Source organism: Podarcis tiliguerta, assembly GCF_965153285.1.
Source record: "Podarcis tiliguerta genome assembly, chromosome: 2".
Classification (NCBI taxonomy): Eukaryota; Metazoa; Chordata; class Lepidosauria; order Squamata; family Lacertidae; genus Podarcis; species Podarcis tiliguerta.
Genome location: NC_139535.1, coordinates 15802119 through 15924014, shown reverse-complemented (window position 1 = coordinate 15924014; position 121896 = coordinate 15802119). Strand labels below are relative to the sequence as shown.

The following is a 121896-nucleotide window of genomic DNA, read 5'->3' as shown; positions in this document are numbered from 1 at the left end:
CCTTAACGTTCTTGCCAATGCATGCTGCTGTTCCACAATAATTCCATTCCAAAACAATTCCATTGGCCGGGCTCCTTTCGTCATTCCTGTCGCCTCTTGCCAAATTCCCGGTAGGAGGATGCTCTCCAAACATTGCGTCTGCTCTGTTGAAACACCAGGGAAGGCGCTTCCCTGCAGGTGATAGCAACGCACCACGCCCTGGCAGTCTGGGAAACCCAGCCCTTCATCCCATTAGGAAGGATATAAGCGGCACCCCCACTATTTGAGAACGTCTGGAGCAATTTTCTCTGCGCGGAGCTGGTCCTGACTTACAAAGCAGGGTCCTGAACTTGCCAAAACAGAAAGAATGAAGCTCAGTACGGGCAGGATGCCCCTGGGGGTGAAATCTGCCTTTGTCTTGGCAGTGGTTCTTCTTCTTCAAGGTAGGTAACTGACAGGGTGGTCCTAAGGGGGGGGGGCATAATAAAACAGGACTATGAAAAGTTTTGTAGCTCCTTAAACATTAGCACATTCATTGCAGTGTGTAGGAGCTTGTGAAATCTAATGGGCTGCGATTCTAGCTCCACTTACCCGAGATTCAGTAGTATTTCCACAGTTAGGATCGTGTTGTTAGTCTTTTAAGGAGCCGTAAGACCCTTTCTTGCCGGGACACGGGTGGCGCTGTGGGTTTCTGTCCTGAATCCTGAAGCAAAGTTCTTAACCTGAAGCACTATTTCTGGGTTAGCGGAGTGTGTAACCTGAAGCGTATGTAACCCGAGGTACCACTGTATCTGACTTTTAGAAGACATCTGAAGGCTGCCCTGCTTAGGAAAGTTTTTCATGTCTGATGTTTTATTGTGTTTTTGCTGTTCTGCTGGGAGCTGCCCAGAGTGGCTGTGGAAACCCAGCCAGATAGGCAGGGTATAAATAATAAAATTATTATTACAGGGATGAGGTGGTGCTGGCTCTCACAAGAGCACCACACCAAAAGACAGGCATCCTGATTTTTGTTAGAGTCGTGTTGAAGGGTGCATAAAGAGGTCCCAAGTGGCCTACTACTCAGGCACTGTCCTAACCTCAACCTTCTTAGCTTCAGCAAAGAAGTTGCATCATGTGGGGCCATATCTACCTGTGTCTGAGTTGGCATATCATGCATGGCTCTGAGCCTACAGAGTTTCTATCCCCAAAAAGGAGGAGAAGTACTAGGCGAGTTTGTTAGACTGGTGAAACTAGATTGCTTCTCGAGTGTGCCCAAGGTATCATCCATCTCTAGTTCTAACCCATAATTACCCCTTTGAAGTTGGCGAGTTTGAAAGAGAGCGGCCAAGCTGAAGACATTTAACGAGTTTAATGCCTGCCAAGATGTTAGTAACCCATGTTCAAACGCTATCAAATCCTCCTTCAAGAACCATTCGCTATGGGTCTTTACGAGCACTACAAATTTGGGACATGGGTGCTGCCATTCAGCCAACACTCTGTGGGATGCTCAGACGCTGGCATTCAGCCTATGTTGTGATCAAGGATAAGAGCTAGGTCAGGGCAGGATCCTGTTCTCACGGTGACCAGCCAGATGCCTGTGGGAAACTCACAAAAACGCAATAAGGATCAACGGATCATTCTGTTTCCTGTCTGCGTTAGTTAGGTATGTGTTCATTCATTAGTCCATTCGGACCCCTTTCCATTTTTGCATTAATCTACAGTCTGTTTGAAAAATTGAATTTTAAATATCTACAGTGGAACCTTGGTTTTTGAGCATCTCGGAAGCTGAACGATTTGGAACCTGAATGCCGTAAACCTGGAAATAATTGCTTTCATTTTCAAACACACCTCGGAAGTACGGTGGTACTTCGGGTTACATACGCTTCAGGTTACATATGCTTCAGGTTACAGACTCCGCTAACCCAGAAATAGTACCTCGGGTTAAGAACTTTGCTTCAGGATGAAAACAGAAATCGCACAGCGGCAGCAGGAGGCCCCATTAGCTAAAGTGGTGCTTCAGGTTAAGAACAGTTTCAGGTTAAGAACGGACCTCCAGAACGAATTAAGTACTTAACCCGAGGTACCACTGTAGAACGGCTTCTGCTGCGTGTTTTTCCATTTTCCCCCCAATGGATTTTGCCGATTGCCCATCGACCCTCAGTTTTCAAACGTTTTGGAAGTCGAACGGTCTTCTGGAATGGATTACGTTTGAAAACCGAGGTTTCACTGTATTTTTGAAAGCATTTTCTCAGCGTGTACACAGTTATAAAAGCCTGCAACTGTTCTGCAAAATACAGAGAAGGGAAAAGTCCAAATTGTGTCTGTGTTCCAATGTTCACATTAGTCTGGGAGTTGCAGATCAAGTTCATTCACATCAAGATTCCTGAAGAATGGAATGCTCCTGCCTTCCTAGTTCTGACACATTCCAAGTAAGCGTTGGCCCACGGTTTTACTGAACTCGGTTCCGTTTCTTCTGGTGCTGTTATGATCAGAAGCCCTTAATTTGAATTTAAACAGTGATGTGGGCGAGAGGGACAGTCCTCCTGGATGAGAGATGACAGGTTGGCAAGGCATTCAGCCATCCCCCCCACAGTTCTGTCTTGTGGCAATTCTGATATGAAGCATTCTGGGACCACAACAAGACTGTGCCTTGGCCAAAGGCCTGGTGGAACAGCTCTGTCTTGCAGGCCCTGCGGAAAGATGTCAAGACCCGCAGGGCCCTAGTCTCTTGTGACAGAGCGTTCCACCAGATCGGGGCCATGGCCGAAAAAGCCCTGGCTCTGGTTGAGGCCAGCCTAACCTTTCTGTGGCCCGGGACCTCCAAGATGTTTTTATTTGAAGACCGTAAGGTCCTCTGTGGGACATACCAGGAGAGGCGGTCCCGTAGGTACGAGGGTCCTAGGCCGTATAGGACTTTAAAGGTTAAAACCAGCACCTTAGACCTGATCCTGTACTCCACCGGGAACCAGTGCAGTGAATTTGATCCCGCGGCGAGGACACTGTAAGGAGTCTCGCTGCGGCATTCTGCACCCGCTGGAGTTTCTGGGTCAGTCTCAAGGGCAGCCCCACGTAGAGTGAGTTACAATAATCAAGCCTGGAGTATGACTAACATTGGGTACAACCCGTAATCCTTATATATAAATCAACCTGTTTTGCTAAGCCATCACATGCTAAAATGACTGGTTATAATTTCTAACTAGACTAAGGCAGAAACCAGCCAAATAAAAAACCAACTTTGCTAAAAGAGCCAAGAATGTATATGCAACATTTTCTTTGAAGTCAATAGGGATTTAGGAGTGCCTGCCTTGGATGCATCATTTCTGGCTGATTTGCAACATCAGAAGAAAGCTCACATCGCAGCCCTCAGCCACAGGGTGAACGCTGCTAATGCCTGAAATGACAAGCGTGCCTACAAGCAAATACTAGCTCAACCTTGCATCTCCTCGTCATGCTTTTGTTAAAAATGCTTCCCTTCAAAGCTTAAGAAGAAATCTCCACCAATTTATCCACTTATTCATCACCCCCCCCAAAAAAAGGAATATACCGTATTTTTCGCCCCATAGGACGCACTGGCCCATAGGACGCACCTAGTTTTTTGGGGGGGAAATAAAGGGGAAAAAATTATTTCCCCCCCAGGCGCTTGTGGGGCCGGCAGCAGGGAGAAGCGCTCTTCTCCCCGCCACCAGCCTTCAGACCAGGTCCGGGGACAGCGGGAAGGCGCGCTACGCCTCCCCGCTGTCCCCCAAGCTTGCGGGGCTGGCGGCGGGGAGAAGCACGTGTCTCCCCGCCATAAGCCTCCAAACCACATTGGGAGACAGCGGGATAGCGGCGTTCCGCCTCCCCGCTGTCCCCCGAGCTTGTGGGGCTGGCGCTGGGGCTCTCCTGAAGCCTGGAGAGCGAGAGGGGTCGGTCTCCAGTCTTCAGCGAAAGCCTGCATTCGCCCCATAGGACGCACACACATTTTCCCTTCATTGTTGGAGGGGGAAAAGTGCGTCCTATAGGGCGAAAAATACGGTATATATATTTTAAAATTATAACAACAAAATTATAACAACAACAAAGGGCAAACAAGAATACGACAACCCTTGTTGCAGAGAGTGTCTTCTTTGGCAATCACTTGTAGCCAAGTAAGAGTATCTTCCATAAACATGGTTTTAACCGTGAGTCCGTAAGTGACTGTGGAGGCCAATTCTGGATCCACACGTCATTCCACAGTGGGGACATAGGTTTCCGGGTGGGAGTTGATCACGGTGAGGGTTTGCCAAGCATGTGCAGAGTGCGTGTCCAACAGCCCACTGATGTATTTATTTAAGAAAGCTATATCCAAAACAAAACAGAAAAGATACAAAATTTAAAACATCAGAAAATAGAAAACATTAGAACAATGTTCGTAGTGCAGAGGCCTCTTGAAACAAAGTCTGTTTAACCTAGCCAGGCCTGAAACTTAGCAGGGACGGCACCTGTCTGATTTCTCATAGAATCATAGAGTTGGAAGAGACCACAAGGGCCATCGAGTCCAACCCCCTGCCAAGCAGGAAACACCATCAGAGCACTCCTGACATATGGTTGTCAAGCCTCTGCTTAAAGACCTCCAAAGAAGGAGACTCCACCACACTCCTTGGCAGCAAATTCCACTGTCGAACAGCTCTTACTGTCAGGAAGTTCTTCCTAATGTTTAGGTGGAATCTTCTTTCTTGTAGTTTGGATCCATTGCTCCGTGTCCGCTTCTCTGGAGCAGCAGAAAACAACCTTTCTCCCTCCTCTATGTGACATCCTTTTACATATTTGAACATGGCTATCATATCGCCCCTTAACCTCCTCTTCTCCAGGCTAAACATGCCCAGCTCCCTTAGCCATTCCTCATAAGGCATCGTTTCCAGGCCTTTGACCATTTTGGTTGCCCTCCTCTGGACATGTTCTCATGGGAAGGAGTTCCAAAAAGTTGGGCCTATTGCGTGAGTTGTGTTTCTGGTCCATGGAAGACCACCAGTAGTGTTCCCTAATGATGATCTAACTCATTGACTTAGGACATTTGGAGGGGATGTTTTCTTTTGACATTGCAGAGTGCCGGTCATTCCACACTGTGTGGAATTTTGGCTTCTTCTGCAGAGCTGCAGAACTCCCGTTGTCAGAGCTTGACCCTCGCGAGAAATAGGCACATACAGCTTGAACTCCATGAGAGTGATTTCAAGGTAGGGGGCATGAGAAACTTGATTTCCTCATGTTATGATGCAAACTGACTTGACCTGCGCTTCCAGGAACTCGCACACGGATAGGAATGTACTTATCCTTGGAATTCTGCCCTTCTCTGAATATCGCAGTTCAGTTCTTAGCTCAAGCAATGCATGGGAATGCATTAAAATGTGTCGTTCGGGATAAAAATATGTTTAAAAATGCATGTATTGGGAATAAATATGTATCAACATACAATTTTGATTACATCTTTAAAAATGCATTTTTGTGGAGATTTTAAAATTTAAGATTAAAGTGGGAATTGATTGGAGCAGACTTTTGAAGAAACACGCATGAAGCAGACACAGACTTGAAGCAGGCTGATCAATCTATCCTTATTGCAGAGGGGTCTCTGGGGCAACTTGATTCTCACATGCTCCCTAAACCCTTGCAGCCTGGTTCAATATATACTAATTTTTGCTTGGATGAGAAGGTTGTATAATGCAAGGCAGGATTTAGGTTCCTTTACCCTCTGTTTTCTGCCTTGGGCTCCTTTGCAAGGGAAGATGGGGTATAAATTTATTCAACAGGCATTTCAAAATGATCTTTTTAAAGATTAAAAAAATGGGGAGTTTTCTTTAAATAATAATAAAGCAAGCCTCCCATTCTGAATCATCTTATTTTCTTGCATGTTGTAGTTCATGAGCAGAGAACCTCTAGGTGCTGTTGCTATCAAACCCTCCTCATCCCTTAAAAAATAAATAAATTATATTTCACTGAAAATTTTCAGTGGACAAATCATCATCGCTAACCATTGGCCATGCTGGCTCTAGGGCTGATGGGAGTTGGAGTCTAAGCCCACATGGAGGACTCCAGATCCCCCCAATCCTTCTATCTGAAGCAATAGCAGCTTTCATCCCTCAGCTATAAATTCTGCATTCCAGCAAAGGTGTGCTGAAGGTGACAAACAATTTAATTGGTTTCAGGGCGGAGCTGGATCGTTTTGAGACATACAATTAAAATTATTGACGGCTGTGCTTCCTTCTATTAAGACCTGAATAAATAAGAGGTTTGGCGGGCCTTTATGAGGGGTCTGCGTCTTTGCCAAGGCGAGCTCTGCTGCCCTGCGTAACTCCTTGACAGTAGATATTTGGCAGAAATTATTCTTGTTTACGTGGCTCTTAAAAGTATATTGCCCTACTTGTCATACGTCTGGGTTTTCCTGGGCATTTTGCCGATTCAGTGAAAATCCCGTCCGTGTCTGGGAGAACCCGGACGTATGGCAGACCTATCTTAATGTAAAGAAGCTCGTTTATACAGTACTGCTATTTCTTAGTTGTGGATTTTGGTTTGTTCTGTTTTGCTGGTGGGTGTGTTTTGTCTTTTGTTATAAAGCTACAAATAAAAAAGCTTTAATAAACAACAAATGGTGTTGTTCAGTCAGGTCTTTTGTATTACCAACCAGTATTTATTGATGATTTTGTTATTATTGTACAGTGGTACCCCGCAAGACGAATGCCTCACAAGACGGAAAACCCGCTAGACGAAAGGGTTTTCCGTTTTTCGATGCGCTTCGCAGGACGAATTTCCCTATGGGCTTGCTTCGCAAGATGAAAATGTCTTGCGAGTCTTGAGATTTTTTTTCGCTCCCCACCCCCTTTTTCTAAGGCACTAAGCTTCTAATAGCCTTTTAGCAGCTAATCCGCCAATCCCTTAAGCCTTTAATAGCCGCTAATAGCCGCTAAACCTCTAATAGCGCTAATCCGCTAAACCGCTAATGGGCTTGCTTCGCAAGACGAAAAAACCGCTAGACGAAGAGACTCGCGGAACGAATTAATTTCGTCTTGCGAGGCACCACTGTACTGTAGTTTTATATGGTGTGGTATTATTAGGAAAGTGTGGTACGTGAAATATTTAAATGAACAAATAACTCATTTACCATTTAAAGATAAGTCAGATGTCACCTTGATTTTTGGGAGGGGCTTCTGTGCATTTAATCTCTTGGGGCCAGGCCAATCTGATAGGTTAAGCTTCAACTTCACCACTGAGAGAGTAATGGGGAAATTCTCAGGTGGTTGAATTACTGCCTGATTTTGCTAGTAGCTCTCCTGTGCCTTTAGTATCCACATTTTAGGCAGATAATGAGCAGATGTCGCTTTCCCGGCAAGGAGGTGCAACTGTACCTGTTGATTTTCTACCTGCGAAACACTTAAGAGCCACTTCACTGGGATTATGCAGTGCTGTTACTCAGAGGAAACAATGCCAATGGCAACTTGATTTAGCATACAGGGAAGTTCCTTTTAACCCTGTTTATTTTCCTAAACAGCCTGAAATATTCCTGGATGTAGAAATCAGCCAGTGAGAAAGACTCATGCACAGTATAACTTAGAGACAGCACAATTGAAATCCAGCTCTGCTATAGATTTACTGAACGGGCATGTAAGACTTGCAGGCCTGTTTTGTTTTGGAAGGACTATAGCTCAGTGTAGAACATCTGCTTTGCATGCAGACGGTCCCAGCTTCATCCCTTAGCATCTCCAGGTAGGACCACAAAAGCCCCATATCAGAACACCTTCGATGGACCAGTGGCCTGACTTGGTATGTGGTCCAGCCAGTTAAATAGGAACTGAACAAAATAAGACAACACGATGGCCAATGACACTGGCACTAAACACTATTTATAGACTAATACAAATGATCAGAAATTGCAACCAAAGTCTCTAAATCTTCTTCACCAACTGGAATAATTCAAAAGTTTGATAAATACATAATCTGTCACTAAATATCGCCGGAACAGAGTTCCCGGATAACCAATCTGTTTCGTTCACTGCTTCATCAGCCAGTCTTGATCAATTCTTCATCAGCCGGACTTGTAAGAATTAATATGAGAAGTATGCAGTTCAATTTCTTAACAAGCCAATCTTACATGTAAGTAAATATAAACGCTGTAGAAAATATGCTCTGGATCAGTGGTCATATGATACTGTAGTTACAAGTCTGGCTGATGGAGAATTGATCAAGATTGGCTGATGAAACAGAGCTATAGTCCTTCCAAAACAAAACAGGCCTGCAAGTCTTACATGCTTGTCTATATTGCAACACAGGAATCTGTTTAGGAGTTAAATGGGAACAACACCTGATCATAGGACTGATATGGAGATGGATGGATAAGGAAACATTGTCACCTGTCCTTTGCCATACAAATAGGGTGAGGCCCGCACTTAAACTCTCAATCCCTTGGGAGTCATTGGTGTGTGGGCGGCTGCTTGAGGCAGCAACAGGAGCAACACCTTAGATGAAGCAAGAGGAAAGGAACCTGCATATTCAGAGAAATCACGTGGTACAGAGCAGATCTCCGGGGAGTATACTGCTTGCTTGTTCTTTGGCTAATGGTGTTTCCTCATATGTCCCTAAAAAACCTCCGTAATGTACAAATTGGGCTTGGGCATGTGGCATGGGTGTCTCAGTTTATAGGCTCACCGTTTCACAATCTCTCCTCTTTGTGGTCCTTTCCCAGGTGTGACATGCATGAGCCTTCGAAGCACTGCTGCAACAAGCGCTCCTGTATCCCTCAGCATGGCTAATCCATCGGTGGCCGGTACCCATGAGAAGGAGGAGACCCTGGATGAAAACGAGATCGATGCCAATGAACCTAAAATGGATTATGACGAGGGCGACCGTGACGACTCCCTGGAATACGATGGGACCGTTTCACTTGACAAAGTAGGCGCAACCGAGTCCCCAAAAGACACCATGAAAGAAGACGCCAACGAGGAGGGAGCGAGTAATGTGGAAGTGTCCCCAAAGGAGAACAGGCGAGCGGAAACCAACATTTTGGAAGGGGTAGTAGACCCAACTGACCTCGATGATGCCCTTAACTTTATCAGTCTCGTTGCCAAGAAAGCTGCTGAGGAGCTGGAAGAGGAAGAGGCGGAGGAAATGATGTCAAGCGACGACGATGCTCTTAACTTCATTAGGCTGGTTGCCAAGAGAGCCGCAGAAGAGGAGGAGGCAGCTGAAGAAGGGAAGCCAGTCGACGAGGATTCCTTTTTGTTTACCGACCTGCCCCAAATCTTGGGGCCCTTGCTGAAAGCGTTTTCTAGCACGCCAGAAAATTCTGAGGCTCCCTCACCGGATGACTTCTTTTCTTGGTTTCCTGACCTGAAGAAACTGCTGGAGGATCCCAAGCCAGCTGGCAGGAGATCTTATCTGCCTACTTCTCCACAGCCAGCCCTACAAATATCCCCCGCCTCTCCCCAGCCCACCGGATCTGAAGTCCTTTCCTCCCCACCTCTGCCAGAAGCGTCAGCTTCTACTGCCCAACCAACCATACCTGAACCTCCTCAGACAAGCCAGGCTTCTCTCCCAGAAGTCCCAGACTCAGAAGAGAGCTTTTATTAAGCAGGCACAGCCAAGCAGTCCTCACCTTTTTGGAGAATGAGGAAAACGAAAAAGAAACGCTGGTCGGGAGTCTCATTCCCCCAACCTCCTTGAGATCACCTCTATTTCTTATTATTAACAAGGTATAAAAAGTAAGCACAATATATGCTTTTAAAAACACACTGGCAATTTAATACTGCATCTATCCAAGAGCTACACAAAGGTCATAGAATCATAGAATCATAGAGTTGGAAGAGACCACAAGGGCCATCGAGTCCAACCCCCTGCCAAGCAGGAAACACCATCAGAGCACTCCTGACATATGGTTGTCAAGCCTCTGCTTAAAGACCTCCAAAGAAGGAGACTCCACCACACTCCTTGGCAGCAAATTCCACTGTCGAACACTGTTGTACTCAGGGATCGGAGGAGAAATTTAATTTGGTTTGCATTTGAATTGGAGCCTGCCTAATTCGCACATCCCAAATCTGTGCGTGAACAGAAACGCTGCCTTATCTTAGTGGGCAGCCTTATCTATCCCTAACTGTATTTGGGAATAGTGAATCAACTCTGCTTGTTTCCTTAAGTACAGCCCAGCCTCCAGATTCCCCCCCCCCCATCTTCATTAAGCTAGGAATCTGCTGCAGGCTTGTAGAAAGATCACTGCCAAAAAGCTGTATATCACCTTGCTTAATAAACCTGTTTGGTTACTAGTACCTGTGTGGAGCCTGAGTCTGTAGTCAAGGTTCAAGAGACAAGAACAACCACCACTGGGATTTGGGGGTACTGTGGTAGGATAGAGAGGGCGAAATAAATGGGGAGAAGAATAAGAGAGACCACATCATAGGTTCTTTTGTCATGTGTGTGCGCAGACCTCCAAGTCTCCCTGTTTTCCAGGGACCGTTTCAGATTTACAGAAGCCATCCCAGTTTCTGATTTGATCCCAGAATGTCCCGCTTTCCCATAGGATGTCCCTATTTTCATTGGAGAAATGTTGGAGGGTATGTGGGGGGGGGGGCGAGAGAAATGTCCCAGATTCAAATCTCACCTTGGCCATGACCTCACTATTTTATTTATTTATTTTATATACACTAGTGGCCAAAACTGTGGAAACCTTTTGGGAAAAGTGTATTTCCAAGGTTTTATGGCTCATAACACCTGATTGGCTCTCTAAACGCCCATCCTCAATGGCTACATTCAAATGAAGGAAAGCTATTACATATCAACCTATGCAAGTTGTGCTTCCTTTTTCTGGTTATTTGGCTATATCTTTTGATAGAATACAGATAATTGAACCAACTCTATTGCATGAAATTCTTCATTAAATTATCTTTACACACACACACACACACACACACACACACAGAGTATTATAATGATATATATATGGTATTACTCCAAAAAAAGTGGTGCTATGAGCCATCAAACCTCAGAAATACACTTTTCCAAAAAGGTTTCCACAATTTTGGTCACTAGCGTACCTTATAAAACAGTGCACAATAGGGATGCAATATAATAATAAAATCAGTTAAAATATAATCAGGAAATCAGGGGCACCGGGGGGGGGGGAACCTTACAGAAAATGACTGCTGAAATGAAAATTTAAAAAATCTTCCCCAACTGCTGTAAGTTCACCAAGTCTGTCCTCAACTGGGAAGGAAATTCCACAGAATATTGAACACAGACATGGCTCTTGGTGGATACAACCCATGAATGTCTGAGCAGTGGGGTACCACTAACGGGCTCCTCTGAAGACATCAACGATTGGGCAAGGGTGTAAGGAATCAGGTGGTTCTTAAGGTATCCTGGGAGACTTAAGTCAAGCCTCCCATCTAATTGGTGCCAGGCGATGAGCTAAGCAAGGTTTAGGAGGTGTTGGCTGTGTGTGTGTGTGGAGAGAGTGGGACGAGTTTCAAGAGGAATTGGCTCGCAGCAAGAAGTAAGTAAGGGAGGTAGATCTAGAAATGTTATCACAGAAGCTAGATCTTGGTCCAGTAAGGGAGTGCTTGCAGCTTTCCTTCTCTCCTCATGATAAAACACATCCATTTCTTGAGCAAAGCTTCCAGAGTTATATTTAAGATGATCAGAACATTACATATATATGACGTAAGCAGCGCCTAGTTGTGGCATGGATGCATTTTGCTTATGTGTAGAAACCATAACCTGCTTGAAGAATGTAATAATAATAATAATAATAATAATAATAATAATAATTTATTTATACCCAGCCCTTCCCGGTTTAGAAAACCAGGCTCAGGGTGGCTAACATCAAATTTAAAACACTTAATTGATGCAACAAAAAACAGCATAAAATACAGTATAAAACGTGAATAACAATAAATTCAGAATTCAAAAATCAATTTAGGGGGAAAATCCATCCAATAAACATTAGATGATCACCAGGGCTAGGTAAAGGTAAAGGTACCCCTGCCCGTACGGGCCAGTCTTGACAGACTCTAGGGTTGTGCGCTCATCTCACTCTATAGGCCGGGAGCCAGCGCTGTCCGCAGACACTTCCGGGTCACGTGGCCAGCGTGACGAAGCTGCTCTGGCGAGCCAGCACCAGCGCAGCACACGGAAACGCCGTTTACCTTCCCACTATAAAGCGGTACCTATTTATCTACTTGCACCCGGGAGTGCTTTCGAACTGCTAGGTTGGCAGGCGCTGGGACCGAACAACGGGAGCGCACCCCGCCGCGGGGATTCGAACCGCCGACCTTTCGATCGGCAAGCCCTAGGCGCTGAGGCTTTTACCCACAGCGCCACCCACGTCCCAATCACCAGGGCTAGCTGGCTAAATTAGTCCTATTTGGGCCAGCGAGGAGACCAGGGGAGAATTAGCTGTGGGATCCCAGAGCGGGTAATCTTCATAAAAAGGGGAGGGGGAGGGAAGGACGGGGAATAAAAGATCAGGCTAAGTTCAAATTGAAAGCCAGGCAGAATAGCTCTGTCTTACAGGCCTGACGGAAGGAGGTTAAATCCTGAAGAGCCCTGGTCTCATGAGACAGAGCATTCCACCAGGTCAGAGCCATCACTGAGGGCCCTGGCCCTGGTGGAGGATAATCTGACTTCCTTAGGGCCTCTAAACTGTGATTATTCATGGACCATAAGAAGGGAGTCCTGCTGGATCAGGCCGGTGACCCAGCCAGTTCAGCACCCTGTTTTCACAACACCTAAGGGAAGCTGGTAAGCAGGGCCCGAGAGGCTCTCAAAGCAGCTTGCAAAGGTTTCTTGCAATAAAGGTCGTGTCCGGAATCAGGAACATAAGTAACAGTGTGCATCCCTTTGCTGCCAGGATTCTCCAGGTGGCATTTCGACAATGGAGGCTGGTTCACTGGGGCGAATGGGGCCCTGCCCCCATCAACCTCTGCCTGCCTTCAGCTATGTCCCACTGGCCTGCCTTCCTGGCATGGCCTATCTGCTTCCTTATCCTCCTTAAGTCTCAGTGGTGCCATTGCAGAATTCTGCAGGGAAGAAGATGGGGATCAAACTCTGCCTGTCCTTGGCTCTGGCTCCCCCTACTGGGAGCTCCCTGTCTTTCTTTCTTTCTTTCTTTCTTTCTTTCTTTCTTTCTTTCTAATAATTTTTATTGGTTTTTGTTATGTACTGAGTTGAATAGGATCCAAAAGGCAGCAGTCTGATTGGTCCTAGAACAATAGGGTCCAGAATGCAGCAGTCTGATTGGTCCACAGGAGCCACCCAATCCAGCTGGAAGTGAATCCACAACCTGATTGGCCTACAGGTGAATCCCGGAATTAGCCAATCACGTGGGGCCCACTGTGTAAATACCATAATGTATATAAAGCAGACATTCTGGGGGGAACTTTCATTCCACCTCACCACTATGAGCTGAATAAAGAGCATGAAATCTACTCTTGACTCCGAGTATATTTCAGTTTTACAATTTGGTTTTACATTCACAGAAAAAAATAAAATCAAAAGATATATAATTCTCCGAATTCTCGGACTTCCATCCTCCCTTTTCACGGAGTCTGCTAATAACCATTTTCACTGCATATCATGTTATCCTCCATTTATCTATAAAACTATTTTCTCCTATAGTCCTTTTCACATTGCAAATGTTATTTCAATCCTGCCAGTGTTTTTCACTGTTTGCAGTGCTCTGTCAAATATATTACAGATTATCCCCAGTCCTTTTTACAGTTTTTATCGTCCTGATTCCTGATTTTTCCAGTCATTTTGGCCATCTCAGCATAGTCCATCAATTTTGCTGTCAAATCTCCTCTTGTAGGTGTTGCGTCTTCCTTCCATCTTTGGGCTAAGAGCATCCTGGCCATCGTCGCATACATGAATAGTCTTTTGTACTCCCTTGGTACCTCAGCACCTAAAATTCCTAATAAAAAAGGCTTCTGGTTTCTTAACAAAAGTTATTTAGAACATTTTAAAAAGCTCATTATATATCATCTCCCAATATGTTTTTATTGCCTTACAGGTTCACCGCATATGATAAAAGGTGGGGGGCTCCCTGCCTTTCACTATACTGGTCCTAATGGGTACCAGTTACCACTGCAACTCATGCTGTTGTATTTTCTCAGTGTTGCCCTTTTAGCCCTCTGCTTGCTAGGCAAAAGCCTGTACAGTGGTACCTCGGGTTACATACGCTTCAGGTTACATACGCTTCAGGTTACAGACTCCGCTAACCCAGAAATAGTACCTCGGGTTAAGAACTTTGCTTCAGGATGAGAACAGAAATTGTGCTTCGGCGGCGTGGCAGCAGCAGGAGGCCCCATTAGCTGAAGTGGTGCTTTAGGTTAAGAACAGTTTCAGTACCACTGTACTGATGCTCTCTGAGGCAAGGGAATGAGGCTGAGCAGTTAGATCTCGCTCAGCTGATGTGTGAGGGAAATGTGTTGTGGTCATAGGAGAGCAGCCTTCACTCAGAAGAGAATCACTCGGAGTAGATCTTTGCATAAGAAGGGCAGCCATCTTGGAATTGGCAGCATTACATTGCTGGCTAAGTGTTTCTTGGGAGTTCCTCATCCTTATTCCCTTGGCCTGTAGGTACCTCTAGAGTGGTGGGGCCTGGTGCTACCAAATAATTGCACTCCCATGGTAAGCTACATGTGGAATTGGATCTGTACACATTAATCCCTGTCATGTTCCAGACACTCTGAGAACATAAAATGAACCCCGCCGTGTTATATATTGAAGTTCTCACCCTGGCCACCAGGGGGTATTGTGTATATAGTTTTCACTCAGGTCCACTTAAATTAATTTAGGCGGGAAACCCTGAGCTGTTGTTGTTACAATGTTGACAGCTGGCTGCCTATAAAAGCAAGCCGGCTGAGCTGTTCAGCTCAGTTCAGTTCCAGCTTACTTATAAAGAACTACTTGGAGACATCTCTGCGTCGTGTGATATGTCCACCCACTATTTAATACTGGTGACGAAAGTAGGATGGATGGACATCAGAGCACAGCCAGATTCGGACACTCACTGAGTGGAATCACTGAGCTGAAACACTGAGTGAAATCACTAATATTCCGGATCAGGCTAATGGCTCATCTAGTCCAGCATTCTGTTCTCACAGTAGCCAGCCAGGTGTCTGTGGCAAACTCGCCAAGAAGACCTGAAGAGAAAAGATGATGGGGTGACACAGTGGAGCAAAATGGGGAACCACCTGTGGCAATCACAACAGGGCCCCTGGACGTTTGACGGTCTATTGACCCTGTGCCATCACTGCGATTGCTTTTTCTGCTGCCATCACCCTGTATCTCACGGGGACACACGGAGTCCAGTCAGTTGTTAACATAAACAAATTGAAATATACTCAGAGTCGCAAAGTGATTTCATGCTCTTTATTCAGCTCATAGTGGTGAGGAGGAATGAATGAATGTCCCCTCAAGGTATCTGCTTTATATACATTATTTACACAATGGGCTGCACATGATTGGCTAATTCCGGAATTCTACTGTAAGCCAATCAGGTTGTGGATTCACTTATATCTGGAGCATGATTGGGTGGTTCCTGCCAACCAATCATACTGCTGCATTGTTCTAGGACCAATCAGACTGCTGCAATTTGGATCCTATTGTTCTAGGACCAATCAGACTGCTGCAGTTTGGATCCTATTCAACTCAGTACATAACACAAATAATCAAGTTTATTTTTAAATTGCAGGAACAAGCTTATGGTTTCAGTTAATTTTTCTTGGCAGTTTCTTAATCTTAGTTCCTAACAACTTCAAGCTGATTATTCTCAACTATCTGTCTGACTCCACCTAACAATTCCTCTCACTCTCTCACAATACAACTCTACCAACCCACTGCCTATTCCTCCCTCTTCCTTCTCCAATTCCCCAAACCTCAACTCTCAACTGACTTTCAAAATCTCCCACTCTAACTTTTACTCCTCCCCTTGCATTCTCACCGGCCAATCACATCGCACACTCATTTAACACTTTCCTTAAGACCCATCCTAGGAGGCAAACGCCACACCACCACACCAACCTCAGCCAGGTCACTGAGGTCCAGCTCCGAGGGCCTTCTGGCAGTTGCCTCACTGCCAGAAGTGAAGTTACAGGGAACCAGGCAGAGGGCCTTCTTGGTGGTGGCACCCGCCCTGTGGAATGCCCTCCCCTCAGATGTCAAGGAAATAAACAACCATCCGACTTTTAGAAGACGTCTGAAGGCAGCCCTGTTTAGGGAAGTTTTTAATGTTTGATGTTTTTTCGTGTTTTTGATATTCTGTTCGGAGCCGCCCAGAGTGGCTGGGGAAACCCAGCCAGATGGGCGCGGTATAAATAATAAATTATTGTTGTTGTTGTTGTTGTTGTTGTTGTTGTTGTTAACCAGTTTCCGATTCGAGTAGGTAGCCATGTTGGTCTGCCGTAGTCGAAATAAATTAAAGCAATTCTTTTCGAAGATAGTTAAAAAGACTCTTCTTAAAAACTTTAAAACTCCCTTAAAAGAATCAAGTCTTCAAAAGTTATATGATCTAAGAAAGTCTTTAAAAGAATCCTTCTTCCAAAAGAGTTTAAAAATTATAATGTAGTACCTTAGAAATCACTGAGTAGTTTTAGGTATGAGCTTTCATGTGCATGCACACTACTTCAGATACTATTCTGATTAACAGACAAACTCCCATGAACTCCAGCCAGCATATTATCAGGTATAGTTAGAGTCCAACAACATCAGGAAGGCCACAGCTTCCCCCAGACCAACAATTTTCAATCTTTTTAGACTGCGGACTAACTTGTAACCCAAACATGCATGCAGGGACCCATATCGTTTAATTTTTTTTACCATATATCTGTGTGGTCGTAGTGCAGCTGTTATGACCCACCCCAGTTGTGGGTCTCACTGGGCCATCCGTGAAAGACCAATGACTAGGGATGGGGGGGATTCAATTCAGCACATATTTTAAGCAGATGCTATCAAATCCACACATTTGGAAACAGTATGCAAATTGAAACACAGCTTGTCCTTCAGAATTCGCACTTAGCTGCATTTTGCAATGTAGTTCTCCAACCAGCCGATGTTTACAAGAATACACGTATCAGGGGAAACTGTGCGTAAAAAGGAATATATAAGTGAAAACGACTTAAATAGATGCTGTTATGTACTGAAGTTCTCACCCTGGGCCAGCAGGGGAATACTGTAGATAGTTTTCACTCAGGTCCACATATGCAAATAAGGGTTTGAAAGTGACGTTCAGTTACAGAAAGTGGTTACTGTTGCGTTGTAGTGGAGCGCTATATAAGCAGGCTGGCTTAACCCTTCAGTTCAGTTCTGTTCTGGCCTGTGAATAAACAAGAGCTGTTTGAAGAATAGCTGTATCATCTGATATGTTCACCCACAACTTAACAAATGCATCGTATAAGGGGAAAATGGTGGCAAAAATGTATATATTAGTCAAAACTGCATACAAAGCTATGTGCATTGGGAGAAGATTGCACTAAAATGCTAATGAGTTCTCAAGAGGATATTTTTTAAATAAATAAATAAATAAATAAATAAATACTACTCAAATGTGAGGAACTGATTTTAAGATTGGAAAAATGAGAAATGGAGGGAACCAAGATTTGCAGAGCTTTCCATTCCTAAAATGACCTAGACAATACTGGGGCCCATTTATAGCTGAACAATGGTTTCGCTGACTGTAAGGCTGCTCCCTATGTTCCTGTCTTTTAACATCCCCCTTCCCATCTGCACATGGGTATAATAATGCTGTTCACACATTCATATCAATGCGCCTTGCCCTTGAACTGCCTTAAAAACAAGTCTAGTCTCTGTTTTATTTTCTCCAGGAGGTGGCAATGGAGAGACATACAACCAGTAAATATGATACTCTCCACTAGAGGGCAGTAGACACTCACAAATATAACCATTTCCCTCTTGGTTGCAGAAGCAAATCAGACTTTTCTCTTGTGTGAAATTATGGTGGTTGTTGTCACTATTTTGTAGGTGCACCGTGCATGACAGCAAATTCAGGTTTTAGAGTCAAAGAGGGTTTGGTGCTTTGAAGCTGGAAATATATGCACAAACGATCATATTCATAAATTGTGGAGATTGCATTAGAGCAGAGAAAATGCAGTTCATGTTAAAATATTTTATGGGGAGCTTCTTGTACAATTCCCAATACTTGGAACAGGTGATGCCCAGCACTATCAAAGTTGAGTGTCTCATAAGAACACATTTTGTGCGCTCAAGTTATCTTCTTTTCTTAGTTGTCACTCAAATTCCAAAATAGCCTGGACCTAAGCTGCATCAAAAGCTGCATGTTGAAATAAAAGATCTCCCCATCCTATCCCCTCTTCAAATCTGGGAATTTCTCCCGTGGGCTTGCTTTCATTTCTCTGGAAAGAAGGGGAGATGGGGGAGGTTGTGTGTTGAACTTTTAGGGGGGAAACAAGGCAATGGAGCTACACAAACGCTGGGAACGCTTGTTAATGATGCAGTCCAATTCAGGAGGAATTTGAGCAATCTGTCATGAATCAGCCAAATTCACTATGTTAACCAGGTTGCACACAAACAATGGTCATTCCTAGTATTTGCAAATAGTCTCTGGATATTCTGCAAATATTTGATGCTCAGTTATCCACATCTGATATTCCAAGAGTTATGAAATTTCATTGCATTGCATTTCAAAATTAGGGCTGATTTATTTATTTTTAAGTTACACTCTATTTTCTCATGTGCACCCATGAGATCAGCTCTTCTAGGTGGTGCAAGGAGTAGCCAGTATATCATCAAAGTATAGTGCTGGGGATCATTTCTTCATAATTACAATCTGGGGGGGAAAAACCATTAGAACCGTCAGCAACAGCAACAAATGGACCATTAACTCTATCAAGTGAGCCATTTCTTCTTTTCTGAAAACGAAACCACAGTACAGTCATACCTCGGGTTACAGACGCTTCGGGTTGCACGATTTTGGGATGTGCACTGCGCCAAACCCGGAAGTACCGGAATTTCTTACTTCTGGGTTTCGGTGCTTGCGCATGCACAGAAGCGCTAAATCACACTTTGAGCATGCGCAGAAGTGCTGAATCGCGGGTCATGGGTTGCGAACGCTGTGGGTTGCGAATGTGCCTCCCACACAGATCACGTTCGCAACCCGAGCGTCCACTGTACAAGATTTTAGAGGAGGGCAAGATAGCAAAAAGCTGTGTTTACAAATAGATCACTAATAAAGGAACTTCAGAAGGCAAATTTAACTACACCCTATTATGCTGGCTGGACGCAGGTGGCACTGTGGGTAAAACCTCAGCGCCTAGGACTTGCCGATCGAAAGGTCGGCGGTTCGAATCCCCGCGGCGGGGTGCGCTCCCGTTGCTCGGTCCCAGCGCCTGCCAACCTAGCAGTTCGAAAGCTCCTCCGGGTGCAAGTAGATAAATAGGGACTGCTTACCAGCGGGAAGGTAAACAGCGTTCCGTGTGCTGCGCTGGCTCGCCAGATGCGGCTTTGTCACGCTGGCCACGTGACCCGGAAGTGTCTCCAGACAGCGCTGGCCCCCGGCCTCTTAAGTGAGATGGGCGCATAACCCTAGAGTCGGACACGACTGGCCCGTACGGGCAGGGGTACCTTTACCTTATTATGCTGGCTAGCTTCATCCCCTGCTGTGCTAGTAGCTCAGCCTGGGCTTGAATCCCGTCCCCATCTCCAGATCTGTCTAAGCATTCTACAATTGGTAGCATTACCAGCTGGTTCCCAGGATGCAGAGCTCCATGGCAACCCAACATGGTAGCTGAAGCATCTCCATGGCGACCAGCCAGAGGTAAGTGAATTGGCCCACCTAGGCCTCTGTATCTGTAAACACAGGGAGGCCTAGGCAATCTACATTTGGAATAAGGAAACTCTAAAAGTTCCTGGGAGGCTGAGGTGAGAGGGAGGAGATCCCAGGAAATCCACCTGCACGTTTAAAGAGACAAAAACAAAACAAAACAAACCCCCTGCCCAGCCTTACATCTGATCATCCTATTGAAACTTTGCCCTCATCCAATGTTTAATCTCCTGCATGGAAGCTTTTTTGGGGGTGGGGTAGGGTTCTGGCAAGTTCCGGCTAAAAAAAAAGCCTTGCTTATACATGAATTTACAAATCAATGAAATAAAAGTAAGCAGTGCCTTGAACTGAGCGTAGGAAAGGAAAGCGCATGTACAGTTTTGAGCATTGGCAAAAAGTGTACATTCAACAGTCATAATGAAACCGGTAGCCTAATCGCTGACATCACTAAGCAAATGAAAACCTTCCTCCGATCTTTTCTTGCAGCACGATCAACAGTCAGAACCCAAATAATCAGATGATTCATTGTTAGCTTTGGTTCGCCGCCTTCAGTGATCTTACGGATCAGGGATCTCACAGCCTGCATTGTTGTCATCAAGTCAAAGTCTGGAGAACATCTGGCAACCAGTCTAGGAATCCTTGGGGGTGAGCCCAAGAATGTGAGAATTCAGAAAGCAAAAGAGCATTTGCGGTTTTCCCAGGAAAGCCTGAAAATATGTGAACCATATCTTATTTGAGGCTATAAGCAGAGGTGATGATGCATACACAACACAAAGACTTGCTCTTCCCCACATTTTCAGTTGCCTGTGACAAGGCGTTTTATGCGAATTATGCGCAAACTATGAAGTAGTGGGTGAACATAGCAGACGACACAGAGATTTATCCAAGTAGTTCTTTATAAGTAAGCTGGAACTGAAGTGAACAGCAAACAGCTCAGCCGGCCTGCTTTTATAGGCAGCCGGCTGTCAACATTGTAATAACAGCAGCTCAGGGTTTCCCGCCTAAATTAACTGATGTGGACCTAAGTGAAAACTATATACACAATCCCCCCTGGTGGCCAGGGTGAGAACTTCAATACATAACACAATGTTATATATTTGCTTATTATGCCTGATAGATTCTCTTTCAGCTAGTCGTAAGGAGGAGTAAGGAGCTATAGAGCACAAAAAGCTGAATAGGAAAAATCTCTATACATCTGATCAATACTTTCTGTACTAAGAAATGCAAACTGACAGGAGTCCACTCCAGTTGGTTTCTGCATGTGGAACCAGCGAGAGACAGACCATTTTATCCTTATTAAATATGGATTTATTTATTTTTAGTGTTGCAGCACCCATACTTGGGAACTCCCTATTTTTTAAAAAACTTTTTGACATTTCATTAAATACAGTTGTACAAGAGCAACTTTTTATTCATTCTCCTCACTGTGAAGTCTGGCAGTTGGCTGGGTAATTTTGATAGCAAGCTGAGCTGCTCTTTCAACAAGGACTTTCCAATTCTTGGACGAAACGTTGTGAGAAATCTCTGCACCGTAGGACTAGTCACTCATCATCGGCACCTCCGGTTCTTTGACACTGTGGACAAAGACTTTTCTGAATCCTGAAGGCAACATGTGCTTTGTCTTCTTATTACTGCCATGCCCATTGTCAGGCCTCAAGATTTGGCCCTGGAACCTTCTGCAGACTCTGTTGTCAATACCTGCGAGCTTCTGCCAGTTACGCTGAATCATAGTGATCCGACTGATGGCAGATGAACTTCTTGATCCTCTTTTTGATTATTTTAGACTTGGTGAGAGGTCTGAGGGCCAGCATAGTGTCTGCTAGAGAATGGCAGCACCCACGCAGATAGAGAGCACAGAGAGGAAGTGGAACTCCCTGCCTATTGATTTCAGGCATTATGTTTTATATACACAGTGGTACCTCGGGTTAAGTACTTAATTCGTTCCGGAGGTCCGTACTTAACCTGAAACTGTTCTTAACCTGAAGCACCACTTTAGCTAATGGGGCCTCCTGCTGCTGCCGTGCCACCGGAGCACAATTTCTGTTCTCATCCTGAAGCAAAGTTCTTAACCTGAAGCAATATTTCTGGGTTAATGGAGTCTGTAACCTGAAGAATATGTAACCTGAAGCGTATGTAACTTGAGGTACCACTGTACTGTTAAGCCACTCAGAGTGGCTGGGGAAACCCAGCCAGATGGGTGGGGTATAAATAATAAAATTATTATTATTATTATTATTATTATTATTATTATTATTATTATTATTATTATTATTATTATTTCCACACCAGCTAAAAGCAATTTAGTCTAGGCAAACCTATCTGAGCATGTGGTAGCTGCCATGTGTTTGTATGTGTTTATCATTAATTGTTTTTGAATGTTGTTGTTTTTAACTGTTCTTTTAACTGATAATCTTATTGGTTTGTTCTTTTTGGGAACTGCTTTTAGATTTTTGTGATAATCAAGCAGTACATAAATGTGGCATAAGTAAACTCCTTCACCTCAAGCTGCATAACAACAGCAACAACCGCTTTATTATTTGCACCCTGCTCATCTGACTGGATTGCCCCAGCCTCTATGGGCGTCTTCCAGCATATATAAAAACCATAACAAAACATTAAACATTAAAAACTTCCCTATACAGGGCTGCCTTCAGATGTCTTCTAAAAGTCGTATGGTAACTTGGCCCGGCCCTGTTTTCTTCACACTCTTCAGACATTCAGGGGCAAGGGAAATGTATCTCATTAGCAAGAGTTACAAACCTCTGCCCCAAAGCTCCTGTGTCCTCTTTGGGAGTTTTTCACTTGTGAGGCTTAAAGTCATTCTTGCTTCAATTGCTCTGTAAGTCGAAGATAAAAAACTGCATTGGCTGGGATGCCCACTTGCATTACAAACACATTTTCTTCGCTTTGTAATCCTCATTGCAATCATCAGACATTAATATAAATGAAAATGTAAACCTTAAGTATAAAAGCGGCCATGCAATGCAACCTAAGCACGCTTAATTAGACATGAGTCCCGTTGGGTAAATTTGCTTTGGATTAAGAGACTGAGACATAATAGTGTGGACTTTGGGAGCAATCTGCTTAGTCAACTGCATGATGTTGACAGCAAAGCCGACAAATTTGCCATGCAAATACCCACAATCTAGTTTGTCTCATAAGGTGTTGCAGAGCTCATCTTGGCAGGCGTTTGGCCAGGGCAACCCCATTCTGAGCCATAATACACCATGCATGAATCAGCAAGGATCACCAGGGTTTTCTCCTTCCACTGCCTCACTAGTTTAAACTGGAGCCAGCCTTACGCCCGGTGTTGCGCACCAGCACACACACAAAAAGTGATTTGGACATGACGATGACATGATCTCATCAGTCTCTTAGCAAAATCCTTCTACGACCCCTCGACATTTCTAAGGACGGCTTACAGGGGCGGAACTTTAACATTTGCTTCTAAATTGAAAATCTGACACTTGCCACTTTTGAGACACATCAAGCCAGTGTGGTGTAGTGGTTAAGAGCGGTGGACTCGTAATCTGGTGAACCGGGTTTGCTTCCCCGCTCCTCCACATGCAGCTGCTGGGTGACCTTGGGCCAGTCACACTTCTCTGAAGTCTCTCAGCCCCACTCACCTCACAGAGTGTTTGTTGTGGGGGAGGAAGAGAAAGGAGATTGTTAGCCGCTTTGAGACTCCTCCGGGTAGTGATAAAGCGGGATATCAAATCCAAACTCCTCCTCCTCCTTTTCTTCTTCTTCCCCTCCCTCCCCCCAATATTTCACCTCTTCACTAATCTTATCAATTTAGTTTCTCTGGAAATTTCAGATCTACTTCCAGTTCTGTTTTGGTTCAGGGGCAGCTCTTAACTGTAAGCTCCTTGGGGAGAGAACCTACAGTACTTCTTCTTCTTCTTCTTCTTCTTCTTCTTCTTCTTCTTCTTCTTCTTCTTCTTCTTCTTCTGTTTTTATTGAGTTTTACAATTTTTACATTATACATATCAAATAACAAAAAAGAAATACAATTCTCCAACCCCAACCCCCCCAACTTCCCTTTCTGGTTTTTTTTTTAACATATTACCTTCCCCTGCTTCCTATATTATATCTTTATTTTCAATTCTTTATATCAATATTGTTATTCTCTTCTCATTTTAACATCATCTATGTAATTTCTATATTTATTTTATTAATTGTAATTCAAACCCTGCTAGTGAGTTCATTTCTTTACATTGCCTCTTTAGATACATCATAAATGGTTCCCAGTCTTTTAAAAAGTCTCTGTTGTCTTTGTCTCTGAGTCTTTCAGGTAGCTTCGCCATTTCAGCATATTCCATCAGCTTTTCTTGCCATTGGTCTTTGTATTTCATTACTTTTCTATCTTTTCCATCATTATTCCATCACTCTTCCGCATTATCTTAGCCGGGATTGAAGCATACATAAAAAGTTTCTCCTCCTCTTTTGGCATATCTTGACATGAAATGCCTAATAAAAAAACTTATGGTCTCTCCTCCTCCTCCTCCTCCTCCTCCTCCTCCTCCTCCTCCTCCTCCTCTTCTTCTTCACCATTAAACACCAAAAAACATTGAAGGCACTATATGCCCATATAATAAGAATGCAAATCAAAGAGCTTCTCTACTAGTAAGTTTCCAGGGACTCCTGTCTGAGCATCTTAGTCTAACTGCTTATCACTAGCCGTGTCCTGTTGACAGACCTCTTCCCAGTGGCTATTACTGCCCTGGCTCACCTGGTTTTTCTCTGACTCAGCATCCTATGCCCTGTACAGATCTGAGTGACTCCCCGATACGCTGACACACATTTCCTGCCACCCCCTCCCCCAGTGGACTTTGCTAGGATGCCTGGAAAGTTGCTTCCACTGTGGGTGGAGATGGAGCTACTTGAGAAACTCCCACAGCTCTGGTTTATCTGGTCCTTGAGGGTTTATAAGCCAGGCAGAGCCCTCAAAGCACCAAAGCCGTGAGCTTCCCAGAAGAGTGACTACTGCTTTCCTGAGGGAGCCAAAGACAAAATCTCTCAGCCTTTAGGTATAGCCATTATCACAGGTATCAGAGTGGGCTTGGGGGTACTGTAGTGTGTTTGACAGTAAAGGTATTTAAATTTCTATAATATAAATGATTCAGTGGAACTGCTCTGAGCAGTTATATTTGCAGTTTTTATGGCTTTTAGATTTTTTAAAATATAATAATAGCAAGGATAAAGACTCTTAAGAATATATTATGTTATTAATATAATGAGGAGTGTAACAAGAAATAAATACATGGCTACGTTTTATCTTAGCGATTAATGTTTCTAACAGTGATGGAGAGAGTTCATTTCCCCCCTGCAAACGTATTGGCTTGCAGTGACTTCTAGTGAAATTTGTTAGCATGTACAGTTTAACTGCAGGGAGGTCATTTCTGAGCGTAAGATGGCTGTTTGGATAACTGGCTACTTGCAAAAATGTGGGATTAAAGGGCTTCCTTTTTCTTTTTGGAAATAAATTTTTGTTTCATTTTCAAGGATGTATGCATATAACAAAATCAATTCCGAATCCAAATATCGAGATTACTCTGAATCTCTTGACTTCCTCCCATCCCTTCCATGATACTGTTTTCCACTGCATATCAATACTTCTCCAATTTTTAGTCTTTCTAAATTATCCATACATTCTGTTACATTACAAGTGTGTTTAAAATCCTGCCCATGTTTTAACCTGCTTACAATGATCTTGTATATAAATTATAAACTTTCCCCACACTTTTTAAAAGTTATTGTCTCCTTGGTTCCTGAGCTTCCCAGTTAGTTTCGCCATTTTGGCATAGTTCATCAACTTGATTTAATCCCCCCGGGAAGGGGATTCAAGGTCTCCCTGATAGGTTTGAGTCTTTGCATATTGGAAATTAGGCATTGGTTTGAGTTCAGTCTGTTTGGAAAGTACATGGTACTACAAACTCTTGTTTAAACTCTTACGTTTATGACTGCTTTGTGCTAGACTCTATCAGTGCATTTTATACTCTCAGATGTTGTAAAAGATCTTCACCTTCTCCCCTCCTGGATTCTCTAGCTCTGCACCCTCCTGTGGTGCCTCAACATGTCTTCAGGTCACCCAGGGCCTGGCCCTTCCGGATCAAGAGGAGTCCCTCCTGTGCCGAAACCCGACAATCCATTGGTTCCCGTTCCAGAGAAGCCTTGGCCTGTGGGACCACCCAAGCCTGAAGGTCCTCAACCACTGGGGCCTTTGGTGCCTGGGAAGCCGTGGCCAGAAGGCCCCCCTGAATCTCCTGATCCTGGACGCCCAAGGTCCCCACAACCACCAACACCTTTAGGCCCTAACAAACGACAACCGTTCCCTGGACCATCCAGTCCTCCTAAGCCACCGCTGCCTGATGATCCTTTTCTACCATCTCCTCTGATGCCTGTTGCGCCTTGGCCACCACTGCCAGAGTGGGATGATTCAGGGAAACCTCCTAAACAACCCTCTGATGAGTATTAATTTTTACACAGTCAGGTTCTCCAGGGTTCTCCTGCGGCTGATATAGAACCATACCTTCTATTTACCACACACATGTGGTGTCAGCAATGAGTATTCCAAGTCCAGACTGGCTCCTGTTGTAAATCTTTCCTGAATAGCTCTTGGAAGTTGAGTGACAACCGGAAAAAGAAGATAACTCACCCTGTCATTGAAGATACAATTCAGCTTTGGTGAATTGCAGAGCAAATTCCAGCCACCGTTCAATCGAACTATCCTGTAATGTTGCATTTCTACCTGAAGTGCAGTTATGTCTATTTGTTTATATGATACATGTATACGTTATCTGTCTCTCTCTACCTACCTACCCAACTCTTCTGTCTATCAAGAACTATTTTCTGTAGTATGCCACCCACTTGGTTACAAGCAGGAAGACAATTCTGACTGCTTCTAGCATAATAAAAGAAACTCCAAATAAAATATTTGCATTAGAAATATCTATTGTTTGCTCTAATGCAATCTTCTCTGCATGTTTGCACAGCCATAATAAAACATCTGCCCAGCCCTTGCAACCATCCAAACAGTCCATTCTTCCTGGCCTGAATATTTATGGATGCACGCATGAAAGGTAGTAATTATCAAAAGGGAAGTTTTTAATGTCTGATGTTTTAATGTATTTTTAATCTTCTGTTGGAAGCCTCCCAGAGTGGCGAGGGAAACTCAGCCAGATGGGTGGAGTATAAATAAATTATTATTATTATTATTATTATTATTATTATTATTATTATTACTACTACTACTACTACCAGTTAACATGGCGGGTTTAGTGGCTCAGAATCTGGGCTTGCAAACCCAGTGAGTGGAGGTGGACCAAACCCATTCCAGATTGATTAGCAAATGATGATATTCTATCATTTATAATCAGGCAAATGTCCTGTAAACCAGCATGGGTCAATTGCTAGCAGCTGCTCCTTAGGGAAAAGGGTTTATAAGCCCTCTGTTGTTTAAGATAAGAGATCCATTTGCTTGTAGTTTTCCAGTCTAATTAGAAAACATGTTGCCTAGATGCGTAAGCATGATAAAATAACAGAAAGAACCAGTCACTGGCAGTTGGAAGAAACATGCAAGAGGAAGTATTTGCATATTTCCCTCTGAATGAAGGAAAAGGGTTCCCCCCCACCTTGAGGGCATTGGATAATGACTCCTTTCGGCACAGAAGGAATCTAACCAGAAAGTGAGCTTCTTGTACCTACTAGTGGAGTAACTGCCACTTCCAGCCAGAGTTGCTTATGCACACAAGAATTTTCTATTCATGTTAGCTGTGTAGAGCAATTCGCACAGGCAAAGGAACGTGTGCTCAAGGTCGGCCCTACTGTTAGGCAGAATGAGGCAACTGCCTCAGGCGGCTGGTCCTGAGGGGCTGTGGTGGAAGCCACCAGATGTTCTTACTGGCCATACCTTTATGTAGGAGAATAGAGCTCTGTGTGAGACATAAGGTAAAGGTAAAGGTACCCCTGCCCGTTCGGGCCAGTCTTGCCAGACTCTAGGGTTGTGCGCTCATCTCACTCTATAGGCCGGGAGCCAGTGGCCAGCGTGACAAGCTGCATCTGGAGAGCCAGCGCAGCACACGGAACGCCGTTTACCTTCCCGCTGGTAAGCAGTCCCTATTTATCTACTTGCACCCGGGGGTGCTTTCGAACTGCTAGGTTGGCAGACGCTGGGACCGAGCGACGGGAGCGCACCCCGCCGCGGGGATTCGAACCGCTGACCATGCGATCGGCAAGTCCTAGGCGCTGAGGCTTTAACCCACAGCGCCACCCACATCCCTGTGTGAGACATAGCACAGCTATAAGAGAAGCAGAAGAAGAGTTTGGATTTGATATCCTGCTTTATCAGTACCCTAAGGAGTCTCAAAGCGGCTAACAATCTCCTTTCCCTTCCTCCCCCACAACAAACACTCTGTGAGGTGAGTGGGGCTGAGAGACTTCAGAGAAGTGTGACTAGCCCAAGGTCACCCAGCAGCTGCATGTGAAGGAGCGGAGACGCGAACCTGGTTCACCAGATTACGAGTCCACCGCTCTTAACCACTACACCACACTGGCTCCCTTCTATATCTACCCTTCGGCCCCCACATGTGAGATGCTATCACAGAGATGGCGAACCTTTTAGAGACCGAGTGCCCAAACTGCAACCCAAAACCCACTTATTTATCTCAAAGTGCCAACACGGCAATTTAACCTGAATACTGAGGTTTTAGTTTAGAAGGGGAGGTTGGCGCATCCATGTGAAGAAAGAGTGGAGCAATAGAGTGGTACCTTGGTTTTTGAACAGCTTAGTTCTCGAACTACTTGGAACCCGAAAATGAGTGTTCTGGTTTTCGAACTTTTTTCAGAAGCGGAACAGCAACACCCCCCCTCCTGCTCCGGAGGCACTGAGTGAGGGAAGGCTGGGCCTGGGCGGCAAGCGAGCAGGCAAGGGATGTCACCCCTCCCCCCAGCCTGCTCCTGCTTACAGGCAAGTAGGAGTGGGATCTGGCTGCTCTGCTAGGCAGCATTGCTGCTTGCACGGGAACAGGAGCTGGATCGGGGCTGCTCAGCTGGGGAGCTGCAGGCTCCGTCACACTTTCCATTGAGGGGTTCGCGGCTGCACTCTCCTCAAAGGAGAAGTTTAAAGGAGCCCCCACCTCCGCATCAGATCCCCAGCAACCTCATGAAGGCAGTCAGGCTGGGGTTGGGGAAGGTGGAGGCAGCATCTGAGAGCCTCTGCACCACCTGAAGGCAGCCAGGCACTCCTCAGCTGAGCTGCCCGCTCCCTCTCCTACTTGCGAGCAAGCAGGAGCAGGGTGGGGATCTCTCAGAAATGGAGGCTTCGTGCTTCCCAGCTGAGATCTCCGCCCTTCTCCTACTTGCACACAAGTAGGAGCGGGATCGGGCAGCTCCGATGGGGAGCGCAAAGCCTCCGCTCCACTTCTGAATCCTCTCCCATTGTCTCCAACCAGAAGGTGTGTAAAGCCTTAACCTTGCAGCAGCAGCAGCAGCAGCAGGAGGAGGAGGAGGAGGAAGGCGGCTGCTCAGAACTCTCGGCGGCCCACCAATGTGGCAGTGCGCTTCTGAGCGCATGCAAAGCGCTGCACCCTCCCCACCCACAGTGGAGGCTCCCCAAGGGAAAATCACTCTGGAGGTTGTGGCTCTATTTTGTACACACACCCACACCGACGCCTCATCCAAGGCACCTCTACTCAGACACAAGCTGAGCTGAGGACTCGACGCGCTGCCCTCGCCTTCTGTGCTGGGGCGATGGCACGCGTGCCCACAGGGAGGGCTCTGAGTGCCCCCTCTGGCACGCATGCCATAGGTTTGCCACCACTGTGCTATCCTAATACTCATAATGAAGTAAAAGTCCAACGCCAGTCTGGTTGACTTCTGTATGAAGAAGGAAAATGGTGTTATCACGTCTTTCACCTTAGGCCCTGAAATGACTTGGGCTGCCCCTGTGTGTGCCCCATTGAAAGGACTGGGGGGGGGGGCGTATATTAAGGGCAGAGGAAATCTGAATGCCCATTATACATCTTTGTAGAGATGAGTGACACTGGAAATTCTGGGTTCTATCTGTTTTTCAGGGCCTGTGGGATAGCTCAGTTGGTAGAGCACGAGACTCTCTCAATATGATTCAGGGTTGTGGGTTTGAGCCCTGCATTGCACAATTAGTTTTCTGCACTGCAGTGGGTTGGACTAGATGCCCTTCGTGATCCCTTCCAGCTCTACAATTGATTCTCCACATTCCTACATTAGTTTGTGTTTCCTTTTTCAAAAAGTTTTTTGTGAAAATTCATCCATGCACATTTCTCCTGATAGGCACATTTTTGTATGCACTTTTGTCTAATATACTTTAGTTTTTGTTTTTGCAAAGAGATTTTCTGTAATGAAATGCAATTTTGGTATATTATTTTCACTAATATATGCAATTTTATGCATACTTTGCCCTAATATATGCATTTTTTGTATACGTTACTGGACTGGGGGACTGCATTCCAAAATCTGAAGAAGCGTGAATTTCAAAGGGTGGGTGTGTTTCGGCATGTGCATTGTTTCTGAAAGTGTGAATTAAGTAAGTTCCCCTTTAAATGGCAACTGAATTTTTTCCCCATCCCTAGTGCCCAGAGCAGGTGGCTCCCATTTCCATTTTTTTTGGGTCAGAATTCTCTGATGTAAAGAAAGCGCACTGAGCCAATAGCAGCACCTGTTGTGAGCATCGCTCACCAAACATTAGAGGGCTAAGATATCCCCTGAATGATTGGTCATGGGGTGTCAGCGGTGTTGGGGTTTAATCAAACCTTCATACCCAGCAGGCATAACTCACCTTGCATGCTGGCACAGGATGTCAAGGCCAAGGCACCAGTGTGCTATTAAAACCCTGCCTATTTTATTAATTACATGACGCTGCCAGACACAGAACCTGCAATACCTCAGCTAATCTTGTCAAATAAAAGTTCCCTTCCCTGGAGGATACAACTGAGGTGACAGCAGCAAATTACAGAACAAACAGCAGCTTGAGGCTTTGTGTGGGCCGGGAAGCGTGCTGTGCAGTCAGCAAGTCTGTGTAGCAATGAAGAACTGGGAATGAGAAGTGGTGGTGCTTATTATTAGACACATTATAGGTGCCGACTTTTCCATATATCAGCATTTGCAGAACAGGATAGCAGTGAGTCATAATTGCTTAATGGGTTTTCTTTATGATCTATAGATAATCCCTACTGCCACCTTCTGCAGTCAAAGAAGTGCAAGTTTCCCCATGGAATTGGATTCCACAATTGCACACTGAAGTCTCATGTTTGTGTTTGGTGATCCCCCAATGTTTTGCAGAATTTTGTGGCAAAGGAAATAGTACCCCAAGTGGTAATTAGAAGACCTCACCCATCAGGGGATCGTTAGCATGCGACTATGTAACTTCATTACATTTTTAGGCTGAGAAAACCAAGACAATGCAAAAGATATTTGATAGAAATAGCTTGTGTGTCTTATTTTTTCCCACATTTGAAAACATTGGTGCTCCACAACATTGCTCTAAAGTCTCTCTGTACTTGAGTTAAGGTCTGGTGCTTGAGTTAGGAGTTGGGAAGACTTAAGAGAGTTGTGGAACTTCTGGTTCCAGTTTAAGGATGCTCAAATGATGACGGATGGATCTTCTGGGGATCCCTCTTGCCACAGGATCTGGTTGCAGCACCCCTGAGCAAGTGTAACAGCAGTTCCTTGTTTATTCTCTTGAATAAGGAAGGTAGAAGGAAGAGGAGCTGAAACGTGGATTTTGGCTTAGAAATTATTTCTCTGCAATTAAAGACAAAGAAGTATTCTTGTTAGCAAAGAGGAAAGAAGATAACAATAGTTCCAGAAAAAACAACAAGCCCGACTCAGGCAATAGTGTCCGCTTAAGCATTTTTTAAAATCATCAAGCATAATATATATTCATGAAGTCACTCATCAAACGAAGTCACTCATTCAAAGTGAGTAATTGCTTTTACTCCCAACTCTTCAAGGATTCATGGCTCACATTTCCTACACTGCCAAGTTTCAACTCAGACTGTTGAATCATTTTTCTAATTGCCAGTAAGTACAGTGGTACCTCAGGGACGCGGGTGGCGCTGTGGGTAAAAGCCTCAGCACCTAGGGCTTGCCGATCGAAAGGTCGGCGGTTCGAATCCCTGCGGTGGGGTGCGCTCCCGTTGTTCGGTCCCAGTGCCTGCCAACCTAGCAGTTCGAAAGCACTCCTGGGTGCAAGTAGATAAATAGGGACCGCTTACTAGCGGGAAGGTAAACGGCGTTTCCGTGTGCGGCTCTGGCTCGCCAGAGCAGCGATGTCACGCTGGCCACGTGACCCGAAAGTGTCTCCGGACAGCGCTGGCCCCTGGCCTCCTGAGTGAGATGGGCGCACAACCCTAGAGTCTGTCAAGACTGGCCCGTACGGGCAGGGGTACCTTTACCTTTACAGTGGTACCTCTGGTTGCGAACGGGATCCGTTCTGGAGGCCCATTCACAACATGAAAAGAGTACATGTGACATGAAGCGGACGTAACATGAGGTATGACTTTAAGTACATTTCTTCTCCAAAACTCTGAAATAAGTCAGGAATCCTTCCAGCCAAATAAGATGTGTTGTTAAATACATTATATTTAATGTGCCATGTTAAATACATTGTATTTAATGAGGAAGTACAAATAGCAGCTTCTGGGAGGAGACCATAATTATAGCGTCAAACTGGGAGGGGTAGCCAGAGGCGGAGCTAGCTGCTCCAGCACCCAAAGCGGCGCACATGCTGTGCACCCGGGGGCAGGGCCATGGGGGTGGGGCGAGCGTCCCAGGGGGCAAGACGCCCATGGGGGCGGAGCGAGCTGCCAGGGGTGGTGGTGAAGCGAGCCGCCCATGGTGGGCTGCTTCCTGGGTTGTGTTGGGGAGGGAGCTACGCCGCTTTGCCAACAGCCTTCCTCCCTTCCCTCTTCATTTTGACAGCTTGGGGGAGGCTTCCCCCCAGGAAGCAACCCGTGAGCGGGGGGGGGGGCAACGGCGCACTGCCCGCCTGCCCGTGACTCCCAAGCCTCCCCCGAGCTGTCAAAACAAAGGAGGAAGGGGGGAAGGCAGCTCCGCCCCTTCCCCCAATGGGTCGGGGTAGGCTTGGAAGTTGCAGGTGGGCGGTGCGCCAAATGTCACCCCCCTCAGTGATGACACCTGGGGCGCACTACCCCCACCGCCATTGTATACATCTTATACAATGTATAAAGAGCCAGTGTGGTGTAGTGGTTGAGAGCGATAGTCTCGTAACCTACGGAACCGGGTTCGCGTCTCCGTTCCTCCACATGCAGCTGCTGGGTGACCTTGGGCCAGTCACACTTCTTTGAAGTCTCTCAGCCCCACTCACCTCACAGAGTGTTTGTTGTGGGGGAGGAAGGGAAAGGAGAATGTTAGCCACTTTGAGACTCTTTAGGGTAGTGATAAAGTGGAATATCAAATCCAAACTCCTCCTCCTCCTTCCTCCGCCCCCTGGGAGTAGCGAATGGGAGGGGCAGCTAATGCCACAGAAGATGATGATGATGATAATTTATTATTTATACCCCCCACCCATCTGGTTGGGTTTCTCTAGCCACTCTGGGCAGCTCCCCACAGAATATTAAAAACAACAAAGTCAGACATTAAAAACTTCCCTAAACAGGGCTGCCTTCAGTTGTCTTTTAAAAGAAAAATAGTTGTTTATTGCCTTGACATCTGTTGGGAGGGCGTTCCACAGGGCAGGTGCCACTACCAAGAAGGCCCTCTGCCTGGTTCCCTGTAACCTCACTTCTCGCAGCGAGGGAACGGCTAGAAGGCCCTCGGCGCTGGACCTCAGCATCCGGGCTGGATGATGGGGGTGGAGACACTCCTTCAGGTATACAGGACCGAGGCTGTTTAGAGCTTTAAAGGTCAGCACCAACACTTTGAATTGTGTTCGGAAACGTACTGGGAGGCAATGAAGATAGAATCGGGATTCAATATAACCTTACCTTAACAGATTGGAGAACAGGGTTCAAACTAACAAAATGAATTTCAATAGGGGCAAATGTAAGGTTCTGCACTAAGGCAGGACGAACCAGATGCACAAATATAAGATGGGGGACACCTAGATTGCCACTAGTACATGTGAAAAGGATCTAAGGGTCTTGGTAGACCAAAAGCTTAACATGTGCTTAAGTATAGTGTCCAGATCAAGGGAAATAATAGTCCCACTCTATTCTGCCTTGGCCAGACTACACATGGAACACTGTGTCCAGTTCTGGGCACCACCATATAAGGATACTGACGAGCTGGAATGTCTGCAGAGGAAGGTGACCAAGATGATCAAAGATCTGGGAATCAAGAGGAGACTTAGAGGAGACTTTATAGCCACCTTCAGATATCTACAGGGCTGTCACACGGAAGGAGCAAGCTTGTATTCTCCTGTTCTGGAGGGTAGGCCCCAACCAATGGATTCAAGTTACAAGAAAGGACAGTAAGGGCTGTTTAATGGTAAAAAGGACTCTGTTGTGAGGTCCTGGACTCTCCTTCCTCAGAGGTTTATAAGCAGAGGTTGGGTGGCCATCTGCCATGGATGCTTTAGCTGAAATTCCTGCATTTCAGGGGATTAGATGACCCCCAAGGTCCCTTCAAACTCTACAATTCTGTGACTGGGATCACAGCAGGAGAGAGCATTTAACCCCTTTCTTCCTTGCTGTTGTCCCGATGAAGACGTTATTTGCACTATACAAAATTATGACTGGGATCTACCTACTTCTTTAAAAACAAGAACTCATTAGTGGCCTCATGTGGATGATCAAGGAAGTGGCGTGCGGGGGGGGGGGGAGAGTGCATGTTTAACTCTTTCCTCTCCTGCTCTTTCTCCAATCTAATTTCTACACCTCTGCAATGCTGTTAACTTCCTCCTGCAGATGATATGCCTCTTTCCCCAAAGTTGAACAAATGGCAGATTCTGTGAAGGGTGGGAGAGGAAAGGAAGAGGGGGCAGGATATAAAGGATGAATACCCTTTCCTTTAGTGCCGCTTCCCCAATCTTTGTGGCTATTAATAAGTAGGTTTTTTAAAAAATAAAATTCTATAAACAACTCACATCTATTTTGCTCTGCAGGCGGCACTGTGGGTTAAACCACAGAGCCTAGTACTTGCCGATCAGAAGGTTGGCGGCTCGAATCCCCGCAATGGGGTGATCTCCCGTTGCTCGGTCCCTGCTCCTGCCAACCTAGCAGTTCGAAAGCACAAAGTGCAAGTAGATAAATAGGTACCACTCTGGCGGGAAGGTAAACGGCGTTTCCGTGCGCCGCTCTGGTTCACCAGAAGCGGCTTCGTCATGCTGGCCACATGACCCGGAAGCTGTACGCCGGCTCCCTCGGCCAATAAAGCGAGATGAGCGCCGCAACCCCAGAGTCAGCCACGACTGGACCTAATGGTCAGGGGTCCCTTTACCTTTACTTTTATCTGCAAACAAAATGATATATGCTGCGACAATCTCTCCTTGTTGCCACTGTACTCTATTTTAGCAAGCATCTAGCTGGCTTAGCACATGGCATTAGAGCCAATCATAGAACTGCAGAGACCCTGAGGATAATCTAGTTCAGAGGTGGCCAACTCCCAAGAGACTGCGATCCACTTTCAGAATTAAAATCTGGCAGTGATCTACCCCCATTTTTTAGGGGTTCAGCTCAAAGTTGTTGAGTTTTGGGAGGAGGAAAGCCCCGTTTTGGGGGTGGGGTTAAGATGCAGGCTTTCTGGGTGAGGGGAGTTCAGTTGGGGGGGGGGAGGAAGGCAAGGGAGGTTGGGGTTAAGTCCCTCACAAAAACATCCCTGTGGATGAAAACAGCCACACAGAGGGAGCTCTGTCTTCCCTTCCTGAATTCAAACAGCAATGGAAGCTGGAATGAGGTCGGCGCAGGAGTCAGATTTACCAGCGCAGAGGAAAGGGAGCCAGAGATCGATCGCGATCTACCAAAACACCACGGGGATCTACCAGTAGATCACAATCGACCTGTTGGACATCCCTGATCTAGACCAGGTTTCGAATCTTCCATTCCTGGGTAAGGTGATTGAGAGAGCGGTTGCTGAACAGCTTGGTAGGTTTCTGGATGAAACATCGGCTCTCGATCCATTCCAGTCCGGCTTCCGCGCTGGTCATGGGACCGAGACGGCTCTGGTCGCCCTAACAGATGATCTCCGCAGGCAGCTGGATCGAGGCGGGTCGGGGCTGCTGATTCTTCTAGACCTGTCAGCAGCCTTCAACATGGTCGATCACGAACTCCTGGACCACCGCCTTGCCGACGTGGGGATCCAGGGCACAGTCCTTCAATGGCTGCGCTCGTTTCTCTCTGGTTGGGGACAGAGGGTGGCGCTTGGGGGGGAATTGTCATCGCACCACTCCCTGGTGTGTGGAGTGCCTCAGGGTGCGATTCTCTCTCCGATGCTTTTTAACATCTTTATGCGTCCCCTCGCCCAGCTTGTCCGGAGTTTTGGGCTGGGTTGCCATCAGTATGCCGATGACACCCAACTATCTGTTGATGGATGGCCATCCTGACTCGGCCCCAGACACACTGACCAGATGCCTGGAAGCTGTGGCTGGATGGTTTCGTGGGAGCTGGTTGAAGTTAAATCCTTCGAAGACAGAGGTCCTCTGGCTGGGACGGGGCGATATGGGATTGAGGGGGCAACTCCCATCTCTTGCGGGGGCCCAACTAGTGCCAGCATCGTCTGTTAAGAGTTTGGGTGTAATCTTCGATACCTCCCTCTCTGTGGAGGCGCAGATTACAGCTATAACAAAGGCGGCATTTTTTCATCTCCGCCAAGCTAAGCAGTTGGCTCCTTATCTCTCTCTCCCTGACCTAGCCACTGTGATCCACGCGACGGTCACCTCCAGACTGGATTATTGTAACTCGCTCTACGTGGGGCTGCCCTTGAGACTGACCCAGAAACTCCAGCGGGTGCAGAATGCCGCAGCGAGACTCCTTATGGGGTCGTCACTGCGAGATCACATTCATCCAGTACTATACCAGCTGCACTGGCTCCCGGTGGAGTACAGGATCAGGTTTAAGGTGCTGGTTTTAACCTTTAAAGCCCTATACGGCCTAGGACCCTCGTACCTACGGGACCGCCTCTCCTGGTATGCCCCACAGAGAAACCTACGCTTGTCAAATAAAAACATCCTGAAGGTCCCAGGCCTCAGAGAGGTTAGGCTGGCCTCAACTAGAGCCAGAGCTTTCTCGGCTGTGGCACCAATCTGGTGGAACGCTCTGTCACAAGAGACTAGGGCCCTGCGGGACTTGACATCTTTCCGCAGGGCCTGTAAGACAGAGCTGTTCCACCAGGCCTTTGGTCAGGGTGCAGCCTGACCCCCTCCTCTGGCAATCTGCACAGGGTCTTGCTTGCTGGTTGCCATCAATTTGTTTTTGATTGATTTTATGGTGAAAAGTTTTTAGAATGTTGGATTGTTTTTATTGTTGTTAGCCGCCCTGAGCCCAGCTTTGGCTGGGGAGGGCGGGGTATAAATAAAATTTATTATTATTATTATTATTAGACCAACAGGAACAAACCTGCAACCTTTGCATGATCAGCACCTAACTAGCTGAGCTACCAGGGAGCCGCTGTGTTGAAAAGTGCCAGTGTCTTGCCAGCATCTTAATCACTTGAATCCTGGCTCTGATTATGTCATTGGCCCATCTCCCAACGATATGATGAAAGCTGGCATGCCCGCCTTACTCTGCAGAAGAAGAAGCACCCAATGAAGCCTGCTGTGATAGCTGCAGTCACTGCTAAGGAGATCAGAATGATCCCCCAGAACGTCAACGGTTGATCTTCTGGACTCTGTGTCATCTCTGTTCCTGCAGCGAAAGAAGGCGACGGAAAGGGTATTAGAAAGGGGCTGACAGAAGGTGGCCTTCAAAAGGTGAGCTTGGGAAGGAATTGAGGAAGTTTAGTAGGCCTATCCATACCTGGCGTGGCAATATCAGTTTCAACATGGGCTCCTGCTGACGTGGTGATGCTCATTAGTAGTACAGTGTCGTCGCTTGCATCTGATGGCTGGTTGCCATTAGTTACCGTGGATGGAGCCATGGTAGCAAGAGATGTCCTGGTGGTCTTGGCAGTGTTAACTGGCAGAATGGTGCTGTTGGTCACTGGTGCAGCTGGTGTGCTTGTGGTTCCTGTGGTGATGTTGCCTGAGGTGCCAACACCAGTGGCTGGCAAGTGAGGAGAAAAACGAAACTCCTAAGAACATAAGGGGAGCTTCCTGGATCAGCCCAATGACCTATCTAGTCCAGCATCCTGTTCTCACAGTGGCCACCCAGAGACACATGGAAAACCCTCTGAGCACAAGCGCCCTCTCCACTCCCATGGTTTCCAGCAGCTGCTGTTCAGGAGCATCGATCCCTTCTACTTCCCTGTTTAGGGAAGTTTTTAATGACTGATGTTTTAATGTATTTTTAATGTTTTGTTGGAAGCCTCCCAGAGTGGCTGGGGAAACCTAGCCAGATGGGCGGGGTAGAAATAAATTATTATTATTATTTTTACAGTGGTACCTCAGGTTAAGTACTTAATTCGTTCCGGAGGTCTGTTCTTAACCTGAAACTATTCTTAACCTGAAGACCACTTTAGCTAATGGGGCCTCCCGCTGCCGCTGCGCTGCCGGAGCCCGATTTCTGTTCTTATCCTGAAGCAAAGTTCTTAACCTGAAGCACTATTTCTGGGTTAGCGGAGTCTGTAACCTGAAGTGTATGTAACCTGAAGTGTGTGTAACCCGAGGTACCACTGTATTATTATTATTATTATTATTATTATTATTATTATTATGAAAGGGGAATCCAGGCAAATAATTTTTAAGCCAGTAAATCACCCTACTCTTCTGTAAATACAGTGGTACCTCGCAAGACGAATGCCTCGCAAGATGAAAAACTCACAAGACGAAAGAGTTTTTTGTTTTTTGAGTTGCTTCGCAAGACGAATTTCCCTATGGGCTTGCTTCGCCAGACGAAAACGTCTTGCGCCTTTTTTTTAAAAACCGTCAATGCATTCCTATGGGAAACCGTCAATGCATTTCCGTGCTTCGCAAGATGAAAAATTCACAAGACGAAAAAACTCGCAGAACAAATTAATTTCGTCTTGCGAGGCACTACTGTATCCTATCCTCTCCTTGCAAGGTCATGACCCAAAATTTTTGTGACATCACAAGAGGTGGTGGACCTACATTTTGGGGGGCCCTGAAGCCTGCACTGTTATGGAGCCCCCCCTTGGCACCCAGAAATGAGGTCTGGGTGACTCTTGTTATCTTTTTCAATGGGGTTGTTCTATTACAGATCACCAGACCTCTGCAACATCTGTGACTCTCAGACCTTGGGACCGTTGAAAGATAGACAACCAAAAATTAATCAATTTGACTCACACAACTCAAATTGGGTTTACTAGGCCCATTTTTTAAAAAGCAATGTGGACTAAATTCGCTTCTGGGCCTCTCCAAGATGAGGGGCCCTGGAAGCTTGAGCTTCACTAGTATCATAGCAGATCCGCTCCCGATCGCAAGATGTTAACAGAACCTGAGCTTATAGGAGCTTCTGGTTTATGCTGTAATCTTAGAACTTTAAACACTGGTTGAATTCAGAGGAGGGTATATGCTTAAGTCCAGTGGAGTCCATTTAATTGTTGCAGATGCTTGATCTTCTTCATGAACCATGGCAACATCCTTCCCAGGAGCCCTTGCAGTTCACACTTGGCACCAGGTAAGCACAGTCCAGAAGGCACTCTGACCATAAGCCATCTCGAAGGTGGCAGGGGTGGTGAAACCTTAAGTCCTTCAGCAGGTTCAGTCGTGCTGAGAGTCACACTTGTTAGCCGTGCTGTTCTTCCACTCGAGTTGTGTTTCCACTGGGATGTGTTTTGGTAGGCCTCATCTTTTCAGCAGGTGCAATTGTGTTCTTGGTGGCTCCTGATGTGCTACCACTCAGAGCCACTAGGGGCAGCATAGTGCTGACAGATGTATTTGTACCGGTGGCTGATAATGGGAGAGAACTGTCAAACCCAATTCATACATTACACGGTACTCAAATAATGGGGTGCAGGGAGGTGTGAAATCCCTCTATGAAATCCACAAACCTTGGATTCCTTTTGGTGCTATTTTCTTCAGGTGAGAGTCACATACCAGCAAATTCAGGTTGCGGAATTAAAGCTGATTTTGAGATCCTGAGCAACAAGCCAATTTCACTCCCTAAAATGGCCTTTTTTAAGCAATAATAAATGTGACGGGAAAGATGCACTGCAAAATATGGGACAGCACTTGCTTGACGCAGCATCGTGTAACCTTTCCACAAAACAAGCCATAAATAGTTGACATCGTTATTCCTGTGGGATGTAACATAAGCAGTCAAGTACAACACTTCCTGTTTGCCCAGAGTGGACACACAGGGGGATGTTACTCCAGGCGGGAGGACTTCCTGTCACACCTGCGTGTGACCCCCTGCGTGTGACCAGGTAGATGGGCGTGAGCCTGTGAGGCCCAATAAAAGGGCCAGTCATACAGCCATCTTTCCCCTTCTTCTTCTTCACATTATTCCATCTTGATGTACCATATTTTTCGCTCTATAAGACGCACCAGACCATAAAACGCAACTAGTTTTTGGAGAAGGAAAACAAGGAAAAAAATATTCTGAATCTCAGAAGCCAGAACAGCAAGAGGGATCGCTGCACAGTGAAAGCAGCAATCCCTCTTGCTGTTCTGGCTTCTGGGATAGCTGCGCAGCTTGCATTCGCTCCATAAGACGTACACACATTTCCCCTTACTTTTTAGGAGGGAAAAAGTGAGTCTTATAGAGCAAAAAATACGGTATTTGGCTGTCTGCTGGCTCTCAGCCAGCAGCACAGGGGCTCATTTCCCAACATGGGATGAACCCACTCTCTTTTCTGTAACTACAAACTAAAGCCTGCCTTCAGGGAACCTACTGAGAACTCAACGTAAGTAAACTTCTTATCATTACTTTAAGAAAAGACTGTTGCGTTTTTATTATTTTTAAAAGGGATCACAGGGGAATTTACCAGGATCCAAACTGGACAAGCCAGATTGAATTGCTTAAGTAAACAGATTCAAACGAATCTACCAACTTCGGTAGCTTCCTGCTGTATACTGGGGAATGTACTCACTTACTGACACTATCGTGAGTGAGGTACTATAATATTTAAACAATATATCCTCTCCTACTCTCCACAGCATTCCCACCAATCCTGCATTGCAGGGGGTTGGACTACAGGAGCCTTGGGGTCCCTTCAAACTCTAAAATTCTATGATTTTATGGTCATTGGCTCCCTGCTTCTCTGCTTGGCAAGCCAGCCAGTGGCAGCAACCTTGTGATAATGGCAGTGGGGAGGTAGGCCAGCCCTCACCAACATGGCGCCCTCTAGATGTTCTGAACTACAACTCCCATCAATATCAATATTAGAGAGTATAATGTGGTGTAGTGGTTAAGAGCGGTAGTCTCGTAATCTGGGGAACCGGGTTCGCGTCTCCGCTCCTCCACATGCAGCTGCTGGGTGACCTTGGGCCAGTCACACTTCTCTGAAGTCTCTCAGCCCCACTCACCTCACAGAGTGTTTGTTGTGGGGGAGGAAGGGAAAGGAGAATGTTAGCCGCTTTGAGACTCCTTCGGGTAGTGAAAGGCGGGATATCAAATCCAAACTCTTCTTCTTCTTCTCATCTGGAGAGCACCACGTTGACAAAGCCTGAGGTGGACTCAGTGAGGGAAGAGAGGCAACCGAAGGGCAAGCCAGAGCAGATAGTGACTCTGATGGTGCAGGCAAGTACTTTCTTCATCCCTGTGTCTCCCTTTTTCAGCTTGTTCTTCTTGGCCTTAGTCCTGGCTTTTCAAACAGGCTTGAACTCTGTTTCAACTCTTGCCTTTATTCACGTCAGTCACCCTTCCCGTAAGAAAAGAATCTTATTGCAGACACAAGGGCTTGGTTTTTTGGCAGTGACAGTTTCTCCTTGACAGATGAGCTTTCCCCCATCCCAACCCAAACAAACTGGTTTTCAATCTACTTCTGTAAAAAAAAAAAAAAGCAATACATGTGCTAGCATCGCCTCATACGACACTGACATCAAGTAGCCAACTCTTGCTGGCTCCTTGGGCTCAAACCCCGTGGTCATAGCTGTCAACTTTTCCCTTTTCTTGTGAGGAATCCTATTCAGAATAAGGGAATTTCCCTTAAAAAAGGGGAAACCTTGACAGCTATGCCAGTGGTTGGTCAGATTGTGTGCTGTCATTTGGGGGGCTGACATCTCAAACTCTAAGCCAGTGTTTTTCAACCTTTTTTTTGGGCAAAGGCACACTTGTTTCATGAAAAAAATAACGAGGCACACCACCATTAGAAAATGTTAAAAAAATTAACTCTGTGCCTATATTGACTACAGTGGTGCCTCGCAAGACGAAAAGAATCCGTTCCGTGGGTCTTTTCGTCTTGCGGTTTTTTCGTCTTGCGAAGCAAGCCCATTGGCGGAGTAGCGCTATTAGCGCTATTGACAATTTAAGGGCTAAAAACGGCTTTTTAAGGCTTGGGGGATTAGCGGTTTTGCTGCTAAAATGCTTTTAGCAGCTTAGCGCTTCAGGAAAAGGGGTTTTGGAGCGAAAAAAAAAATTCAAAATTTTTCGTCATTTTTCGTCTTGCGAAGCAAGCCCATGGGGAAATTCGTCTTGCGAAGCGCCTCTGCAAACGGAAAACCCTTTCGTCTTGCGGGTTTTCCATCTTGCGAGGCATTCGTCTTGCGGGGCACCACTGTATATAGGAATCAAATAAACACAAAGAAAGTATTTTATAATTACTTTATTATGAAATAGTAAGTAAACAGAAATATGAAAAATTATAAAATACTCTATTCAGTGCGCAACCTGGGCCTGTTTGGCTGAACACAAAGCTGATATTCTGGCTGGAATCGAAGAAAGACACACACGCAGCTCTTCGTCAACAGCTCTCAGTCTCTCTGTATTTAGTTTTTATAGCAATCATGCTTGAAAAGCTCATCTCACACAGATATGTAGTGGAAAATGGGAGCAATGTCAAAATAGCTTTGTTTGCCAGAAGGGGGAACTCCTTGGCAGTATCCAACCAAAAACTGTCCAAAGGTAGATCAGCAAATCTTAGCTTGAAACCACGATTTTGTCTCAGTTCAGTTAGTTCCTCCTGCTCCTGTAAAGTCATGTCCTTTCCACCAACTGATGATGAGCTATAAGGGTCCCTAACCCAGTCAAGGCATTCAGTGGAGACTGAAGAGAAATAAAATGACAACTTTTCCAGTCCTCCTGGTGACTCGAGTCGTGACGTCTTCTTCTCTCTGCTGCTGCGCACACTGTGCTCAGGCGGGAAGGAAGTCAGAAGATGATGTCCTACTGTGATAGGTCCAGGGTGGAGTCTGGACCAATCACAGCCCGGACATCAGAAAAGTGGAGGGTGTCCCCCTGAGGAGCGCCAATCGGCGCCCCTGCTGGCCGAGGGTGGGGTCAAAACCCCCACCCCACCCATACCCAGGACACAGTCCGGCGCCCGCCTAGTGGGCGAAAATTTGAATTTTATTTTTTTTAAAAAAAATCTTTCGAATTTTTCAATTTTTCCCACGGCACACCAGGCAACATCTCGCGGCACACTAGTGTGCCGCGGAACAGTGGTTGAAAAACACTGCTCTAAGCTTCCCCAATTCTCATGCCACATATTAAGAATACCCAGTTCAGAGCACATTTAGTAGGGGCACAGTCCTCTTACTGTTCTTGTTAAATTTATAATCTGCCAAGACTACCTATCACCCGGATAGCTGAGTTGGGTAGAGCGTGGTGCTGATAATGCCAAGGTTGCAGGTTCGATCCCTGCCTGGGACAGCTGCATATTCCTGAATTGCAGGGGGTTGGACTAGATGATCCTCAGGGTCCCTTCCAACTCTCTGATTCTATGATCTACTAACACAGCTGGAGCTACTGGTACCACAAACTGTGGTGCATCACTTTTATGAAGAAACTCCTCATTTAATCCCCATGGGGGATTGGTTAGTGACAATTTAATCCCCATGGGGGATTGGACCCTATGGGGTTGGTTAGGCTGAGGGGCAGCGGCATAGTCTGCAGGTGTCCCCAAAAAACAGGTCACTCAGTTTCCACCGCCCCAGAAGATTTTGTCCTAAAAAAGCTTTACTTTTCCAGATCTTGCATGGTGCTGCAAAATGTGTGGTCTGAGGCACTGTGAGAACACGGCCCTGAAAAGAAAGCTTATGTTGGGAGTGCTGTGATGTCATCTGGGTCACATGACTCATGCTATATCACAGACGTGAAGATACCCGCAGCCCGGTTTGGGGACTCAACATGTCGGAGGGGATGCAATGGCTGTCCCAAGGTCAGCTAGTGAGTTTCTTATCTGGGTGGGGATTTGAAGAAGAAGAAGAAGAAGAAGAGTTTGGATTTGATATCCCACCTTTCACTCCCTTTAAGGAGTCTCAAAGCGGCTAACATTCTCCTTTCCCTTCCTCCCCCACAACAAACACTCTGTGAGGTGAGTGGGGCTGAGGGACTTCAGAGAAGTGTGACTGGCCCAAGGTCACCCAGCAGCTGCATGTGGAGGAGCGGGGAAACGAACCCGGGTCACCAGATTACGAGTCCACCGCTCTTAACCACTGCACCACACTGGCTCTTGAACCCTGTTCCCTCAGGTCCTAGTCCGACACTCTAACCACGACACCATACTCATTGAGCATCTTTGATGTTCGTCCATCCCTTCTTCTGTGTAAGCATTGGACAAGCAAACCAGGACCAATAAACAGGTCATCTGAAGAAGCAATTCCTCCAACCACCCTGGATGGACAGTGAGACACTTTAGAATAACCTCCACATTTTATGGCATCACAGGAGGAACAGGAGCAGTAGCAGGAGGAGGGACCCTGCTCACCCCCTACTCTTTTCTTTTCTCCCTGACCGGTCAGATTGCTGACCACCACTAAGACGGCCTACCTGCTAAGAAGATGGAGAAGAGCAGGAAGACCAGGTAATTGATCCCTGATACCAGAATCCTCAGCAGTTTCATCTTTCCGCTTTGCAGGGTGGACAGGAGCGAAGCTGCATGAACGTTTGGATCCAGATTCCTTGCTGAGGGAGGAGAGCTGAGCTGCAGATCTCCTCCGTGCCTGTCTCTGTCTGCATACTTTCACCCTCTTGCCTTTCCCGAGGTGCGGCTCCTTTGATGGGAAATTGAAAATAAAGTGTCCGGAACGCATTGCACCACCTTTGTGCTGGAGAGGTATGCATTTGCGGGGAGAGGAACCTAAGAATAGCAGCAGGTTTTCAGCGCTGTGACGGCCGAGTGACACCGAGATATGCTCCTCTGGCTCACTTTGAATCTGCGCGGAAGGAGGGCCGCAGTCAAGTTTCGGGAAGTCTGGAGCCGGGAGTGGCTTGAGGAGTGGAAAGTATGCCTTGAGCCCCATTCATTGCTAATGCCCCATTGAAAATGAGAACGGCATGTAATTTCTTCTATGCTTCCTCATGTTTATCCCCTTCGTTGTATGCGCACTCTCTCCCCACCCTTTCAGCCTTCAATATCTGGTAATTGAGTATACTTGGAAATAACCGGGTGTTATCTTTAGGGATAGGGACGCGGGTGGCACTGTGTGTTAAACCACAGAGCCTAGGACTTGCCGATCAGAAGGTCGGCAGTTCGAATCCCCACGAGGGGATGAGCTCCCGTTGCTCGGTCCCTGCTCCTGCCAACCTAGCAGTTCAAAAGCACATCAAAGTGCAAGTAGATAAATAGGTATCGCTCGGGGGGGGGGGGAGGTAAACAGCGTTTCTGTGCGCTGCTCTGGTTCGCCAGAAGCGGCTTAGTCATGCTGGCCACATGACCTGGAAGCTGTACGCCGGCTCCCTCGGCCAGTAAAGCGAGATGAGCGCCGCAACCCCAGTCGGCCACGACTGGACCTAATGGTCAGGGGTCCCTTTACACTTTACCTATCTTTAGGGATAAATCCATTTTAAATGGGTTTATATACATGGAATTTGGCAGTTCTCACCTGATTGAGCTTTGGCTGCATCCGATCATCTCTTGCATTCAGCACTTGCTCATTTTCAGCCAACTGTTCATTGCTGGGATTGTTTTATTATTAAAAAGAAGCCTGGCTAATTGCATGCAAAATTATACACAGAACTGTATTAAAAATATATACTTTATATGCATAATATGCATTAAAGGTCAAACTCTGTGCAGTACTCCATTTCTGCGGCATAATTTTGTAAGTATATTAATGCATCCACATTTTTATACTGTTATATGGATTTTGTATGAATCTGTTCACATGCTCTTCACTTTAGGAAACTTGGGATGTAAATGCATATACATTGGTTTCTTAACAGCTTATTTCTCAGACATTTGGGCTCCTGAGCGCCACAAACCTGGAAGTGAGTGTTCTGGTTTGCGAACTATTTTTGGAAGCTGAATGTCCGATGGGACTTCCATGGCTTCCGACTAGCTACAGGAAGCTCCTAAAGCAAATCTGAAGCCGCGCTTTGGTTTTCAAACATTTTGGAAGTTGAACAGACTTCCGGAACAGATTCCGTTCAACTTCCAAGGTATGACTGTATGTGTAGTGTAGTGGTTAAGAGTGGTGGACTCGTAATCTGGTGAGCCAGGTTCACGTCTCCGCTCCTCCACCTGCAGCTGCTGGGTGACCTTTGGATAGTCACACTTCTTTGAAGTCTCTCAGCCTCACTCACTTCACAGAGTGTTTGTTGTGGGGGAAGAAGGGAAAGGAGAATGTTAGCCACTTTGAGACTCTCTAGGGTAGTGATAAAGCAGGATATGAAATCCAAATTCTTCTTCTTCTTCTTCTTCTTCTTCTTCTTCTTCTTCTTCTTCTTCTTCTTTATATTAGTATTATTAAACTGCGATTCACCTTGAGGTCACATGGCAGGTCACAGCAATTTAAAACACAATGTTCAAACCCCTTTAAAATGAATTAAAAGAACAAGAGTAGTCTGGGTCCTAATACAGCTGTAGATTCCTTCCTTGCAGGAGATTGGACTAAATGTTCCTCAGGTTCCCTTCCAACTTTCTGATTTATGATTCTATAATATATAAGCTGAAAGGAAGAATGGGTTGAATTTGGCAAGAGAGAACAGTTTGGGTTTTGTATGCAGTTGAGGAAAAAGGTTGCTAGCAGTTGCAAGTGGTTTGCACTCAGACACTTGGAGAGTTTCTTTAAGCCTGCTTCCCATCTACTCAGTCTTTGGTATATTTGTGCAACAACATTTTCTTTGGTATATTTGTACAACAACATGTGCTACAAATGCACTGCAAATATTCACAATCCTCCCTCTTCTCACATACCCCTACATCTCTCTCCCAAACTCCCTCTCTCCCTCGATCTGTCCCTCTCTCTCACACACACGGGTGCCTGCAGAAATTTGAGGGTGGGGTGGGGTTCTGGGGGAAAAAAAGAAGATAGGAAAGGTGGAGCAGCCTAACTTCCACCGAAAAGAATGTTGTCCGTACATTTTGCGTCATATCTCGGGTTCCAAAAATGCTAGAAATTTGCTCTCTCTTTTTAAAGCGAAAGATAGGAATTTGGGGGCTATGGTTCACCCTGGGGCCATCAGAGAACGGGTTGGGTTGGGAGTTCCTGTGCTATCCTTCCTATTCCTCATAGTGAAGCAGATTCACCACATAGGAATGCAGCGAGTGTGGGAGATTCTTTCCCAGTGATCATAGAATCATAGAGTTGGAAGAGACCACGAGGGCCATCGAGTCCAACCCCCTGCCAAGCAGGAAACACCATCAGAGTACTCCTGACATATGGTTGTCAAGCCCTCTGCTTAAAGACCTCCAAAGAAGGAGACTCCACCACACTCCTTAGCAGCAAATTCCACTGTCAAACAGCTCTTACTGTCAGGAAGTTCTTCCTAATGTTTAGGTGGAATCTTCTTTCTTGTAGTTTGGATCCATTGCTCCGTGTCCGCTTCTCTGGAGCAGCAGAAAACAACCTTTCTCCCTCCTCTATGTGACATCCTTTTATATATTTGAACATGGCTATCATATCACCCCTTAACCTCCTCTTCTCCAGGCTAAACATGCCCAGCTCCCTTAGCCGTTCCTCATAAGGCATCGTTTCCAGGCCTTTGACCATTTTGGTTGCCCTCCTCTGGACACGTTCCAGTTTGTCAGTGTCCTTCTTGAACTGATAAGGCTGCTTTTTCCCAATTTACCCATGAGAGATCAGTGACTTGTACCTACTAACTGATTTAGGCTTGTCCCATGTCGAGAAAGGTCTGAGCAGTTTTTAGTGTGCCCCACTGCTTCCCCCAGGTGTTACCAGGAAATTGGAAGAGCCTCTCCTTTCCACACTACGAGCCAAAGACAAAGAGAATCTGCTGCACATTACTAAATGTAGCAATTCACTGATAAACACATCTATGTACTGGCTCAATGGGAAAACTTTTGAAATTCTTAAGAAATCACTCTTCAATCTTCTCAGTTCCAGTGGCATTTAGGACCCAGGGAAGTGAGGTACAAGAGGAGAGGTTAGTGAGCCCACCATAATCCCCGAGATCAGGGCGATATCCTGCCCAAGAGTATCAGACTTGACTCAGGGACCAGGGAACTGTAAATGCTTTCCTTTGTACTGTGGTGGTGTAAGTGTGAAAGACTATATTTGAGTGACGGGGCATGTCTGGTGTTAGAATTCCTGCTCCATGATTGCAGTCATGGGATTTTTGTCTATCACATGACGGTGTATGTTTTGACTCCAAAGAGTGGGAAGCAGTGGCGTAGCGTGGGGGGTGCAGGGGGGCCCGGCCGCACCGGGCGCAACATCTGGGGGGTAGGGTTAGGGGCCCAAATCCACAGGTTAGGAGGCGCAAATCCACGGGTTAGGGGGCGCAAATTACTTGCCTTGCCCCGGGTGCTGACAGTCCACGCTACACCACTGGTGGGAAGTGATGGAGACAGGATGTTTGTGTTACTGTGTTCCGTGAAGTGGGACTATTGTCCTTTGTTTTTCCCCCCTTTGCTGTCTGATGCTAGAGAGAGAAGGAGCCATGTTGCAGTGCTCTGTGTGTGTTTATATGTAAATAAAGTAGATTAGCCAAAATGCTGAGTTGCTGAGTGTCTGTTACACAAGCTGCGAAGACTCTGTGGATCCCTAAGTGTGCCGATGTCTGTTGGCATTGGTTGCTGTGATATTCGGGCAGAAGAAAGCTTTTGAAGTTCCTGAACGAACAACCAGGAGGGAGAGAACATGCCAGTCGGGCATGTGTCTCTGCCAGGGTCCTACTCGAGTGTAGGATGAGCTCCTGACATCTGGATCTCAGATTCTACTTGAGACCACACATTTTTCTGTGACATATCTATGATGTCTTGATGATGCATCCTGAGATGTATTATGGGAAACTTTGAAATACAGATGTAAATATTGTTTGGGGCTTCTGGCTTCTTCGTCTTTGTGCTAGTGGGGTGCCTACAGGCTACTGTTTTGCTTCTATCTCCTGGGTGTAGTCTCTTGCTTGTGACCCCCAATCTGAACCTATGGGAGCCAAGGTTAGGTGATTGTGGGGTGCTCCAAGTACTCCCTTATACACAGGAAACCTGCTCTTTACCTCTGAATTGGAGCAAACGTCAATCCACAGAAAACTCAATGAACATTTGCTCCAATTCAGCAGTAAAGAGCGGAGGGAAATGTGGACAAGCCCAAGGCTGTTAATCTATAATATAGATTATTGTATTTAATATTAGATTATTGTATTTTAATATTCTGTTGGAAGCTGCCCAGAGTGGCTGGGGAAGCCCAGCCAGATGGGCGGGGTATAAATAATAAATTATTACAATTATTATTATTATTATTATTAATAATAATAATAATATTTAGGCTTGTGTACAGGCGATATACTCAAGGCTATATACAACCCTGTGCTAGCCATAAAGGTATTGCTGCAAGTTAAATGAAGGGTTTCAGCCAAGGAGGTTATGAGCTCAGGACTTTACACTGAGATTGTTTTAAAGTGCTCCTCACATCCCCTCTGAGTTTGCTCGAACATGACCTGTATAGCTTTTTCCTCCTCTCATCTTTGAGTAACTTTGGCCAAAGCTCCCTTGATGCTTTGTGCTTCTAGACCGGGAACACTTTACAGAGAGGTGCTTGCGGAGAACACGGCAAGGGCACAACATGATGTGCAGGACCAGACATTCCTGCTTCACCTCTCCTCTATGATCTAGGAAGACTAGGACTGGGGGGCATGTGGCTGGGTGACTAGGACAGCAAAAGTAAATATCAACCTCCTTCTCCCATGATGACTAGCAAGCAGCTGCCAGCTCTGCAGAGAGTGACTACCGCACACAAGTCAGATAGTTGTTCATTTCCTTGACTTCTAGTGTTCCACAGGGCGGGTGCCACTACTGAGAAGGCCCTCTGCCTGGTTCCAGCTTTCTCGGCTGCGGCTCCAATCTGGTGGAACGCTCTGTCACAAGAGACTAGGGCCCTGCGGGACCTGACATCTTTCCGCAGAGCCTGCAAGACAGAGTTGTTCCACCAGGCCTTTGGTCAGGTCCCAGCCTGACTCCCTCCTCTGGCAACCTGCACAGAATTTTGCTCAACGGTTGCCATTAATTTGACTTTAATTAATTTTTATAATGGAATGTTTTTAGAATGTTTGATTATTTGATTGTTTGATTATTTAATTGTTGTTAGCCGCCCTGAGCCCGGCTTCGGCTGGGGAGGGCGGGATATAAATAAAATTTATTATTATTATTATTATTATTATTCCCTGTAGCTTCACTTCTTGCAATGAGGGAATCGCCCGAAGACCCTCGGAGCTGGACCTCAGTGTCTGGGCAGAACGATGGGGGTGGAGACGCTCCTTCAAGTAGAATAATTACCAGGACATGCCAATAATTAGACAGCGCAGTATTGTTGCATTTATTTATTAAAATCTTCCACAGACAAATATATATACAGTATATATATTTGAATAAATACATCCTGGCTAGATTGTACATTCCAGAACACCTCCATTTGGGATTCGTAGCCAGTGGAGTTGTTAAGATGTGAGGCAGGTGTTTAACAGAACAGAGCCCAAACTTGTCACACACACACAAAAATAAAATATAGAGAGGTAGCTAGGTTGGCCCGTTAGAAACTTCCAAAAATTCATCTTGGGGCAATACTTTTTTTATTAGAACAATAACAATACCACAAAATAGTATGGAGTATGCAAGCTTTCAAGTGCTCCATCACTCTTCACCAGATGGTTAAAAAAAATGCAAAGGAACTTGGAGGGGTGTGTGTGGGAAATTATATTATATAGATATATGTTTGGCTGGTGGTATTCCAGGTATCCAGGTCTGCATCTTCTAGAAAATAAGTGCCACATTTTTAACCAGTGCTTTTCTTCTAGAAAAAAGAGGGGCCGGTACTGCATACCCTTTCAGTACCCCCAGAAAAAAAGTACTGAGTATGGGAGTTAACTGGCCAGGATTAGCCAGTATACTTCCTGTGCCCGAGCAAGGATTTTAAACCAAGTTTCACAAGTTCTCCATTTGAGCTCTGCCAATTCTCACCAGCTTTGTGCTTCCACATTCCTGCCCATATTCTTTATTTCTGCTGAACAACATGCTCAGCTCTCAGATCAAGTGGGCTCAGTTGGCTGCACAAGGTAGAAACAAAACAGGCAAATAATCCCTATAGATTTCACTGGGTTCCTTTCTAGAGTCATTTTGCGACTAAATGTTTTGCGGATTCCGCTTCTGCCCGCTGGAGGAGTCTTTAGATGCTTGGGAAGAAAGCTTCGGGAGCGGACCGAATTCTGCAAAGCTGCTCCGAAGAAGCTTATTGCTGTGAGCGGCTGCGGGGGAATCTCCTTCCCTTCACCACCGACCGCGATTCCGAAAACTCTGGAGGAAACTGTGGGTTCGGTAAACTGGGAGGGTTTGGTTTTGAGTGTTGTAGCTCTCTGTCCTTAGGGAGTAGCAAACCTACAGAGCAGAATCATCAAGAAAGAAAGATACATCGCATGAGTATAAGAGGTAGAGAAGAAATAATAATAATAATAATAATAATAATAATAATAATAATAATTTATTTATACCCCACCCATCTGGCTGGGCTTCCCCAGCCACTTCCAACAAAATATTAAAATACAGTAATGCATCAAACATTAAAAGCTTCCCTAAACAGGGAAGAAACAGCATCCGTAGCTATTAAAACGACGACTTCTATCATTGGGACAGAAGAAGATTCCTGCTGAATTAGGTCAATGGCCCATTGTGGTCCAGCACCCTGTTGTCTGCTCTCAACCAATCACACACAACTTCTAAAAACACATTTCTGCTCTCCATTCCTGTGTTTGTTGTTGCTGGGTGACTTTCTCAAACCCTCCGGCATTTCTCCGATGGAAATAGAGCCGTCCTATTCCGTACCCTCCAACATTTCTCCCATGAAAACAGGGATGCCCTGCCACAACCTCCAACATTTCCCCCGTGAAAATAGGGGTGTCCTAAGGAAAAGCGGGTCAAATCAGAAATGGCTTCTGCACACCCGGAACTGTCCCTGGGAAAGAGGGTCTGCTTTCTTGCGCCACCCATGTTCCTTACCAAGCAGCCGAGGAAAACCACGAGAACAGTTCCCAACACAGCGGATACACTGATCAGAATGATGGCCCAAGCGGGCAGGCCTTCGTCCCGTTTGGGGTTTTCTGCAGAGAAAAGATAAGGGTTATGAGTCAGGCATTAACAGAACTAGGCATATACACGCTCCTTTTGCAGGTTACCATAATGAGGAGGGAAGGCCAATGGCCAGGGGTGGCCAACAATTTATTGGAAAGCCACAGGTTCCCATCCCTGGTGTTGACTGCACCATGCATGCATTTAAAGCGCATTTGATGCACAGTGAAAGCATATGGCTTTCGGTTCATACCCTTAGGATGTTTTTCCTCATGCCCATCCAAAATCTGGGTTGCTGCAATTGCCACCTGTCAGATTCTACTAGTAGTGCCTTCTGGAGCAACCGAGGACAAGTCTTTCAAATGTTTGAAGACTGCTATCATGCTTCTCTCCCATTTTCTCACAACCAAGCTACACAAACCTAGTCCTTCCAGCTGTGAAGAGGTAATGCCTTTCACAGCCTGTGCCATTTCAGGCTGCCAGTGAGGGCTTCTATATCTGGACCTCCAGTGGAAAAAGCATGTCCCTGCATATAGGAAAATAATACGCCAGGGAAACACCCAGGTCAAAGCCTTCTTCACATAATGTCTTTGTCTGCACAGATATTTATGTCTAATATGGGGACCTTAAGTGCTGTGTTGTAATACCAATAAATAATCCTACCTGTGGTTAAATTTGCGGTTCCAGAACTCATTGTAACATTGGCACCAGGGGTGGGGACTGTTGTGCCTGTATCGGAGCTTGCAGTGCCCCCTGAAGCTGAGGTGCCCGTTCCAGTGGCTGCTGAGTCTGGTGTGGCAGTGCCAGAGGTTGCTGAAGAGGAGGTGCCTGTGCCAGAGGTTTCTGGAGGTGATGTGGATGCGCCAGAGGCTTCTGGAGGTGATGTGGGTGCGCCTGAGGTTTCTGGAGGTGATGTGGGTGCGCCTGAGGTTTCTGGAGGTGATGTGGTTGCTCCAGAGGTTTCTGGGGGTGATGCGGATGCGCCAGAGGTTTCTGGAGGTGATGTGGGTGGGCCAGAGGTTTCTGGGGGTGATGTGGTTGCTCCAGAGGTTCCTGGGGGTGATGTGGGTGCGCCAGAGGTTTCTGGGGGTGATGTGGGTGCGCCAGAGGTTTCTGGGGGTGATGTGGGTGCGCCAGAGGTTGCTGAGCCTGGAGTGGTTGCTCCAGAGGTTTCTGGAGGTGATGTGGCTGCGCCAGAGGTATCTGGAGGTGATGTGGGTGCACCAGAGGTTTCTGGGGGCGATGTGGGTGCACCAGAGGTTTCTGGGTCTGTGCAAGTGGTTTCTGGAGGTGATGTGGCTGCGCCAGAGGTTTCTGGAGGTGATGTGGCTGCGCCAGAGGTTTCTGGAGGTGATGTGGGTGCGCCAGAGGTTGCTGAGCCTGGAGTGGTTGCTCCAGAGGTTTCTGGAGGTGATGTGGCTGCGCCAGAGGTTTCTGGAGGTGATGTGGGTGCGCCAGAGGTTGCTGAGCCTGGAGTGGTTGCTCCAGAGGTTTCTGGAGGTGATGTGGCTGCGCCAGAGGTTTCTGGAGGTGATGTGGGTGCGCCAGAGGTTGCTGAGCCTGGAGTGGTTGCTCCAGAGGTTTCTGGAGGTGATGTGGTTGCGCCAGAGGCTGCTGGAGCTGGAGTGGTTGCGCCAGAGGCGGCATCTATAAAATACGATTAAACTTTATTAAAACATTTTAGAGGCATAATTCTAGTCCTCTTGAGAAGTTTGGCTATGCGAGTGCCTTTACATCTCCCTTTACATGACACCTCTGCATTGCAGGAATTTTAGGCTTTCCATACGTCAGGAAAATTCCTGGCATGTCCTGGTTTTCAGGTGTAAAAGTGGTGTCAGGAGCTGCTGAATTCCGAAACCCGACTGTCGTGCAAATTATACAAAATGTAGTGGCTTTAGCTGCTAGTCGACAGCCGAAAAGTGATACTAGAGTAGAACACGGATGAAGATCCGGCTCGCCTTCCTTAATGGCTTTAAAGTCCTTCCGACAAAAGTGGCCACTATGTCTTCATCGCATGTCAACATGTCAGACATTGGCCTGATCCTAGCAAGGCGTTCCTGGCTTGGAAGTAAACCAGACAGGCAGTGGCGTAGCGTGGGTTGTCAGCACCCGGGGCAAGGCAAGTAATTTGCGCCCCCTAACCCAGGGCAAGGCAAGTAATTTGCGCCCCCGCTGCACTGTCCCTCCCCCAGATAGTCCCTCGCTCTCTCTCCGCACCGCACCGCACGCCTGGCACCCTCCCCTCCACAGTGAGAGAGAGTGAGTGAGCCAGGTAGGGGCAGAGAGCTGCGAGTGCGAGCGCCCCCCCCGATGTTGCGCCCGGTGCGGCCGGCCCCCCCTGCACCCCCCATGCTACGCCACTGCAGACAGGGCAGATACCGTATTTTTCCGTGTATAAGACTATACCCCCCGTATTTTTTCAAGTTTAAAATTGGGGGTGGTCTTATACATGGATAGTGCATATGGGGGATTTCTTTATTTGGAGTCCCAAAAAATAGGGGTCGTGTTACACAGTGTGTGTGTGTGAGAGGGGGGCGGGGAGTGTTATACCTGGAAAAATATGGTAATTTCCAGGCTGAAATTGAGGGAGTTTATCAAGACAAGGCAAGATTGCTGCCATTGTGGGCTGAGCGAGATGAGGATTGCTTTTGGAGAGCAGCTTAATTCTCCAAATGGATCACTGAGATATGATTACAGTGGTACCTCGGGTTACATACACTTCAGGTTACATACGCTTCAGGTTACAGACTCCGCTAGCCCAGAAATAGTACCTCAGGTTAAGAACTTTACCTCAGGGTGAGAACAGAAATCGTGCTCCGGCGGTGCAGCAGCAGCAGGAGGCCCCATTAGCTAAAGTGGTGCTTCAGGTTAAGAACAGTTTCAGGTTAAGAACGGAGCTCCGGAACGAATTAAGAACTTAACCTGAGGTACCACTGTACTGCCAGAAAGGTTGAATAGGCATTAAACTGGATGGGGGAAATAAAGGCTGACATTTTTATGTCAACAAAATGCTGGGCAAATAGAAAGAAAGGATGAGACCCGCATTCACAAGCAGTACCATTCCCATGTTAAACACTGATCTGGAAGCATCCTAACAAATTCCTTATGGCATGAGCTTTTTGGGGCTATAGTCGGGGTGCCAACTTCAATAAAAAATGGAGTGGTGGCAGGTAAGTCCCACACCACATAATCAATCACACAATTTGAATGGCACTTCCCCATCAACATTGAGGGATCCCGGCCTCCTCAAATATTTTACTGGGGAAGGGAAAAGGGACTTTGGCCCCTAGGAGTTGGCTTCTATGGTTGCAGTAAACTTGCTCTTGATTTGAGTGAGTTTTTTTATTTGTAAGTCAGTTTGAAGAACTCCTTGGGGCTACAAAACAGGATCCTAAATAAATATTATTATTCTTTAAAACACACACACCATTTTGAATACGGGGTGATATACGGTGCCCACAAATAACTCCCCCCCAAAAAAATACACATAATAGAAATTTAGATTATTTTAAGCTGCTCCTCCAGCTTCTCATATTTCAAAAGAAAGAATACTTGCTTCATGAGGGCTAGAAACCTTTAAAAAAACCACATATTTGTTCTGGAAACTGGCGATTTCTGCAGGACGTTCTGGGATCAAATCAGAAACTGGAACGGCTTCTATAAATCTGGGACTGCTGTCACTGGAAAATAGGGACACTTGGAGGGTCTGCTAGGTACCCCATCCTCCCACTGATTCTCCCTCGCTAGTACCCTCCTCATTTGCCGTAGGAGAGAAGCAGGGAGCTGCAAGTTTCGTGCCTCTCTTGTAAGGTTTGTTTTCCAACCCACCTCTATTTTTAGGTAGGATTCAACTGCACGCTGGCAAATTCAGATTGTGCAATTATAGTTGATTGGGAGGTCTTGCACAACACGTCCGCTTCTCCAGAAGAACCTGACGTTTGCAATAAAAAAAGCGATGGGGGGAATGTGCTAGGAAGTGTGGACTAATGCTTGCTTTGATTCAAATTCATCTAAGCTCCCTTGCAAACAAATCAGAATGAATGCTGAACAGAAGAGCTTGTCTGGAAGCACCGTGGAACCTGGGAATCTAGCATGAAGAAGATCTAGAGGCAAAAAAAATATCCTTACCTGTTAAGTTAAGGAACAACAGCAAAATAATCCACAAGGAACGCTTGGAGAATTTCGGCAGGTGGTCCATTGCGGCTTTAGCAGTGTGAGAGTCTGGAAAAGCTCTTCCACAGCTGTCGCATTTATAACAGGTGGGCCAGACTAAATGTGCCACATTTGATTGAGAAGGTGTGGCACACCTTATTCATCTTAATGGACGGTCTCTCCACGAAGGGCAGGGCTGAGAATGAGTCTTTGTAAGAGCTGATATGATTAATCTTGCCCTTTGTTTGTTTTGTGACGAAAATAGGAAATAACTCTCTCGACAAGATGAGTGGAAGAGTTTGTGAATGCTTCTCTCCCCCCCCCGCAATGCAAAAAAAATAAATCCTCAGACGTGGTTTCTATAAAAAGTGAGCATGCGTCAAGCGATTGTTAAGAGGGTGAACAGGAAAAAAATCATTTCCAAATGAGCAAGAAATGACGACTCACACATCTCAACACTCCCCCCCTCAAAATTGCTTACATACCAGGAGAATGGCAGCACAGAGACACACACACACACAGAAAGTCAGAAACCACTTGTTACAGAAGAGGAGGAGAGTGAGAATTTAGTGACGGGAGAAACTGGACAGGGGTAGGGAATCAATTTTGTTCTGAGGGTTACGTTGTCAAAAATATTTTACAGGGACGTTTGCTGCCCTCCCTTGTGCTAGCATGTATGAACACACACACACACAAATGCAGGCACATGCAGAAGACTGGTTAAAATGTCACAAGAGCAGATATAGAGGCTGCCATATGTCTAGACATAGCTGGGATTCGTTTGTCGGGCATTGTTGTTTGTTTAGTCATTTAGTCGTGTCCAACTCTTCGTGACCCCATGGACCAGAGCACGCCAGGCCCTCCTGTCTTCCACTGCCTCCCGCAGTTTGGTCAGACTCATGTTTGTAGCTGCGAGAACACTGTCCAACCATCTTGTCCTCTGTTGTCCCCTTCTTCTTGTGCCCTCAATCTTTCCCAACATCAGGGTCTCTTCCAGGGAGTCTTCTCATGAGGTGGCCAAAGTATTGGAGCCTCAGCTTCACGATCTGTCCTTCCAGTGAGCACTCAAGGCTAATTTCCTTAACAATGGATGCATTTGATCTTCTTGCAGTCCATGGGACTCTCAAGAGTCTCCTCCAGCACCATAATTCAAAAGCATCAATTCTTCTGCAATCAGCCTTCTTTATGGTCCATCTCTCACTTCCATACATCACTACTGGGAAAACCATGGCTTTAACTATACAGACCTTTGTTGGCAAGGTGATGTCTCTGCTTTTTAAGATGCTGTCTAGGTTTGTCAGTGTTTTTCTCCCAAAAAGCAGGAGTCTTTTAATTTCGTGGCTGCTGCCACCATATATTTGATAGCCATGTTCAAATATATAAAAGGATGTCACATAGAGAAGGGAGAAAGGTTGTTTTCTGCTGCTCCAGAGAGGCGGACACGGAGCAATGGATCCAAACTACAAGAAAGAAGATTCCACCTAAACATTAGGAAGAACTTCCTGACAGTAAGAGCTGTTCGACAATGGAATTTGCTGCCAAGGAGTGTGGTGGAGTCTCCTTCTTTGGAGGTCTTTAAGCAGAGGCTTGACAACCATATGTCAGGAGTGCTCTGATTGTGTTTCCTGCTTGGCAGGGGGTTGGACTCGATGACCCTTGTGATCTCTTCCAACTCTATGATTCTATGATTCTATGATTCTATGATTCTATGATTCTATCTGCAGTGATTACGGAACCCAAGAAAGTAAAGTCTCTCAATTTATCTCACCTCATTTTGTACACCAAGTGCTTTTTTAAAAAAAAAAGGAAAGAAAAAAGGGTGCTGGTACTCACCATGGAGGAACTTTTAATTTTTTTGGGGGGGGGAGTGCGGGTACTACATATCCTTGAATACCCCCAGAAAACCCCCACTGTGTATACATCAAGAATATAATATGAGACCAGAATATAAGACCAGAAATTTCTTCCCAGAGAGCTAATGGGAGTTAAACACAGACAGAATTTGGAGCCAAACAGAGTGGTGGTGAATTTACTTAAAATTCTGGTTTATCAACTTCAGCGGGAGAAAGGCAGGCAGGATGTGATTCAGATGACTAGGGAATATCCACCTTTGTGGGGTGAAGCACGGCGCGCGAACCCAGGTCACCAGAGGTAAACATGGATCCAGCATGGACAGATGGAAGACACCACATGAATCCACAGATTCCAAAAAGGTTTATTTAACACAGACGTGTGACTTGGGCAAGGAGGTCAGGGGACCCAACTCTGTTGCTCCTTTCCTTGACATAAAGAAACCTCAAACTCTCAATAAAGAAATTTAAACTCGAAATGAGGACACATGGATGCCGAGGGAGTCAAATGGGTCTAATGGAAGATAAGGAGACAGCAGAGAAGTTGAATGAATTATTTGTATCTGTCTTCCCAATGCTTGAGGTGACTGGAGCTGAGGAGCTGAGACAGATGGTGGTGATCAGAGATAAATGGAGAAAATAAAAACTTGACAGACAGCATCCGAGGAAGCATAATGAAAGAACTCAGCTGTGAAATTGATGTTCATGTTCTAACAAAAATATAGAAAAATATAGAAAATATAGAACTTGTTCCTCAAATCAGCCTCCATAACTAAGGAGTGGAAAGAAGACATTGTAACACCAATTTTTAAGAAGGGGTCAAGAGAGGATCCTGGAAATTACAAGCCAGTTATCTTAACACCTATCCTGGGGAAACTGGTGGAAAGTATTGTTAAGGGTGGAATAACCAAGCATATAGAAGATAAAGCCTTGCTGAAGAACAACCAGCATGGCTTCTGCAAGGGCACGTCATAGAATAATAGAATTATAGAGTCTTAGAGTTGGGACCCCAAGGGTCATCTAGTCCAATCCCCTGAAATGCCGAAATTACAGCTAAAGCATCCATGACAGATGGCCATCCAACCTCTGTTTAAAAACCTCCAAGGAAGGAGAGTCCACAACCTCTCATGGGAGTCTGTTCCACTGCTGAACAGCTCTGTCAGATTTTTTTTTGGAATGTTTAGTCGCAATCTCCTTTCTTGCAACTTGAAGCCATTAAGTCCTACCCTCCAGAGCAAGAGAAAACAAGCAAGCTCCCTCCTCCATGTGACAGCCTTTAAGATAGTTGAAGTAATCATCATCATCATCATAATTTATTATTTATACGCCACCCATCTGGCTGGGTTTCCCCAGCCACTCTGGGCAGCTTCCAACAAAAGATTAAAAAGATTATCTTCTCTCAGTCTCCTCTTTTCCAGGCTACATATGCCCAGCTCCTTCAAGCTCATAAGGCTTAGTTTCCAGACCTTTGATCATCTTGGTTGCCCTCCTCTGCACACATTCCAGCTTGTCGACATCCTTCTTAAGTTGTGGTGCCCAGAACCGGACACAGTATTTCCAAGTGTGGTCTTATCAAGGCAGAATAGAGTGGTACTATGACTTCCCTTGATCTGGACACCAGACTTCTGTTCTTGTATCCTAGAATAGCATTAGCTTTTTTTTGCTTCATCACACTGTTTGTTGACTCATGTTAAGCTTGTGGTCCACCAAGACCCGTAGATTAGATTTTATAGTTTGAAGGGATTTTTATAAAAACAAACAAACAATTTTTGCATGGTATTTCTTGTAGAGACTGTTGCAGTTAAGTGGTATATAAATTGTTCAATTAAATAAATACATGGGGGGAGCAAGAGGTGGGGGAAACAATGCCCATATTCCATGTTTTATGGGGAAAGTACAAACTAGTGTGTAAGCTTTTGAGTTCTCCAGGATTCTCATTTTTTTCTCTATATTCCTTCTGTCAAGGAAGCTGTGCATTTTTGCTACAGATAGCACACCCTCCAACATTCTTCCAATGAAAATAGGGGCATCCTATTCAACAACAACTGTTTTACTATTTATACCCTGCCCATCTAACCTGGTTGCCCCCCACTACTCTGGGAAGCTTCCAACATATCTAAAAACATAATAAAACATTTAAAAAACCCTCTCTATACAGGGCTGCCTTCAGATGTCTTCTAAAGGTTGTATATTTACTTATCTCCTAGGCTTGGGGGGTCGCACAACTCCATCCCCTCCAACATCTCTCCCATGAAAATAAGGGCATCCTAAGGAAAAGCCACGCATTCTGGGATCAAATCAGAAACTGAGATAGCTTCAGTAAATCCGGGACTGTCCCTGGGAAATAGGGACAATTGGAGGGTCTGAGATAGAGGCAAACCTAAGTCACAGATGGGTTCAGAATGCTGGACTTTGGCCTGACCCCACAAGACTCTTTTTATGTTTTTAACTACCATTACGTTCATCCTTCCCAGAGGCCCTTAGTGCAACCTAAAACCTTTGCGGCACCCAAGAGAGCCTCCTTTTAATGTCTGCTGATTCCTCTCACATTCCAGCTCAAGACCGTGACCAGATGCAGACTCCTTGACTTCAGCATCATTCCTTTCACTCCCTCCCACGCATTACTGAATTGTGTGAAAGCTTGCACAATATTGTGTTGACATTTTGGTTGGTTCGAGAAAAGTGGATTTTGGAATGCTCTTTGTGGTTGCTTCCTCTCATCGTTGCTGTTACTTGGGTAGCTGGCTAGAACATCATCCAACTTCAAAATGGTGGCTGGGAGATGGAGAAGAGAATAACTATTTAAATATGGAGCCAAAGGAGCCAGCCCTATGAGTCCATGGTCTAACTTTCCAAGAGAGGGGATACAGATCTTGAGAGGGTTGGAGAATGTAGAGAGAGTTTTGAGACAGTTGCTGAGGTGTTACTCTCCTCTGATGATTTAGTCCTAGTTATGTTTGATGACAGCTCCTTTTCCTCAGTAATTATGTGTTTTTTAAGCACCTGACTCTGCCATTTCTATTACTTTGGAACATAATTAACACTTACTCAATAGCGAAAGTACAATGCACAAATAAAGACTCTGTTGGCTGATGGGCACCTGCCACATTCCAGACATTGTGTGGTTCCAGTAACATTACCTTATCTACCAACTTCAGTAGCTCTCGGACACTCCAAATGCCACCTGAAAGGAATGATGCAGTTTTTCATTTTTGCTTGGGGTGGCTATTATGAGATATGGGTGGGTGGGTATGTACCAGTCAATATAACTGTATGCAGGGTGGATTAAAATCAATGATTTTTTTAATATATATATATTTTTTAAAATCAGATTTTTAAAAATTTAAACTAGATTTTTTTATTTATTCAAATTGGACTTTTTAAATTTAAATTGGTTTTTTAAAATAAAATGCTTTTCGAGGGAAAATCTTTCTAAAGATAGTTTTTTATTTAAGTTACATTATAGTCCAAAAGCTATTCATCAAGAAATAAGGATTTGTTTAAGTTTCTCATGTGTGCTAAAACTCAGTCTACATTTTTTTTTTAAAAAAATGTTTAACCATATCAGTTAACAAACATGGATACACGCGCTATAATGCTATTGTTTTAGTTAAATAAATTGTTTAAATTGTTATTAAGGAAATGATTATTTTTCTCCTTCCAATAAAGTACAGCAGAAAAGTTGTGCAAATTCAAACATTTAACTTATTAAACCTCACAACAGTTTCATAATTATCCATCTGTTTATTTCTAATAGTATAACCAAATCAGTAATTTTTTTATACAACTGTAAAAACTACTCTGAAATTTTTTTATTCCAAAAATGAAACCTTCATCTGGTTGTAAATATTAAGATTATACCAGCCAGAATGAGTCTTCCTGGGGGGGGGGGGGGGATGATTTAAATCAAGTCCCGACTTTATGCATATTGAAATAGTTCAAAAGAAGAATCAACATTTCCTGACACTGGTGTCTGTGTGGGGAGGGCAAGAGAGGACATTCCATGCCACCTCCCCATAATCTTGGATATATTTATTTTAATGTAGGCACACACACACACACACACACAAGCAGCTAGTCAACGAGAGGTTTAAAGTGATCTCCAAGTTAAAGTTTAAAGTGATCTCCAAGACCACTCCTATAGAGAGTGGCTGCCAGACTCAAACTCTTTGCATTTTTATGGAGGTGAGCAGGCAGCTCAGAGGAATGCTTCTGGCTTTGATCTAGGCTGCATTCAGAGGGCACTTTATTCTGTGCATGTAGCACTCAATGTGTGTGCATTGAAAGAGAGAGAAAATATGGGAGAAGAGACGGTGAAGGAAGATTGGAGGAAGTTTAAAGACTATTTACAGAAGCATTATAAGATAAAGAATGTTTGAGGACATCAGATAGATTTAAAAGAATATTAGCATAAAAATTTAATGATTAAGAAAGACTAATGTTTTAAGACATATGGAAATGCAACTATGTTAAGATAGTAAAATTAAGTTGAACCAAAGATATGCCAGAGGGAAAGAATTTACTGTCAGAATATAAGATCTAGAATACAGAGTGGGTAGGCCTGGGGAAGTCGCAGATCCAAGTTAATGTTAAAAAATGCAAAGACACAATAATTGTTTTTAACTTTTTTCTTTTATTTTTTTTGTACACTGTACTTTATATTGTTTGTATGTATTGCTTTTATTTTTTTGTTTCGTATTTGTTTGTATTCTTTGTTTATTGGTTGTGAAAAATAAAAAATATTATATAAAAAAAAAGAAAGAAAGAGAGAGAAAATAGTCAGGTACCAGAAGAGGAAGGCATGCAAATATCCCAACTAGAGATACTGAGGCAGCTACTAGTGCAGGACAAGCTGAATGGCAGCTGAAGTACACACTGAAAGCACATCCTTTACCAGATGAGTGAAAATTTGAGCTGCTTACGCAATGCTGGATGCAGACAGAAAGTTATGGCTTCAGGCATGCTAGTACAGGACCAATAACATTTTGGCCTGCATGGTTTTCTAAATATTTCCCGTGGTTAGCATACTCTACTGTTTTGAAAGGTCTTGTATCTCACTATTGCATTTCATTTCCCCAGCCAGTAGTACAATGGATGAAGGGCACATTCATTACCAAGGTTTGTACCATAGAATAGAATCATAGAATCATAGAGTTGGAAGAGACCACAAGGGCCATCGAGTCCAACCCCCTGCCAAGCAGGAAACACCATCAGAGCACTCCTGACATATGGTTGTCAAGCCTCTGCTTAAAGACCTCCAAAGAAGGAGACTCCACCACACTCCTTGGCAGCAAATTCCACTGTTGAACAGCTCTTACTGTCAGGAAGTTCTTCCTAATGTTTAGGTGGAATCTTCTTTCTTGTAGTTTGGATCCATTGCTCCGTGTCCGCTTCTCTGGAGCAGCAGAAAACAACCCTTCTCCCTCCTCTATGTGACATCCTTTTATATATTTGAACATGGCTATCATATCACCCCTTAACCTCCTCTTCTCCAGGCTAAACATGCCCAGCTCCCTTAGCCGTTCCTCATAAGGAAGGGCTTTGTACATACCAAGTACAAAGATTTCAATGATGCTGCAAGAAAGCATTCACAAAGTTTGTGCCATAGGGGTTCACATGAAGATGCTTCTCATTTCCTTTCTGGCACAAGCAGGAAAAAGGTTTCAACTGAATAGCATCTTAATAAGTCATACACAGGAGCATATCAACGAAAATAAACAGAAGCTGTGGTATTATCAGTCACAACTTGCTCTCCGTGATGAGACTAGTTTCACAGGTAACATGGGAGACCTCTTAGAGTTTCATGTTTGCGCAGGGGATGAAATGTTTTTCGTTTGTTTTTTAAGTTTGAAAGCTGGGGCACATCTGCAAGAATGCAGAATGCATGAATAAATTGTGTGGCCAAACTTCAAGGGAAGAGGTTATTGTGAGGGCATGTGCTTCCAGGAGAGTCTCCGTTTCGGCAGATGAAACAGCAGGTGCCATATTTCTGGCCCAGAACCATCTCAAGGTATAAGATTCGTCGATGGAAATGATGGAAATGCATTTGTACAAAAGGAATTCCTTGGGTTCATTTCAATTTCAGAACAAACTGCAGTAGAAGAAGAGGAAGAAGAGTTTGGATTTGATATCCCGCCTTTCACTCCCCTTCAGGAGTCTCAAAGCGGCTCACATTCTCCTTTCCCTTCCTCCCCCACAACAAACACTCTGTGAGGTGAGTGGGGCTGAGAGACTTCAGAGAAGTGAGACTGGCCCAAGGACACCCAGCAGCTGCATGTGGAGGAGCGGGGACGCGAACCCGGTTCCCCAGATTACGTGACTACCGCTCTTAACCACTACACCACACTGGCTCTCAGTAGGCACAGCCAGCACAATCTTACCTGTTTGTTCTGATTTTGGACCGGATCTCCATGTTTGTTAGACAAGGATTTAATGCTTGTTCAGCCATGGCAGTCAGTGTCAGGATGGCCGAGTGGTATAAGGCGCCAGACTCAAGGCTCATATCCTTCCCAGCCTCCGGGTGTTCTGGTCTCCGAATGGAGGCGTGGGTTCAAATCCCACTTCTGACACATCCTTTGGGTGGCACTGTGGGTTAAACCACAGAGCCTAGGACTTGCTGATCGAAAGGTTTGTGGTTCGAATCCCCGCGACGGGGTGAGCTCCCGTTGCTCGGTCCCAGCTCCTGCCCACCTAGCAGTTCGAAAGCACCTCAAAGTGCGAGTAGATAAATAGGGACCGCTCTCCAGCGGGAAGGTAAACGGCGTTTCCGTGTGCTGCGCTGGTGCTGGCTCGCCAGCTGCAGCTTAGTCACGCTGGCCACGTGACCTGGAAGCTGTCTTCAGACAAGCACCGGCTCCCGGCCTCTTGAGCGAGATGAGCACGCAACCCCAGAGTCGGTCACGACTGGACCTGTTGGTCAGGGGTACCTTTACCTTTACCTTTACCAACCATGGCAAGAAATGAAGCACAAATCTGCTCATCCTAAAGACTTAGGATTTGTACACACTTAACCTTTAGACTCACTTTTTGCAGACCCACACGCAGTGTGCCCCTTGGGGGCTGAAGAATATGGAACTGGCAGGTGGAACAAAAAGGCACAACAGCTTCCCGGAATTGAAAATTGGCCACAACTTTATTAAGTACAGGTGTAGGTAGGCTTTGGCTCAGTCACTGGGTGTGAATATGACATCAGGTTTTTGCATGGACAGGCGGAGTCCCCCCCAACCCCAGGCAACCCCCGAGTGGAATAATGACTCAAGACAATGTGCTTTGGGATTAAAATTGGCCACAACTTTATTAAGTTTCAGATGTGGGTAGACCTTGGCTCAGGCATTGGGCATTTATTCTTCCCAGTCCCCTGCCGGGGATCTGAGAGACATCAGGGTTATCCAGAATGTGTGGGGATTGGGCTGGCTCTGGAGAACATCTGTTAAGCAGAGAGCCCGCCCCCCGTTTCGCCGCCATCGCAGGGGAGAGCAATGACAACCTCTCGGCATATGGCCAATGCCTCCCCTCAAGACCCCTTTAGCGGGGAACCCTGGGATCACTGCCACAAGGGGGAGCGTGGGTCACCGCTTCACGCCCCGCCCCATTTAGGAAGACAGACTAAAGGATTCTGCCCAAGGCCTGAAACCACCAAAGTTGTGACGTTTTGCTACAGGGAAGTCAAAACCTGCCAATGCAGGGAAATTCCTTTTCGGCCCTTCAACAGCGACCATGACGTAGCAGCGCCTGCGTACCTGTGGAGAAGAGGTTAATCTGCAAAAGGCGGCTTAACTGAGGGAGGGCAGGGTGAGAGAAGCTCTGGAGCCAACTGATGCTTCACAAGTAAGATTCACCTTCTGTTGTGTGGGCAGGCTGGTCCCTCCCCCTACCTGGCCAATGCCCTGGCAACACCTCCCCAGGCGGGATTGGGCGATGGGCTGAGGTAGGCAGAGACCTCCAGGTATCCAGCCTGGGGAGGGCAAAGCCAGCCCATACTACTGGGAGCCGCCCTGGAATCTGGGGGGCTGCGCATAACCACACAAAAGGCGCCCCCTATTTGATGTGGGGAGCTGTCATTGCCTAATGGCTGAAATTTGAACAGGGTGCTGCCTGGTTATAGCCCCCCCCCCAAGAGGCAGGTCAACTAAGCCGGCCTTCCCCTGGCAGCCGTTGGAAGTTCTATGGCCTGTCTGCTTTCCATATGGCTTCAGGACAGAAACTTCCACCCAGACCCTTTTACCAGGGTTCCCTGAGATATCACATCTGCCTGAGGCCAGGGTGCTGCTGGCCTCAAAGGCAGCCAGCTGAAAGCCTCCAGCAGTGGACCAGAAGGGAGATTTCTTCACTCAGGTCCATCACCGAGGCCCCGCCCCCACTATCTGCCCCAATTGGCTGCTACAATTTGAATGTTGGCAGGCTATCCCACCATTCCCTGCAGTCCGGCTGAGGTCAAGTCCAATGGCCAGCCGTGTAGTGAGGAGGCTGTTTTCCTCTGCCCAGGGGTCCTCATGCTGAGCTGCCACCATTGCCCACCCTGGAGTTGGCTAAGTGATTTTTCCATGGATGCTTTAGTTGAGGTTCCTGCATTGTAGGGGGTTGGACTAGATGGCATTTGGGGTTCCTTCCAACTCTACAATTCTGTGATTCTATGATTCCAGGCATTGGTCCATGCTTGTTGGTATCTGAGTGTGGTTTTCGTTTTTGTCCTGAGCTTTAGCCCCTGAAAACCTGCTCTTTAAAGCTGAACCAGAGCAAAAGCCAATTCAAAAAAGGGCACTCGGACATGGAGCTTTAAATTGTGAGCCATGCCTGGAAAGAGTGGAGGAAAGCTAAATGTGGATAAGCCCTTAATCTCAGTGCAAATGACCTGAACAACGTAAGTGATGTGCAGTTTATACAATTAAAGCCACTGGAACATTTTCACATGACATGGTGGGACAAAGGAAAAACCTCTTGGACCCATGCCTAAAAGTTACAGACCCGAGCTAAGTGTGGAGGAGCCCACACTCTGTTATTACAATGGGCATTTTTACAGCAGTTTCCCTCCCAGTTACAACATACGCAATTGAATGATCTTTTTACCACTTTGCGTAGGGTGAAGACATGGCTGCATTCCACAACAAGTGAAGTTTAGTTGCCTGGCTTGTGCTTGTTGACTGTTCAGGGAGAAAAGTCAAAGGACAAATTTATAAGAGGTGTCATTGACTGCTTTGACCGAGACCCTGAAAGACTCCAGTTTTTATTTAGGGAATGACCCACTTTGTATCATACAGTGGTACCTCAGGTTACATACGCTTCAGGTTACAGACTCTGCTAACCCAGAAATAGTGCTTCAGGTTAAGAACTTTGCTTCAGGATGAGAACAGAAATTGTGCTCTGGCGGCGCGGCAGCAGTGGGAGGCCCCATTAGCTAAAGTGGTGCTTCAGGTTTAAGAACAGTTTTAGGTTACCGTAAGTACGGACCTCCGGAACGAATTAAGTACTTAACTTGAGGTACCACTGTATTTTGCTTTAAGTGAATGGGAGACAAGCATTGGCAAAGAAGTCTGGCTGGTTTCAGACTTCACATCTGGCATTCACCACAGCCCAGGCAGTTTCTGTATATAAGTTTAGCTTTACGTTGTTGTTTTAAATTAGGCATAGAGTCTTACGGTCTTGTTGTTCAATGAACAGACTGAAGCTTTATGTCTTTCCAGGGCCCAGCTCTGTCAATTGTTAAACGGACAAATAAAGTCATTTGTTAAAAGATAGTTCTGAAATGTATAATCCCATACAGTACCAACAGGCACAGCCCAACATTGTATCTTGTTGCTTCCTTTCAACACCACGGATTGGTGTGTGGGGTTCAGTCGTATAAAGGCAACAAGCTGTAGCTACACGTCATAGACCTTGCCCATCCCCTAAAAACATTATTTCTGCAAACACCTATGCTTACTGGGTAGCTGAGGAAGAGATTTTAGGCAGCTACCAGGAAGGGACATCTTGTAAGGGTTTGGAAAATGTTCCGGATTTCCATTCTTACCAGGCTTTGTGCTAGATCCCAGAATTTGCTGTGATTATAGTCCCATGCTGAAATATCCACGAATAAATGAAACAGAATTATTGATGCAATGGTTCTCTGAAATCAGAGTAACGCTAGATGCGGTGCTGGTTCTGTTTGTTCTGAGTATTGTGTACATACATAGTTTTTTTTTAAAAAAATCCCTTGGCCTTAAGGAACATATATATTTACTTATTTACTTATGTTTATGCCATGGACCCAAGGCACTGTACACGTGGTTCCCAGGTGGCCTCCCAGCTGGGCACTGACCAGACACAGGAGGCTTAGATGCAGCAAAGTGGTAGCCTTGTGGGTCTTCACAAGGAATTCCATAGTCAGGGTGCCACTACAGAGAAGGCCGCGTGTCTTCAGACTGTATCATGGAAACGGATAGCATCTTGGGAATTGACAGGACCTAAAAGGAGGAAACAGAGGGGAGGGGAAGAGGCTACTCATTCTGGTAGCCAATGTGGTCTCTTCCAGCTGTTGTGGGACTTTAGCTACTATCAGCATATCTAATAGTCAGGGATTATGTATGTTGTAAAAGGGATGTGGGTGGCGCTGTGGTTAAACCACAGAGCCTAGGACTTGCCGATCAGAAGGTCGGCGGTTTGAATCGTGCAGTTCGAAAGGACATCAAAGTGCAAGTAGATAAATAGGTACCCCTCTGGTGGGAAGGTAAACGGTGTTTCTGTGCGCTGCTCTGGTTCGCCCAAAGTGGCTTAGTCATGCTGGCCACATGACCCGGAAGCTGTAAACTGAGATGAGCGCCGCAACCCCAGAGTCGGTCACGCCTGGACCTAATGGTCAGGGGTCCCTTTACCTTTAAGAACATTATTGTTTAGACAAGCCTACCCAGATGCTTAGAAATGCTGATGTGAATTTTAATCTGCTTTAGCACTTTAACTTATTGTTTGTTTTAATGCCTTGTAAACCCTCCCCCCATTTTATAGTTTTATCTTTCTGTAAACCTCTGAGGATTTTTTTTTTGTAACAATCAAGCAGTGTCTAAGTTTTATGAAACAAAACAAAAATACATACAAGTTAATGAACCTTGCCAAATCAGTCCCATTAATTTCAGTAGGTCTACTCGAGTAAAACCGCTTTGAATAAAAATACAAACATCTAGAGGAATGCATGTTACCTAGCCCCGTTCTAATGACGTATTGAGGTCATGGGTGCCGCCTACTAAATAATACATTCTTTACTTGTTTGTAAACCATTGGCAAAGTGTCTGGCATTCTCATAACTTGACTTTAGTGACACCCTAGCAAGAAATTCTTCTTTTTCTGTAATGTGGATTTGCACTTACTTGTCCTGCTCTGTCACCAGGCTGGCTAGAAACACAAGGTGGAATTAGTTAGGGTGGGAAGCGAGGTCACGTGTGTCTCCTGGGTTCAGGTGCTGGGGGGCTGAAATATTTGGGACTAGGAGTCACAACAGGAAGTGACTAGGAACAGGCAGAGTAGAAACAGAAAATGTGCATTTGCTAGCAAAGCATGTCCTCCTTATTTCATTTGATCATCCCCTGTGAAGCTGATCTTGAAGCAGTTATTTCAGCCACATTAGGCTAAACTGGACGACAGTACTCTAGCGAGCCAGAGACTGAAATGAAATGAAACTGCCCCCACAAATTCTCCTCAAATTTCTCCTTTGTAATTTTCAGGTGTGAATAATCTCCAGGCCTTTAACATCTGCTGAATATTCTTTCATTCTTCGATATCAGAATTTCAGTATTTGGCCCTGATCCATATTTGTTTGGAAGAAAGAGCCACTGAACTCTGTGGGACTTATATACAAGTAAGCATACATATCCCACTGGGGCTTTAGGTATTGCTAATGTCTTCCATTGATTTCACTGGGGATTAATTATGACTAACGTTAGCTGTGATGGGGCTTTGATGTTTCAGTTGTTATTAATATGATAATTGCGTGTGCCGTGCTTCCATCACTCCACTAATGGACCAAAATTGTGTGGGGCAAGGTACACATTTTCTTTCTATGGAATAATGTCTACAACTGGAATTTACAAGCTAGTGCCTATTTTTGACGGGATATTAAGGCAGAGCCAGCAGAACTTAGACAAATGAAGGAACCAATTTATTTATTTTTGCTGCTTTGATTTCCCACCCCAAGACTTTACAATACATGGAAACACAGAACAACTACAACTCACAGAGAAATCGTTAGCTAATACTTGTTTAGTGCAGTTCCCAGTTCTGCCAAAATGGACAGTGCCTCTAGTCTATGCCTCATGAACTGCCCAAATTGAGAAAATGTTAAAATACTATATTTTAAAATGATTTTTGTCAGAAAGGTATGTCCTTAAGAGTGCACTTTTACCATAGAGGCAAGCCCCACTAGGATCAATGGGGGCTGGTTTCCGGCAATGGTGTAATGGACTTCAAACTAAATCCCAGTAAGATGGTATTGTTCAGTACTTCAAAGGTTTGGATCAGATAATCCAGGGTCTAGACTATTAGTACATAAACAGAACCCAATAGACCAGGGGTCAGCAACCTTTTTCAGTCGTGGGCTGGTCCACCGTCCCTCAGACCTTGTGGTGGGCCGGACCATATTTTTTTTTGGGGGGGGGGGGAGAATGAATTCCTATGCCCCACAAATAACCCTGAGATGCCTTTTAAATCAAAGCACACATTCTACTCATGTAAAAACACCAGGCAGGCCCCACAATAACCCAGAGAAGCATTTTAAATAAAAGGACAGTCTACTCATGTAAAAACACGCTGATTCCTGGACCGCCCGTGGGCCGGATTCAGAAGGCGATTGGGCCGCATCTGGTCCCCGGGCCTTAGGCTGCCTACCCCTGCTCTCGACACATGAGAACTAGTTTATTATAGTACCACAATATGTGAGGTCTGTGCTGGTGAGTCCCCAGCACAAATCTCAGCCACAGTTCCTGCAGCCTCAGTCCCTGCTCCCCACATCTGCAAAATGGGGCTAATAATACTGACCTACGTGCAGCAGGACTACTACCAGGATAAAACATGCAAAGCACTTAAAATGCACTATGCAAATGCTATGTGGTACTGATGTCTGAGAAACCAAATATCCCAAACCTTAAGCAAGCAACAATTTCCCATGGGGATTTACTCCTTATTCGGGAAGCCCTGTGGACACTGCTTCCCATGAAATAACCCTCTAAAGCTCTTTAACTTATGCACAATACACAGTGATATACAGACCTGAATGTGTAATACAAACATTGCAGAATCGGTTATTATATCCCCTACATTAACAAAAATACCTTAAGTCTTTCTCCGTTAGAAGCCAGCCCTTTTAGCACTTACATCTTCTCACTGCTGCCACCTAGAGGTAGTTGCCACTGCTTGTTAGCAGCTGGAACCAATTGCTGTTCCGAGCAGCACCGATTTTCTCAATAAATAACAATAATAATAAATATGTGTGTTGGGGGTATTGCTAACCATAAGAGCTTCTCAATAAATTATCACCTGATACTGAAGGTTTAACCAAGTCAGCACAGAAAGTGTGCCAGGAAGACATCAGAGACCCTTGCTATAAGAAGCCATAATTGTTGGACCCGCTTTGGCTCTGGCTGATATCTTCACAATCCAGGGACGCCTGAACCCTCTGTTGGCTGTTCCTCCTCCTCCAGCTGAAATCTTGGATGCTCTGGCGCATAAAGTGGGTTTGGTATATGTTGTAAGACTCAGACACAGGATTTTGCAGGCAGTAGATGACCTGCAAGAGATCGCAACACAAGAAAGGGAAAGTGAGCCAGAGGGCAAACAGGAATTGGTCAACACTGGTGATAGCCAAGTATACCAGAAGTATACCAGAAGGACCATCTCCACGCCCATCGTCTAGCTCCGAGGGCCTTCTGGCGGTTCCCTCACTGTGAGAAGTGAGGTTACAGGGAAGCAGGCAGAGGGCCTTCTTGGTAGTGGTGCCCACCCTGTGGAACGCCCTCCCATCAGATGTCAAGGAAATGAACAACTATCTGACCTTTAGAAGACATCTGAAAGTAGCCCCGTTTAGGGATGTTTTTTAATGTTTGCTGTTTTATTGTATTTTTAATAGTTTGTTGGAAGCCCCACAGAGTGGCTAGGGAAACCCAACCAGATGGGCGGTGTATGTACAGTGGTACCTCGGGTTACAGATGCTTCAGGTAACAGACGCTTCAGGTTACAGACTCCGCTAACCCAGAAATAGTACCTCGGGTTGAGAACTTTGCTTCAGGATGAGAACAGAAATTGTGCGGCGGTGGCACGGTGGCAGCGGGAGGCCCCATTAGCTAAAGTGGTACCTCAGGTTAAGAACAGTTTCAGGTTAAGAACGGACCTCTGGAACGAATTAAGTTCTTAACGCGAGGTACCACTGTATTATGTGTGCATAAATAATGTAATGTAATGTAATGTAATGTAATGTAATGTAATGTAATGAAATGAAATGATATGATTATGGCTGTTACCCAAGACAACCTTCACCAGATGTCTTTCTGTCTGAAAACGTTGGCTTTTTCTAGCTGGAGCCGCACCATATGGGTGGGAAAGAAACTTTGACTCTCTTAAACCCTCCCATATTCCTCTGACGTATCCCAGTCCCTCATGCCCATCACAGCATCTTCTGCAGATGGCAACTTCCCCCATCCTTACCATGCATCCGATGCACATCAGGAGCACAACACAGAGCACAACGGCTGGGCCGAGGAGGAGAGGAAGAGCCCATTGCGGGAATTTATTTCCTGCTGGGTTGAAGAAAAGAGAAAGCATAAATAAAAAGTATCTTTGAAGTAGCTGGAGATAAGGAAGGCGCCTAGATATGACTGGGATACGCCCAGCAGCAGGCAAGGCACGATGGTTGGTTTCTGTTTGAATCCAGGGCTGTGCCTATGGAGAAAGCAAGACCCGCTTGGAGTGTGATGCTGGCAACCCCTCCATCATAGGCTCAGGTTGTATATAGGTGTAAATAAACCATATATCCTAAAGACACCACAGTCTCCGCTATGCCTTGTTTCCAAAAGAAAACACTAACCCTGGGTAAGTGCCTGGAACCCCTGGAATCTCACACCGCTCAGAGATTGGGGCAGCGTGTGACAATATTCTTGTCGTTTAGTCGTGTCCGACTCTTCTAGGATCTAGGATCTAGGAGTCTTGGTTGACCACAAACTTGACATGAGCCAACAGTGTGACACGGCAGCTAAAAAAGCCAATGCAATTCTGGGCTGCATCAATAGGAGTATAGCATCTAGATCAAGGGAAGTAATAGTGCCACTGTATTCCGCTCTGGTCAGACCTCACCTGGAGTACTGTGTCCAGTTCTGGGCACCACAGTTCAAGAAGGACACTGACAAACTGGAACGTGTCCAGAGGAGGGCAACCAAAATGGTCAAAGGCCTGGAAACGATGACTTATGAGGAACGGCTAAGGGAGCTGGGCATGTTTAGCCTGGAGAAGAGGAGGTTAAGGGGTGATATGATAGCCATGTTCAAATACATAAAAGGATGTCACATAGAGGAGGGAGAAAGGTTGTTTTCTGCTGCTCCAGAGAAGCGGACACGGAGCAATGGATCCAAACTACAAGAAAGAAGATTCCACCTAAACATTAGGAAGAACTTCCTGACAGTAAGAGCTGTTTGACAGTGGAATTTGCTGCCAAGGAGTGTGGTGGAGTCTCCTTCTTTGGAGGTCTTTAAGCAGAGGCTTGACAACCATATGTCAGGAGTGCTCTGATGGTGTTTCCTGCTTGGCAGGGGGTTGGACTCGATGGCCCTTGTGGTCTCTTCCAACTCTATGATTCTATGATTCTATGATTCTTCATGACCCCATGGACCAGAGCACGCCAGGCACTCCTGTCTTCCACTGCCTCCCGCAGTTTGGACAAACTCATGCTGGTAGCTTTGAGAACACTGTCACTGTTTGACAATATACTTGAATGAAATAAACTTACCAGCAGTAGTGATAGCTGATTGAGACGTTGCTGCTGATGATTTTGTGGTAAACACACCATTGGCACCAGATGTTCCAGTGGGGGCGGTTCCAGCTGTTGAACAAATGTATTGTCATGTTAATTTCTGCTGTGCGTTCTGTTGCGCTCATTGAATGTGTTCCCCAGCTCTTCAACACGGTATCATCCTTGTTGTGCCTGCCAAGAAATGCTATTTCTGGCGTGGTTGTGGTAGTAACACAACAGGAGGTCTTGTTTCTGGCCACAAAAGCAGTAGTAGCTTGGATGGTGAACAGGTGAAAACTTGCTTCCATATATGAAGCTTGAAATGGACTTGTTTGATCCATTTTATTTTGGCATATTGTTTAGGTACTCTTGTCTGAGGTATAGGATCATAAGAAAGAAATATTTAAGAAACAACAATTCTTACCTGTTGTTAGTGTAAGAGTGCTTGGCGTGGCTTCAGCAGATGGTGTTGTGGATTCCGACAGGGGAGTTGCTGATTTCAGCTCTGTTGTAGGAACACTGCCAAAGGTGGTTTGAACTTGAGAAATAAAAATAGTCATAGGAGTAGAAGTAAAAGTAATAGTAATAGTAATAGTAGGGTAATCTGAATTAGTCTGTATAAGTGATCTGTTTTGATTTTTCCTCATCCATTTCACCACTGTGCCCAGGGACTGCAAGTGTCTCCTGATTCAGATGTCTGGAGAAACAGACCTGTCATCAGTGTACTGATGGCACCTTGCTCCAAAACTCCTAATGACCACTCTCAATGGCTTCATGTAGATATCAGATAGCACTGGAGATAAGGTCACCCCATAACACGGCTGCCAGAGGACAGAAAGAAACCCCAATGCTACAACTCACTGGACTTGGTCCTGATGGTAGGCTTGGAACCACTGTAATACAGTGTCCCCTAATCCCCATTCCCTAGAACCGGTCCAGGAGTATACCATGGTCAATGGTATCAAAAGCCAACGAGGGATCCAGAAGCAAGAACAAGGTTGCACCTCCACTGTCCCACTCTCTGCAGAGGTTATCCATCAGGTCGACCAAAGCCGACTCAGTTCCATAGCTAGCCCTGAATCCATACTGGAATGCATCTAGATAATCTGTGTCATCCAAGGATGCCTGCAGCTACCCCACCATGGCTTTCTCCATCACCTTGGCAATGGACCAATAGCTAAAGGGCCCAGAGCTGGTTTCTTTAGGAGTGGTCACACCACTGCCTCTTTCAATGCAGCAAGGACCACCTCTTCACTCAGCGAAGCATTAACCACACTCTGGATCCAACCAGTCAGCCTCGCTCTGCTAAATTTGGTAAGCCAGGAGGGACAGGGGTCAAGGGAGCACATGGTCGGATGCATTGCCACCACCACTTAGCCCACATAAGGCAAAACTAATATTACAAAACATCATTGATTGCAGTACCGGGTACTTCAATCAGAGCTGCAACAAATGGAGAGTCAACATCTCTCTGAAGTCGAGCAATTTTATCCTCAAAGTAGCCAGATAGTCACAGCAGGTCTTCAAGAGCTCCAGAGGTCCCTTCCTCACACTGGAAGTCAGTAGCCGCTGGACTGTCCGCCAGCCAGCTTCTAGAGGACGCCATGCGAGCTGCAAAATGTGCCTTTTTCACAGCCCAACACTGCCACATGGTAGACACTATTGTGTGTTCTTACCAGTGTTAGGTCAGCTTACAGCGTGACTTCTCCCACCTGCTCTCCAGTCTTCATCCAGGTTGTTTCATAGTCCGAAGCCCCTCAGACTACCAAAGAGCTGCTCAGGCTCCTAAACGCTGGAGGGATCATGTCAACTGTCCATTTCTACTCACCATTCCATAAGAAGAGAAGGGCTTTGACAAGATCCCCAGCTTTCAGCTTTGGAAAATCCCCCAGAGCTTTCTGGAACACATCAGGTTCCATCAGTCTCCCAGGACAGCCGATCTGAACAGGCCACCACCTTTTACAGGTGGGGATGCCACCATTAGTCCAAACTTAACCAGATAATGGTCCAACCATTAGTCCAAACTTAACCAGATAATGGTCCAACCATTAGTCCAAACTTGACCAGATAATGCTCCAACCATGACAAGGGAGTTTATTGCGCTCCCCTTATATTCACTGCATCCCTCCTACCACCTGGAGCTAGCCCAACAGCAGCCTCCGTTTTGGTGAGTCAAAACATCTTTCAGACACTAACACTTGAAGGATAGGTCATGAGCAAGCAAAGCAAAGTTATGTTGAATAAACAAAACAAACTCTAACCTGTTGTCAGCATTGAGGTACTTGTGCCTTGAGGAGAGGTTGCATCAGGTGTTGTGGTGGAGTCAGATGTGGGAGTTGCTGATCCCAATTCTGTTGTAGCAGAACGGCTAAGTACAGTTGACGATATAACGGTAGTGGTAGAGGCTTCAGGAGAGGTTCTTTCAGTCACTGTTGAGTCTAACCCTGTTGTAAAAGTACTACTCGTACTAGCTGCAGAGGTTTCAGGGTTGCTTGTTTCAGGTGTAGTGGTGGGCTCAGATTTGGGAGTTGTTGACTTCAACTTTGTTGTAGCAATACTACCAACAACAGTTGTTGTTATGACGGTACTTGGGGATGTTTTAGAAGTGGTTGTTTCAGGTATTGTGGATTCAGGTGGGGGAGTTGTGGACTCCAAAACTGTTGAAGCACCACTGCTAGCTTCAGTTCTTCCTATTACTGTAACAGGGGCAGTTTCCCTGGAGATCGTTTCCAGCATTGTAGTAGATTCCAGTTTGGGAGTTGTGGACTCCATCTTCATTGTAGCTGTAGTACTATCCAAAATGGTCTGTGCAACTGTAGTTTCAGCAGTGGTACTTTCTGGCGTTGTAGTAGATTCCAATTTGGGACTTATGGAGTCCAACTTTGCTGTAGTGATACTAATATCTAAAGTTGTAGGTATAACTGTAGTTGGGGACGTTTTAGAACTGGTGGCTATTGGAATTACAGTGGATTCAGATTTGGGACTTGTAGAGTTCATTGTTGCTGTAGTAGAACTACGTGCCTCAGTTGTTGATATGACTGTAGTTGGGGAGGTTCTAAAAGTGGTAGTTTCAGGGATTGTAGTGGATTCAAATTTTAGAGTTGATGAAGCCAAATTGGTTGCAGCACTACTGTTAACTTCAGTTGTCAGAATGACTGTAGTTGGGGTGGTTTCAGCAGTGGTGGCTTCTGGCATTGTAGTGGATGCAGATTTGGGAGCTGTGTATTCCTCCTTTGTTGTAAGGGTACTTGTATCTAAAGGTCTTGGTGTAAGTGTAGTTGGAGAGGTTTCGAGCTTGGTAGTTTCTGGCATTGTAGTTGATTCAGTTGTTGGAGTTGTGGAGTCCATCGTTGTTGTAGCGCTACTAGTATCTAAAGTTGTTGGTGTAAGTGTAGTTGGAGAGGTTTCGAGCTTGCTAGTTTCTGGCATTGTAGTTGATTCAGTTGTGGGAGTTGTGGAGTCCATCTTTGTTGTAGCGCTAATAGTATCTAAAGTTGTAGTAACTGTAGTTGGAGAGGTTTCGGGATTTGTAGTTTCTGGCATTGTAGTTGATTCAGTTGTGGGAGTTGGAGAGTCTATCTTTGTTGTAGGGCTACTGGTATCTAAAGTTGTTGGTGTAAGTGTAGTTGGAGAGGTTTCGAGCATGGTAGTTTCTGGCATTGTAGTTGATTCAGTTGTGGGAGTTGTGGAGTCCATCTTTGTTGTAGCACTACTTGTATCTAAAGTTGTTGGTGTAAGTGTAGTTGGAGAGGTTTCAAGCATGGTAGTTTCTGGCATTGTCGTTGATTCAGTTGTTGCAGTTGTGGAGTCCATCGTTGTTGTAGGGCTGCTAGTATCTAAAGTTGTTGTAGTAAGTGTAGTTGGAGAGGTTTCGGGCTTGGTAGTTTCTGGCATTGTTGTTGATTCAGTTGTGGGAGTTGTGGAGTCCATCGTTGTTGTAGGGCTGCTAGTATCTAAAGTTGTTGGTGTAAGTATAGTTGGAGAGGTTTCGAGCTTGGTAGTTTCTGGCATTGTTGTTGATTCAGTTGTGGGAGTTGTGGAGTCCATCATTGTTGTAGCGTTACTAGTATCTAAAGTTGTTGGTGTAAGTGTAGTTGGAGAGGTTTCGAGCGTGGTAGGTTCTGGCATTGTAGTTGATTCAGTTGTGGGAGTTGTGGAGTCCATCGTTGTTGTAGCGCTACTAGTATCTAAAGTTGTTGTAGTTACTGTAGTTGGAGAGGTTTCGGGCTTGGTACTTTCTGGCATTGTAGTTGATTCAGTTGTGGGAGTTGTGGAGTCCACCGTTGTTGTAGGGCTGCTAGTATCTAAAGTTGTAGTAAGTGTAGTTGGAGAGGTTTCGAGCTTGGTAGTTTCTGGCATTGTTGTTGATTCAGTTTTGGGAGTTGTGGAGTCCATCTTTGTTGTAGGGCTACTTGTATCTAAAGTTGTTGGTGTAAGTGTAGTTGGAGAGGTTTCGAGCTTGGTAGTTTCTGGTATTGTAGTTGATTCAGTTGTGGGAGTTGTGGAGTCCATCTTTGTTGTAGCACTACTTGTATCTACAGTTGTTGTAGTAACTGTAGTTGGAGAGGTTTTGAGCGTGGTAGTTTCTGGCATTGTAGTTGATTCAGTTGTGGGAGTTGTGGAGTCCATCGTTGTTGTAGCGCTACTAGTATCTAAAGTTGTTGGTGTAAGTGTAGTCTGAGAGGTTTCGGGCTTGGTAGTTTCTGGCATTGTTGTTGATTCAGTTGTGGGAGTTGTGGAGTCCATCGTTGTGGTAGCGCTACTAGTATCTAAAGTTGTTGGTGTAAGTGTAGTTGGAGAGGTTTCGAGCGTGGTAGGTTCTGGCATTGTAGTTGATTCAGTTGTGGGAGTTGTGGAGTCCATCGTTGTTGTAGCGCTACTAGTATCTAAAGTTGTTGGTGTAAGTGTAGTTGGAGAGGTTTCGAGCGTGGTAGTTTCTGGCATTGTAGTTGATTCAGTTGTGGGAGTTGGAGAGTCTATCTTTGTTGTAGGGCTACTGGTATCTAAAGTTGTTGGTGTAAGTGTAGTTGGAGAGGGTTCGAGCGTGGTAGGTTCTGGCATTGTAGTTGATTCAGTTGTGGGAGTTGTGGAGTCCATTGTTGTTGTAGCGCTACTAGTATCTAAAGTTGTTGGTGTAAGTGTAGTTGGAGAGGTTTCGAGCATGGTAGTTTCTGGCATTGTAGTTGATTCAGTTGTGGGAGTTCTGGAGTCCATCTTTGTTGTAGCACTACTTGTATCTAAAGTTGTTGGTGTAAGTGTAGTTGGAGAGGTTTCAAGCATGGTAGTTTCTGGCATTGTTGTTGATTCAGTTGTGGGAGTTGTGGAGTCCATCATTGTTGTAGCGTTACTAGTATCTAAAGTTGTTGTAGTTACTGTAGTTGGAGAGGTTTCGGGCTTGGTACTTTCTGGCATTGTAGTTGATTCAGTTGTGGGAGTTGTGGAGTCCACCGTTGTTGTAGGGCTGCTAGTATCTAAAGTTGTAGTAAGTGTAGTTGGAGAGGTTTCGAGCTTGGTAGTTTCTGGCATTGTTGTTGATTCAGTTTTGGGAGTTGTGGAGTCCATCTTTGTTGTAGGGCTACTTGTATCTAAAGTTGTTGGTGTAAGTGTAGTTGGAGAGGTTTCGAGCTTGGTAGTTTCTGGTATTGTAGTTGATTCAGTTGTGGGAGTTGTGGAGTCCATCTTTGTTGTAGCACTACTTGTATCTACAGTTGTTGTAGTAACTGTAGTTGGAGAGGTTTTGAGCGTGGTAGTTTCTGGCATTGTAGTTGATTCAGTTGTGGGAGTTGTGGAGTCCATCGTTGTTGTAGCGCTACTAGTATCTAAAGTTGTTGGTGTAAGTGTAGTCTGAGAGGTTTCGGGCTTGGTAGTTTCTGGCATTGTTGTTGATTCAGTTGTGGGAGTTGTGGAGTCCATCGTTGTGGTAGCGCTACTAGTATCTAAAGTTGTTGGTGTAAGTGTAGTTGGAGAGGTTTCGAGCGTGGTAGGTTCTGGCATTGTAGTTGATTCAGTTGTGGGAGTTGTGGAGTCCATCGTTGTTGTAGCGCTACTAGTATCTAAAGTTGTTGGTGTAAGTGTAGTTGGAGAGGTTTTGAGCGTGGTAGTTTCTGGCATTGTAGTTGATTCAGTTGTGGGAGTTGTGGAGTCCATCGTTGTTGTAGTGCTACTAGTATCTAAAGTTGTTGGTGTAAGTGTAGTTGGAGAGGTTTCGGGCTTGGTAGTTTCTGGCATTGTAGTTGATTCAGTTGTGGGAGTTGTGGAGTCCACCGTTGTTGTAGCGCTACTAGTATGTAAAGTTGTTGGTGCAAGTGTAGTTGGAGAGGTTTCGAGCGTGGTAGTTTCTGGCATTGTAGTTGATTCAGTTGTGGGAGTTGTGGAGTCCATCGTTGTTGTAGCGCTACTAGTGTCTAAAGTTGTTGGTGTAAGTGTAGTTGGAGAGGTTTCGAGCGTGGTAGTTTCTGGCATTGTAGTTGATTCAGTTGTGGGAGTTGTGGAGTCCATCGTTGTTGTAGTGCTACTAGTATCTAAAGTTGTTGGTGTAAGTGTAGTTGGAGAGGTTTCGGGCTTGGTAGTTTCTGGCATTGTAGTTGATTCAGTTGTGGGAGTTGTGGAGTCCACCGTTGTTGTAGCGCTACTAGTATGTAAAGTTGTTGGTGCAAGTGTAGTTGGAAAGATTTCGAGCGTGGTAGTTTCTGGCATTGTAGTTGATTCAGTTGTGGGAGTTGTGGAGTCCATCTTTGTTGTAGGGCTACTTGTATCTAAAGTTGTTGGTGTAAGTGTAGTTGGAGAGGTTTCGGGCTTGGTAGTTTCTGGCATTGTAGTTGATTCAGTTGTGGGAGTTGTGGAGTCCACCGTTGTTGTAGCACTACTAGTATGTAAAGTTGTTGGTGCAAGTGTAGTTGGAAAGATTTCGAGTGTGGTAGTTTCTGGCATTGTAGTTGATTCAGTTGTTGGAGTTGTGGAATCCATCATTGTTGTAGGGCTGCTAGTATCTAAAGTTGTTGTAGTGAGTGTAGTTGGAGAGGTTTCGAGCGCGGTAGTTTCTGGCATTGTTGTTGATTCAGTTGTGGGAGTTGTGGAGTCCATCTTTGTTGTTGCGCTACTAGTTTCTAAAGTTGTTGGTGTAAGTGTAGTCGGAGAGGTTTCGAGCGTGGTAGTTTCTGGCATTGTAGTTGATTCAGTTTTGGGAGTTGCGGAGTCCATCGTTGTTGTAGCGCTACTAGTATCTAAAGTTGTTGTAGTTACTGTAGTTGGAGAGGTTTCGGGCTTGGTAGTTTCTGGTATTGTAGTTGATTCAGTTGTGGGAGTTGTGGAGTCCATCTTTGTTGTAGCACTCCTTGTATCTACAGTTGTTGTAGTAACTGTAGTTGGAGAGGTTTTGAGCGTGGTAGTTTCTGGCATTGTAGTTGATTCAGTTGTGGGAGTTGTGGAGTCCATCGTTGTTGTAGCGCTACTAGTATCTAAAGTTGTTGGTGTAAGTGTAGTTGGAGAGGGTTCGAGCGTGGTAGTTTCTGGAATTGTAGTGAATTCAGATTTGAGGGTTGTTGGCTTAAAATTTCTACTAGTCGGTTCTACTGTTGGGAATATCAGCTTAACGATATTACCTAGACTTAATCCTGTGAAGATGAATGATGTTTAATACTATTTGTTTAAAATGATATATAGTTTCTAGGGTCTGATCTATTGCCTAGTTCAAACTGTCCAGTCTATAGTAGTCACATAATCCACTTTTTGTGATAAAGATAAGGGATGTTATCTGGACCTGTTTCAATATCTCCCTTCTGACATCTTGTATAAATTCTGAATTGATATCTTGTCCAGTCACCTTATCCTTCCGAAGGGCACTTTCTACTGCACTGGAAGCACTTTCCCCAGTCAGGGATCTTAAGTGAACCAAAAGTAGCTCTGCACCTCCTGTTCCAAACCCTTCCCTTTTCGTTTCTGCAAAAGTAGTGGGGGCACAAAGTCCAGGGGCTGCTGGTCTGCCTCAGGATTCTCTTCCTTCTAATCTCCTCCCATCACTTGCCGCAACCTAAAAGCAGCAGTAGCTGCTGTCCTTTAGCTGACTCCGCCCAGCAATTACCACCACAAGAGGGGAACTTGGCATCAATGCATCATTGTCGAGTGTGTTGTATGCAGCTTCAAAAGGAAATTCCCATGACTCCTGAGGCTGTTTCTCAGCAAAATCTCCCTGGGGAATGGGGAAGGAAGACTGCACAACACCCTGTATATTCTTTGAGCTAATGCCTACATTTATATGCACACTTTACCTGGTATATGTGCATCTTTAGCAATGACAAACCTAGACAGCATCTTAAAAAGCAGAGACATCACCTTGCCAACAAAGGTCCGTATAGTAAAAGCTATGGTTTTCCCAGTAGTGATGTATGCAAGTGAGAGCTGGACCATAAAGAAGGCTGATCGCCGAAGAATTGATGCTTTGGAATTATGGTGCTGGAGGAAACTCTTGAGAGTCCCATGGACTGCAAGAAGATCAAACACATCCATTCTGAAGGAAATCAGCCCTGAGTGCTCACTGGAAGGACAGATCGTGAAGCTGAGGCTCCAATACTTTGGCCACCTCATGAGAAGAGAAGACTCCCTGGAAAAGACCCTGATGTTGGGAAAGATGGAGGGCACAAGGAGAAGGAGACGACAGAGGACGAGATGGTTGGATAGTGTTCTCGAAGCTATCAGCATGAGTTTGACCAAACTGCAGGAGGCAATGGAAGACAGAAGTGCCTGGCGTGCTCTGGTTCATGGGGTCATGAAGAGTCGGACACAACTAAACGACTAAACAACAACAACATGTGCATTTTTGTGCACAGGATATCTCTGGAGAACTGCATTGCAAAATTTGAAGCAGTGGGAATTTTGAAGAATGGCTGTGCTTCGGTTTGCATATTGTTTCGGGAAATGCAGATTAGGTGAGTTTGCTGAATCGAAGTTCTTCCCAGTCCTCAGCTCTGCCTCTGAGACACTACTGGGGATAAAAGAAGGGCGTGTAGGGCTGGGAGAAAGCAGATTGAGAAGGCCAATACACATAAGAAAGAGATGAAAGGATGAAAAAGAAATAAAGGTTAAAGGACAAACACACCTCAGAGTAAATAACTTTGAATGAGAGATGAAAAAGGAAGCCTATGCAATCAAAAGCAGCTAAATAAAATAGAAATAATAGATAATTATATAGAGACAAATATATAATGTATGACATATAAGAGAAATCTGAGTCAACAGTTTGATGCAACAGCAAAAAAAGCTTATTCGATTCTAGGCTGCATCAACAGATGTTTGGTGTCCAGATCAAGGGAAGTAATAGTACCACTCTATTCTGCCTTGGTCAGACCACACCTGGAATACTATGTCCAGTTCCGGGCACCACAATTTTAGAAGGATGTTGACAAGTGGGAACGTGTGCAGAGGAGGGCAACCAAGATGATCAAGGGTCTGGAAACTAAGCCTTACGGGGAACGCTTGAAGGAGCTGGGTATGTTTAGCCTGGACAAGAGGAGACTGAGAGGAGATAGGATAGCTGTCTTCCAATATCTTAAGGGCTGTCACATGATGTAGGATGGAGCAAGCTTGCTTTCTCCTGCTCTGGAAGGTAGGACTCAAACCAATGGCTTCAAGTTACAAGAAAGGTGATTCCGAATAAACATTAGGAGGATTTTTCTGATGGTGAAAGCTATTAAACTGTGGAACATTCCACCTTGTAAGCTGGTGGACTTCTTTTCAATGGATATTTTAAAACAGAGATGGGGTATCCATCTGTCAGAGATTCCTCAGCTACGATCCTTGCATTGCAGGAGGTTGGACCAGTTGACCCTTGTGTGTGGGGGGGGGGGATCCCTTCTAACTCTCCAACTCTCCAATTCTATTATTCTATATTTTTTACACGATTGACAAGTCAAACCATGGGCTCACCAGAGGTTTATAGCCATCGACTTTTTTATAGGCCAGAGGAATGCTCACATTAGAATCTTAAAAGCTTCGAGAAAAGTCCACCATACACGGTAGAGAGCCATAGAGAACCCAAGATCAATCCAGCTTCTCTTTCCCAGCAGGCCCAGGCTAGCAGTACAAATAGTTTAAGGGTCGCCCAACAGCTTCCATCCAATGAAGCTGCTAGTTGGAAGATTGAGGGCAGAGAAAAGAAAGGACTTCTTCACACAACAGTTAAACCATGGGAGTCCCTCCCACACAATGCTGTGAGGGCCAACAACTTTTCTAAAAGGGTTAGATAAATTTAAGGAATTATAAAGCTATCATCACTTACTAGCCACAGTTGCTATGTTCTGCCCTGGCCCTCCTATGCCAAGGAAGCCACATGTTTGATAGCTACCTCTTTACTGACAAGAAAAGCACATAGCAGCTTCCACTGTGTTCTGGATGTGTACACACACTTCTAGCCTCAAGGCAGCTGTCCACAGTTCTGGGCCCTACAGAGCAGTTGCAACAACAGGGAGACCCTGCCCCACTGCTAGCTTAAAAGGTAAAGGGACCCCTGACCATTAGGTCCAGTCGTGACCGACTCTGGGGTTGCGGTGCTCATCTTGCTTTATTGGCCGAGGGAGCCGGTGTACAGCTTCCGAGTCATGTGGCCAGCATGACTAAGCCACTTCTGACGAACCAGAGCAGCGCATGGAAATGCCGTTTACCTTCCCACTGGAGCGGTACCTATTTATCTACTTGCACTTTGATGTGCTTTTGAACTGCTAGGTTGGCAGGAGCAGGGACTGAGCAACAGGAGCTCACCCTGTCACAGGGATTCAAACCGCCAACCTTCCGATCGGCAAGTCCTAGGCTCTGTGGTTTAACCCAAGCGCCACCCGCGTCCCACTGCTGGCTTATATACCCTTTTATGATGGGTTGGGCGCCCACAAGCTGAGACTTCTCCTGCACGGATACCACCACTGCTTTTCCCACTTGATGCTTCTCTTGGTTCTAGGAGTCAGTGGGACAGGGGAAGATGGGAAGTCTACTGCCCCGTCTGTCAGCTGAAAAGCCTCTTCTTCTTCTGCCACATCTGGCTCACCTTCCTTCGTCTCGGATTGCCCTGACTCTCCCTCCTCCCCTGGCTCCTGCCTTGCAGACAGTGTCCGACCCCATGATCCCCTCTCCTGGGTCCTTCTCTGTCCGGGGGCTGCCAGGGCAACAGGTTTATCAACAGGGAGACTCAGAGACTCAAAGTCTAGTCAGCTATTTTACTTAGGAAATGAGTAGACAACAGAGATCACTTTCAAAACCAAGAATGCAACACAGAAATGATAGGTCCCAGATAAGGCATGGGGAGAAATTTGATTCAGATTGCCATATCTATGAAGTCTGCATTTCCTGAAACAATATGAAAACCGTAATACAGTCATCCTTTGAAATTCACACTTATCTGAATTTTGCAATCCAGTTCTTCACACAACCTGTGCTTACAAAAGTGCATATATTATGGGGAAAGTGTGTAAAAATGAATTACACGCACAAATGCATTATATTACGGGAAATTGCTAGCAGAAATGTGTGCATTAGTCAAAAACTGCGTACTAGAAAAGCACACTAGAATGCTGATGAATTTTCAAACGGCTTTTAAGAAATATATTGCAAATTGCTGCAGAAAAATGGAGAACCAAACGTAATGTTTGAAAAATCAGAACTGACATTCACAGTCCCTTGCACCCTTAGCCCAGAATCATGGTGGTGGTGGGGAACAAAACACCTTACCTCCTTCCGCCACATGCATGCTCAGAGCAAATATAATCCACAATGCAACCCTGGATGCTTTTTGTATTCCGTTCATTGTGCTTGCTGCAGCTGGATGCCAAGTGCTTTGAGAACACTCCTCTGCCTTATATAGCTTCTGAAGCACTTGAAGTATGCCTCATTTGGGGCTTACAGGTGTTGCTCCAAAGCTGTAACATCGCCTTTTGATCAGAAGGTGTGGCCTGCTGAGCTCATGTCATGTATTTTCGGGCCTAATGAAGTGTACACAAAAGACTGGGCTGGGAAAGAACGATTAATATACCTTGGATTGTTTATCTGCCTCATCACAGGCCCTGTATCTGATTATTTTTAGGCATGTTGTCCTTGGCAATCAATTGAGGGGAAGTTGATTTAGTGACTTTCATGAGTCCTAAATGATGGGGCAAGAGCGCTTGCCAATATTGAATGTTGTCTACGTAAGTAGGCTTTGAAAGGTGGTAACAGAGGATGGTTTGTAGCGGAAGCCAGAGGGGTGGAGGACTGGATGTGGCAGGTGCAAGGTATTAAAGCGGTGACTGGGTGGAGGGGTGCACCAATGAAAAGAGGATGGAGGAATGGTGAAGGTTACGTGTCCTATATACATTATATGAGCCCCCTGTGTGATATTTAAGATCATTATAACGTTCTTGTTGTCCTCACGTGAGGGTCCCGTGGATGGCAACTTGTCAGGGACCTTGAGGAGGAGGACTGCACTGAGGAAGAATGGTGGGAGCCACCCTCTCCCCCTCATCCTGAATCTTCTAAGGAGCAGGACAGTATAGATTTGGAACAGTGGTTTGCAGAGGGGCATAGTTCAGAAGGCAGAAGCTGGGAAATACTGGATGGGGAACAGCTAGGAGAAGAAACACTGGAAGAGAGTGGGTGAACAGATTCACAGTCTCTGGATGGCTCTCAACCCCCTTCCCCAAAGACACGGAGAGCTCAGAAACTGTTAGAACAGAAAGTGTTGAGGGTACAAGCTCAGATTACAAGATGTGGGAGTGATGTAGATTAATAGGAATGGAGGGAGGAGTGACTCTTAATTGGGAGCACCGCCATTCTGCAAAGACATGTTCTTTTGTCTCTCGCTGTGATTATTAAAGAACCTAACTGGTAAGACGTTTCTTTCATTTGATCTTCTTATTTACTTCTGGGGGGGGGAGAGCTGATTCCCTGAAGCCTGACACAACTGGGGAGAGGGCCTTGGGGGGGGGTTTACACCCCAACAGTAGAACACCCTCCTAAGAGTGATCCACCTAGCACCTTCCTTGTTATCTTTCCACAGATGGCGCCAGAGAGGGGGGCACACACAAGATTTCCCAGTGCAGACTCTGTGTTGACGCTGCTCAGCCTTTACATACCTTGTATCGCAGGAAAGGCCACTAATCTCCAGTGAAAATCTCAGCTGGAGCATCCATGACAGACGGCCATCCAACCTCTGCTCTGAAGCCTCCAAGGAAGGAGAGTCCGTCACGTTCCATTGCTGAACAGCTCTTACTGTCAGAAAGTTCTTCCTAATGTTCAGTTGGAATCTCCTTTCTTGTAACTTGACTCCAATGTTTTATGAAGGGCTAGTTTGATGTTCTATTTTACTCTTAGATTTTATGACTAGTAACAGTTCTGTACTCTTGTTCTTAGCATCTGTTGTGAAACCGGTGTGTGAGTGGTCCTTTGTACTGTTACCCAGGACAATTACAAAGTGAACTTCTTTGTCCTGAGGGAATTTATGACCAGATTCGCATACATTAACCCAGAGTATAGCTTGCGATGTCTGCACTATTGTACCTTAGCTTCTCCTTTCCAGGAGTTTTCGATCAGTACAGGTCAGCAGTTAGGCCATGGTTTGGCTCAGTATGCTATCCGAACCATGGGTTATGGTTAATGTCCCTCCTCTTTCACCAGGGCCTCTAACTATCAGCTGGACCTTGGTTAAGGAGCAAAGACTTTAATCGTGATCCCAACTTTGAATAACATGCTAAGCCAAACCTTGGTTTAGCTGCCATCGCACACAGAGCTAAAAAGCCCAGGGAGGGGGAAAGTGGCTGTAATCGCCTCCCTGAGAACCAGCACATTCTTACTGAACCATGGTTGAGCTTAGCATGACATGCAAACATTGTCAATGAGTCCTGATAGAAGTAGAGAGAAAGGAGGTCCTTCCTACTGAGATCTTGTCCTTCCCTGGTGGGCGGTGTTGCGGCTGGGCATCTGGGACTTCTCAGTGATCCAGCTGGGGGGAAGACGGATGCTGCCCTCATTGCACTGACTCCCAGCTGTGTCACATGCCCGGTTGTCCAATCAGCTGGGGGCTTGTTTGCAGGCTGTTTTAACCACTGCACGGCTGGAGGGCTTCCTCCATTCGCCTCCTTGCTGGATCTCCCAGCCCACCCGCCCTGCTTTTATGCGTTGCTATAACAGCAACTTTGCTATGGACCGCCATATTGGCTGCCATATTGGTGGGGCCGGGTAGGAATTTTTCCACTTGACAGATTGGCACCAGCCATTTGATTTTTGCCTACCTTGTAGCAATCATCATAACTTTGTAAGCTTGGGCATTGGGAAAGTGTTTAATGGAGGGGAGGTTGTAGCCTCCGCCTACCCCTCCTCAATAAGGGTATCCTGTAAAAGGGATCAGGGTGTGTGACTACTGTCCAAAGCTTGGACGTGGGCTAGGGCCATGCCACAAACCCAACGGGGACCCTGCAGGGTGCCCCTATTTGACATATGTTATAGGGCAGCCCTGTTTAGGGAAGCTTTTTAATATTTGATGAATTATTGTATTTTAATGTTTTGCTAGAAGCCACCCAGAGTGGCTGGGGAAACCCAGCCAGATGGGTGGGGTATAAATAATAAATTATTACTACTACTACTGCAGATGGGCAGGAGTCAGGATATAGCCTGGTTTCACCCAGCGCTCACATCTGTAACCAATAAAGTTGTGGCCTAATTTATCCCATAAACCTAAATATTCATGGCCGTGTGTTTACTGTGGAGCCTGGGGCCTTGGCGCACATCTCTGAAAGCAGCCCTGGGAGCTATAAAGACTCTAGAGGGGAGTAACCAGAATCTGGTGACAAATTCTAAACAAGCAAAATATTGCTGTCCCAACTCATTACTTGTTTTAAAAAATAATGGGTACCCAAAACAAGTTTTACTTAATCATAAAATGGTAGATTCCAGTGACACACTTACCCAAATAAATTTTTCTCTCTGCCCAACACTCCCAGTGCACTGGCCAGAAACGTAAACTGAAACCAATTTCTGGAGGACAACTAACAGTAGGCCCAAACTGAAATTAAGGTGCTTAAGAAAGCTGCTGACTGAAGACCAATTTTCTTCATTTGTTTATTTTAGACAATTATAGATTGTTCATTAGAAGACTGAAGTAGGCTAAAGCAGAGGTTAGGAACCTGATGTTCTCTAGGCGTTGCTGGATAGCAGCTCCCAACATCCCTGAACCTTGGCTCTCCTTCTGCCTGTCAGCTGTTGTGATACTGGTGAAAGGAGATCAGGTAAGCGTTGCCTCCTTGCCCTACCACACGAATCCTGGGCCCACGCATTTCAGCTATACCCATTTCATTGACAGTCAACCCATTACCTTCGTAAATTGTCATTCCTCAAACACTGTCATGTTTGGCTTCTCCCGGTTAAAAAAAACCTCCCTCCGCAAGAATTCTTACAAACATGGATAACCTTTACAGTAAAACTAGCTGACACTGCTGCACACTGCCCCATTTTCTGAGGGGTGCACGTTTTCAAGGGTTCCAGGCGCTGACCCAGGGTTCGTGTGCCCTTTTGGAGACTGTGGTGTCTTTATGATATGTGGCATATTTACACAGGTATACAACCTGAGCATACAAACGGAGGGGTTTGCAGCATCAGCACCCCCAAAGGGTCTTCTCCCATAGCTGTAGCCTTGAATCCAGAGAGAAATCAAACATCTGACCCTCTTTCCAGATTACTTCTAGTTCACATCTCTGCCCCCTTTCAATTCTAAACTCAGGCTTTGTCCTTCTAACTATCTCTGAGTTGTCATATTACACAGGTCCCAGTGGCGTAGCGTGGGTTGTCAGCACCCGGGGCAAGGCAAGTAATTTGCGCCCCCCCCCGCTGCACTGTCCCTCCCCCAGATAGTCCCTCGCTCTCTCTCCGCACCGCACCGCACGCCTGGCACCCTCCCCTCCACAGTGGGTGGCGACCCGGCAGCTCGGATCGGATTCGCACAGCCAGCACTGCAGTGAGAGAGAGTGAGTGAGCCAGGTAGGGGCAGAGAGCTGCGAGTGCGAGCGCCCCCCCCCCCAGATGTTGCGCCCGGTGCAGCCGGCCCCCCTCCACCCCCCACGCTACGCTACTGACAGGTCCCCCTTTCCTTTCCTCTTTCTTTTCCTTTTTCCCCTTTCCCCTTTCCCCTTTCCTTTCCTTTTCTTAATGGCCCATCGCCCAGGTGATCACCTCATTAGGAAGCTAAGCCTGGCTTATATTTTAACACTTGCTGGGGTTAGTGGGGTCTGGCACCTGAACTCACATGACAATACATTCGCTCCCTATTTGTTCCCCATTTGTTGTTATTTTTGTTTACACAACTTGTTACAATGGTGGGTGTGTTCTGTATCAGCACAATAGCATGGGAGAGGAGTTAGTGGGATTTAACCCTTTGCCACTCATTCACTGTGGTCCTCATCCAGATCCCCTTTCGCATACCTGCATTTTACGTGCCAGGAGGGGGAGGGAATCCCATTTGATTCAAAGGGGTGTCCCCCCCCCATGTATGTTGCAAGTATTGGAGAGGGTGGGAAACAAAGTGAATCAGAACCACAGTGGGGGGATGCAAAGGGTTGAAGCTCACTACATCCCATGGAGCTGATCCTAATCCCTTTTTCTGCTGTGGTGGCAATTTGTATAAAATAAGGGCTCAGATCAGTAGCTAATTTATCATCAACTTTGGCACTTAAAGGAGCCCTGACCATTAGGTCCAGTCGTGGCCGACTCTGGGGTTGCGGCACTCATCTTGCTTTATCGGCCGAGGAAGCCGGCGTACAGCTTCCGGGTCATGTGGCCAGCATGACAAAGCTGCTTCTGGCGAACCAGAGAAGCACACGGAAATACCGTTTACCTTCCCGCCGGAGTGGTACCTATTTATCTACTTGCACTTTGACGTGCTTTTGAACTGCTAGGTTGGCAGGAGCAGGGGCAGAGCAATGGGGCTCACCCCATTGCGGGGATTCGAACCGCCGACCTTCTGATCGGCAAGTCCTAAGCTCTGTGGTTTAACCCACAGTGCCACCCGCGTCTTAGGTGGCTTCAAAAGTGTTATACATATTCATTGAGGGGAGGCTATTTTCTTATAATGGCTATAAGCTCATAAGAAAATAATGGATCCTCCATATTCAGGAACAGTATGCTGCCAAATACCAACTGATGGGACATGGGTTCGGCAATTGAATTCTGATATACACAACCCTATGTATGGTTTATTCATATTCCAGACAGTGACTTGAAACATCCCCTTTTCAACTTCTCCTGTTCTCCAGGGACTTTCTATGGATTGCATTTTGCCCTCCAAACAATCCATGGACTATTGTATACTCAAAGAACAGCCGTTCAATCAAAGTTCATTTCAAGCTAAGGTTGAATTAAAGGCCAGGCACTTCCTCGTCATTAAATCCCACTGACAATCACTTTAGCGCTTGCCTGTGTCTCTGGTACATTTAGATAAAGCCCTTTATTCCCTCCCTTTGTTTCCTTTTCTAGCCATTGCATGACACCAACAAAAGGTGCGTTCCATAATATGGTAGCTGTGTTTGGTTTGATTTAGATATTGTTCCCTTTGCTTAACCTGTTTTAATGTCTTTCTGCAGCTGTTTGTGGTATTAGTTCCATCGCTTCTGTGGTGGTGCTGATGTTACATAAATCCAATCTGTCCTCTTTGCTTTCATGCTGGGCCGGGTTCAATGTTCTTGCATTAGTTCACAAAGACTGAAACATGTTCAAAGTCCCTTGAGGGATGTCAGATTCCTTATGCTCCACCTCAGATGCTGAGATCTTCCGATGGAACACTTTTGTTGGTCCCACACGGCCCTGAAGTTTGACTGGCCTTTGCCAGGAACTAGAGATGCAGAGATTTCCCATTCAGCCCTGTAGTCCTCACATGCATCAATGTTTCTGCTCTGCTGCAGTTCGCCTTCTGCCAAAATCCGCCTCATTCATCTCTGTGCCCACTGTGGCGAAATTACTTAGCCCATGTAACTCACATGATTTGCACAAACAATTACATTAGCGTCAAGTGATTCTATTCCATTGATTTCAATGCAAAGGAAACACAAAGCAAATGGTGCGTATGTGAAACATTAATCAATTACACACCGTTTGTAGACTCGAAGCAACAACAGCAAATATTGCTCATATTTGATGGATTGATTTCTGTTCTAGACATCGGACGTATAAGCGAATATTGGCAATTACTACTTCCTTACCTATTGGAATTCTTCAACATCTGCTCAAGAGATCAAGCTATTGGTATGACAGACTCTGCCTTATGGAACTCCTTGCCAACAGAGGTTTGGCCAGAATCACCCCTGATCTCAGACTTTTAAAAGAACATGCGTTGTTCACATAGAGCTTTTGAACCTGAGATACTTTGCCAACTAGCTTTTATTGATGTGTTTGGCCTTTTTGTTGTTTTAACTGTTGTAAACCAGGGCCTTTTCAACACTGGCTCCAGCCTGGTGGAACGCTCCGTCTCATGAGACCAGGGCCTTGCAGGATCTGATTTCTTTCTGCAGGGCCTGTAAGACAGAGTTGTTCCACCTGGCCTTTGGCTTGGAACCATCCTGATCCCCTCCCCCTCTTTCCCTTTTCATCTGTGATGGAACCCCTATTTGGGAACTTCCCTGGCTTTTCTGGCCCACGTAGGACCAGTCTGGATAGTTGGCCTTGGTGAAGATTTGACGTTTTCTCCCCCCAAACAGTTTTTGATCTGGGCTTCCACTGAAATGAGGCTGCATTTTAAGTAGTATTTTAATCTTGTTTTTAAGTTGTATTTTAATCAATTGTTTTTATACCTGGTGTTAGCCGCCCTGAGCCTGCTCTTGGCCGGTGAGGGCGGGGTATAAATAAAATTAAATAATAAATAATAATAATATTGTGTTTATGGAAGACAATCTTACTCGGCTACGAGCGATCGCCAAAGAAAGAAATTGTGTACAGGGGTTGTATAGTGGCTTGCAATGTTTTATTTGCGGTCTATAACTCTCTAAATAAAATAAATAAAAGAGCCAGTGTGGTGTAGTGGTTAAGAGCAGTAGTCTTGTAATCTGGTGAACCGGGTTCGCTTCCCCGCTCCTCCGCCTGCAGCTGCTGGGTGACCTTGGACCAGTCACACTTCTCTGAAGTCTCTCAGCCCCACTCACCTCACAGAGTGTTTGTTGTGGGGGAGGAAGGGAAAGGAGAATGTTAGCCGCTTTGAGACTCCTGAAGGGGAGTGAAAGGCGGGATATCAAATCCAAACTCTTCTTCTTCTTCTTCTTCTTCTTCTTCTTCTTCTTCTTCTTCTTCTTCTTCTTCTTCTTCTTCTATTGCTTGCCTAGAAAAGCCTTTTTATTCATGTTGAGGATGACGGCTGTCTTACTCATTTCCAATACATTGTTTCATATTTTCCAACCTTTGATAGGAGCGTCTGCTCATGAGGAAAGACTGCTAAGATGTATATGGTTTTGTAGTATCTGTTTAACAGCCCCCACCCAAGCAGGTGGAGTGAGTCACAAAAATCTGAAGAGCTAGTAGCTACAAGGAATCAAAAACCATTAAGGGAGCATCGTCTGCAAGCAAGCTATACGTGCGCATTGACAGGAGGCTGTTTTTTTGCAATACCAAAGCAAAATCAAAACATGGTTTAGTGAAACATGAACGAGCAAGAATTAGTTGCAGTGAGTCTGGGCTTGTACGCTCCCCCTTCCTCTGTGTTCAACAGATTCTGCTTTTGCTAACCAGTTTGTTGTGTTGTCTGGAGCAATGTATTACAAATAACATAACTATGGTTAGTTTCAAACAAGCTGATTTCAAACCGTGGCTTGCTTAACCATGGTTACTGTTAACTTCAATTCCTGGCCCAGATGGCAGTGCAAAACGATGGTTAACTAAAAGCAGAAGTGAAAGCTTCTGAACGCTTCTCGGCTGTGCGAGAGGGGGAGATGGGAAGAAGAAGAAGAAGAAGAAGAAGAAGAAGAAGAAGAAGAAGAAGAAGAAGAAGAAGAGTTTGGATTTGATATCCCACCTTTCACTCCCTTTAAGGAGTCTCAAAGCGGCTAACATTCTCCTTTCCCTTCCTCCCCCACAACAAACACTCTGTGAGGTGAGTGGGGCTGAGAGACTTCAGAGAAGTGTGACTGGCCCAAGGTCACCCAGCAGCTGCATGTGGAGGAGCGGAGACGCGAACCCGGTTCCCCAGATTACAAGACTACCGCTCTCAACCACTACACCACACTGGCTCTCACTGGGAGGGGAGTGTATGATCCTGAAGGCTACTGTGGCTCACCCATCATCTGGCGCCAGGAATGACGGCTGGCAATCTAACGGCCACATGTGGCCTAAATTCTAATTTCATGTGACCTCGGCCTAATTTCTTGCAGCTGGCAGGTGGCATGATATGTGCTGACAGAAAGAGAGAGGAAAGAGACAGTACACACCAGCCCAGCGTGCAGCCCCAACAGATCACTCACCCTTGAAGAAACAGGGGGGGAAACCCAAAAGTGACATGTTCTCACTTTCCTATCAGTGGGATAACCCCTCCTTCCATAGCTAATAAAGCCTCTGGAAGTGAAAGGAGAATTTGGATTTCACCGTGGCCCTGATTCAAATTGCTCCCGCAGATTGCTCCCCCTGAAATTCATTGCAGATTAAATGCTGAATATGCATTCATACACTTTCTGTGCAACATCTAGTCTGGCCTTCCACAAATTGGACCAGCCAGGCCACCGTGTCGGCTCAGCTCTGTTTCCCATTTGTTTCAACCATCCCTCTGCATCTTCCTCACTCCACTAAGTCCCGAAGCTCAATAACTTTGGCCAACTTGGGCCGGATTTTTACTTTTTGAAATATGGCAACCCTACTTCAACCCTACCACGCCCTTGTTGAGTTTGATCCTATTTAGGCACAAGATTTGGGCTCACGAATTTCATGCAGAGTCAGCGTAAGTCCATTCCTCATTTACCTGACCCTTTTGCTCTATACCGGAGAGTCACAGATTGCTAGCTAGGGCAAGCACCCTCTTGCAAGTGATCACATGGGCATGGCGGATGTTCGTGCCTGATGGAGACCAGCCTCAGTTTTGACAATTTCATTAGGAGGGACTCTCCGCTATTGCATTGCCCTGTGTGAGGATCATTAGCAGTCAGACTTGTTCCTTAATCCTGTTAAGCTCTTTTCAAAATAAAATCTGCAAAAGGAGTATGTCTTGCCACCTCAAACAGGGTGCAAGAATCACACACAGGGATGTGAGTGCCATGTTAAAAGAATAACTGTGTGTCACCAAACCCTCCAAATATTTAATTAGGGCACAGGGATTTTTATTAACAATTGTATAAAGTGGCAGAAAAGAGGGAAAATACAAAAATACCTTTTGGGTTAAATTAAATGGTTGGGGGAGCAAAGGAACACAGGAAACACCTTTTACAAGTCAGACTCTTGGTATTGTCTTAGTATTGTTTTACACACAGGGATAGAAAACCTCTGATCTTCCAGATGTTGTTGGACTCCAAGTCCCATCAGTCCCAGACAGCATGGACAGGGCCTTGCATCCCATTTTGCTGCTAGAGGCTAAACAGGAAGCGCTACCCCACTTTGCAGTGCAGCCTACCCACCTGCAATGATCTCTGGCAGACAAGCAAGCCCCAATAAGTAGTAATTGATTCTCTGGCAGTTTTATGTATGTTTATTTACAAAAAGACACATCCAGAGCCCAGCTTCTCGCTTGCCCGCATTTACATTTGTTGGTCAGTCTGAAATTTCGCCCCTCCCACAAAAGGAAGGGTGTCAGACTCCTGCCTTCCCTCTCTTGCCCTTCCGTTGCCTTCTGATTTTATCCAGTCGTCTGAATCGGGGACTGAAAGGCTGACCTCCCTCCTCCTCATCACTCAACCCAGACTCAGACCTCTGCTTCTCTGCTGATTGCCTAGCAATGCTCTGGCTGCCTTCCAACTCTTCCTCTCCTTGAGAGCTAATAGAGTCTTCTCCAAAAAGGGGGGGTTTAACTACCCTCCCTCGATTCTTACAGGCAGTTCTCATCTGCAGAGTCGACCCTTAGTTCAGTCTCTGAGTCTAACTCATCCCCTGCACTCTGGGGGGGGGGGGCACGTCCCTGACACGACCTGCCCATGAGATTCGCCTATACATCGTAGCACGCTTTAGCAACATACCTGTATTTCAGGGAGCTCTTTGGTGTCTGTCAAAGTGGCAGGATGAGAGGCTCTGCTGCATAATGCATGAAGCAAAGCAGAGGGCTAGTAACTGCAGCTTAATTCATCTGGGTCGGCCCTATCATTAGGCAAAGTGAGGCAACTTTCTCAGGCAGCAGGTGCTGGGGGAACAGCCGCCACCATCCCAGCTGTTTCTTTGGAGCCCCCACACTCCAGCCATTCCTCTCTGCTGGAGTGCAGCAGTGTGTAGCCAGCAGGCTTCTCTGCAACCTCTTAGCTACCCTGCTGCATTGGGTTGATGAATGATACTGCCCCATGGAGCTATCTGGAGTATGCCACTTTGAACAGTCGTGGCTCCCACCACCCACCCAAAGAATCCTGGGGATTACAGGTGCTGAGAGTTGTTAGGCGACCCCTATTCCCCTCACAGAGCTACAGTTCCCAGAGTGGTTTAACAACCAATCCCCCTTCCAAAAGAACTCTGGGAATTGCAGATTCTTCGGGGGTGGGGGGGAGCCATGTGCTATAAACATATTTGTAACCAGTTGTCACACGGCAGAGGAACCAACCCCCATGGCAGGTTGCCAGGAACGGATAAGACAAGGGAAAGTCCTTACCATCTGCTTTTTATTCAATATTTACAGTGAGAGGCTTGGGAACACAACCTCGTGGAATAATGGTGTTGTCCCGAGTAAATCTCTACGCCCCCTTCTCTCCCACTTCCTCATTCGTCAACAGCACACATACCCTTTATGGTTGCTGCTTAGGGCCTTCTGTCTCTGAGCTCTTTGCTCTCCTATTTTTAAGGCTCGCTGGGTTCTGGGAGATGGTGGGTCTGGAATGCTAGAGTGATAGCATGTCAGCCAGCTGCTCCAGCTCTGCCTCCTTCTCTTCTCCCATTATTTCTCAGCTTTCCCCCTCATCTGCCTCTGAGCTGTGATCTCCCTCAAACCCCTGTTGTAATTCTGAACTGTCTTCTTCTTCTACGGAAGGGTCAGGCTGGGAAGGTGGTCTCCACCATTCCTCCTTTGCGCAGTCCCTGACAGCAGTGCAGCTCACTTGAGCATTGCAGCGCACATCTGCAGTGGATCAGAGGCATGATTCCTCCTCCTCCTTTAGCTCAATATTAGCAACAACAACAACAACAACAATTTATTATTTACACCCCGCCCATCTGGCTGGGTTTCCCCAGCCACTCTGGGCGGCTTCCAACAAAGTATTAAAATACAGTAGTCTGTTAAACATTAAAAGCTTCCCTAAAGAGGGCTGCCTTCAGATGTCTTCTAAAAGTCTGGTAGTTATTCTTCTCTTTGACATCTGGTGGGAGGGCGTTCCACAGTGCGGGTGCCACCACCGAGTAGGCCCTCTGCCTGCTTCCCTGTAACTCGGCTTCTTGCAGTGAGGGAACTGCCAGAAGGCTCTCGGCACTAGACCTCAGTGTCCGGGCAGAACGATGGGGGTGGAGATGCTCCTTCAGGTATACAGGGCCGAGGCCATTTAGGGCTTTAAAGGTCAGCACCAACACAATGCAAGTTTATAGCTCTGACCATGCTAATATGCAGAGCAGGGGCTGGGTTCTAAGTTACAGTGAGTGGAACTCAGCTCACGGAATGGTCTCCCTAGTGAAATCAGGGATGGTTCTCACCAGTTCCGTCTGCAGCCTCATTTCCCCCCCTGAAAATCTGCAGCAGACCTATTATGCATTCAAAGGAGGAAGGAGGGGGAGGATCCTGGCAATTGAAATACACTCCCAGCTCGTTCCTGTTGTGGAGGGAGATGACAGCTTACAGGCTTGGAGAATTCAAACAGAGCGAGCGTGTATCATATAATTTTGAGGCACATAATTAGTTAATTGCCCAGATTATTTTTGTAACTTAGGTGGCCAGACAGAGCTTGGGACAACGGTGATTTTGCTGGTTTGGGATGCTTTAAGCAGGTGACATTTTAGGAACTCTGAAATCACGGCTGGGTGTGAGGCAGATGTCGCTTTTAACCTCCCTGTGTTTTGAAACGAGCAGTTTACTTGCTCTGACACTGTTGCAGTTAAAAGCACACACCCCAGTGATATGTTGTTGACAGTGACTCCAATTTAATGCGAGAGAGAGGCCGAATTGGACATTATTGTTTCTAATGAAGACTTGGATGGTGCTTTACTAGAACAGAGATATAGTAGTCCTGGGAGACTTCAACTTCCCCGATATCTGTTGGACCTCAAACTCTATGAAGAACGTAAGGTCCGACAAATTCATCCATTGCCTCGCTGACAATTTCATTTCCCAGAAGGTGGAAGAACCAACAAGGGGATCATCTATTTTGGACCTGGTCTTCACCAATAGGGAGGAACTGATTGGTGAAGCAGAAGTGCTCAGAAACTTGGGAGGAAGTGATCATGTTCTCTGGGGTTTCATGATACAAGAGAAAGCTGAATGTAGTTGGACACACACTCTGGACTTTAAGAAAGCCAATTTCCAAAAGCTTAAGTAGCTACTGGGGGAGATTCAGAAACAGTCAAAGAGAAGGGATTCCTAACTGCAGCCTGCTGTGATGTCTTAACCAGGGCAAACTGTGGTTAGTCTTAACTGTGGTAAGCAGTAACCGTAGTGGATGAGAATAGCCTACTTTTACTAATCATAACAGTTTTGAGTTTATGGTTCAGATGTCCTGCTAAACTGTGGGTTAACCTAAAATGGAAGTGGAAGCTTCTGATTACTTCTTAATTATGGTGAAGCCAGGGTGTGAGCCTGAGGCTTATGTCAGCTCGTCTTTGTAACAGTAAACCGTGGTTTTGCTTGCCATGTGAACAGGGACAAAGCAGCCAATGGGGTGTATGTGGAGATTTGGATCAGGGCCATGGTGCAAGGGAGAGGGAGGCACTGCCCAGATCCAATGACCCACTGAAGCTGTAGTTGGCTGTAGAAGAGAAACTCTGCTGTTCATTGGAGGGACTAAATGCAAAGCAATGAAGCACTCTGACCACTCATCTTCTAGCTCTTGAGGCATCACCTGGTGTTTTAGGGGAGGGACAATCACTGAGTGGCAGAGCACACACCTTGTATGGAGAACCTCCCAAGTTCACTCCATCCCACCTACAGAAAGAAAAAAAAGGTATCAGGCGAGATGCCATTTGGATTAGATAAGACGGGGTTGTTTTATTGGGTTGCCATATTTCAAACAGCTGAGGTTTTTTTTTAGTTTTGCCCAAAGTTCTTGAACTTTTTGGCAAAATCACACAACAAAAATGCTGACATGGGCTGCCATACATTCGGATTTTCCTGGACATTTTCCTGATTTCCACCTGGACACTGCTGCCGACTGCAGTATTCTGCATATGTCCGGGGAAATCCAGACGTATGGCAACCCATCTGGATGAACAAATAGTCTTACGTTTTCAAGGTTGCTACTTCAGACAAAATCAGGCCCAATAGACGCAATATGATGAGTGGCTCCATTGTTTATTGCTAAAAAGACCCTTATGCCTTTAATAATAATAATAATAATAATAATAATAAATTTTATTTATTTATACCCCGCCCTTCCCAGTTCAGAAAACTGGGCTTAGGGCTGTTAACAACAAATTTAAAACACTTAATTGATGCAGCAAAAAACAGCAAAAAATACAGTATAAAACGTGAATAACAATAAATTCAGAATTCAAAAATCGATTAAGGGGGGAAATCCATCCAATAAACATTAGATGACCACCAGGGATGTTGCAACTTGACAAGTGTTTTGTTTTGTTTTACCTGCAAAGTTTGCTTCTATTTTATTTCTTAAGGATATACCATATTTTTCGCTCCATAAGACACACTTTTTTCTTCCTAAAAAGTAAGGGGAAATGTCTGTGTGTCTTATGGAGCAAATGCGTGGTCCCTGCAGCCAAATTGCCCAGGGGCAAAAAGCAGACTGTGCTTTTTTTAAAGAAAGAGGGAAGGGCGTGTTGAAACAAAGCCGCTGAGCAGCTGATTGGCAAGCGATCAGGAGGGAGATAAGGGACGCTAGCGATAAAGGAGGCTGCCTGGAAGGGGGGAGATAAAAGCACATGGATCCTCAGGATTTTTGCATTAGGTTACCCCAAATTAACCATCAGATCACATAGCATGTCCATGGCAACAGCCTGCACCAAAAAAATTATGCAACCACTGTTTTGTGGGGCCGCAATGGCGCAAAAACGTGGTTACAAAGCCCGGATCCACATGGATCCTCAGGATTTTTGCATTGGGCTACTCCAAACTCACCGTCAAATCACATATCATGTCTGTGGCCACAACACGAACCACAAAAATCATACATCCACTGTTTTGTTCAGAATATTTTTTTTTCTTGTTTTCCTCCTCTAAAAACTGGGTGCATCTTATGGAGTGAAAAATATGGGGTGCATGTATACACACACACACACACACACACACTTTTTCTTGCTTATTAGATTGTTGGTTGTCTTGAAACTGTCGAGCTGTCTTGTAAATAAACAAATAATAATAATAATAATAATAATAATACTAATAATAATTTATTATTTATAGCCCGCCCATCTGGCTGGGCTTCCCCAGCCACTCTGGGCAGCTTCCAAAAAAATATTAAAATACTGTGATACATCAAACATTAAAAGCTTCCCTAAACAGGGCTGCCTTCAGATGTCTTCTAAAAGTCTGGTAGTTGTTGTTCTCTTTGACATCTGGTGGGAGGGCATTCCACAGGGAGGGCGCCACTACCGAGAAGGCCCTCTGCCTGGTTCCCTGTAACTTGGCTTCTCGCAGTGAGGGAACCGCCAGAAGGCCCTTCAGATTATTAAGGCTGCAAATGAAAAAGCACTGGCCTAGCAATGAGCCCCACTGAGCAGAGCACCTCTGGCTCTTTCAGGTTATGAATATATCCCAGGTTCAATCCCTGGTTTGCCCAGGAAGGGTTGGGAAAAGCCTCCCTGCCTGAAACTTTGGAGAGCTTCTGCCAGTCAGTGTAGACAGAACCAAGGCAGATGGGCCAGTGCTCTGACTAGCAGTAGCAGCCTGCTGGGACAGAGTGAGGATGACACTTCCTAATCTCCCTGCTGCCTTTGCATTGAGAAGCCAGCTAAGAAATGGCATCACATCCTGCTCCACCCAGCAAACCACTCCTGGTTAGGGATCAGGCAGTTTAGCATGTTTCTACGTCACTGCGAGAAACCAGTCATTTCCAACAAAATCACCCGTTTCCTAATTATAGGATTGAGGAGAATGCCTCACAGGAAGCCGCTTTTTCTTTGAAATTATGGACGGGGAAGGAACACCTCTCCTCCCTTGTGGAGCTTTCCTCCCTGTGCCCTGTCGTCCCAATGAAAGCCAGCCACTCCCTCTGCCTAATGATAGGGCCGGCACTGCTTGTAGGCTGCTTCCAGATGACCTGCTTATTGAGCAAATCCATCCTGATTTGTTCACAGGGAGCTTAGATGACATCGACTATTTAAGGAACTTCCCTTCTGGTTGGGGGAGAGGTTAGATGACGCATCTCAAGTTTCCCATTGCATCTTCCCACCCAGTTCTTTATTTGTAAAAAGTCTGGTCCTTTGGATAAGTGGGTTTGTGGGTGAGACTATAATGTTGCAATCTGAATTGCCATGTGCTTGAATCCCGTCCCAAAGCAGCAATAACCTAGACGTGCCCTTGCACATTTGTTTGGTCAATGGCTGTTAACCCCGATGGATCTGTTCTGCTTCTATACTTGGAGGCAGTCCTGCGTCTGATTGCCACTTGCTGGAAACAGTCAAACTAAAAATGTGATTTGCAGGATAGTCTTTTGGGACGCGGGTGGTGCTGTGGTCTAAACCACAGAGATTGGGCTTGCCAATCAGAAGGTTGGTGGTTCGGATCCCCGCGATGGGGTGAGCTCCTGTTGCTCGGTCCCAGCTCCTGCCAACCTAGCAGTTTGAAAGCACGTCAAAGTGCAAGTAGATAAATAGGTACCACTCTGGCAGGAAGGTAAACGGCGTTTCCGTGCGCTGCTCTGGTTCGCCAGAAGCGGCTTAGTCATGCTGGCCACATGACCCGGAAGCAGACAAATGCCAGCTCCCTCGGCCTATAAAGTGAGTTGAGCAAACACCCCCAAAGTCGTCTGCGACTGGACCTAACGGTCAGGGGTACCTTTTATATATTTACCTTTATATATTTATTATTATTATACACACACAGAGAGAGAGAGAGAGAGAGACAGAGGTAATCATAATATGCACCAACTCTTTAAATGTTCCTGTTCAGTCAGGCCTTTGACATCCAATGTCTGTTTTAAATGGTTACAAATCCATTTGCGTACTATTGTTTTTCAAGACTCAGTCAATATAAGTTTCGCCAGGTTTCCTTATACATTTGAGTAACCTGTCTTGAGGATTTGGGGATGGAATTTGAAGAATGAACACACGCCAACCTTCCACAATGCATTTTCAACCTCAGGGTTTTGTCTAAATACTGATCAGATTTGGTTTCGCTCTGCAGCCTTTCTTGATGAATACGGGTTTTGGTATGCTTCCTCAAGGGCAATTAGTAATAAAGTAGCCATGCCAAGATCAAACAATGGCAGATATATAATAGCCAGGAGAGGGGGGAATGAATATCATACCAAGGAGCTTAAAGAGATGACCAGTTCAGAAGGGTGGGAGATATCACACTGTATTTTTATTTTTATTTAATATTCCTTCCAGCGCCCAACTATAGCTGCTGCATACCAGCTTGGAAACCACAACAGAGCTCTAAAGTAACAGAGGAGGAGAGACAGGAATCTGGAAGTTCCTTTGGTTCTGAGCTGAGTTTGGTGGCTAGGTGGCGCCATCTGCCTTATGTGTTTCAGCGCATTGTTTGGTCTTCCTATCTCTCTCTCTCTCTCTATGTGTTGTGCCTGACTTTGCAGATCTTCCGTTTGCTTTATGTGAGGCATGGGGAACCTGTGGCCATCTAGATACTGCTGGACTACACTGTCCATCAGCCCCATCCAGCATGGGATGATGGGAGTTGTAGTCCAGCAACAGTACCTCAGGTTAACTACTTAATTCATTCCGGAGGTCCGTACTTAACCTGAAACTGTTCTTAACCTGAAGCACCACTTTAGCTAAAGGGGCCTCCTGCTGCCGCTGGAGCCCGATTTCTGTTCTCATCCTGCAGCAAAGTTCTTAACCTGAAGCACTATTTCTGGGTTAGCGGAGTCTGTAACCTGAAGCGTATGTAACCCGAGGTACCACTGTATGCATGTTTCTGAAAAACAATAACAACAACATCATACTATTCAACAGTATATTGATTCCTCTTCTCTAAAGGTATCCTGTATATATCTGTTTCATCCTACTTGTGTGAACTTTTTACCATCAGATATTGTTTACCATACCATTGATAAATGTTTCCTGCAAAAAAACATTTTCTTGCATTTCATATTGTTAAGGGCTCTGTGCTTCAACAAATAATGAGGACTCCGGAGGTAGTACAACAGAGTTTATTTTCCTTTGGATGAAAGAGCACTGAAATATTATGATGCTTTTGTAATATCTGTTTATTTACAAATATACAAATAATAGCACAGCAGAAGCAAATAAGCACTAGTATAGCGTGCAGCAAATCCACTAGCTTGCATCAGAATCCCGGAAAGACTCCTTGCACCCAAGGTGATTCACCTTCAGCCAACTTGCAGCTCCAAAATCCTCTTTCTCTTTCTCTCTGGTTCTTTCTAAATCCAAATTGCATGCTACATCCAGATTGTGTTCTTCGCACACCTGCTGGAAGGAGTCACCATCCCACAATCTGTTGAGTATTACATTCCAGTGGCTGGAGAGAGATTCCCAGCTATCAGGTGAAAATCTCTTGTCATTAGTTCCCATTAATGAAACATCAAGCAATCATTCTGGACTCCTAGCAAGCTATCAGTCTAATAAAGGATGGCTTCACAGCATCTGTGACACCATGTTCTGCAGATTTATTTCCATGTCTACCATTACCAGTATATTATTAGACAAATGCCCCTCCTATTTAGTTTAATCTCTTTGTCTACTATTGATTGTATCCTTATACATATATTAAACAACACGGGGAATAGTGAGCTCTTTGTTCAATATCATTTGTTCTAAGAACTTTCTGGTTTTGTATTTATTATTTTTATTTTTGTCTCATCATCTACTCCTGTCTTCTGCAATGTAGTGAACATTTTCTCCCATCTTGTTCTATATAAAGTCATTTCTGCTTTCTCTACTTTCCCCATCAATATTTGGATTGCAAGGGTAGCTTCTCTCTTCCCTCTTCTCCTTATTTCCCAAAACCAAACTAACTGCTCATTTAATTTTATTCCAATCTTTCTCTGAGTGATAATTTGTTAGCATTTTGGAAGGACAGCTGAATAAACTCATGGTTGCATGCAGTTTGAATTTGAAGCCCCCTAAAATTACACGGCATATTGCCACTCTTGTCTGTTTCTTTGATTTATTTAAACAGATGTATTTCGGAATAATCCTCTGCATGCTACGAAAGCTTGGTAGAGTTGCTATGTCTTTCTGCTGATTTACTTCTTTTCACCTTCTCTGTCAAATTCGTATCTTGGAATGTTCTCCTGTCATTTTCACGCTTGCATAAGGGAGAGATGTGAAACCACATAGGCAAGTCTGTCTTATTGTACTGTAGTTTTAGTAACCCGGGTCCCTACAGGATGCTTATATTCTCTTGGTTGCATATTTATTAAAGGTTTGTTCCCTTGGCTGGGCAAGGGCCAGTGGTATAGAGTAGTAAGGCAATAGTAAGGGTTAGACAAGGTGTGGTCCCTCCAGATGTTGCTGAACTACAATTTCCATCGTCCCTGGACATTGGCCATGCTTGCTGGGGCTGATGGGAGTTGTAGTTTCTCAACATCCAGAGGGACAAAGATTCTCCACACCACATCAAGGTATATGAATGGATATTAGCTAAGAACAGAACCTTAAGAGGCAGTCTTCACACCAGACTCTGGAGAAAGAACCACAGCAGATGTCCAGCAAGGGTAAAGATGTCCTGGCCTGGTTGTCAGGAAATGCATGGTCCTTATTCCAAAATATTAATAATCTGAGCCCTGCGACGTGTAGGAAGCAGAATGTCCTGAGTATATGTTAATTCAAGCAGCAGCAACTGAGCAGGTCGGTTACTTGGCACATTCCCATCTGATTATACCATCTCCATTGCGTGGCTTCTCAAAATTTCCCGCACGGCATAGCATGCGGAAGATAGCTTCCTCCTGACCCACATGTGTTCTGTTGTTGAGATTTTCTCATTTTCAGACAGTAGCAGACCTTAGAAAAATGAAAAAGGAGTTAGTACATTAAGTTATGTTCACCTAGCAACAGCCAAATCTGTCAGTTTCAGTTTCTCGTTTTCCCACCTCTTTCATTCATTTCTCCACATGTCCATGTCAGTTTGTGATTATTATTTTTTTAAAAAAAGACTCATGAAAATTCACCTGCATTTTAGTGTGAATTTTTCCTAACACACCCACTTTTGCATACAATTTGCCTCCTACGCACATTTTTGCAAAGCAATTTCCCTTAATATAATGCATTTTTGTATGCTATTTTCACAAATGTGTGCATTATAATGCTCATTTTACCCTAGTATATGCATTTTTATATTCATTATATTACTGAAGAACCACATTGCAACATTCAGAGAAGTGCGGATTTTGAAGGAGGGTTGGGTTTCAGTTCATGATTTATTTCAGGAAGTGTGGATCAGGAAGTTTCACCTTTAAATGCAAACTAAATCCAATGTCTCCCCGATCCCTCTGCTCGCCTCCCTTTTGTCTTACTATAATTTTTTGGAAATGGCTCCCCCTGGAGACAGGGAGGAGGAATACACAATTGTGTTGATTTTTTTTCTGCTCTCTATGCCTGCTTAGGGGATAGCAACAGGGCCTGTTACAGCTGAATCCCACCCACTATTCTGCTGTTCTGTACTTTCGGAATGATTTCTAGACTGAAACTTGGTTGGGACAGCACTCAACTGGAATTCGGGGAAGGATTCGTCATAATTTCTCCATGGGAAAACTGAACGGCTTTCCCTTCTGTTTCTTTTTGACACCACTGTTTACAATCCTTTCCCCAGCTGAGAAACATGAAACTTTCAGCTCCCCCTTTCAGTGAACTGTTGGCCAACAAAAGGACCTTGTCATTCAGAATAAGTGCCCAACTTTGCTTCCTTCCTCCTTCCTCCCAGCTCCTTTTCCTTTTAGGTCATATATTTTAGATTTGCGAGCCTGAGGGCAGGGGCTCGTTACTGGATCATTGTGAGCCATTCAGAGGGACATTTGGGGCTGAAGAACAGGGATTTTAAAAAATCCTTCAAAGAAATGAATTCAGGAAATGCTCCTTGCAAGGGGCAGAAACATGGGAATTGTGGGAATGTCCATGTATGTTTTCCATTGTGATGCATCTCACATACCTCCCTCAAGCTGACTCACACATACACCTAGGATCAGATAAGTGAGCACAGGACCTCTGGAGGGAAAGTTCCCATAGTCTCATTTTCTCACCCCCAGGAGCAGATTTGTCTCCTTCTCCTCCCCTAATCCACTCCCCCCCCCATGGTGATCAGTGCAGTGACAACATTTTAAAAAACCCCATATCACATACTTACTGTTAAACCTGTTCCAACGATCGCCATGCCTGCACCAATACAGCCCAGAACAATCAGGGAAAGGGCCCAGGGTGCAAGCGACACATGATCTGAAGCGGTTGTAGGTTCTGTAGGACAAAGGAAAGCTAGAAGGAGAACAAATCGAGGCCAACACCCTTATTATTCTCCAGCCTGCTGATTTGCAGCATAATCCATTCCTCAGCGACCGATCACCGGGCAAGGGAAGGGTTGCGCCTAAGGCTAAGCAAACTTTAGATTCTATACGACTACCCAATGACCACATCCCTAAAATCTGCTCTAGAGGGTTGAGGAACCCTTTGATAAAGCCTGAGAGGTGGTGTGGAGCTATGCTGGTGGGGAGTAAAGGTGGAATTAGCAATCATTGCCTCTCTCCCATCACTGCTGATGAAAGACTCCACTGCTGTTATGTACTGAGTTGAATAGGATCCAAAATGCAGCAGTCTGATTGGTCCTAGAACAATGCAGCAGTCTGATTGGTCCGCAGGAGCCACCCAATCCAGCTCCAGTTGGAAGTGAATCCACAGCCTGATTGGCCTACAGGAGAATCCCAGAATTAGCCAATCACGTGCAGCCCATTGTGTAAATAATGTATATAAAGCAGATGCTTTGGGGGAACATTCATTCCTCCTCACCGCTATGAGCTGAATAAAGAGCATGAAATCCACTCTCGACTCTGAGTATATTTCAACTGCCAAAGATCTCAAAGTAGCATGCATCATTTTCTGCTCTTCATCGTATCCCTTCAGCAACCCTGTGTGGTAGGTTGACCAGCCCAAGGTGAAGCCCAGTAGGCCTTCATGGCCAATTGGGGATTTGAACCAGAATTTCTGCAGCCGTCCCACTCTCTAATCACTCTACAAGGCTGGCTCTCTCTGAGTTACATTGGAATCAATCTTACCATGGGTGGTGGTGGTGGTGGTGGTCGGAGTTGTGGTGGTGGTTTCTGTTGGCAGAAAACAAGGGGTGAGGACATGCATGAATGCTGCAGAATGTCATTTCAGCTTGCAAGCGGAGAATGAAAAAGGACTTTACTTGGTGAAATGTTGTCAAAGTGACTAGCTGGCTAATGCTGACCCTACTCTGGGTTGTAGTCCAATTTCAGGGACCGCTTCTTACCTCAAGGACTACCACTCCCCATATAAACCAACCCGGACACTTTGTTCATCATCTGAGGCCCTTCGTCTGGTTCCTCCACGAGAGGTCTGGAGGGTGGCAACATGAGAATGGGCCTTCTCTGCAGTGGCTCCCCATTTGTGCAATGCTATCCCCAGGGAGGTTCGCCTTGCGCCTTCATTATATATCTTTAGGCGCCAGACAAAATGTTCCTCTTCAATTAGGCCTTCAGCTGATTGACATCCAATGTCCTTTTAAATGTGTTGGGGGCAGTGCCGGATTTACATATGCTATAGCTTAGGGCCCCATTCTTTTGGGGGCCCCCCAAAAAATTAAAGGGAAAAAACTCAGATGTACATTTCCAAAATATAAGATAAAAAACAAATAAAATAAAACCTACATACAGCAGCATTATTTTGTGTTGTGTAGGCTCCTATGATGCTAGTAATGGGCCCCGCCTGCTAGCCTGCTCCCTAAAATATCACTGGTTTGCTCATTTCTATATACAGGGTGCCTACATTCTGCATGGACTGGTTGCATGGCAACATGGGCAAATGGCTTTAGATACCTATTAGGTGCATAAATTACCATACAGCCTATATTCAACACAAAAAACGGTGACAATTTGTTGTTGACAAAGGACAGCTGGACATATAAAGCGTCCCATTATCTTCAGTAGCTTAGGGCCTCATCAAACCTAAATCCGGCCCTGGTGGGGTGTGTGTGTTATGTGTTTGTTTTGCTCTTGCTTTTATTGTGTCTTTTGTGTTTTTATTTTATACTTTTAACACCCCTGAGATCTTCAGATGAAGGGTGGTGTACAATTTGTGTGCGTGCATATATATATTCTTTTAGGAGACCACAGTTTGAATTCCTCTTCAAGCAGGCTGATTAATATGCCACAGCCTTCTAATTGTATCTGTGGTGGAGAGGGGGCTTCGTGTTTTGCTGTCTCGGTTTAATTATTTACTTGTGTTTTGTGTTTTACGTTGCATTTATTCTGTGAACAGCCCTGCAGTCTCTCGATGAAGGCAGTGTAATAAATAAATAAATAAATAAATAAATAAATAAATAAATAAATAAAAAGTAACTTTCTAATCACTCTACCAGGATGGCTGTCTATGAGTTACATTGGAATCAATCTTACCAGTGGTGGTGGTGGTGGTTGGAGTTGTGGTGGTGGTGGTCGGAGTCGTGGTGGTGGTGGTGGGAGTGGTGGTGGTGGTGGTGGCTTCTGTTGGCAGAAAGCAAAAGCAGGGACAGGCATGAATGCTGTGGAATGTCATTTCATCACGCAAGAGGACAACGTAAAACGACTTTACGTGGTGAACCGTTACCAGTGTGACCAGCTCTCTACAGCTGACCCATCTCCAGGTTGTATTATAAGAGAAAAAGCAGAGCTTTTGCTTAAATGTGGGGTGTGGGGAGGCAAAAGGTGGGGCTGTGGCAGAAAATATCTCCCGCTGTATTTCATAGCAGTGGCAAAGAAAGAAAAACACAGAGGAAAGCAGTGACAGAGAAAAATGGAAGCTATGAGCCATTGGTGGCTGCCATCCCCACCCCACACCCCTCACAAACCACCCTCAAAACAACACTACATCATCACGCAGCATAAAGTTTCTGAGGCAAAAAATGGCCACCGGAGGGCAGTGCTACAGAGGGTGGTAAATACTGTAATGCCTTTGTTGTTGTTGTTTAGTCGTTTAGTTGTGTCCGACTCTTCGTGACCCCATGGACCACGCCAGGCACTCCTGTCTTCCACTGCCTCCCGCAGTAATGGCTTTACTCCAGAACAAAACAAACAAACAAAGCTGGCATCTCATGGCCCAGCTGTTTCGTATGTTTTCAGAAAGAGATAGAATCTTACCCGTCGTTGTGGTTGTTGATGGCGTTGTTGTCGTTGTCGTAGGGGGTGGGGTTGTTCCCCCTCCCCCTCCTGAGAGGAGACCACCAAGGCCTCCATTTCCTGAGAGGAGGCCACCAAGGCCTCCGTCCCCTCCTCCTCCTAAGTTGAGGGAGCCACCAGCGGATCCGTCCCCTAAGTTGAGAGAGCCACCCGGGGCTCCGTTTTCCCCTCCTATGCTGAGGGAGTCACCTCCTCCTCCTAACAGCTGGGCAGCTGTTGAGAAAAGAGAACAAAAAATGTTGGTGAACCAGGTCAAGCCCCCTCTCGCCTAGTTCAAGTCACAAACACACATAAATCCCAATTCTTTATAGAGAAATGATTGGGCCTTCATTCAGAACTGTACCAGAGACATCTTCTGCTTTGCCACAGGTCGGCCTCTCTACCTCACAGACAAGAACACATGTTCTGTCTCATGTTCTGCTTCTCAGGAAGTCTCATGTCACAGAAGTTACCTTCTCCTCAAGCCTTGGTATGCCATAAAAACCTAGAGTGGCAGTCTGGAGGTAGGCCATCCCAGGTTAAGCCTGTTGAACCAGCAAGCAGATTATCTGAAAGCAAGGATATGGGATCTGAGGGCTTCCATGTGTTGATGGACTCCAGTTCCCATCAACCCCCAACACAGCCAACGGTCTGGGATGATGGGAGTTGTAGTCCAGCAGCATCCGGGGCACCACAAGTTCTCCATTCCTGTCCTGAAGGATGGGATTGGAACATTTTCAGTAAAAATGGTGAGTATTAGGCTGTCAGACTTCAGAGTCTGCAACAGCTGAAGTAGGTTTCTAGTTACTTCTACAGCAGAAGCTTAGGTCCGAGATAATCAAGCTGCTCAATGGCTTTGGGTCTTTGTCATTCATTTTTATCAAAATCTTAAGAATAAAGGTTGCAAAATAACTGAACTGTGATTGGGTTTCAAGGTCCAAGAGAGTAAGGAACAAGCTCCATCCCAAATTGATTTGGATTGGTTTTATGTACTGACTTGAATAGGATCCAAAATGCAGCAGTCTGATTGGTCCTAGAACAATAGGATCCAAAATGCAGCAGTCTGATTGGTCCTAGAACAATAGGATCCAAAATGCAGCAGTCTGATTGGTCCTAGAACAATACAGCAGTATGACTGGTCTGCAGGAGCCACCCAATCCAGCTCCAGCTGGAAGTGAATCCACAACCTGATTGGCCAACAGGAGAATTTATTTCAATTGGCAATGGAAATAAGCCAAGCTATTTCCCCAAAATACTTTCCTGAACCAATCTGATTTTGGAAACATAAATGGCCCACACTTCATTTTAAGAGATTAATTTGGTATTCAGGTGGTCCCCTGCCCAAGTAGTTTAACAGAGCCAACCCCTTGTGCCCATCTTCCTTATACTTTTTGATTCCTGGGCGTCAGCAGATTTTAAATCATCACTCGCTGACTGGCATTAGGACTGAACTGAACACTGGCCAGCAAGCCAAAATACTAGTTGGGCTCGTTTACAGTGTATGACTGACTAAGCATGAAGTTGGGTAGTTGGTTTGTTTAGTTAGTTAACACTTTTCTGCACTGCCTTTCTGCTCTAGGGTGGTTCATGAGGAACAACAAAAAACAACGGCCAAAAAGCACAGAACAAGAAGCAACCATAACAAATCACAGGCAGAACCGCCTCTTGTCATGAACACTCAGCTCCTGTCACCCACAGATTAACTATTGCTAAGTCTTTTGGCAGAAATTTTAACACCAAGCTTCAGATGGCTATATAAGGATCTCAGAGGCAGCATTTCACAAGCTAGTATGAAGGACCCTCAATGGGATGCTTCAGCCTCTGTTAAAATGTAGGCTGCCCCTGGTTCCATGAAGAGTAGGGATGTTTGTAGGATTGGTTTTTGAGCCAAAAACCTAGGATTTGGGAAGCCAATATCCCCAAAACTCTCTTAATGGTCAGGCGTTTTCATCTCTCATCATTGCTATTTGTTCATGATTCTCTCGCATTTTGTATGTAATCCACCTTCTGGCAAAGGCTTTTTCCTCCTTCTTGGAATGCTCTGAACCAGTCAAGGGTCACATAGTGAATATGACAATGTCTCAGCTATGTAGCCACAACTAATCCAGAATGCGGCAGCTAGACTGGTGACTGGGAGCAGCCGCCAAGACCACATAACACCGGTCTTGAAAGACCCACATTGGCTCCCAGTACGTTTCCGAGCACAATTCAAGGTGTTGGTGCTGACCTTTAAAGTCCTAAATGGCCTCGGCCCAGTATACCCGAAGGAGCGTCTCCACCTCCATCATCCAACCCGGACACTGAGGTCCAGCGCCGAGGGCCTTCTGGCAGTTCCCTCACTGTGAGAAGTGAAGTTACAGGGAACCAGGCAGAGGGCCATCTCGGTAGTGGCGCCCGCCCTGTGGAACGCCCTCCCATCAGATGTCAAAGAAATGAACAACTCTCTTACATTTAGAAGACATCTGAAGGCAGCCCTGTTTAGGGAAGTTTTTAATGACTGATGTTTTAATGGATTTTTAATCTTTTGTTGGAAGCTGCCCAGAGTGGCTGGGGAACCCAGCCAGATGGGCGGGGTAGAAATAATAAATTATTATTATTATTATTAGCCAATCAGAGTTAGCTATACAATGATGTTACAGTGGGCAAATATCTCTGAATTGAGAATGTGGGTGATGCTTTCTGGACTGGCCATATGAATGACCCCTGTCATTTGGTTTGTTGGATTTCCTTTGCTCTGTATAGGTTAACACTCTCTCTATCTTTAAGCATCCTGTCCCCAAAATAATCTAAAATGGGGCACCCTCTACTCCCCATGGAGAGGGGAGTTGAATGGCCTTCAGGGTAGAAACAGCAGGCACAGCTAGAGCTAAGCAACTCTATGCCACCCCTAGAAATAGCAGCAAATTCAAGTTTGGAAACACCTGGTTGATGTCTAGAAAGCAACATGTAGTTCTGCCTTCAAGGAAGCTAGATTTTGGGTGCACCTCTTAGCTTTCTCAAGCCACCTGTAGTTTCTTATCCTTATCACAGGGTAGGGGTGCCAACCTGAATAAAATAATGGGGAGGGAGGCAGGTAAGCCCCGCCCTGCACAATCAATCGCATGATGTGACAGATGCACACTATTTGAATGGCAACACCCATCAACTTTGGAAGTGCCCAGCCCTTCAAATATTTTAGGGGGTTGAAGGGACCTCGGCACCTAGGAGCTGGCTCCTTGTCACTGGGCTGTGTGAGGCTAGAGGGGAAGATGGGGAAACCATGCACATCTTTTTGAGTTCCTTGGAGGAATGGTAGGATGGAAATGTAATAATAAACAATAAGACAATTGCATTGTTTATGTGTCACATTTGCCCACGAATCTGCAGGCTTCAGGTAGGTCAGAACAGGTAGCACGGAGGACAAAAAATAATAATACTGAATTGAACCAGCCCTTTTTGATCATTTACCAATATGAGGTTTCGTTATTTTGTCCTATATACCCAGCAAACTACCTGGGACACGGGTGGCGCTGTGGTCTAAACCACAGAGCCTAGGGCTTGCCGATCAGAAGGTCGGCGGTTCGAATCCCCGCGATGGGGTGAGCCCCGTTGCTCGGTTCCTTCTCCTGCCCACCTAGCAGTTCAAAAGCACGTCAAAGTGCAAGTAGATAAATAGGTACCGCTCTGGTGGGAAGGTAAACGGCGTTTCCGTGTGCTGCTCTGGTTCGCCAGAAGCGGCTTTGTCATGCTGGCCACATGACCCGGAAGCTGTAGGCCTGCTCCCTTGGCCAATAAAGCGAGATGAGCGCTGCAACCCCAGAGTCAGCCACGACTGGACCTAACGGTCAGGGGTCCCCTTACCTTTACCTTTACCCAGCAAACTACCTCTGGAACAAATGTAACTAACATGGATTAACCACAGCAACGGAAAGAAAAAGTCTTACCTGTTCCTTGAAAGCACAGAGCAAAACATATGAGCACATTTCTTAAAAGAGGCACAAATGACATCTTGGACAGGCCCATGGCTGGCAAGTAGAAAGGAGACGGGCAGCTGGCTCTCAGATGTGATGGTGGTAGTTTCAGGTCTTCTGGGTTCCTGCAGGTTCCTGCTGCTTAAATACTTCTGAACAAAGTGACTCCTCACATCCAGCTAACCAGTTCAGGCTGTCATCACAAGATTGGTTTGCTGACATACATTTTGCACAACAGGATCCTTTTCCATGTGTTTTCGTAAGGAAAAAACCAAAACCCTACTGTCCACTCATTCGAAAAAGGCGGATGTAACAGGAAACTGACGCACTCATCCACCTAGATATTAGGGATCAAGAAAAATCACTCTGCGGGAATTTTGGGAAGTGATGTGCTGGAACATTGGGAAGAACACCGGTAAAAAAACCCAACCCTGTGAAAATGTGGGATTTTGTTCTTAGAGAACACAGAGTCCCATTGTGCTAGGCTAGCAGGATTTCATGCAGCTCAGTTGGTAGAGCATGAGACTCTCTTAAATCTCGGGGTTGTGGGTTTGAGCCCCATATTGGACAAAAGATCCCCACATTGCAGGGGGTTGGGCTAGATGACTACTGTGGTCCCTTCTAACTATACAGTTCTGTGATTCTAACTCTGCCTGTACTGTGTTGCATTTGCTTTTGAATGCCAGTTGCTGGAATCACAAGTGCGGAGAGCACTGTTGCATTCAGGTCCTGCTTAGGAGTCTCCGACAGGCATCTGGTTGGCCACTGTGAGAACAGGATGATGAATCCCATCTAGGATTGGCCATTGGCCTGATCCAGCACACTCTTTTTGCATTCTTATGGACACAACCCATAGCTTGTACCAGTAGGAGAGAGCTAGTTCACAGCCCAATGAGGCCTAGAGCTCAACAACTGCTTTATAAAAGTAAAGGGACCCGTGACCATTAGGTCCAGTCGTGACCGGCTCTGGGGTTGTGGTGCTCATCTCACTTTGTTGGCCGAGGGAGCCGGTGTACAGCTTCTGGGTCATGTGGCCAGCACGACTAAGCCGCTTCTGGCGAACCAGAGCAGCGCACGGAAACGCCATTTACCTTCCCGCCGGAGCGGCACCTATTTATCTACTTGCACTTTGATGTGCTTTCGAACTGCTAGGTTGGCAGGAGCAGGGACCGAGCAACGGGAGCTCACCCCGTCGCGGGGATTCGAACCGCCGACCTTCTGATCAGCAAGTCCTAGGCTCTGTGGTTTAACCCACAGCACCACCTGTGTCCCTCGACAACTGCTTTACCCTTAGGCTAATGGATTACTCAAAATTAAAGTGTGAATGCGGGGTAGTGATCCCCACTTCCCCTCCTAGAAGTGCTTTGAAATGGTTCCTTGCAGAAGTGTTCATTGTGAGAAATCATGCTGGAATAACAAAAACACATGGATTTCACCAAATTGAAAATAAAAATACAGTGGTACCTTGCTTCTCAAACTTAATCAGTTCCGGAAGTCTGTTCCAAACCAGTTTTCTCTGTTTTGTAGTTTTACGTCTTAATATCGGTATTTAAATTGTTTTGTCATTTATTTACTGTAAGCTGTCCACAGAACTTTATGTTAGGGGGTGGCAAATTAGGCAAGGGATTATATTAGCATTAGGATTTAGCACAGATGGCCTGCTGACTTCATTCTAAGGAAAGGCTACCAAAGGTGGATTTGGGAATGTAATTAAATGGGAACAGGTTGGATATGTGATGAGACACTCAGCATAAGCTGGTGCCTAAGAAAGAGATTTGAAAGATTCCAATCTGGACTTTCGTCACTGGAACAAAATGTCCCTATTAAGTGGTGACATTCAGGACTTCATTCTGCAGTCATGATCTATTGTTTCCGGAGGCGATGAGGGAAAAGTATGCTGGATTTCAAACTGCTCCGGTCTAACAAAATTCTTGTTTGGTGTTACTTGCTGATTCTATGTCTCGTTTAATGTTTCATTAGTTTGTTTTACATTCAATATAAGAATGTATATGAGTGAGACATGAATGGCAGAAAGGTGGTGAATGCCAACATCTTGACTATTGGAACTTGTCTGTGTATGTGTGTGTTCTCTATTTCCAGTAAATATTTGTCAGTTTGCATTTCTTAGTGCAGAAAGTATTGACCTGATGTATAGAGATCTCTCCTATTCTAAATAATTTAAGAGGGTTCTGGAAGCTTCTGGAAGCTTCTCTGTGTGAAAGAAGCTTCATGATGTTTGGGTTATACCTTCAGAGAAGCTGAGTACAGCTGGCTTAAACTGGTTTTGTTATCTCTTCTCTCTCTTTTTTAAAAGTTTTTATTTATACAACAAGAAAAACAAACAAACAAAAAACACAAATACCAAATTATACACAAATTACAAAAATAACCATAGACACATAATATTCTTAGCAAACAATAAAACATCTATTGGTCTTAACACTAAAGATCCAACCTCCCGTCTATTCCATACTTCAAATTCATATTACTTATTGCCAATACACATTTTTTTAATAATTAAACTTATTCTCATTAAATCTAATTTCTTATATCTACCTTACAACTATTACTGAAGTTCCTCGAATGCTGCAACAGAATTTAAACTACTATATTTATTTTTCAGATATTCTTTGAAAACCTCCCATTTAGAAACAAATTCCTGTTTTGATTTATTCTTTATTTTTTCTGATAAACCATCTAATTCAGCATATTCTGTCAGCTTTTGGATCCACTCTTGAATAGAGGGGATTTCATTACTCTTCCATTTTGCTGCGATCAAAACTCTTGCTGCCGCCGTGGCATATAAAAAGATACCCTTCCTCTTTTGTGGAATATCCAAATCTGTTATTCCCAGGAGGTAGGCCTCTGGTTTTTTATTGAAAGAGATCTTTAGCATTTTTTGCAGTTCTTCATGTATACTCTCCCAGAATACCTGTATTTTCCTACATATCCACCACATATGGAAGAATGTTCCTGAGTCTCCGCATCTCCAACAATTACTTGATACATTTTTATACATTTTTGAAAGCTTCCATGGTCTCTGTGTGAAAGAAGCTTCATGATGTTTGGGTTATACCTTCAGAGAAGCCGAGTACAGCTGGCTTAAACTGGTTTTGTTATCTCTTCTCTCAAGGTCATGCTAACTATAAAAGCAGGGCCAGAGGGAGCCTGGATTTCACTTTCTCTTTCTGTCTCTCTTCCTTCTAGTGTGGTGTTCTTTATACAGTGTTAAGGTTTAGTCTTATTATATGTTATTGTAAGTTTAGGTTAAGTCTGCTGCAACAGGACTTCTTATAGACAGTGCCAATCCTGAATGTATTGGATTTGTGACCATTATGCTCACATGCCTTCAGCAGCAGTAAAGCACTGCTGGATGAAATTGCCTCTGGTCTACTTTTGGGGAATCCTGCAACGTATTTACGTTTTTACTCTGCTAACTATACGCATTGGAATCTAAACGTAAAGGTAAAGGGACCCCTGACCATTAAGTCCAGTCGCGGATGACTCTGGGGTTGCGGTGCTCATCTCGCTTTAGTGGCCAAGGGAGCCGGCGTTTGTCCACAGACAGCTTCCGGGTCATGTGGCCAGCAGGACTAAGCTGCTTCTGGCGAAACCAGAGCAGCACACGCCGTTTACCTTCCCGCCGGAGCGGTACCTATTTATCTACTTGCACTGTGGCGTGCTTGCTAACTGATAGGTTGGCAGGAGCTAGGACTGAGCAACGGGAGCTCACCCTGTCACAGGGATTCTAATTTCAATGACAATGTTGGCAATCACATTTTGCTGAGTGTCAACATTCACATCTTCAACATTAACCTGCTCTTCTTCCTGCAGGTGCCAAGGTGGCTGGCCACAAATGACACAATACAATCAGTATTAAATAATAGTTAAAAAGTCAACACACAATGCAACATTAAAGGCACAGCCCAACTGGCAGGGTTGCAGACAGATACATTTCTTCAAGGAAATGGCACACAGCTCAGCAACCACTTCCCAGTGGGTCTTGCTGCTGTAGAGCCTTCCATCCTTTCTAAAGATCTTCCTCTCCCAGATGTTTCCCAAGCAGTCTCAAAATTGCGTTTGCTCACCTTTGACCTCTGTTCTGCCCTTACACACTCTTGGGGACCAGGGGGCAGGAGAGGGAGAGGTCTTTGGAATCCACAGCAGCAGCCTCTTGACCCCCCTCTCCTCTGCTTCACCTTCGGAGTCTGAACTGCTTCCTGTCACTGGCTCTCCCTGCTCAACTGAGGGGGATGAGGACTTCAAGCCTAGAGACTGGTGGTGAGACACCGGCCACACCTCAGAGGATGGGACGAGCTGAAATGTGCTAGAAGCAGGGAGCCTGAGGGATAGCGAAGAGATGGAAGCAGGCAGGTGCCCCCCAGGCACAGGGCAAGGTGATGAGGTTTCTCCAGTTTGGATGCAGGTGCTGACATAGATGACAGAGGGGAGGTAGACCCTGCAGTTCTCCCACAGAGCCACTCTGAGAGCCAGTGTGGTGTAGTGGTTAAGAGCAGTGGACTCGTAATCTGGTGAACCTGGTTCGCTTCCCCGCTCCTCCACATGCAGCTGCTGGGTGACCTTGGGCTAGTCACACTTCCTTGAAGCCTCTCAGCCTCACTCACCTCAGAGTGTTTGTTGTGGGGGAGGAAGGGAAAGGAGAATGTTAGCCACTTTGAGACTCTTTAGGGTAGTGATAAAGTGGAATATCAAATCCAAACTCCTCCTCCTCCTCCTCTTCTTTTTCTTCTCTGCTGACAGCTTGCCAGTCCCTCTCATTCCTAGGATGAGGCATTCGTTGCATGCCAGCAGCCACAGAGGAAGTCCCTTGGAGCTCACTGTAGCAAGTGATAGCAGAAGGAGGGGCCTGATGCAGAAAGCTACAATAGGGTTGCCATACTTCCAGAATTTCCCAGGCATAGCTGGCAATCGGCTGTCGAGGAAGCAGCATCCAGGCAAAAATCATTGAAATGTCTGGGGAAATCCCAACGTATGACAACCCATGTTGGCAGTGTTGTCTTGGGTGATTTTCCTTTGGCACGACAAGTTTGCCCCAAAAAAGCTCAACAAATTTTCTGTCCGGGTTTTTGCTTTTTGAAATATGGCAGCCCTAAGCTAGAGCGTGAACGAGCTCCTATTTTACACACGATCCTTAACTAAAGAGCGTAACAGGTCGAATGGTAATGTTTGTAACAAATTTCTTTAATGGTTACTTCCTAACATACAAATCAAGTCCAAGATGTACACCATATACAACCCTTAAGCAAGGTATGTAACCTATTTAATTAAATCCAATGCAGATATATTTCTTCCTTTCTTAATACATTCTTGTTTGAGTTCATATATTACAGTCTTCGGATGTGGTTAAGGAAAGGTTGCTGGAATGTCATGGAGAATACAGCTGATGAGGTTGGCTAGCATAGGTAGAAGACACAGGCAGGCTGGCTCAGGCAGCTGGGTTGGGTAGAACAAGGCTTCCAGATATTTCCTTGTTTCACCCTGAAGGGCTTCCTCAGCTGTTAATATTTCTATATAATATAGATATAAACACTTGATAATACAGAGAACTAAAACTAAGGATAGATCCACACTCTTAAAAATCCAGACTGACATTCATGACAACACTAAGAGAATTCATTCTTCCTTAGAATTTAATCACATAACAAGAGACATTGAGAGAATAGTGAAACGCCACTGGCATATCTTAAAAGATATTCCTGGTTGTGAGGTCCCTCCACTCTTTGGGAAACGATGCACTAGATCCCAGCAAAATTTCATTACCACCCTTTTGTAAGCTGTCAGGAGCTCATCCTACTCTCAAGTAGGACCCTGGCAGAGATGCATGCCCGACTGGCATGTTCCCTCCCTCCTGGTCGATCGTTTGGGAGCTTCGAAAGCTTTCTTCTGCCCGAACATCACAGCAACCATTGCCAACAGACATTGGCATGCTTAGGGATCCGCAGAGTCTTCGCAGTTCACGTAACAGACCTCAGCAACTCAGCATTTTGGCTAATCTACTTTATTTTCATATAAACACACACAGAGCACTGCAACAAGGCTCCCTCTATCTCTAGTATCAGACAGCAAAGAGCGAGAACAAAGGACAATAGTTCCACTTCACGCAACACAGTAACACAAACATCCTGTCTCCGTCACTTGCCACTCTGTGGAGTCAAAACATACACTGTCATGTGATAGACAACAATCCCAGGACTGCAATCGCGGAGCAGGAATTCTAACAAGACTTCAAAAAGTTATGATTTGGGAACTGTATAGATAACCGTGGTCTTCCCAAAATTAAGGTACCCTTTCCCTTCTCTTTTTCATTTCTTTTTAGTACAGTATGGGTCTTATCTGCTATACAGTGATGATTCTTTTATGAATCTGCTTTAATTCAGTAACTAACAGGTACAAAACCAGGAGTACTTTAGGGCTGTTTATTAGGGCTGTGCATAGTTGGAAATTTAGAAACAACAGCAGGCGCCTCCCCACTTACATGGGGGTTACATTCCTGGGTACCATGCGTATAGGTGAAATCATGTATAGTGGGAAACACCATCTAACTTCGCCAAAAATCCACCAAACTTCACCACAATCACTCCCTCCAAACCACATTTCTCAAACTCCTACTCTACACAGGCCTCAAAGGTCAGTGCAAAGGCTCATGAGATTGCAGTTGTAAAGGCTCCTAGGATTGCTAGCTGTTTTCCCACTCTTTTGTGCCCTTTTTTTGCCATTTCCCCACTCTTTTCAGGCTGTTTTTGCCCCTTTTTGCGCTTTTCTGCCTTTTAAATCAATTTACTTAATTTCCTGCTGCATATATGCAGTTATGTGGAAGTCGAATGCACCTAATACACCTGTATTACAATAATTTAAATGCAAGTATATCTCAGCATTGTAGGGTCAGTGACAAGGGACATCTAAAGGCGAATCTCCTTAATCCAGGCATGGCCAAACTTGGCCCTCCAGATGTTTTAGGACTACAACTCACATCATCCCTAGCTAACAGGACCAGTGGTCAGGGATGATGGGAATTGTAGTCCCAAAATATCTGGAGGCCCAAATTTGGCCGTGCCTGCGATCCATGGGTGTAGCCCCCCATCAAGTAAAACAATATAAATACTTAACTAACTGACCAATCACGTTGGTTCTGCCCCCCTAAGAAAAGTCCTGCCCCCCCCCAACCAAGTCCCCCACCCCAACAAAAGTCCTGGCTATGCCCATGCCTTAATCCACATGTTCTAAAACAATACATGAACGGAAGCATAGCCATCCTTTTAAAATTCACATGTCTTGAAATTTTGCAATGCAGTTTTTCAGCCATGTAATGTGTGCAAAAGTGCATATACTGGTGTAAGCTGTGCATAAAAATGCACATTTTAGTGAACATAACATACAGGTGTGCATTATATTAGGGGAAATTGCAGATACGTACATATTGGGCAAAACTGCATACAAGAATGTGTATAGGAAGAGAAAATTAGGAGAAATAAGGCATGCATCAGGTAACCAGCACTGAGTAACTCGTTGCCCAAGACCAGCTGCTTCCATCAGAAAGCAATACACCAATAGCATTTGATACCGTACAGCTGTGTCAATAAAAACAACCCCACCATTGTGCTGGAGAGGATGCAACAGTTTAAGAACAACATTTCACATGTGGCGGAAGTGTGGACATAATCTGGCAAAGGGTATTTACAGAAATAAATTAGAGCTCCTACTACAGTTCCCTCGATTCCTGGACTCAAGGGTTTACTCTTAAACCAGTTTAGGTCGGTAGGGTAGTTAGGAACAGATTGTCATTTTA

The 121896-nt window shown here is 45.4% G+C and overlaps 4 protein-coding genes, 2 long non-coding RNA genes and 1 pseudogene across 11 annotated transcripts; 2 read left to right on the top strand and 5 right to left on the bottom strand.

Moving 5' to 3' along the window:
- The first annotated feature begins 257 nt into the window (after positions 1–257).
- On the top strand, positions 258–9729 carry LOC310670773 (uncharacterized protein). The gene is made up of 2 exons (XM_083426527.1): positions 258–422; positions 8648–9729. The coding sequence occupies exons 1-2, from the start codon at positions 347–349 to the stop codon at positions 9529–9531; spliced, it is 960 nt and encodes a 319-aa protein (XP_083282653.1). The 5' UTR covers positions 258–346; the 3' UTR covers positions 9532–9729.
- Positions 9730–20359: 10630 nt separating this feature from the next.
- LOC310671080 lies at positions 20360–26774 on the top strand. The gene is made up of 2 exons (XR_014507757.1): positions 20360–20501; positions 25800–26774. It is a non-coding gene; the product is annotated as an uncharacterized lncRNA (long non-coding RNA).
- Positions 20614–103699, bottom strand: LOC310670949 (large ribosomal subunit protein eL32-like; annotated as a pseudogene). The gene is made up of 2 exons (XR_014515471.1): positions 103657–103699; positions 20614–21820 (listed from the first exon to the last, which is right to left on the bottom strand). The product of XR_014515471.1 is annotated as a large ribosomal subunit protein eL32-like (transcript).
- LOC310670958 (uncharacterized protein) lies at positions 31198–44974 on the bottom strand. Its single transcript, XM_083426842.1, has 4 exons — positions 44731–44974; positions 37699–37944; positions 37466–37587; positions 31198–31528 (listed from the first exon to the last, which is right to left on the bottom strand). Exons 1-4 carry the CDS (start codon positions 44801–44803, stop codon positions 31514–31516), a joined length of 456 nt encoding a protein of 151 aa, XP_083282968.1. The 5' UTR covers positions 44804–44974; the 3' UTR covers positions 31198–31513.
- LOC310672937 (uncharacterized protein) lies at positions 51229–64834 on the bottom strand (the record flags this gene model as incomplete). The annotated part of the gene is made up of 4 exons (XM_083430620.1): positions 51229–51733; positions 52352–52452; positions 53084–54067; positions 64803–64834. The coding sequence occupies 4 exons, from the start codon at positions 64832–64834 to the stop codon at positions 51588–51590; spliced, it is 1263 nt and encodes a 420-aa protein (XP_083286746.1). The 3' UTR covers positions 51229–51587.
- On the bottom strand, positions 68684–80650 carry LOC310670946 (uncharacterized protein). Of its 4 annotated transcripts, none has more exons than XR_014507654.1 (6): positions 76642–77086; positions 74805–74918; positions 74378–74470; positions 73084–73175; positions 71920–72169; positions 68684–68861 (listed from the first exon to the last, which is right to left on the bottom strand). XR_014507654.1 is itself a non-coding variant. In XM_083426830.1 (6 exons), exons 2-6 carry the CDS (start codon positions 76652–76654, stop codon positions 71984–71986), a joined length of 498 nt encoding a protein of 165 aa, XP_083282956.1. In that variant the 5' UTR covers positions 76655–76915; positions 80645–80650; the 3' UTR covers positions 71359–71983. The 4 variants fall into 4 exon arrangements, 3 of the variants coding, with proteins under 3 accessions (XP_083282956.1, XP_083282955.1, XP_083282957.1); XM_083426830.1 differs by lacking the exon at positions 68684–68861 and adding an exon at positions 80645–80650 and having other exon boundaries at positions 71359–72169; positions 76642–76915; XM_083426829.1 differs by lacking the exon at positions 68684–68861 and having other exon boundaries at positions 71359–72169.
- A 5707-nt stretch (positions 103700–109406) lies between the features above and the next one.
- Positions 109407–110718, bottom strand: LOC310671961. 2 transcript variants are annotated; one of them, XR_014508319.1, is made up of 3 exons: positions 110613–110718; positions 110122–110373; positions 109407–109488 (listed from the first exon to the last, which is right to left on the bottom strand). It is a non-coding gene; the product is annotated as an uncharacterized lncRNA (long non-coding RNA). The 2 variants fall into 2 exon arrangements; XR_014508320.1 differs by having other exon boundaries at positions 109407–109485.
- Positions 110719–121896: the final 11178 nt, after the last annotated feature.

Excerpts from the sequence above, each read along its gene's own strand:
- LOC310670773 (XM_083426527.1), top strand. The coding sequence starts at position 347 with ATGAAGCTCAGTACGGGCAGGATGCCCCTGGGGGTGAAATCTGCCTTT. Across the intron at positions 423-8,647 it reads AGTGGTTCTTCTTCTTCAAG|GTGTGACATGCATGAGCCTT; the intron begins GTAGGTAACTGA and ends GTCCTTTCCCAG.
- LOC310670958 (XM_083426842.1), bottom strand. The coding sequence starts at position 44,803 with ATGAAACTGCTGAGGATTCTGGTATCAGGGATCAATTACCTGGTCTTC. Across the intron at positions 37,945-44,730 it reads CTTCTCCATCTTCTTAGCAG|CCACTGGTGTTGGCACCTCA; the intron begins GTAGGCCGTCTT and ends CTCACTTGCCAG. Across the intron at positions 37,588-37,698 it reads AACTGATATTGCCACGCCAG|GAACAGAGATGACACAGAGT; the intron begins GTATGGATAGGC and ends CTTTCGCTGCAG.
- LOC310670946 (XM_083426830.1), bottom strand. Across the intron at positions 74,471-74,804 it reads CACTCTTACACTAACAACAG|CTGGAACCGCCCCCACTGGA; the intron begins GTAAGAATTGTT and ends TTTGTTCAACAG. Across the intron at positions 72,170-73,083 it reads TGATGTGCATCGGATGCATG|GTCATCTACTGCCTGCAAAA; the intron begins GTAAGGATGGGG and ends GATCTCTTGCAG.